The sequence below is a fragment of the Phocoena phocoena genome, chromosome 11 (assembly GCF_963924675.1).
Source record: "Phocoena phocoena chromosome 11, mPhoPho1.1, whole genome shotgun sequence".
NCBI lineage: Eukaryota > Metazoa > Chordata > Mammalia > Artiodactyla > Phocoenidae > Phocoena > Phocoena phocoena.
Genome location: NC_089229.1, coordinates 91,069,775 through 91,191,670, shown reverse-complemented (window position 1 = coordinate 91,191,670; position 121,896 = coordinate 91,069,775). Strand labels below are relative to the sequence as shown.

General features: G+C 40.3%; 1 protein-coding gene across 2 annotated transcripts; it reads right to left on the bottom strand.

The window, feature by feature from the left end:
• Positions 1–24,192: 24,192 nt before the first annotated feature.
• Positions 24,193–93,358, bottom strand: GUCY2C (guanylate cyclase 2C). 2 transcript variants are annotated; one of them, XM_065886678.1, is made up of 28 exons: positions 93,083–93,358; positions 89,951–90,063; positions 88,308–88,372; positions 85,283–85,498; positions 82,839–82,960; positions 81,296–81,392; positions 79,171–79,288; positions 77,495–77,497; positions 76,948–77,080; positions 72,376–72,461; positions 69,924–70,035; positions 63,486–63,567; positions 60,061–60,166; positions 56,803–56,865; positions 56,098–56,169; positions 55,534–55,638; positions 51,567–51,653; positions 50,304–50,436; positions 48,127–48,264; positions 47,237–47,325; positions 44,439–44,530; positions 41,942–42,100; positions 37,760–37,952; positions 33,724–33,898; positions 29,979–30,077; positions 27,629–27,723; positions 25,966–26,042; positions 24,193–24,854 (listed from the first exon to the last, which is right to left on the bottom strand). In XM_065886678.1, exons 1-28 carry the CDS (start codon positions 93,297–93,299, stop codon positions 24,680–24,682), a joined length of 3,222 nt encoding a protein of 1,073 aa, XP_065742750.1. In that variant the 5' UTR covers positions 93,300–93,358; the 3' UTR covers positions 24,193–24,679. The 2 variants fall into 2 exon arrangements, with proteins under 2 accessions (XP_065742750.1, XP_065742751.1); XM_065886679.1 differs by lacking the exon at positions 77,495–77,497 and having other exon boundaries at positions 24,680–24,854; positions 93,083–93,299.
• Between the last annotated feature and the right edge of the window lie 28,538 nt (positions 93,359–121,896).

The following is a 121,896-nucleotide window of genomic DNA, read 5'->3' as shown; positions in this document are numbered from 1 at the left end:
CCACCTGCTGAGGCAGCATCACAAGCTGAGGTCATGTTGAGACATCAGGGGAAAGAAATTAGCAAGGGAACATATACCTGCCAAATTATTAGTGCCACGTTGGCTGTGAAAGTGGCATATCTCTGAACCTTTGAGAGCTAGATAAATCATAGTAACATAAATTCAGAGTATTATGCATATTATCCATTTACATAAAATAATTAAGTGTGGATGCATAAGTATGGATATATATATAAAATATTAGGAGTGGTTTTCCTATATAAAGAAACCTATGTGAAAACATGGGTGTTCTTTATTTTCTTTTTGCTTTATCTGTGATTTCAAAATTTTCTAGAATAAAAATGTGCTACTCATGCAATAAAGAAATAGAAAGTTAGAAAAAAGTAGCATGAGAGAAAAAAGACTGAATGTCTCCCACATTCACTGGAACAGCTAATAGTAGTACAGCTTGGATGGTGTTGGATGTGAACAGGTTAAGACCATAGGGAACACTAAGAAGGGTAGTGGAAAGGGGTGTATTTAAAAGCATGTAGAAAGGGCCATGCTGCTGCACAGAAAGGAATTTCTTTTCCATTTGGACTGAAAAACAGGAAGGGACTATTTTTAGTAGGAGTTTTAAATGCTCCTCCTGTTGGCAGAGCCAGCAACAAAAATATTTATCTTGCATAAAGAATGCACACATAGGGCTTCCCTGGTGGCGCAGTGGTTGAGAGTCCGCCTGCCGATGCAGGGGACGCGGGTTCGTGCCCCGGTCCCGCAAGATCCCACATACCGCGGAGCGGCTGGGCCCCGTGGGCCATGGCCGCTGATCCTGCGCGTCCGGAACCTGTGCTCCGCAATGGGAGAGCCCACAACACTGAGAGGCCCGCGTACCGCAAAAAAAAAAAAAAAAAAAAAAAAAAAAAAGTATGTACACATTATTTTTCGAGCACACTAGAGTCATTTATGGAAATCGAGCACATTCTAGGCTATCAAGCAAGTATCCACAACTTACAAAGAATTAATAGATCACAATAAAATTAAATCAGAATCAATAACACAAAGGTAACAAAAACCTCCCTCAAACATTTAAAAAATTTTAAAGTACACATTTAAATAATTCATGGATGACAGAAGAAATCATAAGGGAACTTTGACAATACTTAGAACTCTGTGATACTGAAAATGCTACTTCTCACAACTTGTGGGATGCGGCCTTTTATAATGCATGTTTCTCTCAGCAAAGTTGTGGGGTGGAGCTTCCAATGTGTACTAAGGCATTTAAAGTAGGCCACATCAATTTCATTTTCTACATTATTTATATTTATGTATGGAATGGAACCTAGTATATATTGCTTTGCCAAATTAAAAATGACTTTTAGGGACTTCCCTGGCGGTGGTTAAGACTCTGCGCTTCCACTGCAGGGGTCACAGGTGCTATCCCTGTTAGGGGAACTAAGATCCCACATGCTGCATGGCATAGCCAAAAAAAAAAAAAAAAAGGATTTTAATATAAGGGCCAATTTACAGACGTTAGTTTGATTTAAATTAGAAGCTGTATGACAATTAAGTGACTGTTGGAAGTTTTCCACCGGGAGCCAGGGTCGGGGTGAGTGTTGTCTTAGGACTCACTTCTAAGGAGTGTAGAAGCCTAACAAGGGTGAGTGAGTATGGTTGTATCCCAGATAGCTTCCAGACTTTTTCAACAGGATTCCTTGAGAAAATCTAGCCCTAAAGGGCCAAAGACGCCCTTTGTATGTAATGAGTTAACCTCTCTCATGCATCTAGAATGGAGTTAGTTATGTACCATCTTTGGGGGAATTAAGAAAATAGTCACTCAAATAATTTTCTGCATCCTGTGGTTTAGACGATGAACCCAAGTCGAAAAGGGCTGTGTGACAGTGGAGTAAATCCTGCTCTGGCCCTTCGGGGCCCTCATACCTGGGGTTAGCCCAGAGGATCCTCATCCTGGTTATGAGGCAGGCGACTGGGTAGTCAAGGGGAGCTAGGTGAAAGGGCTAGACCCTGGGCTGATGGCATGCATGCTTGAGAGATGCATCTTTGAGCTCATACCTAAGATTTTTCCCTTGTCCTCAGGGCCACCCTGTGTCCTCCTTCAAAATCCTCTCCTTGGCTTTGGAGCCAAGTTAAAACAATCCAGTTCCTTATATACAAAAAAAAAAAAGAGAACTCTACAGGACACAGGAAAGAATGATCACTAGTCTAAGATTGAAATTGTAGCAAGAAAACAGAAACTTAGACACAACTCTCAGGGCATCATTTTTTTAAAAATAATAAACATTAGGAAAGTTCTGATTATATCACAAATACCCGTTCTAACAACCACCAGCATCACAATCACCTGAGATCCTTATCAAAAATACAGAGTCCTGGTCTCTATGACATCAGAATTTCTACAGTAAGGCTTGGGAATCTAATTAAAGATGAAGAACCACTGACGTAAGTAGATTTGTTGGGCATGTAGCAAAAGCCTTTACCCAATCCTTGTTAGATCTTAATCAGGAGGCTCCAGAGTGGTTTCCTTTGATATACAGAAGACCTCTGCCATTTGTGGATTCAGTAATCATAGTTTAAATGATCAAAGACAGGTCCCAAATATCCATGACATGTAGCCATTAGGGGTTCTGCTGAGGTACAAAGTCTACAGCAAATGGGAGGAAGTCAGCAGACGGTCCCGAAGACCCAGCACTGCAGCACGACTTTGTAATTCTCTTTGTCGGCATGCATTCTGTCGGAGGAATTTTTTGCTAAAACTTGAATTATGATTTTAAGGATACACCAAGGTCTCAGGGCGGGCTGGAGCCTTTTCCGATCTGATAGCGAGCCCTTCCCCCATTCTCCAGAAACTTCTTGAAGTTCCCAAGTCTACTACTAATTGTCATACCGTTGATTTTTTAATGTAAATCTGGATTCGCTTTGCCCTCTGCAGTGTCTGGCTCAGGTGACAGGTCCCTATTTTCAAACATCCTCCTTTTTTGGTGTTTATGAGGCCACCTCTTATTTTCTTTCACTCATTTTCATTGACCTTCTGCTTCCTGCCTCTATAGACAGGGGACCTCAAGTTTCTGTTCTCGTCCTTCATTTTCCACAGAGGTTTCATCTATCTTAGTGACCTTGTTGTGTGCTGGTCTCAGCCTATCAATAACCAATGTTATTGTTGTGGTTCTTATTGTGATCTCGAGACGCCCTTCAGCAATAACCATCAGGAAACTCTGAAAAAAAAGTAAAGGCTCACTGCTTACAGGACCTAGAATTTACACAGCAGACCTGGGGCCGCACAGTGCAGTCACGGGTAGGGAAAGAGAGTTGAGAGGCTGGCGTCCTGTCTTTACTGGGTCTAGGGTAGGGGTCCTAGGGCTTTGCAGGCTCACTCTTTATCAGTCACTTTAAAACATAAGAGCAGGAATTTAAAGTGTGAGAAGAGAAAAAACAAGTGGTTCCAATGGTCAGCTACTGAAATCAGGCTCTAAGACAAAGGAGCCTCAGGGCAGGGAGGTGTCTGGCTCTTATCCAGTCATGTGGCTGGCCGTGTGTTTATTCGGGATATCTGCCTTCGAAATGGTTGCCTCAGCAATCAAAGGGTAAGTCAGGCACTTGCAGTACAAAGAAGAAAAAACGAAACATCTGTCAGGGTTTACACTACAGACCTCAACTAATGCTTTGCAAATATCTCTCTAAGTTTACAGTAAGTGTCTTGTTATCATTTCCATTCTAGCATTAAGTTCCAATCTGTTCCATCATCTCCTAATTTGTTTATTCAATCATTTAAAAATACCAACAAATACTTTTGGCTTCCTATCATGCGCTTGGGATGTATTTGGGTGAATAAAACAAGGTCACCACCCTGCAAAAGCTCAAAAGCCATACTCAACGTCACGTCTCCGGAAGTAACAGAACTTCTGTGTTCCACCAGGAATGTAATATCTTCCACTCACAGTGGCGCAAAATCTTGGAGTTCCATTTGACTTTTCCCATTTCCTCATCCCCCAGTTCTAATCAGTCACTAAATCCTGTCGATTCTCTATTTGGATTTTCAAATTCTCATTGCTCTCATACCAGGTACATGACTCTGGTAACAGTGTGCTCACAGATGCTGAAAATGAAAGAGGCTTTTTGTTCTCTGCCATTTTATTGCATCTTCCTTGATGTAGACTTATCTTCCTTTGTGTCATTCTCTGATTGCCCATTACTTTACAAAAACCAGGCCAAAGCCATGAATGTAAAGTTCAAGGCCCTCTGTGATTTGACCCCATCTGCTTTTCATGCTCAAGCACTGCTATCACCTCTACTGATTCCTTCAAACTGCTCCTCCCTCAGTCCTCCTCAGCTTAGTAAAGGGCCACTCCTTTCCTACGGTTCCTCAGGACAAATACCTTCAGTTGATTGAACTGACCTTCACTCTTTTCTCTTCACTTCTAAACTGTCAGCCAATCCTGCTGGATCTGCCTTCAGAATACACCCAGGATCTGACTACTTCTCATCCTCAATGCTGCCATACTAGGCAGATTGGATCTGGAGAACAGAAAGAAGATATCCAGCCCAGATAAGTATAGAAGAAACTTATCTCTCTAAACTTCTGTATCTGCGTGACAGAAGAGTGAAGGAGGTGTAAGACAAATGTCCTGCCTGCAAGAAACTTTTAGACCAATCAATGATGACTGTATATACATATCTCCAATATGACTAAAGAATAAATACAAGTGCCAAATGAGTAGTACTGAGAAGAGAGAGCGAATAATAACCCCAAAGTTTCAATTCTGTCATTGGCTTTGGTATCTGGGCAACCTCTGTCCCAATACTGGCCTGTACTTTCAGTACTTGTGTAATGTGAGGCAAATTGCTCATCTTTATTGCTACAGAGTCTGTAAAGCAAGGATAATGGTTACTTAAGAGGTTGTAGTGGATTAAATTAAAGGATATCCCTAGTACCTATGTTTAACAAACATAGGAAAACTGAAGAAAGCTGGGGTTGCAGACAGAAATGGATGAGTTGGGAAAAGGCCTTTCTTTTTTTTTTTTTAAATAAGTGAATGATCTTTATTTATTCATTTATTTATTTATTTTTGGCTGCATTGGGTCTTTCCTTTCTCTAGTTGCAGTGCGCGGGGGCTACTCTTCGTCGCAGTGGCTTCTCTTGTTGTGGAGCACAGGCTCTAGGCACATGGGCTCAGTAGCTGTGGCTTGGGGGCTCTAGAGCGCAGGCTCAGTAGTTGTGGCGTGCAGGCTCCGTAGCTGTGGCTCACGGGCTCTAGAGTACAGGCTCAGTAGTTGTGGTGCACGGGCTTAGTTGCTCTGCGGCACGTGGGATCTTCCCAGACCAGGAATCGAACCTGTGTCCCCTGCATTGGCAGGCGGATTCTTAACCACTGTGCAACAAGGGAAGTCCCAGAAAAGGCCTTTCTAATTTTGTAAGATCTCTGGAAAAAGGGAAATGGTTATCCCACAGTTTTAGATATCTTGTGGTTAGGAGGTTTTCCCCTTACAACTCCATAGACGGCTACTTCTGCTGAGTATCACCATTCTTCACAGAATGCTATTCAATTTCCCTGCTGGGCTTGACACATTGAGAGACTTTGCAGACAGGCAGCCTTGGTTTCAAGCCCTGTCTCCACCAATTAGTAGCGGCAAGTTGTTGCTTTAAGTCCCCGGAGCCATAGTTTTCTCAGTTACAAAATGCAGTATCGCCATGAAGCTTCATGAGATAGTGTTGATAAAGTACCAGAGAGGCGTTCAAATTTCTATCTGATCTGCCATTCTTATGAGTGGAGCTGGACTTAGGAATCTCATTTTCTTTTACCCTTCTCACCTAAAGCCTAATCATTTCCTATCTCCAGCAGCCAGCACTGTGGTACTTTTCAATGGATTTTACCCTTGTTCCCTGGGTCTTCCTGGTCACAGAAGTCTAGAGCAAGAGAGTCAAAAGGAGGAAGGAAAGAACAAGGATCTGCATTCATGTCTCCTGCAGGGATGCTCTCTGGTTCCCCACTGGCTTTCATCCAGACTTGTGTCTAAATTTCTCAGCCTTGCGAATGAATAAAGTAAAAGGGGAAGGCTTGTGCCCCCCTTCTGAAATTATATGAGTAGCGCAGGATGTATCTATAGTAGGTCAAATCATGGCCCCCAAGATATGTCCATGTTCTGTGAATGTGACCTTATTTGGCAAAAGAATCTTTGCAGATGTAATTAAATTAAAGATCTTGAGAGGAGATCATTCTGAACTATCTGGATGGGCCCTAAATTCAATGACAAGTGTCCTTTTAAGAGACAAGAGACAACGAGGATAGACTTGGAGAGAAGAGGAGAAGGCCATGTAAAAACAGAGGCAGAGATTACTCCACCAGAAGCTAGAAGTCTCCCTCAGAGACTTCAGAGGAAGCACAACCCCCAGACACCTTAATTTCAGACGCTGGTATGTAGAACTCTGAGAGGATAAATTTCTGTTGTTTTAAGCCACCAAGTTTATGGTTTTGTTCCAAGCAGCCCTAGGAATCAATGCAGTACCCATAAATCATAAATAATGAGTGTAAGTACTACTGCTACTACTATCTTCCATCTGTTGAGCATCATATTTAAGATAGCAGTTTCTGGGAGCTGCAGGTTAGCTCCTAATTCTATTCCCAAGATGTCCCCCCTCAGCAAGCCTGACAGTGATATAATTAAAAGAAACTATTCGGTCTTTGTCCCCTGTTCCTGGCACAGTCCTAAAATCCTGAGAATTTCCTGAGCAGTTAAGAGTATCTTTTGTATGCTAATGAGATGATCCAAGGCTGGGGGCCCCTCCATAGTTTCAGGATGAGGGCTGGTCACCAGAAAAACCAACCAGGGGATTAGAGGGTTAGAACCTTCAGACTTGCCCCTCCACCTCTGGGGAGAGGAGAGGGACTGGAGATTGAGTCTGGCTGCCATCTGAGTAGCAAGGAGGACCTGGTACAGTCCCTTCTAAGGAGATTCAAGAGTACTCTCTGTTCTTAGTGATTCTAAATTAGAAGGGTGGGAGAAACTTGGAAAACATTAGTTTGGAAAGTTGTAGCCAGATGTTTGAGGAAACTAGAAGAATTCAGGATCCAGTCCAGTTTACAGGGAGATAACAAAACCATTAAAGACTAAAATCTGATATCTAAAAAGGCACAAAAATAATTTTTTTTCTACACTCGCCCCCATTTTTAATCAAAGATAATCAAAATAAAACTAATTTATTTGCATTAAACCTCATCTGATTATTTACATGAGTGCAGCAAGACTATAGTGCTTGACCATGTAAGCTTTTTAAAGACTGCTTTGCTAGGACTTTTTATAAGGAATAATAGATCGAACTCTTAAAAAATCTCTCCTGGTCAAGTAGCCAATCCAAAGTTCAAGCAGTTCCTTAAAGCTGTCTGGTCATATCTGAGTCTATGCATATCTCTCTCAAATTTGATACTCCAGTCAAAGCCTTGTTGATATAGTCAGTATTTCCAACTGTGTTCTGTTACAAGGAGAACAGATTCTTACTGAATTTGGCAAATAACTCACTCTTTTGCCATGAAAAGAATACTTAACAAGTTTGCAAATTCTAGAGGGATTAGGTAGGAAGAAAAAGTAAATGTTTCATCTTTGTTTCCAAAGGCATATCTTACTAAATTCTTGATAGCTTTAAGAGAAAAGAGAGAAAGGTTTCCTTAAATCTGGAAAAGCAAAACATAAAAGAACGAGCAAAATTCATAAAACTTATAATCATTTTTATCATTTCATTCAGCCTCATGTTATTAATTCTTATTCTGCTTGAATTGTTTTCCCATTAATTCTGGAAATTTTTACCCAGTTCAGTTTTATGATAAAGTGATCAGAAATCTGTATTCTACAGTACCTGTTAGAGTACTTTCTATGAATTTTTCTAAAGCTCAAACACCTTTGTAGGAACACTTTTGCAAAATTGTTGTAGTAAACAACAATTGCCTGTAAATGACAAAAGGCTTAAAATGCCCACTGTTAAAGATCTGATGAAAGTTCATTATAATGGAATTGACAAGAAAATTTGGTTATTTCTGTGACACATAACATTTCAAGATAACTAGATTTATGACAGATAACATTATGGCAGGACATATTTGAATTTTAGGAATTCTATACAATGTCTAGAACACTTATATTAGTAACATTCACCCACATAATATAACCTAAGGTTGATCATCACTTATTTAACAATGCTTCTCATGTAATTTAATATGCCGGATAAGTCCAATTAGTGTAACATCTCTCTTTCTATAAGGAGAAAGAATGAATCTTTTCAGATGTTCTAACTTGGGTTTTTCTAAGTTGGAAAAACCCAAATTAGTTCAAGGTCAAGAAGACATTATTTAGAATTTGAATTTTGGAAAGTTTGTCAAAAATGTTTTAAAGCACTTGGTCAAATATAAGATCATAGGTCACTGTGAAACTATACTCAGTTATCTACTTAACCAAAGTGACAAAGACTTCAGAGGCAAATAAAGAAAATTATACACTTCTGAGTAAAATTTATCTCTTTTCAATACTGAGAAGATAGGTTTACTTAAGTAATCAAAGATACAATGATAAAGATAACATGAAGCACAGGAAATTATTTTGATAAAAGACAAAATCTTTGTTTTCTGGGTACGTAACTTAAAAGATAAAGAAAAATCTTTTACAATCTGTTATTATCAAAAGCAGACCAAAAGTTCAAGAAAACTTTGTAAAAAAGAGAGAGAAAACCAAATTATAATTTTGAACCAGCTTAATTTTGATATGAAAGCTCATTTACTTAATTAAACTTATTTTAATTCATAGACTGTCCTGACTACACCTAAAATTCTTTTTCTAGTATTCCTGTTCCACAAACTTCCAAATTTTCTTTTTGCATACATACATTTTGGATTCATTTTTGTCCTATTTTTTCCCTTATTCCCAGCCAGGACAAAATTACTTTCTTTTCCTTTAACAAAATGCATTTCCTTTCCTTATACCTAGTTTACTGAAAACACGTATCTTTTCTTGTAGCTTCAATCACATATATTAGAATTATTTTAAATCCTTAGAAGCCCTTAATTTTTAGTGAAAGCTAAGAAGTAAGCGATTGTAAATTGTCCTTTATATTAGCATTCTGTGGCCTGGCAAATTTATACTTTTTGTAATTTCTGGAGGCATGCTTTTTTATAGTAAATTTCTCAGCTTGGCACAAAACATGTGTTTACTAATAGATCCAAGCATGTCTAATTCCTCTATAAAAAAGGAAACAAAAAGTGAATAAACTTATGTCAGTAATTAATATTTCAGTCTTTTATTTAGAAATGATCTAAATATTCAATGAATTTCCCTCATTTAATTTAACTTAGCAAAGTTCTAAGGTTTTAGGTTATCAGAAAGATTTGGAAAAAATGGCTTAGAAAGTTTACCTAGAAACTCTTATTTATTTAATTTATTTGTTCTCAACATTTAGGTTAAGCTACCCACAAGAACTTCATGGGATATTAGACAGAATCATCCATCATCCAAAGTTATTTTTCTGGCAGACAAATTTTGTAACAGAGATAATAGGACCTTATTTGATTAGTAAACCCAGGTAGAGTAAAAGTTTTACATTTAACATTGATAACCCTAAAGACATGCTTGCTTTAATTAAACCAGCAAACTTAAACTAGCGTTAATACTGAATATTTTCCCAGATAATGTGAACCTGAAAAACATTTCGGTTAGTCTCTATTATATTTATAAGAATTTTTTTGAATACTAAATTTATATAAGCACTTAAGCCAATTAAATAGAGCTCTTTTACAAACTATTAATTTTAGTAATACCATCCAGAGGTAGTAAATGCCACACATCTACAACACATAAACATAGCCAAACACAAAGAGACCTAATAGTTTTCATTTTAGTAGTTATTGAAGAAGTTGGATCTAAGTTGTTGGGTTTTTTTTTTTTTCTTGATCCTGTTTCAAATGATCTTCCCCCTTTCATTTTTCTTATGATAAGAATTACTTCCCTGAAGTTTGTGCTTCAACATTTACATCTCAGAGACAGAGGGAAACAATGTCAGTTACAAGCTTTTTAAGATAAATAGGGGAGGTTTGGGGATTGATAAAAAGGAACAGTGAACTTTTGAATTGCCTCTAGAGCTGTCTTCCTAGTTTTGTAAAGATTTGACAGTTGTTCTCAATTCCATAAGAAATTGGGTTGAGGCTTAAATGATATTATGGATTGATCTACTCATCCAACTGCATTATCTTTAATTTCTTTAGGGGAGAAGGCTTTAAAAAAATTCCTATCAGGATCTGAATATCAGCTTCTAATCTCTGAGCAACTTTTGACCACAGAGCTACTTAAAAATTCTTTTAACTGTCTTGTCAGTTTTCAGCCAGGACAAACTACATATTTCTAGCAAAATTAAACAACTTCATGGACCCAAAGGCATCCTCAAAGAGGGTGAAAAAGGTACTACTGCCTTCTCAAGATCGAGTCACTCCCAAAGATAGCCACAAGAAAGAACCAACAGCCTGCATGTCCCAGGGAGGCAGAAAGTCAGGCCAAGCTCTTTGAAAGGTAACTGTTTAATAAGTCTTTTCAGCATAGAAAGGCAATTCAGACAGAGGATTGCTAGAATAAGTCCTCAAATAAAGGAGGATAGAGCGGAGCAGTAGGAATTACATCAGTCCTACAGTCTTTTGTTTTAGGTACCTTTTATGTCCTTACTTTTTTCATTTTAGCCTTTTACAGTGAATCTTTTAATGGGCTATTTTGGAATTTTGGAGGCTTCTTCATACCAATTAAAATATGTACCCCTTGTGTTTAAATGCACTTCTTAAATGATATTATCCAACTGGAACATTCCTCGTAGTGGCCACTGTGATTTCCCTGAGGGCCGGCGGCAGTCTGCTAGGACCCTTACCAAATGGCGTTCAACCCACATTTCTGCCTGGCCATATCTAGCCACAGATGGGGTGCAACCCACATTTCTGTCTGGCCATATTTTGGGGCCCCCAACCTGACGGTTACCAAGGCAAGTTCTCAGGACACAAAATTCTAGATTGTCTTTAGCGAGATTTTGACCATTTTTGGTAGATATTTATAGCTTCTTGGACCACAGTTCTTAAGCAGGTATGTAGGAAGGTGGCATGCTTAACTCTTTGGGTTTTAAGGATTCCCTTTTTTTTTTTTTTTTTTTTGAGAAAGTTTTGGGTCTTTCAGAGCCAAAATAATACATAAAAGGGATGTGCTCCTGGGTTGGGGATTGTGTGGTGTTTTGCAGGGTACCTTACAGCACAGAAATTTTCTTGAGGTTGGCAGGTGACCTAGTGTTGATCTAACCCATTCTGTGACCAACTTGTCCTAACACCAGAGTCTTTGGGTGAGGTGGTGAATATTCTAACAGCTTCTATTAAGTGCTCTTCCCATGCTCACCAATTTTGTGATTTTTTTTTTTTTTTTTTTACTTCTGCGATTCCCATTAGCTATAGCCTTTACTTAAAATTTTATTCACTCAAGGCCTCACCCTGAACCCAGTCCTATTCAAATCAGATCTAGTCTGAATCCAGATCTAGTCCAGCTTTTAAGTCAGACCCAGCCCAACTCTGACCAGTAACTACCTGCAGTTCCCGAAGTGGAACTGGGGATCTGGGGACAAAACCAAGGGCTGGGGTTTCCAACCAAATAAGTAACTATGGAAAAAGCCAATTAGATTAGGAGCTCCATGCAAAGAGGGCAGAGCTGAGAACCAAGAAGGGACTTACCTGTGGGCCTTGGAAACGGTGAGAAAGACAGTGAACTCAAACAGGTCACAGGGTACCACTCCTGTGTTTCTCCTTGTCTTTGAAGCTGTCGAAAGTCTCCCTCAGTCCCGCTGCTGCCATCAAACTATTAAATAACAAAAATACAACTAAGTAAATTTAAGGATCAAAGTGGCTTTATTAAACAATTAATGAAGCAGGCAGTATCCCATCTAGCAAATAGAAGGGAGTTCTGCTAAGCTGTACAAAAGGAAAGATTCTTAAAGGCAGAAAGGGGGAAAATTATTAGCAAAGAATGCATTATTTCAGGCAAGGTCACCTCCTAAAGGGAATGCAAGAGCCTATAGGGAGGATTACCTCACTTAGGGCTGACTAGGTAATTCCAGGTCCACTAGTTGAAGTTTCCTGAGGGGTTGGGACTATAGTTCCAATAGGTTAGGTATTAAGTCTTACTTCGGTGACATGGGCTTAGCACAAATGACTCCATTTGGGGCCTGTTGTTTCTTTTTAACAATAATAAACTGGTAAACATAAAGTGTTTTCTCAAGTTCTGTGAATTGTCCTAGCAAATTATGGAGCCTGAGAAGGGAGTCATGGGAACCTCTGGATTACAGCTTCAGTCAGAATATGGGTGGCCCTCTGGGACTTATGACAGGCAACTGCTGTGGAGACAGTCTTGTGAGACCGAGCCCTTAACCTGTGGAGTCGGTGCTAAGTTGGTAGCTACTGTCAGAATAGAATTGAATTTTTGGTCACCCAGTTGGTATCAGAGAATTGGCTGTTGGTGTTGAGAAGAAAAAACTCACATATTAACTTTTGGGGTTTTTTTCTTAATTACTCTTTTTTACAGAAGAACTGCATCAGTTTTTCCAAGGTATAGATAAATTTTAGGTCAGTTTTGTTGGCCTCTCCTAATTAACTACAGGAGTATGCATTCCTTCTTCATTTTAGCTGAGCTATGGGTCTAGACTCCTCTCTCAGCAATTTGTCCCAAGAGGGATATACTACTGTGTGCACATCCCTGGAAAGCCTGGGAGGCAGCTGTGACGTTCTAGGTTATTGCTTCTGTGTTTTGGTTTTTTAATACTGAGGAGGATGGGTCCTAGTTAAAAACTTATGTGTGAATTTTTTCAGGCCCGACCGTAGGCAGTTCCATAGGCTCTTCCTGGCAGGCCTCACAGGGAACGTTGCCCGCCCTACACCAGGCCTGGTGCACAGGTCATGCACTGCTATCTCCGGAGGGAGGTGAAGTCAAGGACTCAGGCCCTCAGGCCACTCGTACTGTTTGCACATTTGCATTCCTGGCCCCGTGCCTTCATTCCTAGATATCTTTATCTGAAGCCTTGGCTAGAGAATCCCTCCAGGTGTTTCTGTGGAGACCTCCTTATCAGGAGGAGGAAGAGGAAAACTTGAAGACACTTTACCCCATTTTGACCCAGGACCCAGTTCTTTTCCATTCCTGGCCCTGCTCCCTTGCCCTCTCTTGACCCCAGAGTCAGTAAGACAGCCAGAGCCTTTTGCTGGAGGCTCCCTCAACGGTGAGATGATGCCATCTGTGCTGGTCTCCCTGACCCTTAACAGGTGTGCTGTTCCATGCGGGAAAATGCAACAGGGGGAGGTGGTGTTTTCTCTGGTTTCAGACTGTTATACCATCTCAGTAAATGATTAGAGGCTTCGCTCTCTTTGTTGGCTTGCTGCTTTAATCAGCTACACAGATGATGAGCGGCTCAGATCCTTCTCCCAGCCTAGCGAGCTCCTGACAAATCTCGGGCCCAGCTGACCTTAAGCCAAAGGATAGTTAAAAAATCAATTTAAATCACAGCTGCATTTCAACAAGCACATGTGAAGTGCCTACTGTCCTCCAGGCACTGTGTTAGGCTCTGTGGCTAGAGATGTATGAACCATAGCCCCTGCCTTTGAGGAGATCATGGTCTGAAGGGGCCTAGAAGGTCAGCAGTTCACTTCACAGTGTGGTAAGTGCCGTGGCAGAGGTAAGCACAGGGCACTTCGGGGGGCGCAGAGGATGGGCACTGAGCATGGAAGGGATGGGGGAGGTCATAGAAGTCCTGCAAGAGGAGATGATACCTGAGAGGAATCTCAAAGCACAAGTGAAGAATGTGGGAGAGATTTCTAGGCAGTGGAACCAGCACGAGCGAAGTCATGATCAGTATCGGCAGCGAACTCATCAGTCTGTGTTATTGATTACCTCCTATATGTAATGCTACGGGATGGGTTTTTTGTTTGAGTTTGTTTTTTTGCTTTGTTTTTGTTTTGGGTTTTTGTTTTTTTTTTTAAGGCCTACATAGCTTCCTTCTCACTGGTTGAGACAGGTTGGTGGTGGCCTACGGCATGTCCATATGAAAATGGAGCAGATCACCTGGAAAACTTGGAGCAATGAGAGAGGTGGCCGTGTTTGGGGAGATGGTATTTTCAGCATGCATATGGCAGAAGCATCTGGTCCTTTGGGGCAAACGGAGTGGGTTTCTGGATTACAGTTCTAACAGTGCTGGGGAGCAGGGTCCTGTGGTGTTTCGCTGAAACGATTCTCTGTTCTGACAATCCAGGTTTCATTTTTGCAGACTCCTGGTTTTGTGGCCTCTAAGTCCGCTCCTCCTGCTCTTCCAGAGACTGGGGGAGCTACTGATGAACTCCTTACTTTTGAACTAGCTGGAGTAGACTCTTTTCCCTGTAGCTGAGAAACAGGGCCTTCTCACTGGGGAAGAGGTTTACAAGCAACAAGGCAGAATCAAGGCAGGACACTGTTCCTCTGGAGAAAAAGGCCTCATGGAGGGGACTGGGTGGTGGGACGTGGGACTTCTTACTCCCATGGTAATGCCGATCCCGTGGCCAACTTGCTGGTCGGGATTCATAAAAGTTCTCTTCCAAGTGGAGCCTGTAAGTGTCCAAGAGCAGCCTTTGTTCGGATGTCTTCTTATCAGTCAACCCAGGGAGCCAAGGGGGAGGAGACAGAACGGGCCAGGCAGTATCTGCTCTATGTCCAGCTCCTAGAAACCTCTTGGCACTACACTGTATCCACACACTGTCCACCCTTCTTGCTTTATTTAAACAAATGCATCAATACACAGAATCATTAAAGTTTAAAGTACTATACAGATCACTCCTTCAATTCTCTTGGAGTCTGATTGAAATTGAGGTCCAGAGAGGTTCGGAATAATAACTAATATGAACATAGTTCTCCTCTCTTTACAAAGCTGTCATCTATAAAAACTCCTTTGGTCTTCGCAGCAGCCCTAAGGGTTAAGCAACTGGCCGAGAAGCTCTTGGTTTAGTTTGTGGCAAAGCTGAGCCTGAAATCTACGTTTCTGAACGTACGGTCCTCTCTACTAGGGGCTCTGCAGACCGGTCCTGGTTTGCAATGGCAGATGGACATTGCCATAACATCTAAACGTGTGCTTCTGTGTTTTATAAAAGTATCATTCTCTGGTCAGTTTGAAATGAAAAAGGATCCTTGATCACAGAATCACAGAGTGAGAAATACCGCTCTATATAATGTTTGTTTCTAAGCTGAATGAGTGACAGTAATTTAGGATCTCTTTAGAAGTTGCAGAAGGTTCTCGTGCAAGTCCCACTCTTACCAAACATCTGCCCTATCACAAACCGCAAGATCTGATTATTTATTTCAAAAGAAATATGGAACTGGAGGCGATAACTCATGTCTTTTGTAACAAACGTGAGTTTTGAGTCATGAGTCTGCCCAGATATTAGGACATAAACCAGGAGTGTGTCACTGGTTTCTCTGCTGTGAGCTCTATTTACACTGCGGTCAGGTAAACACATTAAACAATTTGATGGAATAATCTACCCAATGTTAAACTGCAATTATTTAAAGGTGCTAGATAAGATGTGTTTTAACTGGGACTGCATTGTATGATATATGTGTATTTGTAAGCACATACACAAAGTTTTATATTCTATAAAAATACAGAAAAGAAGATAATGGCATTTTTAGCAAACATGAAAACAATGTGCTATTACTGCAAATACAAAGGCTCCATGAGAACTCTAGGCTGGAAAGTCTTCTATTTCTATGATGGTTAACTTATCACCACTTAATAAAACAAGGTCATTTTCAGAACATATTATCCAACATCTGGTCTACCATCTGCTGGCTGAATAAAAATTCATGTGACTCAAGCACAAAAGGAACAATTTCCCACATCATTTCTGTTGTTGTTTTTTTCTCATTTACAAAAACAAAGGCTTTGCGATCATTTAAAAGATGCTCTCAGAAAGACACGTGTACTTCATTTGTGCAATAGGTAGTTTTCTGAAAAAAATTTGCATGAATTATTTTTTCCTTGTTTTATTAAATCTCATTTTCTATGCATGGGGAACATCTGATTTTTAAACAATTTTATTCTGAGTCTTTCAAAAACATAGGAGTCCCAATTTTTATGGAATACTATCTGTTATTTATTTTTGTATTTTTTAAAATTTATTTTTATAGTCGATGTATAACATTATATGTTATAGGTGTACAATGTAGTGATTCACCATTTTTAAAGGTTCTACTCCATTTATAGTTATTATAAAATATTTGCTATATTCCCTGTGTTGTACAATATATCCTTGTAGCTTATTTTATACCTAATAATTTGTACCTCTTAATTCCCTACCCCTATAGCGCCCCTCCCCGTTATTTATTTTTTTAAATAATCTAAGCAATTAATGCACATAAAGAATATGAATATAATCAGTGTTTACAATGAGAAACAAATCGCCTGACCTACACTTCTCTTCCTCTAGTCCAATGTCTCTGAGGTTGTCCCTTTTTACTATTTCTGTTTTTAGGTCTTCTGAAGGTGTCAGCGTCAATGAAGCCAATATGCCTATACTATTGTTTCTCGTTTTATCAATCTGATATTATCTGACTTCCTGCTAGGATAAACGAAGAGTTGGCTCACCTACAATACTCTCTACCGCGTTCTCCACCTCCTTCCATTATCAATGGTATCAGCGCCTCTATTGCTATAAACTTCCCTCTTAGAACTGGTTTTGCTGCATCCCATAGGTTTTGGGTTGTCATGTTCTCGTTGTCATTTGTTTCTAGGTATTTTTTGATTTCCTCTTTGATTTCGTCAGTGATCTCTTGGTTCTTTAGTAGCGTATTGTTTAGCCTCCATGTGTTTGTGTTTTTTACAGTTTTTTTTCCCCTGTAATTGATTTCTAATCTCATAGCATTGTGGTCGGAAAAGATGCTTGGTGTGATTTCAATCTTCTTAAATTTACTGAGGCTTGATTTGTGACCCAAGATGTGATCTGTCCTGGAGAATGTTCCGTGTGTACTTCAGAAGAAAGTGTTTTCTGCTGCTTTTGGATGGAATATCCTATAAATATCGATTAAGTCTATCTGGTCTAATGTGTCATTTAAGGCTTGTGTTTCCTTATTAATTTTCTGTCTGGATGATCTATCCATTGGTGTAAGTGGAGTGTGAAAGTCTCCCACTATTACTGTGTTACTGTCAATTTCCCTTTTTATGGCTGTTAGCATCTGCCTTATGTATTGAGGTGCTCCTATGTTGGGTGCATAAATATTTACAATTGTTATATCTTCTTCTTGTATTGATCCCTTGATAATTATGTAGTGTCCTTCCTTGTGTCTTGTGACAGTCTTTATTTTAAAGTCTATTTTGTCTGATATGAGTATTGCTACTCCAGCTGTCTTTTGATTTCCATTTGCATGGAATATCTTTTTCCATCCCCATCAGTACCTCTACTGATTATCTCTGTAACTTCAAACATTTTGCATTTCCTAGTCCTTCAACCTAGGATAGAATCTCCTAAGCTAATTCTCATAGGGTCTCACTATTTCCTCCAACTTTATTCCTAGAACTGGTCAAGTATTTTGTAGAATGTCCCTCAATTTGATTTTGTCTGATGTTTCCTCATGATGAGATTGAGGTTATGCATATTAAGGAAAAATATCACATAGGTGAAGAAACCCTCTCAAGACATTGTATGAGGGGGTACAGGATGTTAATATGTCTTGTTACTGGTGAAGTTAGGTTTAATTATCTGGTTAAAGTGGTGTCAGAGGCTCTTCCACTTTAAATGACTACTTTTCCTTTGTAATAATAAACATTCAAGGGGAGATACTTGGAAACTATACAAACATCCTGTTTGTCCTTAAACTGTCACCCACTAATTTTAGCATTAATTGATGGATCTTGCCTGTAAAAATTATTACTCTGGTGTTCTCATAGCCATTTTCTTTTGTCCTGCATTTTTCTACACTTCTTAATTGGATTATCCTATAAGGAAGTGTTATCTCATCTCCATCATTTATTTGTATATTTAATCACATTTATTTTGGTATGGAATCATGGATATCTACTTTATTCTTTAAGTTTCATTATTTATTTTATTGCTAAATTTCTTCCAGCTTTAACCATTTGGGAGTTCTTTCAGGTTGGCTTCTGTGTCATTTTGACGTGCCCCCAACTTCTTTTGTTTGTTTTTGAGCACTTCATTACCTTCTGTCAACACAAGATGCTCCAGGTTTATTTTGCATTTTTCCTGCCCTAGTCTTTTTTTTTTAAGGGTATTTTTCTTTTCTTGGCTGTGCCACATGGCTTGTGGCATCTCAGTTTGCCAACTAGGGATTGAATCCAGGCCATGGCAGTGAAAGCCTGGAATCCTAGCCACTAAGCCACCAGGGAACTCCCTCCTGCCCTAGTCTTAAAATCAGTCACTTCTGCAAGGAGCCCTCATTCCTTCTGGCAATGGTATTTAGAAGCAACAATCTGGACACTAGTTGTGTTCATTGCTATTTGGGTGTCACGACTTCTAGTTCCTACCAGTGGGTTAGTATATAGAACACATGTACATCTATCTCTATCTATCTATCTATCTATCTATCTATCTATCTATTTTGTTTTAAAGTCTACTTTGATAAGAGTATTGGTACCCCAACTTCCTTTTCATTTCTATTCGTATGGAATATGTTTTTTAATTCCCTCAATTTCAGTCTGTGTTTATCTTTAGCTCTGAAGTGAGTCTCCTGTAGGCAGCATATAGACGGGTCTAATTTTTTAATCCAATCAACCACACTATGTCCTTTGATTGGAGCATATAGTCTGTCAACATTTAAAGTAATGTCGGATAGGTATATACTTATTGCCATTTTGTTACTTGTTTTCTCATTGTTTTTGTAGTTCTCCTCTGTTCTTTCCTTCTTTTAGTCTCTTCCTTTGTGGTGTGGTGACTCCTTTGGTGTTATCTTTGTGTTCCTTTCTCTCTGGTTTTTGTGTATCTATTATAGGTTTTAGATTTGTGGTTCCCGTGGACTTCATATACATTGAACTATAACTATATCTACTAGTTTTAAAATGGTAGTCATTTACGTTCATACACATTCTAATAGATCTACATTTTTTACTCTCTTCCCCCATTTTGTGTTTTTGATATCATATTTTACATTTTCATGTTTATCCCTTAACTATTTATTGTAGTTATAGTTGATTTTATAATTTTTGTCTTTTAACCTTCATACTAGCTTATTTAAGTGGTTGATCCACACCCTCTACTATATATTTGCCTTTACCAGTGGAATTTTTCCTTTCCTATGATTTCTTATATTTTGTTGTAGCCTTTTCTTTTTTCACTTAAAGAAGACCCTTTAACATTTCTTTTTTTTTTTTTTTTTTTGTGGTACGCGGGCCTTTCACTGTTGTGGCCTCTCCCGTTGCGGAGCACAGGTTCTGGACGCACAGGCTCAGTGGCCATGGCTCACGGGCCCAGCCGCTCCACGGCATGTGGGATCTTCCCGGACCGGGGCAAAAACCCGTGTCCCCTTCATCGGCAGGCAGACTCTAAACCACTGCGCCACCAGGGAAGCCCCTTTAGCACTTCTTTTAAGGTTGGGTTAGTACTGATGAACTCTTTTAGTTTTTGCTTTTCTGAGAAGCTGTTTATCTCTCCAATTCTGAATGATAACCTTGAAGGTATAGTATCTTAAGTTGTAGGTTTTCCCTTTTAAAACTTTAAATATGTCATGCCACTCCCTTCTGGCCTGCAAAGTTTCTGCAGAAAAATCAGCGGTTAGCCTTATGGGGGTTAACTTATATGTGACTCTGTTTTTCTCTTGCTGCCTTTAAAATTCTCTTTAGCTTTTGTCATTTTAATTATGAGATGTCTTATATGGGTCTCTTTGGATTCATCTTGCTTGATGACTCTCTGTGCTTCCTGTACCTGGAAATCTATTTCTTTCCTCAGGTTCAGAGAGTTTTCAGCCACAATTTCATTAAATACACCTTCTACCCCTTGCTCTCTCTCTTCTCCTTCTGGGACCGCTATAATGCTAATGTTAGTATGATTGATTTGTCCCAGAAGTCCCTTAAGCTATCCTTATGTATCCTCATTTTTAAAATTTGTTTTTCTTATTGTATTCTGATTGGGTGATTTCCATGATTCTGTCTTCTAGGTCACTTATGTGTTCTTCTGTATCAACTAATCTGCCGTTAATTCCTTCTAGTATATTTTTCATTTTAGTTATTGTATTCTTCAGTGATGATTGGTTCTTTTTTATACTTTCTAGTTCCTTGTCAAAATTTCCACTGTGTTCATCTATTCTTTTCCCGAGTTCAGTTAGCATTCTTATTACTAATGCTTTGAACTCTTTATCTGGTAAATTATTTATCTCTGCTTCATTTGGGTTTTTTTCTTTCTTGTTCCTTCATTTTAAACAAATTCCTTTGTCTTCTCAATTTGTTTAACTTTCTCTGTCCCCATGAAATTAGTGAAACAGTTACTTATTGTGGTCTTGAAGGGGTGTCCTTGAATGGAGCGTCCTGTACAATCTCTGGTACCCAGTGGCTTTGGTGGGAGAGTTGGATCTGAAATGAGCATGTCTTCCCACAGGTGTGCTGGCAGCCCCACCTTGGTAGGAGGTAGAGCTGGAGCAGCTAGAGCCAGAGGCAGGTGCAAGCTGGAGCTTCTTCTATGCTCAGTGGCTGTTGTCACCCTGTTGGGAGTGGAGTTGGGACCCAAGGGGCTGAAGCAGGAGCCCTGAGGGAGTTGGGTTTCTCCCAGATGTGGTGGTAGTCTCTCCCTTGGTTTGCATCACAGCCAGGGCCTGAGGGTTTGGGGCTGCACTTTTGTGCTGGCTTCACTTTTTCCCTGGTATGTGTGACTTGGTTAGAGGCTGGGTCAGGGCCAGTGAGGCTGTTGCCACACTACTCAGCTGGTTTCGCTCCCGCTGGTTTCGGTGGTCTCCTACCTGGAGCTAGTTCCCCTCCTCCCAAGTGTGGGCAGGAATGTGCGTGCTGGCAATGGCTGCCTCAGCCTTGGTCAGAGGCAGAGCCAGGCCAGGGTTTGAGCTGGCTCCGTTCCCCCTAAGTCTGTGTACTCTCATTGGCAATGGTAGCCTCCACCCTAGTGTTGATTAACGCTAAGATTCTCTCTTGCCCCTTCATCTGCTCCTTCTGAGCTTGGAGCTCCCCCAGAACCCTTCCTACCTTTTCCATCAGTCCTCTTCTACAATTGCTTTGGGCTACTATTCTCTCTTTTAGTCTGATCCCATCTGTTTTCTGTCTTTCAGAATTGTCTCATAATTTCCAGTTCACCGAGGATATTCTTTCCTGTTTCCCAATTCTTTGTAGAAGTAATTTTCCATCATTCTGGGGGTTTGAGGTGGGAGTGGGTGATTAAAACTAATGCCAAGTGTGCAATTATAATCTAGTCTCATTACTGATCACTGGAGCTGGAGTCTCAGTGTATTATTCTCCACATCTAAATTCTCCTTTGGGAGACTGGCTACATAAATTATCTTGGGCAAATATTAAACCTGACTCTAATTATCTTCTGGGACTAACTACCAAATTCCAGGAAATATGGAAAATATAAGAACAAATTAAACATAACCATGAATATTCAATCAGCTAAATTCATTGAGGAACTATGTAGGAAAAATGACTCAATTTCTTCCACAAATAAATGTCATAGGAAAAAAGTGTGTATGGGTGAAACGGTATAGGTTAAAAGAGGCTAGAGTGATGTTTCAGGCATGTGTAAACATATGGACCTTTATGGATCCTGACTTGAAAAAACTAATGTAAAATATTTTTTTGAAACAGCTAGGGAGATTTTTAATAAAATGAACCTGTTATTAGTTGATATTAAGAACTTTTCATTAATTTCATTTGCTATGATAATGGTATTTTAGTTATGATTTTTTAAAAACCCTTATCTGCTAGAGCAAGGGTAAGCAAACAATAGCCGCAAATAAAAATAAACTTTTATTGGAACACATCCTGCCCATGGCCTTGCATACTGTCTCTGGCGACTTTCGTGCTACAACAGCAGAAGTGAGTAGTTGCAACAGAGAGAGGGCTGCCTGCCAAGTGTGAACTATTTACTGCTTGGTCCTTTACATAAACTGTTTGTCAACTGGTAATGGGGGGGGAGGGATAAGTTAGGAGTTTGGGATTAACAGATACACACTACTATATATAAAATAGATAAACAACAAGGACCTATAGCACAGGGAACTATATTTAATATCTTGTAATAACCCATAATGGAAAAGATCTGAAAAAGAATATATATATATATGTTTATATACATATATATATATATAACTGAATCACTTTGCTGTATACCTGAAACACATTTTCTATAACTATACTTCAATAAAAAATTTTTTTAAAAGATGTATTGAGGTATTTATAGGTGAAAGACAGGATATTTGGAAGTTCTTTTAAAACAATCTGGTAAAACAAACAAAGTTGGTAGAAGATAGATGAAACAAGATTGGGAAAATATTGGTAATTCTTGAAACTGATGATGACTCGATGGGGATTCATAAGCTATTCTCTCTACTTTTGTGTACATTTGAAAAATTCTATAATCAATTCTTGAAAAAAAATCATCTTAAGTATGCTTATTGCACATGAAAGTCCTGTGTTTGAAATGCTTTAGTTCTGACTAATTAAGCAAGTAGAGAGAGGGGGGAAAAGTTGAAGGTAGAGGTTATATGTTGAAAATCTACTATATGAACCACTGTGCTAGGTTCTTGACAAATTTCATTAAAAAAAATCATTATAACAACTCCTTGAGGTGGATATTATGATTAATGATTTATTAATGAAACAGAGGCTTGGAGACATTAATTAATTTACAGCTAGAAAAGAGCAGAGAAGGAATTTGGCCGGTACTATTCTTAGTCACTGTCATCACTGGTGTTATACATCCACACTGGTAAGTGGTCAAGCCGAGGCCACACATCTGTTTAAAGGTCAAGAAATATTTCACAACCACGTGGAGTCTATAATAGAATACAAACACTGGAGCCTTCAACTGAGAAGTTCTTCATCAATGCCCTGTGAGTATTAAAAAACAATTTTCTGGTCGACCTTAGAGTTGCTAAGTTTGCCTGTTGTCAAGGATGCTGCTTGGTCCCCACACCCACTTATCTCTTTCCATTTCTCTCTCTCCTATAAGATTCAAGGTTTGGCAGAGACTGTATGTCTCTACCGCCTACATTAAGCCCAGTCCCTGGAATAAAAGGAGAAGGTCAAATACGTTTCCTGAATGAATGAATGACCAAGAACTTCCATGCCACGACCTCATCCCTGTGTATAAAGTCTCCTTGTGCTGGACACAGAGGCACAGACAGATTATAAACCTCCAGATTCCAAGGAAGGACTCTTGCTGCATATTACGTGTTCAACCTATATATCAGGAGATAATTTATTACTTTTTTTTTTTTTTTTTTTTTTTGCGGTACGCGGGCCTCTCACTGTTGTGGTCTCTCCCGTTGCGGAGCACAGGCTCCGGACGCGCAGGCTCAGTGGCCATGGCTCACGGGCCCAGCCGCTCCGCGGCATGTGGGATCTTCCCGAACCGAGGCATGAACCCGTGTCCCCTGCATCGGCAGGCGGACTCTCAACCACTGCGCCACCAGGGAAGCCCTATTACTTTTTGACTGTCTGCTCTTCCAGGTGATGGAGAAGACATAACCTGTTTCTTAATCTCTGGGGTGGCTTTTGTGGCAGAGGCCTGGGGAGGCATGGTGTGGTTAGAGCAGTTGTTTTCGTGGTTTAGTGCCAGGGTGTTACATGCTTGTTCTTGCCCTTGCTGATACTAGTCTACTCAGCCTGACTTTTGTCCTTTCCCCAGAGATTTCAAGCAGACGAGTCATGCTGGAGTGCCATTAGAAGGGGCAAGAGATTGCTGCTGGATGTGAAAGGGGGTTTGAAGAGTTTGAAGTAATGTGTCTTTACAGGTAAACAGGATTTGAATTTAGCCCAGCTCCTATGGTAGAGGGCTAGACACAAAATTACCACATGCACACAGGTAATGATAAACGTCAAGGTTCGTATCCCTGAGCAATGATGCTAGCTTTGCCCTCCTTCAGTGCAGGGGAATTAAGTCAGTTTTTCAGTGAGTGCAAGGCGATGGATGGTGCATTCCAGGAAAAATGGGTGGAAAAGATGGAAACACGTCCACAGACCCAGGAAACACTTAACTTTTATTCCTACCTCATATACGGCATATTTTCTGCAAAAATTATGAGTTAAATATAATTTAATGGAGACAAAGTACTTAAAATATAATTGCAACAATTAAAAAAAGAATCCTATCACGAATACAGAAGGAAAAAGAGCCAGTAAACAAAACAAAACAAAAATAGGCGAAATAAGAACAAAATCTCCTCAACTTCGAGATGGTACATTCATTCCTCTTCTTTCCCAGGTCAAAGCTCCCTGGGGTAACTGTTGAGATTGGGCCCCAGAATAAAAGGTAATTATCGCACTGAGGGCATACATCTGATTCACAGAAGCAAGTCTGTGTTCCAGACAGGGCAGCCGAGGCTGAAGAGGTTGCATCTAAGTCTTCTTCCGTTCCACTGAGCTGTCAGGGAAATGGAAGCTTCAGGACACCTGCCCAAGTGCAGCTGGGCTTAGTTTGCCCGAGCCCTTAGACTTCACTGAGGTTTAAAAATGGGTGCTCTCCTTGTCTGTCGTGTTCAGCTGCAAGTATTCCAGGGTGCCCTTCTTGTAGCTGGCTACCCGGGTTGGTTTTCTGTTCCTTATCCCTGAGGCCTGTCTTTTCTGTAAAGAGCTGGCGATCATGTCTACAAACTCGGCTTGCAATCGCTGTTGGTTTTCCCTGGAGAGAGAGTGCGGAGGGAAAACGGATCTTCTCAGCAATTCATACAGACTATCCCTCAGCTCCAGAACCGCCAGTTCCATTCACTGAATACTTGTTGAACACCTATTCTGGGCTGAACACAGGAAGTCCAGAGAACACAAAATGATCCTTGCCTTCCCTTGACGAGCTTAAAGATCTGTCATCCCTGCTCTGTGTAGTTGTAGGAAAAGCAGAATATATTTCGAGCAGGAAATTATTGATATATTTCAATTTCAAAGTGAAACAACATGTTGCGGAATTCGGAGGCATGGTTAGGTTTACACATACCTCTGCAGGGAGGGGAAAGGAAGCCAGGAGGGTGCTAGGCCCCTGCCACCACGAAACTCTGAAAACACACTGGTCCCACACCTTCCTAGGAGTGTGGCTTGTCTGGGGAGGGATCACAACAGGTGGAGGGTTTCAAGAGTTTAGAAGGGACCTGGGGTGCTCTTAATAAGGGGCCAGGTCCCCCGTAACCCAGGGACGATCTGGGTTGTCTTGGCATCTCTACGGTCTTCCCCGTGTGTCTGGGTCCTGCGTCTAGGAGTCTGCAAAACAGGGTTTCTCCACCACAGCAAAAGCCATTCCAATGGCCACAGTGACTGATCGCAGTGGCCAAGATGCAACTGGAAGACCATTTGAGTCATCTTTAGGGGAACCTGAAACCAGTTACTTGGACCTGAAACCTGTCTTCCTCATCTCACGGGGAACACATGCTCCATGTGAAGACCCAGACCCGCAGTCCTGGAGCTGGGGGTGTTCCTGTTTCATCGGGTGACGGCAGAGCACTGCAGGCACGGGAGGCAATGCAGTAGTGTGCTCCACTGCTCTACTTTTGTTACGACCAGAGGGGCAGGGAGGGAGCCCTAAACTGTCCTCTGGTCTCCTGAGCAGACCTGAAACCCTCTAGCAGTCAGAGAAGGGAGGTTTCCAAGCTTTGTCCGGTGTGTAGTCTCTCACCTTGTATTCATTGCATCACTGCCACTGGCAAAGCACTTGACCACAGTTAAACCGGCTGCACGTAGCACAACTTACAAAGCCAAGACCTCCCCTCCCCCACCCCTCCCCATCACAGCCGCAGGCAGCTTACGCGGTTGGAGGGGTTGGCAGGTTGTACTCCTGGTCCTTCCCCCCGGTCAGCCAGTAGGTGGTCTCAGTTCCTCTTCCCTAGAGAGAAAAGAAAGGTGTGTACCATGGAGACCAAGACAGTCGACTCTAGCCCGTCGTTCTGACCCACCGTTCCGACAAGTATCTGTTTCCAAAAGACATTTCACCTCTGAGTTTCTCATCAGTGCCTCTATTTTAGGACAGCACCTGTTCCTGATATGATTTGCGTTATCTGTAGACCGATCTTTATTTCTAAGTGCCTGTTAAAAAATAAGTCTCTCATCCACCAGACGTGTTTTTTCAAAGTAGAATTTTCTTTTTTCCCAAAAGATATTTCAAAATATCACCACAGCAACAGCACAAGAGCTCTAAATGAAGAAGGAAGGACATCCATCTGCAATCCTGCTACGCCAACGAATCCAACTGGTTTCTGTTGTCTACGTTTTATTCCGGCCCTTTCTGTCCCAAAACCTTGCCACGAAACTTGTGCCACAGTTTCCCCACATTAAGTGTGTAAATTATAAACACATGTGCATCGTAATAAACATTCACTAAGTACCACTGGCTGGGCCCATCTGGAGGCTATAAAATAAAGGGAAACAGGCAATTCTGGTTTTGCTAGAGCTTGTATTTGAAAAGGAGACTGGATGTTTATATTTTTAAAAATCACTCATTCCAAACAATTGTGGTTTGGGGCTCTGTTTGGACTGTAATAATCCTTAGACCACTTCTGTTTCGGGGGGAACACCCTGCAGAAAATGTATTTACGGAGAATTAAAAAAGCAAGTGTGATGTTTGGACACAACTACCTAAAAGGAGGCTCTCGCAGTTGTCACAGAGTAGAGGCCAGCGGCCCTATGACTAGTAGAGGCAGGTGGTCTTGGCCGATCACTGGCTTCAGACCAACTGTGAGTGCGGTTGCCTTCAACTAGCAGCCGGTGGGCCACCCGGAGACGCGCGGTGGCTCTCGAGGGCTGCTGTTCTAGATGTGCAGGGCAGCATGGCGCATCTGAAACGGGGATTCTTACATCTCCCTGCGCATCACAGTCACATAGAGTACGTGTTTCAAGTATAGATTTCTGATCTACACCCGAGGAGAGTCTGACTCAGCAGGCCTGTGAGGGGAGTCCAGGCATCTGCATTGTAACAAGTGCCCGGGCGATGCTGAGTCAGAATGTGGAGCCACACCTTGAGGTTCACTGGTCCAGAACCGCAGAAAAGTGGAGCAAGAAAGGTGGGCTTAGAGAGTAGCAGCACCTTGCAGTAAAAGCGAGGACATAAGTGGGGAGAGGGGGGCTTTGACTAAAGTAGTCCTGCAATAGACTTAGCTCTTGGGAGTGGAGGGGGAACTGGGGACAAACCTGCATACAGGTGAAAGAAATGGTGAAAGCATTTTATAATGTAGTGGCCATAGTTCAAAACATCAGGAGGGGTCTTTGGAGTAAAGGGATGTTCTGAGTTTATAGTCTTCGGTGGTAGCTTCTCCTACAGGGGAGGGTGGGTGATCATTGCGGGGAGAGCAGGAAAGCACCCTTCATTCTCACGCTCATCAATATACTGAACATTGGATGTCCAGTCTCAAAGGAGGCATCCCCCAGGTGCTGGTGAGAGCTTTTTTCTGGGTGCTGTCTCTGTGGACTCCTTACCTTTAAGTACGTTTCTCCTCTCACTTCATACAGGAACTGGCACTCCGTTCTCTTCAGGATGGATATTGTGGAGCCACTCACATGAATTCTCAAGGCTGGAAATGCAAAATAGATCAATGAAAATCTCACCCGTTTTGAAAGCTATTATATGGTGCCATTTGTTTCCCCTTGAGCCAGAATATTTATTACAGGTGCTCTTGGCAGCTTAGATACTGTAGTAAAAATACTTAAAAATATCATCAGTGAGATAAGAACTATTATCGCACATGGGAAGAGAGAGGGTCCTGATGAGGGGGCTCCTTAGGTTGTGCCCCGTAAATTCTCATCCCAGCTCAGAGTGGGAGCCCCTGGGCCTGGCTTTGGATCTAGCCTGTGGTGCTGAGCTTAAAAGGTGGAATTTGCTCTGGTGTCTCCACATACACATTCTAATAAGTAGCTAAAGTGTTGGCGGCAAGGTGAAGATTCTGGAGAGAGTTATAGAGTCTTGATTTTCTCGTATTTTACTCTTCCGGGGTAACGGTTATCCTTCTAACAAACAAGTGGTGAGGGCAATCTCATTCACTGATTGATTACTATATAACACCTTCCCACTCTGGGTGCCACAGACAGTAACAACAGTAAGAATAATGAAAACCCCGTATTGCCTGCCTACCATGTACCAGAGGGCTGCTCAATGCTTAAAACACATCACTTCAACTCCTTCCAGAAACACTTCCAGCAAGGTTGGAATCCCATCCTCAATTTGTATCTTCAACTTTCTGATGCCTAGAAAGATGAGGTAACTTCCTCCCAAGCTTACACAGACAGTGACTTGTATAGTTATGATTTTAACCCATCTGTTTGGCCCCAACCTTATTATTTCCTTTACACCGTGATTTTCTAGTTCAAACCAGTATCAGGTTGTCAGTAGACTGCCAAAATACCATACTACCACCAGTGTTTTGTAAGCCCGCACACACATTACCAATGCTTTCTTTCTCTCTTGTATATATTTCTCATATTATCATAGTCATAGGTATTTATTGAACATTTACTAGATGTAACACACACTGCCTCTACCTTGCCAGAAAAACGCAATATAAGCTTTTGCATATAACAGATACTTATCATTTTCTTTATTAAAACCAATTCCAAGGAAAACCAGATAAAAGAGGAATAGGAAAGTGAACCAGGGTATATACTCTGTATCTAACCCACTGAATTTCTATTCAGTTTAAGAGAAATCCTGCGTGCAGGAACGAAGACCTGACGTAGCCAAAAATAAATAAATTAAAAAAAAAAAAGTAAACCTAAAAAAAAATTTAGCCCTGGAATGCATACCATGTCTTTCGTTTTTCCTTATTAAAGGCTCAATCCAGCACTTTGTATAGGCTACGTACATCAGGCAAAGTCCAGTGTTCATAGGAGCTTGACATTAGCTGTCTAAATTTATAGTTGTGGTAGTTTGTTCACAGGGCTGTCAAATTTGAAGTCTGTAGGAAACAGATCTGGGGCCCGAGGACAGATTAGTCTGTAGGACTGTCTGATTGTAACATCAGCAACACCAGCAATATCTCCAATTTCGTTTTGGGTCCTTTTCTCAGCTGATGCCTGTGAGGCCATGTAAATGGCGGCTGCTGCCACAGATATCAGGCTTCTTCCAGGAACCAAGTCCAACGCCACAGCTTTACGGGCTATATGTGTAACTATCATTGTACTTTAAATGTCCTAGGAACTCCTTCCTGTCTGCAGGCAATATAGAGACAAGCAGAAGCTATGGCATCATTAGCCCTTCCCTTCAGGCTCTTCTGTTCATACCCTTGGCCTGAATAGATTTCTGTTAAATGGAATTTCTGTTTAACTTACATGGATCTATGCTAAATTTCATGGCTATTCCAGGTAGAGCATGCCTGAATGCATTGCAAATGAACCCAAATTAATGGTAACCGTCTAAAACTGAGTCAAAAAGGAAGAATAAAACAGTTATCAGTAAGGCTTCCCTGGTGGCACAGTGGTTGAGAGTCCGCCTGCCCATGCAGGGGACGCGGGTTCGTGCCCCGGTGTGGGAAGGTCCCACATGCCGCGGAGCGGCTGGACCCTGAGCCATGGAGCCTGTGCTCCGCAACAGGAGAGGCCACAGCAGTGAGAGGGCCGCGTACCGCAAAAAAAAAAAAAAAAAAAAAAAAAAAAAAAAAAAGTTATCAGTAAACGGCAATTTGTAGCAAGGACTGGATTGACCCAGGCTCACGGCCAGTCAGTGTGAAGAGTCATTCTTCATCTCACTGGAACTTATTCTGCATTTTATCCTACAATTCCCCTCTTCTGGAAGACAGAATCTCTGTCCTCTAAAAAAAGCAGTCTCCCTTCTTACGGAGGCCAGTGGATTCCATCCGCGAGGCTGTGTTGACTGTATCTCCGAACAGGCAATAACGGGGCATCTTGATGCCCACAACTCCAGCAGCACAGGGACCTGAGAGGGACAGAAAGCAAGAGGTGGAGGCAACAGAAGTCACACAGTGGAGTGGGGGGGGGGGGGAGGGGGCAGGCCTCTTCTCAGGGTCACGATGCGTGATACCTCATTTCATGGAGAAGCGGTTCAAGGTGGGAAATGCGACCTGTGACTTCTGCTTTAAGTCAATGTATTCACTGGGGGAGCACCGTTATTCAAATCACGCTTTCAGAAAGTATTCTGCTGTAGCATAGAGAAGTGCATTGGCAAGAAACAAGGCATCCGGAGATCCAGGCTGCAGAGGTGTAAAGTGCTCCTTGAGATTTTATATATATATGTGTGTGTATATATATATATATATATATGTATATATATGTGTATATATGTATGTATATATATGTATATATATATACACACATATATATAAAGATTTATTTATTATTTATTTATTTTATTTATTTTCGGCCACACTGGGTCTTAGTTGTGGTACACAGGATCTTTTGTCGCAGTGCGCGGGCTTCTCTCTAGTTATGGCATTTGGGTTTTCTCTCCCTAGTTGTGGCGCGTGGGCTCCAGAGCGCCTGGGCTCTGTAGTTTGCAGCACGCGGGCTCTCTAGTTGAGGTGCGTGAGCTCAGCAGGCTTAGCTGCCCTGCAGCATGTGGGATCTTAGTTCCCTGACCAGGGATCGAACCCGCATCCCCTGCATTGTTAAGGTGGATTCTTTACCACTGGACCACGAGGGAAGTCCCCCTCTTTCATATATTAAATAGAAGGCTCTCAGGGAGGATGAAGACGATCCCACTGCTTGCTTCCCTTCCAGCCATGCAGCCCGGAGCTCTGAACTGCTGGAGAGCACAGAACACTCTAAGGCTCAGTGGCCCAAGTTTGTTTTATTTTATTTTTATTTAAGTCAGAGTAGGCTTTTTGGCATTGGTGGCCTGATGATGGAAGACCCAGAAGACAAGGACTTGGCATCTTCTTCCCTGAGCATTTCATGCACCGTGTGAATACAGAACGGGGAGCCTGTCGCACAAGGATACTCCAAAAAGAAGAACAAAAGCCAAGGCAAGGCGATGCACAGTGGCATATCAGGTAGGAAAGAAGGGTTTGCTCACGCAAGCATTTGTGTGGAATGACGGAATGCAAGGAGTTAAAATTTTCGAAGTTAAAGATTAACTCAGAAACTGCAAAATCGGGCTTTGGATAGAGGTAACTATTGATTTTATGGTTGGCTGATTGGGTTTTGACCTCTACGAGTTTCTTGATAGATTCATCCTACAAATACTCTGTGTTTATGAACACTGAAAAAATTGAACATTGAGTTGTTCATTGTTTATGAACACTGAAAAAATAAAAATACTGAACCCTCCCCTGTTAGGTTCAATGCAAAAAACAAAACAAACCACAGAGAAATAAAAAACAAGCAAAAACAGCAGCAGCTACTTGATTAGAAGCTCTCTGAGCTTCCCAGAATCTAAAATATGACACAAATGAACTTATCTACGAAACAGATACAGACTCACAGACATAGAGAACAACCTGTGGTTGCCAAGGGGAAGGGGGGATGAGGGGAGGGACAGACTGGGAGTTTGGGATTAGCAGATGCAAACTAGTATATGTATGTATAAATGAATCACTTTGCTATACACCAGAAACTAATAAATTGTAAATCAACTATACTTCAATAAAATAAATTAAAAAAAAAAAAGATCTCAGAGCTTCCCAAGGCTGTGTCTTGACTAGTCACTTCAAAAATGGAATGATAAAACTGGGAAGGGCCTGGAGGTGGAAAATGCCTGCAGATGTTATGTTTTGTCTTCAACTATCAATATTTAACTGCAACCTTTTAATTTCTTAGGGATAAACACGTTCCGGTATATGTGTCTACTATTTACTCTCATTCCAGCCCAATGTGACAGTGCCTGGGCCCTGGCAGTCACTCAGGCATTGAGTAGGTCACAGAGGAAAAGAGAGGGGACCAGGACCCAGAGCTCCATTCTCTCTCCCTGGTTCCATAAGTTCTGCTGCTGTCCCTTCCTCCAGGCCCGACAATTTGTGATGGGTCAGGGAGATGCCGAACAGTTCCCTTATGTGTACATGTAAACATCTATGACAATTTGGTTGTGACATGACTGGGGAAGGCCACAGCTATGTCCCTGGCTGTCAAAGATGTGGCAACAGTTCTTAACTTCTAGTTACTGTCACTCTGAGACTCTCAGTGATTCATTACTCAACCAAATATTTACTGTCTGACTCTGTGCTAGGCACGGTGGATACAGGATGACTTTTGCAAATGCAGTTGTCTGGCCCTCACCACAAAGCCTGGAGTGACCTCTTGGGTTTTCTCTACCCTGTGTCTTCTGTGAGGCTTGGAGGGCAGATAAAGGGGCAATGACAAGAAATTATAGGGAGATGTGATTGACTTTAACACAAGGAAAGACTGCCTAACAATTACAACTACTTGATAAAGGAGTGAGCTGACTTTGGAAATACTGGGTTTTCAGGGAGTCCTGGGATTATTTGTTCTAAACGTGGTTATATTATTACTTATCTTGGAAAGTATAATTTATGCCCTGTAAAAGATTAATCTAGATGACTTCTGAGTTCCTCTACCACTATATTTTTCTGTAATACCGTAAGTCCCTACATAGGAATGAGCTCTGTTCCGAGAGCGTGTTCAGTCTAATTTGTTTGTAAGTCCAACGAAGTTAGCCTAGGTAACCAACTAACACAATTGGCTACACAGTACTATACTGTAATAGGGTTATAATACTTTTCACACAAATAATACATAAAAAACAAACACAAAAAATAAAGAAAACATTTTTAATCTTACAGTACAGTACCTTGAAAAGCACAGTAGTACCAGCGACGTCATCGCTGCTTTTACGCTCACTTCTGGACATCCTGGGCTCGAAATAAAGATACTGTACTACTGTACTCTACACAGTACTATACAGTAAAGTACACAACAGCACAACCACTTGTAGAGGATGCACGCATGTGACAACATACACCAGACATGTGAACTAACTTACATGACTGGACACGCAAACGCATGTTTGCATCTTTAAAAGTTCACAACTTGAAGGTTCGTATGTAGGGGACTTGCTGTATTCGTAACTCATCTTCTCAAATCTCTACATTCAAGGTTGGATAAGTTTCATGGTCTTTAAAGTGATCCATGTACTTTCTGTACCACTGAGGGGTTGGGGGAACATAAACGCCCTTTTATTGTAGGGATCTGAACAGATATGTTTTCCCCCTGTAGATAACATAATCCATTTAAGATACTGTAATATTTTAGTGCAAAAAAAATACACAGAAGTTGGGGGTGGGGGAGAGGGAGGGAATGGGGAAGAGATAAATGACATAGTAAATAGGGTGGCTTGAATAGGAAGTCTGGAGCTTGGTATTTCAGTTTGTGGTTGGTGTTTATCGTTCCATGAGTGCTGTCATGGCTGTCGTTTCCTAGAACTCTCTAGAGACTAATTATAGGTCTAATTATGTCAGGATGTGTAACGGGACTTCGTATTTGGCAGGATTCAAGAGTAAACGTCATGTGAAAACTGATCACGTCTGAAGATCCTTTAACCTTTCTGATTTAGTCAGTGCACAGAGAGAGGTACATACGGTTCTCGATTGCTACAATGCTCAACTACATACCAGAGTGAATTCCAATGCGAATCCATATTGGGAGGCCGGGAAGATGCTCTAGCTCAAAGGTCCCCATGAAGCTGAGGATGTCCAAAGCCATCTTGGCGATGTCAATTGCATGCCGGTTGCCATTTCTCTTAGGCAAACCACTAGCCACCATGTAGGCATCACCAATGGTTTCCACCTGTGGAAGTAGTTTCTCATTAGTGAATCTGCCCCTTCTAATGGCACAAGAAATCAAACAGAAGCAGTTAGTCACATAAAAAGTACAAAAATTTTCGAGAACTCAGTATGAGCATGGCCCTGTACGCTTTTTCTGGGACTAGTTCAAGACCAGTTCTATGCTAATTTCTTCAGGGTTTTTTTTTTTTTTTTTTTTTTGTTTTGGTTTTTTGCGGTACGCTGGCCTCTCACTGTTGTGGCCTCTCCCGTTGCGGAGCACAGGCTCCGGACGCGCAGGCTCAGCAGCCATGGCTCACCGGCCCAGCCGCTCCACGGCATGTGGAATCTTCCCGGACCGGGTCACGAACCCGTGTCCCCTGCATCGGCAGGCGGACTCTCAACCACTGCGCCACCAGGGAAGCCCATCTTCAGGGTTTTTATAGCCTAGTGAAATAGCTGATAAAACAACTATAAAGGATTTTTAAAAATATTTTTAAAATTAATTTTAAAATTAATTTTTGGCTGTGTTGGGTCTTCGTTGCTGCGCACGGGCTTTCCCTAGTTGTGGCGAGCAGGGGCTACTCTTCGTTGCGGTGCACAGGCCTCTCATTGTGGTGGCTTCTCTTGTTGCGGAGCACGGGCTGCAGTAGTTGTGGCTCACGGGCTTAGCTGCTCCGCGGCATGTGGGATCTTCCCGGACCAGGGCTCGAACACATGTCGGCTGCATTGGCAGGCAGATTCTTAACCACTGCACCACCAGGGAAGTTCCCACTATAAAGGATTTTAACCATATGAAAGTACTTTATAATAATATGAATCATCCAGATGTAATGACAATTCTATCAATGTTGAAATAATCTGAATGGCTTTATATAATTTTAGGAACACCTCCAAATACCAGAAAAGTCATCCTTGGCTCTTATCATTTTTTATAAACTATTTGACAAAAAATAATTATAAAACTCAAAATGGATTAAAGACCTAAATGTAAAGTCAGACACTATAAAACTCTTAGGGAAAACACAGGCAGAACATTCTATGACATAAATCACAGCAAGATCCTTTCTGACCCACCTCCTAGAGAAATGGAAATAAAAACAAAAATAAACAAACGGGACCTAATGAAACCTAAAAGCTTTTGCACAGCAAAGGAAACCATAAACAAGACGAAAAGAGAACCCTCAGAATGGGAGAAAATCTTTGCAAACGAAGCAACTGACAGAGGATTAATCTCCAAAATATACAAGCAGCTCATGCAGATATCAAAAAAACAAACAACCCAATCCAAAAATGGGCAGGAGACCTAAACAGACATTTCTCCAAAGAAGATAAACAGATTGCCAACAAACACATGAAAGGATGCTCAACATCACTAATCATTAGAGAAATGCAAGTCAAAACTACAATGAGATATCATCTCACACCAGTCAGAATGGCCATCATCAAAAAATCTACAAACAATAAATGTTGGAGAGGGTGTGGAGAAAAGGGAACCCTCCTGCACTGCTGGTGGGAATGTAAATTGATACAGCCACTACAGAGAACAGTATGGAGGTTCCTTAAAAAACTAAAAATAGAACTACCATACGACCCAGCAATCCCACTACTGGGCATATACCATGAGAAAACCATAAATTCAGAATGAGTCATGTACCACAATGTTCATTGCAGCTCTATTTACAATAGCCAGGACATGGAAGCAACCTAAGTGCCCATCGACAGATGAATGGATAAAGATGTGGCACATATATACAATGGAATATTACTCAGCCATAAAAAGAAACGAAATTGAGTTATTTGTAGTGAGGTGGATGGACCTAGAGTCTGTCACACAAAGTGAAGTAAGTCAGAAAGCGAAAAACAAATACTGTATGCTAACACATATATATGGAATCTAAAAAAAAAGGTTCTGATGAACCTAGGGGTAAGACAGGAATAAAGACACAGATGTAGAGAATGGACTGGAGGGCACCGGGAGGGGTAAGGGTAAGCTGGGATGAAGTGAGACAGTGGCATGGACATATACACACTACCAAGTGTAAAACAGATAGCTAGCGGGAAGCAGCCGCATAGCACAGGAAGATCAGCTTGGTGCTTTGTGACCACCTAGAGGGGTGGGATAGGGAGGGTGGGAGCGAGACGCAAGAGGGAGGGGATATGGGGATATATGTATATGTATAGCTGATTCACTTTGTTATACAGCAGAAACTAACACACCATTGTAAAGCAATTATACTCCAATAAAGATGTTAAAAAAATAAATAATAATAATTATAGGTTCCTCTAAGACATAATACACTTTCTTGTACTATGATTCCAATCACTTTTCTTGCAATAGGTAGTAGACTTATTTATTCTTTGATAAATGTTCTCCCTTTTAATATTATTTTCATAATCATATACATAGTTCACGTGTGTTGGTTAGTTAACTTCATTTTGCTGAGTATCTCTAAAATGCATAATCGGGCTTCCCTGGTGGTGCAGTGGTTGAGAGTCCGCCTGCCGATGCAGGGGACACGGGTTCGTGCCCCGGTCTGGGAAGATCGCACATGCCACGGAGTGGCTGGGCCCGTGAGCCATGGCCGCTGAGCCTGCGCGTCCGGAGCCTGTGCTCCGCAACGGGAGAGGCCACAACAGTGAGAGGCCTGCATACCGCAAAAGAAAAAAAAAATGCATAATCATTTTCTATTCAACAGGAACTCTTGTTAGCATGGCTTTCTGATCTACATAGGGTGAGGACTGGGCTAAGATAAATCCTAAAAGGAAGTCCTCCCTGTGGGTAAAACCATCATAACAGACTGTTACATGAATGACCCCTAAACTTAAGCATACAGAGTTTTAGTCATATTGTTTATCTCAGTAATCTTCAAAATAATCCATTGAGTTAGGTATTATTGTGCCATTTTACAGATAGGTAGATTGAGACTTGCTGAAATTAAATACTATATTTTATGAGGTCATGCAATGAGGTGGGGCAACCTGGGATTTGAATAAAGAGCTCTAATTCTGAAGTTACTTGTTCCACATGCTCTGCTGCTTTTCCAACATGAAAATGTGGGAATGCAATTCTCCTTTACTCTTCCGATTCAGACATTATCAGCCCGGAACTGGCCGGCATCCTGGTCAGGCAACAGATCCAGCTCTGTTCTTTACTCTTCTTCGAACGATGCTTGCTACTTCAGCAACAATGACAAAAGATTCCAATTCTCCTGAGAATAACTCTGGTACCTTCTCTCCTTCATTCATAATCAGCCTAAACACTGCCCATTTTGTGAAGATGACTGGAGAGTAAACCATTTTCCCTAAATTTAACACCCCAAATTCATTCCTGCTGGACTGTATTTTGTGTCTTTCATATTGGTCCTTAAAGTCACAAGGTCATTTCGACTTACAACCCTTCTTATTCTTCCACTTCCCTTCACTTTTAGCTCAGATTCAACCACTAATTCATTAAATCTTAAATTACAAAGGACAAGACCTGAGTAGAGCTGGCCTCTGTATCCACAGGTTCCGCACTGTGGATTCAACGAACCATGAATCAAAAATATTTAAACAAAATTCCAGAAAGTTCCAAAAAGTAAAACTTGAATTTGCCACACTCCAGCAACTATTTATATAGCATCTACATTGTATTAGGTATTATAAGTAATCTACAGATGATTTAAAGTACATGGGGATGTACATAGGTCATATGCAAATATGCCATTTTATACAAGGGACTTGAGCACCTGGGGATTTGGGGATCCATGGGGGTCCTGGAACCAATCCTGGGGCAGAGGGGCTAGTGGGTAGCGACGGAGGACTGTAATAACAGAAACAACCAGTTCTGGATCTGCTGGCCTGGGGCTGAACTATCATTCAGCCTGTTAGGTGAAGTGGTTACCTTGTACACGTCGTGGTGATCAAGAATGTGGTCAAAATTCTTATAGATGTCGTTGAGCATGTCCACCACTTCCATGGGGGTGCTATACTTGCAGATGGTGGTGAACCCCACAATGTCACTGAAGTAGATTGTAACTTCCTCGTATAGTTCAGGCTCCACTATGCCTTTCTCCTTCAGAGACTTGACCACCAGCCTAGATGAGGAAGCGAAAAACAAGGCCTTCAACTTCAGCACATTTCTTCTTCCCCTACAGAAATCTTTGAGGCTGTACTAATTGTCCACCAGGAATTCTAAAATTGGGGATCTCCAGTGAATTGTGTGGCTAGGAAGCAAAGATAGTTTGCATAAACCAAATGTATGAATATACTACACACACACGTAACACATGTATTTGACCTCAGATGAACAGGAGGTTCAGTAGTAATTTAATACTTGATTATAACACTAATATACATGTACACATAACTGTAATACCTACACAATCCTAATACTTGCTCACTTTTTACCTCTCTATTGATAGCTTCTTCTAGATAGAGCTCTACATCCAGAAGCCGAGAAGGAGAGTGTGTCATTGATGTAACAGCTTGACTCACGATAGCTATCAGATCTGACTTTCTCATCAGTAACTAGTTTTACTTCCCTGGCATATTTAACACGGCCTTGTTTAATACCACTATGAAGAAATAATGTATTTAACATGAATTTTAATGAATTTAATATTCTGAACCCGGATTTATTTGAAACATTTTGGAGCAGAATTGGGTCCTTTAAAAAGCAACATCAGTCACCACGTAAACAAGTTAAAATTCTGCTAAAACTGCACAAGTCGGATAGAAGCAACTTAGACTATCTCTGTTGAACAGACATAAAGGGCAGTATATTAGGCTCAGAATTAAGAGAGAAGAACCACAAGAAGAGATGCCACGCTTCCTTTATGTGCCAAGTTGCCTTTTCATTGAGTAAATGGGGTGGAGGGGTGCTGACATGAGGCTGCGTGTTCCTTGTCTGCCTTTGGGATCACTTGGTACAGGACCAGAGTATGGACCGCCTGCAAGCTGGGAGGTACGACAGAGGTCATAAAATCCCTTACTTTTCCAGATGAGAAAGCTGAGGCTTAAAAAGAAAGTATGGGGAGTTCCCTGGTGGCCCAGTGGTTAGGGCTCCATGCTTTCACTGTCCAGGGCCTGGGTTCAATCCCTGGTTGGGGAACTGAGATCCCACAAGCTACACGGTACAGCCAAAAAAACCCAACCAAATAAAAAAGTATGACTTGCTCAAGGTCCCAGAGCCACTGAGGGCAGAGCCAGTGCTGGAACTCAGTAACTCCCATCCTTCAGCCTTGTAATTGCATCACATTCCAGCACAACCCAGGCCTCGGATCCTCGGGGTGATGGGGAAGATTTGGAGGTGTGCTGGCTGTAGTAAAGGAAGAAGGTCTGGCACTTTCCTGGAAAACAGACAGCCAATCAACCACCAGCATTCCCAAAACTCATTTAGAAAACCTTCAGAGCATCAAGGGAGGTCCCTTCAGTTGGTACGATGATGAAATTTGGGAACTTGAAAACCATCCCTGCCGTGTGGCTGGTTAGATTCGCAGGGGCCCGTCTGGGGTGGTGGTTCTTTACGTGCCCCGTAGAAGGGTGCAGATTATTTGGAGGCTACATAGACTAATGATAAGATTGGATATTTCGCCATCTTTGCCCTTCATTTTACTGCTTATAGCTGAAAAGTCATATGAGCTTAGAAAATAGTATGTTACCTGAGAAAGGAACTAATGGTGGTGGATAAATGAAGGAAGGGCTATGACTTAACCTGGTGAACTTCGATAAAAGGTTTTTGCTGACACAGCATACAGAGTCTTAGAAGTGCTTCCCACAGGTAGGTAGTTTTTTCCATAGGTAGAAAAAACTTCTATTTTAACCTGTTTCAAAACCCCCAGGAGTACTGTGAAATAAGTGTCTAAGTAGTATCTGGCTCCTACCTGCAACTTATTTACAATTTTGCTGTAATATTTATTTTGGATTCTTCTAGGTGTCATGCATGTATATTTTAGTTTTCTTTTGCAAATATAAAGAACTTGTATATAAATGATCAAAGTGACTTGCCCTGTAGTCACTGTGTATTGCAGCCCTTGCTCTACAATCTTTGGTGATCCAACAGGAACATCTCCCGTCTAGTGGTCAACATGGCACACTGAACCAAGGGTAGGAAAAAAATCCACGGTGCTGAGCCAGCTGTTTCAAATCGTGAGTGTCATTATTGGTTAAAACCATCAGTGATAAAAAGCTGGGAAGGCAGCTAAATCATCAGGATGTTGTTTTTGTCACAACTCAGCATGAAAGGCCAGGCAAGGACTGATGCATTACATAAAGAACATTCACAGAGCACTAACAGAAACTCCATCTCTAAAGTGAATAATAAGGGCTCCAGCCTATGCCCAGGGTACCAATGCCAGGCTGAGGGCACGTGGGTTCTGCATTAGGCTTTCTTCGGGGCCACATGGCTGAACAGGGCATGTGTGTAACTCCTACCTCCTCATTCAGGCTTGTAGAAGAGAAACTATTTCTGTATTTAGAAAACAACTCATATGAGCTCAAAATCATTCCTTTATTAATGTAGAGCTGATATGCTCAATGAGCATGGGTTCAAAATAAAATAATAATTAATGCAAGTAATATATAAAAGTCGTAACTACTATGCATAGTAATAACAACCATGGACGTTACAGACACTGTGCTAAGTACCTTATATTGGGCACATTATTTTAGAGGATTCTTTGAGCCAGCCTATGATGGGAAACTGAGGCTTGCAGTGTTTAGGTAACTTGTCCAAGGCTGCAGATCACAAGTAGGTGGTGGAACCATGATTTGAAGTCAGGCCTAGCTGACCTCAGTTTCCATGATTTCATCCAATGCGACACTGCCTCGCTTATCCTTAATCTAAGAGGACAGTTTATCATTCATTGAGCAGAGAACATTACCTCTCACTTGTGACAGTTGTGGGTCCCTTGGTCCAACCTATCTCCCAGCTGTTCACATTTTAATTTCTTGCTTATCTTAACATTTCTTAGTTATTACCTGAGAACCAACACTTATAAAATGTTAAACTGGGATTTCAACCTTAATTTCTTTCTCTTCTGTCATGGTTGTAATATTGTTTCACAAAATAGAGATCAGCCCGTAGATGCCTGTGTGATGAGACACCTGGGGAGAGTGGGACCATACCTTCTCCACTAAAGATGCTCCCACTTCGTGTAATTTGGCCTCTACTTTGAGGCAGACAGAAGAAAGCAAAGAAACTAACAGTACCTGAAAATGCCTTAAAGCTCACAGATTCTGTAGGAAAACTTTAATTTCCATTTTTGGACTGGGGAGAGGCAGTGCTTAAGGTCCCACACTTAGCAGAAGTGGCCAAGAGATGCTGGAACCCAGGTCACCTTAACTCTACTGTCCATGCTCCTTCCATGGCACCACACAGCCACTGGAAAACCACCTCTTTCTTCTAGCTATTTAGACAGTGCAAACCAGGACAAGGCTTAGCAAGGTACATGAATTTTTAAAAAAATATATTTTCTCATATTTTATTGTACAATATAAACTTGAATAAAATGCACTAAGTAACAACATGTTATATTTAAATCAGCACTAAATTAAAATGTTTGGTGGGAAATAGCATAATTTATTTTAATACACTCCAACTCAGTCTGAAGGTGAGCAGTTTACTTCTGAAGGTTTAGAGATTCTACCTATAGCTTATTGTTGAAACAGACAAATTTTTTGGTCTCTTTCTTCACCTTTGATTTTAAAAAATTCTTCTTCTTTAGTTCACAGTGTCATAGAAGTGTAAAATAAGACTGATAGAAACCACTCTAAAACATAAAAAATTCAATAATGTTGTCACAACCCCTAATACAGTACGATTCTTATTTATTTACTAGCATCCAGAATAGATACATGTTCTGTACATATTAAATTGTTCAAGTATATCTAGAGCGGTGCCTGTGAAAGTGGGGATACGTGCATTTTTAAACACAACAATCTGTTGAAGAATATGCGAAAGGGACCAATCCTATATAAATACAGAGAAAACCAACGTTAGACAAATATGCTTTGGCTTTCAGCCTTAAGGGCTGAGCATGTCTGCGGAGCCTGGAAGATCACGTCCGCGGGAGGACTTCCTTACCTTGGGAGCAACATGAAATTAAGCCTGTCAGCCCTGTCCCTCTCTGCCTTGTACAGCTGTGTCCTTTCTTCCACCAGATGTTCCAGGTTTCGGGAATACAGCTGCAGACGTCGGATCAAGGTATCCATGTAAGTTTCATTTTTTTGGTCATGGAAAAGGCTGTAGGTAGTGATAGATGAAGAGGTCTCCATATTATCAAGAAAACATGAACATCCATTAAAACAATGGGCAAATATCATAAGTAGGTAATTAAACTAAGAAAGAATAAAAATGACCAACAAATGTAGCAAAAATTTTTAACCTGAGGAAGGATCAAAGAAATAGAAATAACATTTAAAAAAAAGAAAAACAAATGTGAGCACAATGGTAATCAATGTAGGTAAGACGGAAGAAAAATATACATTACAGCCTTTCTGGAGGGAAATCTGGTAAAATGTGTCATAAGCTTTAAGAATGCTTATGCCGATCGGCCCATCAACCCTACTTCTAAGAATTATCTGAAGGAAACAATCATGCACGTGCTGAAAGTTAACTACAAAGAAAGCCACAGTATTCTTCACAAGCAAACATTTAAAAATAACCTAAATGTGTAACAAAAAGTGATTAAAATATGAAACGATGGAATATGAATGTATCATTAAACACAAATTAGAATCGTGGTACACACAAAGACGCTACCTCTATATTATTAAGTGAAAACAGCCAGTTTATAAAACAGCAAAAATTATCATCCCATGTTTAATTTTTGAAAACTGGTGGTCATCTATTAAAAACCAGGTGATGTTTTTACTTTCTTGTTTGCTTATTCATATTTTCTAAAATTTTAAAAAGGAGCAACTTGCAATAAAGGGGAATATAAGAAAAGGACCAAGAAAAGTAAAGCTGAGCCTTATATAGTATCTCCTCAGACAGAATCAGGGTCCTAGAGCAAAAGCCCTAACTCTGGAGTATTTTGTTAGATCAAGACAACTTAGATGAGATGGCAGCTTCTCGTGACCCTGTGATATGCCTAGGTGCAGAGCCCAGTCGGGAGGCACACTGAGTCCCACACAGCTGTTGTGAAGGGATGAATAGATGATACCATTTCATTATCACAACAATGATCACAAGTTGCCATTTCTGTACTCAAAAAGATGGACTACATCATAATCCCCTTGGTGTGGGGCGGGATGTTTGTTAAAAATTGAGTACTTTTCTGAGTCCTATCACAGACCTATATGACTGCAAACTGCCAGGTTTGGGATTAAGAGAAATATTTAACAAGGTCCCTAGGAGATTCTTACCGGAAACCATTATGGAGTCTAGTTGGGTAGAAAGAGTGAGGGAGCAGGTGTAAGAGATGGATTATCTTATTTCATGATGAATTGATTCAATAAAAACAGTTTCCTCAACCTTGGCTGTGTATTTTAATCACTTGAGGAGCTTATTTAAACTCCTGATGCCAGCCTGCACCCAGATCAATTACACCAGACTCTCTAGGGTAGGATTCTGGCATCAGTAGTTTAAAAATCTCCCCAGGTGATTTCAGTGTACAGCCAAGTTGAGAACCACCATATTAAAGGCTAAATATCAGGGGCCTAGTTTTATCTTCACAAGCTTACATTTCATCTGTCACACACACAATCTCATCTGCTCTTAGTAACAGGTCTGGGAAGGAATGAAAATAATAAATCATTTATTATTTCCTGCTCCCTTTCCACATATGATGGTTTAGATCAAACAATCAATGGTCACACTTTCATTGTCTTCACTCTACCCCACCTCAGTCCTGGGCTTTATTAAATTAGCTTCACTAAGTATCTGTGTCTTTGAATTGATGAGAACTACAGAAAGAGCTGGAAGAAACTGCAGAAATCATCTTTTTCATTCCAATTTTACCAGCAACAAAATTGATACCCAGTTCGGGTGTTTTGCCCAATGTCCCACAACTAGCTATTATTAGATCCTAGCCTAGAAACTAGATCTCCTAACTCTTACCTCAGAGCTATTTTTCCCACCCTGCACCCTAACCGAAAACATGGGAAATCTAAAGTTCAGTCTTACTGGATAACTGTATGTTACTTTTTTTGATCCTGAATTATAATCCGATTCATGGCTCAAGTGCTTAAGGCCGAAGTTGCTGATCTTAAGATTTTAAAACTGTAAGAAACTTTTTGATCTTCAGAATTATCCAGGGTTTTGTGCAGATTTGTACTAGACTTCTAAATCCTAATTACCTGCAGAAGGGTCAGGGAACTATATTTTTAACAGATCAGTCAGAATTGATTTTCGAATCAGGCAAGTTTTGCCCTTGCGTATAATACTTAACGTTTCAAGTGATTATTCCCCCAAGAAAATGGTCTGTTCATCTCCATACCATTTTAATTTTTTGGAGACAGGTATTGTAGTCTGTGAGCTTTCATTAGAAAAGACATTCTCATACTTAGCTGCCACAGAATGTCAGCTATTATTAGAAAAATCTGAAATTAGAAGGGAAAAGTAAAAATTTCAGCCCTACCCAAATATCTTGGCCAGTGTATTCTCGATTTTCTTGAAGTCTGGCCTCTTTTCTGGATCTTCCTCCCAGCAGTTTTTGACAAGCAGATAGACCTGGAAGAAGAGGTGGAAGTGAAGTAAGTTGGAAGGAGAAAGACAAATACCATATGATATCACTTATAGGTAGAATCTAAAATACGGCACAAATGAACCTATCTACAAAACAGAAACAGACTCATAGACATAGAGATCAGACTTGTGGTTGCCAAGGGGAGGGGGGAGGGAGTGGGATGGACTGGGAGTGTAGGGTTAGTAGATGCAAACAATTACATTTAGAATGGATAAACTACAAGGTCCTAGTGTACAGCCCAGGGAACTTTATTCAGTATCCTGTGATAAACCATCAACCCTTCCCTTCGATCCTAAACCAAGGAAAACGGAGATACTGATTTAGACCAGGTGGGGTTGATGGGAGAGACAAAATGCTTCACGGACGGACGTTTGCAGGCTTTGTTTGCAGGCTTTGTGCCCAGGACGAGCTGGGCTCTGTGAGTACGAGGCAAGTGACTCTAAATGAGTGAGGCTCTATGACGTTAGTTTTCAACCATGCCTGACCGTGGAATCGCCTGGGGAGCGTTCACAAAACTTCTTATGATTTTGGGAGATTCTGAATTAACTGGTTTGGGAAGGGGCCTTGTTAGGGTTCTCAGATATAGCAAATAGAAATACAGGACACCCAGTTAAACTTGAATTTCAGATAAACAACGAATAGTTTCTTTAGCATAAGTATGTCCCAGATGTTGCATGGCCAAAGGACACTAATCTATACATTTTTAAGTTCCACAGGTGATGCGATGCCCAGCTGCGGTGAAGAGAAGCGAGGAAGGGGAGGTACGGAGGGAGAGGGAGACATGAGGAAGCCCGTGAAACCATCTTTCGTTTGATACCACTTGTTTGCAGCTTTTGTGGGATCAAAAAGCATGGTGAAAACCATTTGTTTTAAATAATAAAGTTTGTTCTTCACTCTGACCCCAAACAGGATCACAAATGGTACTAGATACAGTCCCTACCTGTGTTCTTTTGCCTTAACGAGAGTCCCTGGGGAGGGACAGGACCACGGTATGGAACCGTGGTTGCCTGTACTCACCACTAGGTGACGCTCCTGCCTGGGAAAACGATCTGCTGGCTTATGCCTTAGCAAAGAAGGGACAGAAGAAGCACTGACAAATGGACGATCTGCTGGCTTATGCCTTAGCAAAGAAGGGACAGAAGAAGCACTGACAAATGGGCTGATACGGCACCGCCCGTGAAACAGCAGATGCTCTTCAGGCATTTCCAAGTCTTGGAGTTTTGGGCCTGTATTCTGTTGGAACCAGCTACTAGATAATGCAGTCGAATTCCTCATATCCGATTCCAGAACCATCCAGCCACACGAGTGAACTGATGAGGAGGATGCTTTGGTGAAAGAGGCTGTAGACGACATGTGGATACACTCAGGCTAGAAAGGAGGGTTTGAGAAGAGAGATGCTGATGTGTGGGGAGGAATCCCAGGATCCAGAAAAGCAGGAGGAAAGGAAGGCATGAGGAGAAGCAAGGATAGAAGCAGATGTACCTCAGAACCCTGGGTACAACCTGCCTTTAATGCTGCAAAAGAGAGAGAGAAGTAAAAATGGCCCATTCATGCCCAGCAGAGTCTGGCCATAACCGCATCTGGCAGGTTGCTTGCAAATTAAAGCAAAATATTTTTATCTTTATCCTGCAAGGAACAAAAGTTTAAAAAAAATTTTTAACGACCATAAATATATGTATATATTTTGGCGGTACGTGGGCCTCTCACTGCTGTGGCCTCTCCCGTTGCGGAGTACAGGCTCCGGACGCGCAGGCTCAGCGGCCATGGCTCACGGGCACAGCCGCTCCGCGGCATGTGGGATCTTCCCGGACCGGGGCATGAACCCGTGTCCCCTGCATTGGCAGGCGGACTCTCAACCACTGCACCACCAGGGAAGCCCCCCGACCATAAATATTTTTTAAACATTTACTTACCATCTTCTGGATTATAAAAGCTCAGATAAAATTCTAAAAAAAAAATGAGAATTTTTTTTCCCACAGCCCTTAAAGGCCTCTGTGAGGGATTACAAAAAAATTAAGCAGATACAGAGGAAATCTCCATTTTCTTCAGGGGAAGGATAGAAATAGTGAAAGTACATTTCTCTATTGTTTCTAGATGTTGGCATATTTATTTTTTAACCAGAAGGTAGTATTTATGAGCTTAATATGGGTATCACATGGAATCTTGCTCTTTTAGCTCCTAAAAATCGAGAATGTAATGTGTACTTGAGTTCCTTCCTGAGTTGAGAGTATGGTAGGCTGATAGCGGCTCTCAAGGGTGTGTCCCAACCCCTGGAACCAGTTACCTTATTTGGAAAAAGGGTCTTTGCAGATGTGATTAAGTGAAGGGTCTTGCATGGGGAGATAATCTGGATTATTTTGATGGTCCTGAGTGTAATCACATGTATCCTTATATAGGAGGGAAGTAGAGGGAGATTAGACAGACAGAAGAGGAGAATGTGGCCTGGAAGCAGAGATTAGAGCATTGTGGCCACAAGCCAAGGAATGTCAGTAGCCACCAGAAGCTCCTGGAAGGAGCAAGGAATGGATTCTCCCCTAGAACCTCTGGAAGAAGCATGACCTTCTGGCAACTCATTTCACACTTCTGGCCTCCAGAACTGTAAGCGTATACATTTCTGTTGTGTTAATCCACCAAGTCTGTGGTCCTCTTGCAGAGGCCCAGGAAAACTCCATGCAGGGAGATATACTCACTTCCAGCTCTTTTTCCTCTGCTGTTTCCAGGAACAGATCAGGGCGGAAGGGTTTCACTCCGTTGGAATACTCCACTCTGAAAATCTTCTCTAGTGGGGTAGGAAGAATTCAAATTACAAGAAAGAATGCAGCGTGAAGGAATTTTAGCAGCAGCCTCCAGACTCTGGATTGGTTCACCGTGCCTGGGTGGGTACCCAGTGGGAGCGTGGCAGAGCCTAGGCCAGCACTTGACAGACAGATGTGAATGAATGGATGATCCACCAGGCGAAGGGGTCTCATGCCCCCTTACACCCAGGAGATTACCTTAAGTTAAGGCTACTAACCCTTTAAAACTTAACTCAGAGACCGCTGTCTTAGGGAGGCTTCCTCTGACCAAGACCCTAACTTGTCCTCCCTATATCCCTTAGCCACCTCCATCCCCCAGACAGGTAAGAGCTGGCACGTAGTAAGTGCTCAGTAAAGCGAGGACTGGATGAACGGAAGGAGACGTTTCCTCCCTGAGAGGACATATGACAAAACCATAGATCTGCTCTTAGTAAGAAGTAAAATATGTGTTGTCCCGCTAGAGTGATCTAGTTCAGGTGTGAAGCAGACACACGTCTCTTACTGGAATCAGAAGGAAAGCAAGAAATTGTAAGGCGAGATTCTCTAACTCACAAAATTGCGGTAGTGGCAGCTGGCAGTGGTATATTGGCCTATGCTTTTCAGAGCCCTCTAACGTTCATACTGTCCCTGAATTCCTCCAACTACCCCGTGGAGTGCGGAGGGTAGATGTGATATTGTTTTCGCAGATGAGGGACTGAGATGTGGTCACAGAAACCTCGGGGTCTCAGTCAGCCTAGAATTCCTGCTGGGTCCCAGGGAAGGCCCCCGAAGGGTCAGACTCTCACCCTTCTGGTCCCGACAGCTGAGCGTGTAGAAGGTTTCTCTCCGCAGGATGATCTCCTGGGCGATGATCCCATAGCTGTACACGTCTCCTTTCTGCGAGATGTTGGCTTGGCGCAGGTGCTCCGGGGCAGTCCACAGGTCTGTGCGTTCAGCATTGAGATCGCGAGGTTGAGGCAGGGGTGAGCGGCCCAGAGGTCCCCGACTTGCTTTTATTTTTAAGTCCCTCTACCATACTGATGCTAGTGATGGGGCAGAACACACACTTGCCTTCCAAGCTGACTAGGTAATGCCAGGATTTGGGTGAGGAGATATGGCAACGCCTTCCCTAAAACTGCCTGGATCACAGTTCTGAAAACCCTCAAGGTCTACCTAGACCAGAACCTGGGGTATAGGAAGCGCTCAGTAAATATTTGTGGGGTGAAGGCAGTAGAATGTAAGAGGCTGAGGATTTAATAGCTTACGGAACATATGGCAAAAACCTATGAAAGCCTCTATAAATATTTTAAAACTGTATATTTATATATTTTATGTAATATATAACATTATAAATACATATATTGATGTTTCCTAAAAGAAAATAAAGACAGAACATTTGAACAAAGAGACCATCACTGATATTTTCTGCGTGTGACATACCAGCAGTCATGAAGTCAGCTATTATCCACAGATGTGTTTTCTTTGGTGCTCACAGTATTATTTAAAAAAAGAATGCACACGCTTTACTCACGTTTTACTAGTGTGCCTGCTATTCCTAGTGCTTTCCATCAAGTCTACTTCACACGAGTGAAGCACTCCTGTGTCCTGTGTTTGGCTCCTATAGACACTTGGGTTTTGGACCGCTATCACATATCTTATGTATAATAATGAGGGCGTACAATTAATTATCCTCCAACATCCCTTGGAGGTTTTCCAGGATCACCTAGCTCCTTGCAGACTTTTTGAGATTTCTACCTTCAGCATTTTCAATTAAATAAACCTATAGATTCATGTGTTTTCAGTACGGTGATATGCTTAAGATGAAGCACGCTTTCCTCATTTAGTTTTCCATCCAACTGTTCACTGCCTTTTTGAATTTGTGTCTTGTGAATTCATGTGGCTTGTGATTCATGAACGACTGATCCTAATGGTTAAACTTGTGGGAAGGGAACTAAATCTACTTATGCTAAAATTTCCGATAACCGACCCCACAGATAGGTAGGTATAACTGGATGATGTCCAGAAGGATAGGATTTGGCCTGCAGTTCATCTGATGCTGTGTCAAGGTGAGTCATTTCATGAAGGTGAGTCATTTCATTAAAGAGATTTGCTCACTCCGTGATGAGCACTGCTTGGCACACAGTAGGTCCTCAACAAGCACTTACTAGATTGAGTCCAATGTCCTAGCATCCTTGACATGACTGAAGAAGTGGGGGGCAGAACTCTAATTTTTCCTCCATTAAGGGAAAACTAGAGGATTCCAAAGTAGAATTAGAGGTAGAATTTAGTTTTTGGATCCAGGTAGTATTTTGAGGCATATATGAGTCCTAGCCTTCTGAGGCTGTTTAACCCAGAATTCTAGTAAAGAACAGGTGAATGTTCAACATGAAAAGCCCTTTATACTTTACAAATCACTTTTTTGTGTGTTACTTTTTTGACCCTCATCACAATCCTGAAAGGGATAAGTATGAATATGTTTTACTGATAAGACTTTTTTCTTATCATCATCATTTCTTATCATTATCACAGATAAATGAATGAAGTCTAGAATGGGGAAACGGGTCCTCAGCCTTGTACTCTATCTTCTTGGGCAAACCTCTTAACCTCTCTGAGCTTCAATTCTGTCTTCTACAAATGAAGAGGGTTCGATCAGACGATTTCTAAGATCTCTTACTGCTCTAACTTCTGTATTTTTTCACGCAGTCCTGCTTCCACAAGCCAATAACTTCTTTATGACTTCTCCCTGATATCAAGGGACACACAGATGAAGGAAATCCACAGAGGAGATTTGTTCAACTCCACAAGCATGCACTGAACACTGAGAAGGGGGTAGTGCTGGAGAATGACCCAGCTGATGCCTCTTACAACTCCAAGTGTTTATTTTCTGATCAGTATCACCATTTCCTGAGCACCTTAAATGGACTTGTGAGAAAAAAAAATTTTTTTAAGTGGGAAACTAGTAAAAATTTCATTCACGACAGACCTTTTCTTGGAGGTAAAATGGAATTGCAGCCAAAGTCAGTTATCTTCACCACCATCCTACTATCCACCACGCAGTTGGTGGATTTCAGACGACCGTGGACTTCTGTCTTACTGGAATGCAGATATGACATCCCCTGTAGTTTTTCAGATAACAGGAAAACAAAGAGATATGACACTTTTCAGCAGCTCCATTATTTTAAGGAAAGAAATGACGTTTTGAAATTATTTTGGCATGCAGATAGAATCACCATCAAATTTTAAATTTAATTCCATTAAGTTTAACTTTCAAAATGTTGTTAAAGCCCCAATATTTGCCTAAGCACTGCATCTAGTTTTGGAGTCTATTTAGGTGACACAGTAAAAGGCAATTGTCTAAAGACTCTGTTTAGTAGTTGTATATAATATGAAGCAAAGACTGGTCCTATTTTTTTAAAGCGTTTCTGCTTACCACTTATTCTGTGACTGAGTATGTCCCTAGTCCTCTGTTACCTCAATGAAAAAATATGAATAAGGCCTTGCCTTCCTGAAGGGAGGGGTGAGGCTAGATTACTTCCTAAAGTCTAAACGGTTTCATTCTATTTTGAAATAGAATGTTTCATTCTGTTTTGAAAGAGGAAGCCCTTTTTGAGCTGATGTGCTTCCCCCTGGTGGCCAGAGGTGGTATCGCAGAAACTGGTGTTCGGCCTTGATCCCAGGGATGAAATGTACCAAATAAGGTATTGTGTCACATTTTTTCCAACTGATTCTGATCCTATGTGACTTTCAAGTGATTTAAGACTGTATCACATAGCTTACTCTCGGGACTCGCTTTTCTTCATTCTTGAATGGGGCCCTAGTTACTGGTATCCACTTCCTTTTCATAGCACATCTGGGAAATATACATGTCCAGATTTATTATTGCCTCATGCAAGACGAATGCCTGCCCTTAATATTTTCTCTTATGAAGATGAGGATTCAGTCATCTTCTCTGAGACCTTACGTGATTTTTTTACTTCCAGAAAATCTGTGAAAATGTGTGCCCCAAGCCCAGTGTAGAAAGAATTTAATAATAAAAATAATAATGGCCAACATATATTGAATACCTGCTTGTCAAGTCTTATTCAGAGCACATGCATTGTTTCATAAAATCCTCACGACAACCCTATGACATAGGTACTATTTTTATTATCATTTTACAGATGAAGAGACCAATGCAATAGCTTGCTAGATCTGTTTTCCCAGATTTAACTTTCATAAACGTCTTTTGTGTTTGTGGGTCTCTTACCTTAGCAATGTCATACAAGACAGAGATCTTAAACTCCCAATCCATGAATGTACCATCAGGATAGGAAATTGTGTCATTTAAAACTTCCTGAGCAGGAGAAAAAGAAGAAGATGAGTTGTCTGAAGGAGGCTATTGTGGAAAGACTCTTACAGGCAAATAATGACTTTCTGATCATGAGGCCTTGGGCTCAGGAACAAGTTGGAACTCCATTGTCCTGGTTTTCCTGAACATGTGTTTCTTTTCTCTCTGATTTAAGAAACATTAGGTGGTTCTTATCCCAAAGAGATGAGCAGGAGATGACCATAGATCCAACATACCACTTCTTCCACCAGGAGTAAAGGCAAGAGCAGGCACCTGCCAGGAGAGCTGGGTGGTGGGCTGAGACGCAGGCTCTGTCTCAGCAAAATTACCCTAGTGTTTTTCAACAAGGAATTGCTATTAGGATATTCCTTCATTAGGCTATGTTTTCACTTACATGATCAACTGTATCCATTGGCTTAATACCTCTAAGCGTTCCTTCTGTTTACTAAGTCCTCTGTTGTTAAGACAGAGCGCTTGGACTTTCACGGGAACTGTAGGACCTAGAATTTTGAACTCACAGTATTAACGTGATGATGGTTCTATCAAGATACAGGGTTTTAACTAAGCTGAAAACTATTCTTCACAGTAAAACTCTAAACAGCACCCTAACTGAGAACCTAACAATAGTTTCTCGTTTGGGGAAAAAGCTCAGTTTTAACTCAGGTACTGTACCAACAGTTTCCAACAGAGAGTCCAAAGCCATCAGTCATTTCAGATAAGGGGCTGTGGATAGCAGGCCAAGTTAAGGGAGAGGAGTTCTGAGCAGACAGACCCTAAGTAACTCTTTCCTTGAGCACCGACATTTTTTGCGTTTTTATTTGTTTACTATCTCTTCTCCTTACGAAAATGTCAGTTTCTGTGATAATCTTCATCTACTGGTGTATCTGCAACATCTAGTAAGTGTCTGGCACAGAACAGATGTTCGATAAATGTTTGCTGCATGAATGAATCAACTGTTCCTAAACAAGGTTAGCCAAGGTTGCTGTATATATTTTTTTAATTAATTAATTTTTGGGCTGCGTTGGGTCTTCGTTGCCGCGTGCGGGCTCTCTCTAGTTGCGGCGAACTCTTCATCGTGGTGCGTGCGCTCCTCATTGCGGTGGCTTCTCTGGCTGCGGTGCGCAGGCTCTGGGCGCACGGGCTTCGGTAGTTGTGGCGCGCGGGCTCAGTAGTTGTGGCTTGCGGGCTCTAGAGTGCAGGCTCAGTAGTTGTGGCGCACGGGCTTAGTTGCTCCGCGGCATGTGCGATCTTCCTGGACCAGGGATCGAACCCATGTCCCCTGCATTGGCAGGTGGATTCTTAACCACTGTGCCACCAGGGAAGTCCCGGTTGCTGTATATTTATAAGATGGGAAGTATATTGTTTTTACTCTGTCTAGGGAGAGACTTTCTCATTTGTTTCCCCATAAAAGTAGTCTTCTGATGGGATTTGCCATGGGTTGAAGCCTAAAGGAATTACATCAGGGAGGGGAATGTACTTTGCAAAGGCACAGCCTTTGCTTTGAGGTTCACGATACAAAGGAGTGGATAAGTTTCCTGTAGAAGCTTCTGTGTGGTCTGCTCCCAGCATGAGTCAGCAATGCCAGATGGGGGGTCCAGGACCACTCAGGTAATTGAAGTTTCCCACCATAGGGTAGAGAGCCAAAAACACTACGTATATGATATTTAAATGTTGGCTGGGCATTTTAGGGATTAAAAGACGGTGTGAAACCCTTTGACCAGGCTCTGTTAATTGGAAATTTCTGTTGCACTGAAATCAAATGAATCAGATATGGTCTAGCCTTTGTATGGAAAACACTGAATTTTGAAAGACCTGAAATTGTTATTATTAGAAATGTGTTTATTTTATTTTATCAGCAGCAATTTAAACGATCACTTTCAGCATCAATTAAAATGATCATATGGTCTTTCTCCAAAAACCTTCTGATATGATGCATTAGAGTAATATTTTTTCCATTCGTAGAATTAACCGTATCTAGCTGTATTACACTTTTCGTATACAACTGGCTTAGTTACCAGTACTTTATCTATAATTTTTCATTTACATTCATAAATGTAATTAGCCTTTAATCACATTTAAGTATCAACTTTATGCTAGCCTTGTTGAATGTTAAATGAATTTAGAGGATGTTCATGTTTTTTGTTTAACTTTAGAACAGTATTTACATAGATGTTGAGAATTATTCATTGAAATTTAGAAAAATTAAGCTGAGTCTGGTTTTCTTTGTAATGGGAGTGTTAATTTCTTCTATTGTTACTGACTTCCGTAAGTTTTTACTTTGAGTCAAGTTTTCATGATTATATTGTTTCTGAAGTTTTTCCTTTTTTTTAAGATTTTTTAAACTTAATAGGCATGACATTCTTTCATAATTGAAAGCATCTTTTTCATAGCTTTATTTTTTTTAATTTTCACTTTTGTGTATTTTTATGTTTGTTTTAGAGACTTAATTAGAAGTATGAGAAGCTTGTATGTTTTGTAGTTTTTTTAAAAATAAACAACGCATGAATGCACTTTAAAAATTTACCAGTTTTTATAGTAATTGAATTGTGAAGGTTTCCTGCCCTTAGGCCATAGTTATTCTTCTAAATTTTGCATTGAATACTTAGATTATTTTAAGAGAGAATAGCATTTAGGGATATAATTGTTTTCTTTGAAGACAGATTTGAGTTTATGCCATACATACATTTTTAAAGCTACATTCTTTTTTTTTCTCTTTTGGCCACGCTGCGTGCGGCATGCAGGATCCTAGTTCAGGATCCAACTTGGGCCGCCTGCAGTGGAATTGCGCAGTCCTAACCACTGGATTGTCAGGCAACTCCCTCTTGTGTTCTTTTTTTTTTTTTTTAATTGAAGCTTATTGAACAAAAATATTTAAGTTATTAGTTCAGCACTTTTTATTACCTTAAAATTTTATTGAATTATGAATGTTTGGACCTCTTTGAAGCTGCTGCTGCCCCCAATATTAGTATTCTGGCTTTGTTGGGGAAAACATTGAGGTTTTAAAGAGATACTAGGTCGGAAAGGAGCCCATAGGTAGGGTGACCACAATTCCTGGTTTGCTTGGGGCCAGTTGCAGTTTATGTCTGCTGTTAACACATAATTATTTTGGTACCCCCTTTCATTCTCAAAGGATCCTGAGAATGAAATTATATGGTCACCCTACCCAAAGGTATTTAAAAGGCTGAAAGCTCTTGGAACATATGCCTAGAAAGTGCTCAAGGTGAGCAGCAAATATTTCGATGCCCTTTGAAGCAACTGTCCTGGTTTCCTTCCTGCCCCTCCCCTTTTCCTCGACACCTGACTTTGTTTTTTGTATGAATGCTTCTGTGTGTGCCTGCCCTTCTGAGCTAGCCAATGATTTGATATTCTTAGCTCGATAGTTGGTTCTTCCCAAGAACTTGCCTCAGTCCTGTCTTTCTTTTTCTGCTTTGGACTTGTTCAGCCAGAATTCCTGACCCCATCTGGCAACTCCTGGGTCATCCTCAATCCTTCCCAAGGGAGACAATGGTAGGATTTAGACAGCAGAACTAGGACTTATGAACAAGCCTCCTTGCTATCGTAATGACCATCCAGTTTCCTTTTAATACAAAAGCAAGTACACCAGTAAAATAAAATGAATCAAGAGGTAATCACTATTCCACATCTGTTCTTTGTTTTCTCAAGTCTACACTCCTGAATATTTTTTAGCTAGTTTTCTTATAAAGATATAATATGGATGATTGACAAAATCTGAATGATCTAGTTTGACAAGCATATGGGCCCATACACTTTTCCTGATAACTCTCTGATATTATCTCACTGAGTGAGCCTTTAAAATTGCTACTAAATATTCTTTTTTGCATATGGTTGGCTAGTTAGGGAATTGGAAACGATCCTGGTTCCTTACCCGGAGGGATCCTCTCTCGCAGTACTCAGTCACCCCAAAGATCATGGAATCAAGCTTCACCGTGCCGTAGAACTTGGTTAGGTTGTAATAGTCAATCTGAAGCAACTAAGATAAAACATGTTTATTTACAAAGCAAGTCAGCCAGAAAGGAGCGCCTGAGTAAAAGCTAATATGTTAATAAAACATGTCGTGTCTCAGATCTCTGGGAAGATGTACTGCTCTTGATACAATGAAGTGTCAGTTCATTTCCTACTGCAGTTGGAATTACATCTTACCCCACAGCCTTTCTTTTGTCGGCAAGGGGACTTGAATACAAACCTTTGAGTACTCTCAAATCACATCAGGACCACCTTCTAGGACATGCCAACATGTTTTACACCATCAAACATCACTCTTCAACATATTTTGGTACAATTTTCAGCGAGTATGGTCACCCATTTCTTGGTCTGAGGGCTTGTCTGTCAGCATCCCCAGTAACACCTTGCTCCACCAGGGACCTCAACGCTTGGGGAACACGGGGTGAAGCTATTTCTCACTTAAAGGTTTTAAGGAAGGGATGCGTACCTTGTTCAATTCTATCTTCTGCTTCTCGGTGAAATTGCCATCGTTGTGCTTGAGATCCTTTAGAATCACTCGCTGCAAAGATCCATTGAATTAAGGAGATAATGTAGCATGACCACTCATAGGCATGTTATAATAATTTGCTCACGTGTCTATCTTTCCACAATACTGTAAGCGCTTGAGAGTGGTAACACTTTTATTGCTGTTTATATCCTTGGTAACTAGTGCCTGGGATATGGTAGGCTCAGATGGGAATGTTTCTTAAATATGACTAAATGAAAAGGAAGGAAGGAAGGAAGGAAGGAAGGAAGGGAGGGAGGAGGGAGGGAAGGAGGGAGGGAGGGAGGGAGGGAAAGAAGATACAAAACCCCCCTATGGGATTGTCATATTCCCACTGCAATGAGCTGAAATATATACAGGGTTGGCTGGACTGCTCTGAATCTCTTTAATTTTTCCTTTTCCTTCCTTCACTCCCTCCCTCTCAAAAATTCTATTTTTCCTTCAATATACTCATGACTTGTGAGTGTTGTAACCCTTGAAGCAGAGCCCTGCCCACCCCTGTGAAAGGCTCCAGGAACAGCCCTTGGGGTCAGCCCGGGCACCCCGGCCATTGCACTGGCAACATCAGAGCTGGGGCGACGATGAGTCAGAAGGCCCAGCACATACCCCTGATTGAGAGTTCAGAAGAGCAGAGGAGACTAGAGTCACCTTTTTGTCGTACTTGCACTGTCGTAGTCTCTGGATTGTATCACGTCTCTTGTCGTCATCGATCTGGCACAAGGAAAGGCCGATTATTCCAGAAGCTCCATATCTAGTCTCCCCCCACCCCCTGCCAGTGAAGGCTGAGAGGCTCTGCGGGTGGGCTGTATCTGTTGTAGTTGCTCACAGCACTCTGGGCGGGCTCAGAAAAGCTGTCATAATTGACTTGTGTTCCCCCTTATTCTCATGTTCTCCCTCCAAGGGCATCTTCCTTCCAAGTATCCGCCAGCTTAACCCTGGGTTTCCCTCCCTTCCTCCTGTGGCTTATTTCAGCCAGCGACTTCCTTTGCTTCCTTCTCTCTCAGTTCCCCCATCTACTGGGAGCCATTGCCTGTAGCTCCAGACAGACGCTCTTAGGGGAGCACGCTGTGCACGTGAGTTGCGAACTCATGCCTAAATGCCCAAGTGGCAACGCCAGTGAGGACGCTGTGCTGGGGCTTCAGAGGGCAGCCTCAGCAGCTCTGGGCTCAGCCTGGAGTTGCCAGATCATCTGATTTGTCAAAAGAAGCTTGTAATATGGATTTTCTATGCCATTCCAAGATGTTTGTATTTGGTAATTAATGTTTTAAAAAGTTAAATATGGAACAAAACGTAACACACACACACACACGCACGCACCTGCAGGCTAGTATGGCTCTTGGTCTGCCAGTCTGAAGGCAGAAAAAAGATTGAGAACTATTGCATCTTTCCACTTGGTTCTCATAAAAACCTGTGTATCATATTTGTTAAAACTTACCTCATAGGGACGTTTTGAAAATGTGAGTGAAATAAGTTATATCCAGTTCCAAGCACGATGCCCAGTACAATGCAGATTAATAAATGTCACTTGTCTCCCCTTCTCCTGTTTCTCATTTTATACACGAGGTACAAAAGGGTTACATGATACCACACGTGGCCTAAGAACACATGGAACCCAAGCATGACTTCTTGTCTAGTATTCCTTTCACCCTCTCAGGCCTCGATACGTCGTTTAAACCATCTGAGCCTCAGTCCCTTCCTTATCTGGGCAATCCTAACTCAGGGATACCTGGGAATCAACTGAGACAAACTTTGTGACATTTCCTTGCAAGCAAAGGCGTTTTATCCTCAAATGAGTCCTCTGCATCGTTACCATTTTTTCCTGTCTGCTGCTCTCCCCTGGGGCTTTGCTGACTTCTCTCCCTCTGGCTGCCTTGGTTTTCTGACCCTCTCTCTTCTAGCCCGGGATGCTTTCTTCATCATCTCGCCCCTTAGTCTTGCTTCCTTACCCAGAGCTCGAAGCACCGCCTGTCTGGCTGTGCGGCATTTTCCCCTCTTGCTGACTTTGCCGACGGAAGACCTCTCCATACGGCCAATTCCCAGCCGCCTGCTCCCTAGCTGGGCTGCTCCTCAGGGTGACAGCGACTCCCCAATGCTCTGAATCACTTCTAACCTTCCTCCTTCTTGGTTACTGTCCCCAAGACCTATTCCTTAGCCAACTGATGAATTAACTCATAAAAATTCTGTCATGCCTGACAAGGGGTAGATGGGGTATACTCCTAGGAGTATTTATATTTTAAGAAAACACGCAGAGACAGTGTTTTAGGCCCAACCCCAAAGAACAAGGTGCAATACTGGGGTTTTGAGGCAGTGGGGGAGGCTTGTGAGGAGTGGAGCCGTGGCTGGACGTGGCAGAGGTGAACCATGTGGGAGCCCATCCTCGTGTCACACCAGAGGCAGGGGACCACTCACTCCTTCTAAAGGTCTCCTCTCCCCTTCCCAGGGTACTGCTGGTAAGTCATTCAGGTCAATAAATTCTCTCTTTGAAAATCCAATAATCTGACGATTGTTTACCTTTTACTGTGAATGACCACAAGATCGATTTCATCCTGACACTTGCCTGAGACAGATTGGTCTTTTTTTTTAATTTTAGAAATATTTATTTGGTGAGTTAGTTGGTTAACTTTTTGGCCACACTGCACAGCATGCGGGATCTTAGTTCCCTGACCAAGGTTCGAACCTGTGCCCCTTGCAGTGGAAGCTCGGAGTCCTAACCACTGGACTGCTGGGCAAGTCCCTGGCCTTTGCCAACAGCACCTTTAGTTTTGTGGTTCAGGATGTAACAGGAGCATCACTTTCGAGCGTGGCGCACTTCTGGAGGATGGGAAGACCCAGTCCTTGCACAGCCGTGAGGGGACCTGAGGCACCAGAGTGCAGCGTGCAGGACTTGGGGTAGAATGCCAGGAGCTGGCGGAGAGGCTCCAAGCACAAACCTGACCCATGAAACAATTTTACTTTTGCTGATTCTAGGCAGGGAGGCACCCCAGGTCACACGGTCCTGTTGGCGTGGCCCTGCTCTGAGGGACCCTGCTCACTCCTTCACGTGGAGGTTCTGGAACTCCATCTCCTCTTGGTATACTTCGGTATAAAACCTCTGAAAAGGCTGTGGTGTACGGTGAATGTTAGGATCGTGGTCTCCACGGTTACACAGACCGGGTTCATGTTGTGGGCACGCTCCTGAATTTCTAGCCCTGTTGCCTCAAAGTGCTCGGGAACGATGAAACGGGTCAATGCCTCTGGCGCATAACAAGTGCTCAGGAAATGTTAGCTGTTACCATTTGTAGCAATCTGACTCCCTAGCTGTGTGTGACCCTGCCCTGCTTCTCAACCCTTTGCCCTTCAATTTCCTCATCGGCAAAATTATGATGATAAAGTTCATCTCATGAGGTCCCTGTGGGGAGCAGGTAAGACCACTTAGGTCCCGCATCAACCTCAGCGGATGGGAGGAGTTATCACGGGGCTGCTGCTGAGATTTCCTGGCTGAGGGAGAACGTGGGCAAATATCAGCAGAGACCTCTCTTGTCAGCAACGAGCAAGTAAGTCACAAGTCCTCAGTATAAGCAGAGTAGCTCCCCGAGGTTTAGAGGAGCTCAAATGCTCTACCCATTTCCGTATCCCTTCCATAAGAAATTCTCACTCTGTGCATTTCTCTTCTGGGTCAGATGCAAAGAATGAGTAACACACCGTATCTCAGCCTCCACCGAAGTGTTCATTGGTTCAAGTAGCTGACATTTAGTGCAATGAAGAGCCAAGGGAAAGACAGGAAGCTGAGAGCTAGAAAACATCTAAGTCTTGGATTCTGAAACAAATGATCCTGGCCTGGAACATTTCATACCGTGTACCAAAGTCTTGTCAAATCCCTGGCAAGTTGCACCAGCCCTTGCATTCACCAGGTAAGGGACACCTTACCTTTAGGCTAACATGGTTGGTCTCATTGGACTCCAGGGGAAAGATATTTTCAGGAGGAATGTGGAACCACTTTTTCTGACGAAGTGCATGGTCTCTCTTATATTTTCTGTGAAAGGAATAGAACCAGCCAATAGGTTTTTATTAGTATTCATGCCATTCGGTTTCTGAACACTAGGAGAAATCTAGAGCTATGATGCCCTCAGGTGGATACGCGGTGAGTACAGCTGGCCCAATGGTGTGACTCCATGTTCTCCAAACTGGTGAGTGCTGACCTTTTGTGGACCTGTAAGGATTTCTGATGGTCTTCTGTACTCTCTCTTTTTTTTTCTTTTTCATTTCACTTTCTCAGATCCTTCACTAAGGCAACCCTTTATTATAATAAAAAATTTGAACTGGGCTTCCCTGGTGGTGCAGTGGTTGAGAGTCCGCCTGCCGATGCAGGGGACATGGGTTCGTGCCCCAGTCCGGGAAGATCCCACATGCCGCGGAGCGGCTGGGCCCGTGAGCCATGGCCGCTGAGCCTGCGCGTCCGGAGCCTGTGTTCCGCAACGGGAGAGGCCACAACAGTGAGAGACCCGTGTACAGCAAAAAAAAAAAAAAAAAAAAAAAAAAAAATTTCAACTGATGTCACAGAAAGAGTGAGGCGAAAACAGAGGATACATCAGATTCCCAAATAAGCCAGTTCCTCTTTGGCATATGTGCCTTTTAAAAAATCCATTAAGAAAATAGAAAAGCACAGAGAAAAATGTAACAACATGTAACCCAACATTCAAAATGTCAAGAATTTGTGATTGTTTCCCCCAGAGAGTATAGACAAAGCAGCATTCTTGGGTTATAGGAATGCACGCTCACAACTTTACAGACATTGCCAAATTGCTTCCCAAAGCGGTTGCACCAATTTGCCCTCTCACTGTGAAAATTCCCGTTTCCTCCGTATTCTTAACAACATTTGGTATTGTTTAATTTTTTTCACCCTTAGGATGTATGTGAAATGGTGTTTGTTGCTTTGTATTTCATTTTCTTGATTATTAGAGAGATTAAATATCTTTTCAAATATTTTCTAGCTATTTTATAGAGTTGCCTATTCATAATTTTGCCCGTTTTTTCTACTGCATTGCCTTTGCCTTATTTATTTACATGAGTTCCTTATAAATTCTGCAAAACAAGTCTTTGGTCCTTTGATGCGTTGCAAATGCCTTCTTCTGGTTTATTGCTTTATTGAGCTTTGCTGTATAAAAAGTTTTGATTTTATTAAGGTCACGGTTATATTATTTTCTCTTTGACTTTTCTTTTTTATCTTGACTGAGAAGTATTTTCCTACTTGAGACATAAAGTCATTTTCTATTAATTTCTTCTGAGTTTGCTTTCTCACATTTAGGTCTGTAATCCATTTACCATCCATATGGAATGAACTTTATCTTTGTGTATTGTTTCAGGTAGGGCTTTCATTTCATTTTTTTCACATTGAGAGCCTACTGTTCCAACATCATTTCCCAACTGGCTCATAATGTTCCCATCATATGCCAAGTTCTCACGCTTCCTCGTGTCAGATTCTAGAATCTGTATTCTTTTCCATTGGCCTATTTGTCCCTGAGTTTGTCTTTGCTTGTGCTCATTTGACAGACTCCTACTCCCCTTCTCAAGGTCATTGATGATGACGTTGTGGATGTCCCCTAAGTAGAAATGATTATTCTCTTCCTATGCTACCATCTAACTCTGACTACTCCTCTATTAGATACATATAAAATAGTATATTATTGGCCAAAGGTTTTGGTCCTAAGACCTGGTGGCAAGTGGCGTGACTATTAGGGCCTTGAAGGCTCCCAGACTCTCATCTCTGCACTGCAGAAGACTCCTGGGACTCCACAGAGCCAACTGCCATTCATATTGAATTAGAGGATGCTATAAATCATTCACTACTTTTCTTGTATAGCTGTTGGAATGGAAAACTATAAGAATAACATCTGTCTTCCATATCTCCTCATGGACACAGTATTGCTCTCGCCATTAGGAAGCCCTATCTCTGCCTGCCCTGCTTAGAGAAAACGGAAAATGCCTGTTTCCACCTGTTACTGTTTCTTTCTTTGTGATTCATCCTATCTTAATCTGACGCCCATTTGGACTTGGTGTCTGAGGGACAATAGCCACATCTGTGGCCCTGCTATTGGCTGCCTTTACTCTCCTCAAATTTTGGTTTCCTCTGACCTTCAACTAAATGGTCACCATACACTGTAAATCATCTCTTACATTTCTTGGTAATACAGAGTCACAGGAGTCAAGCTCTGCCTTTAGACTGAAGAGAACAATCTACCCACTTTCCTGCAGAAACCTTTAACTGACATGCAACAGACTGGACTCTCATCATGAGAAGGTACAGTGACACACAGACCAAAGCATGTGATACATAGAGAAAAACTGTTGTCTGGTTTAGTTAGGAAATGGGAATGATCCTGACACTATAATGGGATAGAAAGTTTTGTGTGTTTAACACACACAGATTAGGAGGTAGTGTGGGACTCACTCATTCATTTATATATTCAAGAAATATTTCTGAGTATACAGACTATGTCTCTGGCACTGCACTAGGCTCTTCATATGTCCAAGCTGAGTAGAACAATCATGGAATTGATGGTCAGAAGGACTGAGTTCTACCTTTGGCCCAACACACTACCTGGTGATGTGATTCCAGACAAGCCATTTGGCTTTCTGGGTCTCTCTTTCTTCAGGCTAAAGCAGGAGGTTTGGAATGGATGATTTCTAAAGCCTCTTCCGGCCTGAAAGTATGTAATATAGAGACTCTGAAATTGCCCACAATATACTAATAAAACAGCAGAAATAGCTATTTCTACCTGTAGAATGCCTGGTATATGGTCACGATACGGACCTTATTTTCAACTCCTCACAACAGTTCAGATGAGGATACTGAAGCTGAGTAACATTTTTTTTTTTGCGGTACGCGGGCCTCTCACCGCCGTGGCCTCTCCCGTTGCGGAGCACAGGCTCCGGACGCGCAGGCTCAGCGGCCATGGCTCACGGGCCCAGCCGCTCCACGGCACGTGGGATCTTCCCGGACCGGGACACGAACCCGCGTCCCCTGCATCGGCAGGCGGACTCTCAACCACTGCGCCACCAGGGAAGCCCAGTAACACGTTTAAGTTGCTAATAATATGATTAACACCACACGACCGGTAAAGCCCAGAACTGGGATTTGAGTTCAAACGTCTCTGAGGGCAAAGCTCTAATCCATCCACTGAGTAATATTCTGCCCTTGATGGAGTCTTTGATGCTGAATGCCTTCATGATCTTAGCTCTGTCCAGAGAGCTTCTTGTGAATGTATACTATCATCCACAGACGTGCCTTCTCCCTCTCGCCCCCTTCCCTCTCTGAGTGGGGAGCACGGCAGGTTAGAGGGGCTGCAAGGTACCTGAGCACCAGGAGGGCGCCGAGCAGGAGCAGGGCCACGGCCCCCGTGAGAGTGAAGACGGCGACCATCAGCATTTGAGGGCCTGGGGCAGAGAAGACGGTGAAAACGCACCAGTAAGGACCTTTGAAAAGACAATGCGCACACCCCACAAGATTCTAGTTGTGTAATATAACTTGAGGATGGGGAAAAGGAGAGACCTTTTAAGCTATCCGTCTTTTAGAGAAAGACAAACATCATACTATCGATATCACTTATATGTGGAATCTAAAAGAATGACACAAACGAACTTATTTACAAAACAGAAACAGACTCACAGACTTCAAAACAAACAAATTTAAAACAGACTTCAAAACAAGCTTAAGTAAAAACAAACTTAAAACAGACTTAAAAACAAACAAATGTAAAAACAAATGTAAAAATGGTCACCAAAGGAGAAAAGTGGGAGGGAGAGATAAATTAATTAGAAGTTTAGGATGAACATATACACGTTACTGTATATAAAATAGATAATCAACAAGGGCCTACTGTATAGCACAGGGAACTCTACTCAATATTCTCTTAATAACCTCTACGGGAAAAGAATCTGAAAAAGAATGGATATAGGCATATGCATAACTGAAGCACTTTGCTGTACACCTGAAACTAACACAACACTGTAAATCAACTATACTCCAATATAAAATAAAAATTAAATTAAAAAAAGATATCTGTCTTTTATTAATCTCTTCATTGGTAATACAGATCCTGCATCCTTGGTCTATGAGGAAAACCGTCTGGAATGTGCCCCAAAGTGGCTTAATTTCATCTACCCTTATAGTTTAGACATCTCGTTTCTTACGGGAATCATCAAATGTTACAAGGACATAAAATAGTTTCTGGCACACAAATAATTTTGGTGGGAAGACTATCTGATGTCTTTGATACCAATATACCTAAGGAGGATTCATAGAGGAAGAAATAGACAACTGTTTTTCAATACAGAGAACACATCGGAGGAAAAGTAGGACAGTGTGGAGTGAACAGTACATGACAGTATTGCCCACTGGTCCTTTCCAAGCTCAACCGGGTCATTGAGGGAAGTCCATGAAGTACGTAAGGAATGTGATTTATTAGCATGTAGGTGAAGCTGTGTAGAAGGAGGAATTTGAGAGACTCGCAGAAGAGTCAGTGGAGTTCAGGAAAACGTGGATCCAACCGAACGAAGCACTGAAGCAGACTCTGAGTGTGCAGAGGACTAAGCCTAGATTAAGAAGGACAACGACAATAATAAAACTGTACAAGAGGGTTTCCCTGGTGGCACAGTGGTTAAGAATCCGCCTGGCAATGCAGGGGAAGACCCCACGTGCCGTGGAGCAACTAAGCCCGTGCGCCACAACTACTGAGCCTACGCTCTAGAGCCTGAGCTCTGCAACAAGAGAAGCCACTGCAATGAGAAGCCCTCGCACTACAGAGAAGAGTAGCCCCGGCTCGCTCACCACAACTAGAGAAAGCCGTGCACAGCGATGAAGACCCAATGCAGCCAAAAATCAATTAAAAAAAAAAAAAAAACTGTACAAGAAAGTCGTTGTTCAAACATGCCTCAGCAGATCCTTATTAGAATAGGAAGTTAGAGGGTTCAAGAAGAAGAAATGGAATGGATTCCAAGCAACAGATAGTGTGTAAGAAGCTGGAAGGTAATAGCAATATGGTGAAGGAGACAGGCTTTTTTTTCTTTATAGCATAAATAAGAGAGACCCAATCAGAAACTCTAGGGAAGAATGATCAAGGAAGGCGCATCTAAAATTAAAACGAAGTAAAATAGTTTGAGAATTTGGAATTAAAAAAATCCATTTGTGTGTGTGTGTCACAAAGGAGAGACACTGGAGTTATACAGAAAGAAATGTTATCCTGACATGCTATCTAGCTTTATAAAAATAATAATAATGATGAAAATGTTTAGTAATTTTCAACTGATAGGTAAATGACAGAGGGCTTCATATGGCTACCAAAAAAATATTATCAGCCCAGACAAATTAAAGCAAAATACAGGAGAATTTGGGAGGTGGAAAGGAGGTAGAAGAAAGGAAAGTGACACTAACGTCTTCATCTTACAAAGCTGGGAAGCAAGAACTTTTATATATACTTGATAGAACTCAAAGCTTATGCAAAATTAATTAAAATTACAAGCACCAATAAATGTATTGACAAAAAGATATAACTATATTGAGAAGAGCTTAGAGAAAAGTGGAGCTAGTGAGAATGAACTATATCTTCATTTATCAATACAAGAAATAGATAACATCTAAAGCTTATAAAGCAAAAAATATATGCATGTTATTTAAAAATATGAAAAAAATGGAGAAGAAGGGACTGCAAGACCAGGGATGCACAGGGGTGGGACCAGGTACACTCTTTCCATTATGAATATTTCTACTCTTGACTTTTAAAATCACGTGCATGAATTTTTATACAATAAAAATATAATTAATGAAGGTGTCCCTGGAATGATGAGTGGCCAGATCTTATTCAAGTAGCACCTCAACACCTCACACTGTGTTCTCTCTCATGGCACCATAACATAGACCCTTGAGGGCATGGCCAGTGTTCTGTCTGCTCATCTTGATACCTTTAGCACGCAGCACCAGACCTGGTACCTGGTCACGTATCAATAAAAAGTTACTGAATAAATAAATAATTGAATAAAAACTTGGCCCTGCTCATCTCACTCTCTGAGAAGAAGCAAAGAAAAATGCCCAAATAATATATGTAAATAAATTCACATAAAAAAAAATCTCTTGTGCTATTAGACTTAGCTTACATGTCACACGTATTTTTGAACCATTTTTGTTTCATCACATTATGTCCTTCTAATGAGCTAACCATTTTTTTTTTCTGAGGTAGGGGGGTTTAGTAAGGTTCACACTGTAGCACCTTTCTATAAGGGATGAATTGGAAGGAGTTATGCTTTGCTAACTTATAACTTTGCCTCTGCTTGTTATTTTGTTTTCTGCTAAGGGGAGAGTTTAACAGTGAAAATGTGAGCCCTGGATTTCTATTCTCGTTAGCGCAGAAATAAATTATTCCCTTGGCGGTGGAGCTGCACTGTGGGCATATGTGACTTTGGTGAATTCCGTTTATTACTACAATCACCACTTCCATCCCCACCCCCACCACTCTCATAACCCTAACCCCACACAGAAAACAGCAGTGAGTGCGAGGAATACAATGTCAACGGTGCAGACAATTCTACTCCTCAGTCTACCAAAATTACCCAGCCTCCAGACTACAGCAGAAGTTGGAGGGAATACCTGCTGAGTCCTTAGCCCCTCTCAATTCTTCCCCAGTATAAACATCACATTGCATGAAATATAATTATGATATTTAAATATACTACATACTATTTAAATATAGTAATTTTTAATTCAACATACTTGTAAATCACCGTATCACGTTAGTTCTAAGGTTAAGTTTCTGCTGCCCTCTGGTGGCTACTGTGGTTATCACAGCCTATTTAACTAGATGGTGAATGTAGATTGAGTTTTATAACCCCAAGGTCATAGACCATGATCGTTGGAAAGAACTTTGAGATCAGTTAACAAATCTCCTGACTTAACAGAGGAAGATACTCATAGTTAGAGAAGTAAGTGGACTGAAATTAACACTGTCTAGATCAGTACTGAATAGCAGCATATTCATAGTTATCTCATACTGCCTTTCATTCCTCACTTCTTTCCTTCCTCCTTTCATTTCCTCCCTTCTTTCCTTCCTTCATTTCTTCCTTCTTTCCTTCCTTTCAAGGCACTGTGTCTGAGTAAAGAACGGACCCTACACTTACACGCTGTATGGTGTAAACAAATAAATGAGATATAAGTAATAGGCCAGAAGTCCGGTGTAATAAGGGCAAGGTCAATAACCTCCTGAGATGCTAAGAAAAAGCTTAGGAAAGGTGAAATCCAAGCTACACATTGAGGATGAGTGGTTGTTTACTAGTTCTATGGGGGGTGATGGTGACAGATTTTAGTCAGAGGGAGTGGCATCCATAAAGACCCAGGAGCACGAAGCTGCAGGACCCTTTCTTTAAGGAAGTAGGAGGAAGTTGAGAGAGTGGGGAAGAGATTTCAGGTAAGATGAAAAAGAAGGCTGGAGACGTGGGAAGATCAGGGACATTCTGTGCTATAATAAGTCATTTGGACTCTGAAGGCAAAGTGGAGCTGCCAATCGAAGGGTTAGCAGCAGTTGGGTAATGCGACTGGATTTGCGCTGTCCCTCTGGCGGCAGTGGTGGTTGGGTTTGAGCTGGGCAGGAGGTGGGGCTGAGCAGGAAGACAGATGGATGTCATTGGAACCCAGGAGGCAGCTGAGGAAGGCTTGGGTGCGGAACAGAAACCAGATCTGCGTTGTACACTGCTGCGTCCCAGGTGCTTAGAACATTGTCTGGCATTAAGTAAATATTTGTCAGATGAATGAAAAGACAGTGATGGTAGAATCTCCTGATGAAACGTTCTGTTACTTAGTTGGCAGTTGTGTACACAGATGAAAGACCAGGCATGACTATCTTATCTGTATACTATTTGAAAGACTGAGTTACTTAATTTGTAAAGTCTGAAACTAAATGTAACAGTTAAAGAATGAAAAGCTCTGGCTAACTGAATTTTCTAGTTAACTGAGGATGAAGTAAAGTTGCCCAGGATGAGGCAACATCCCTGTCATATGTAATGTAAATATTTAATGTGATCTCGTTTAGGTAAATAAGGAGAATTCTCTCAAAAATCATGTTTTGAGAAGTTCATTATTTTACACAGTACAGACTTTCTGTTAAATAACCAAAATATCTAAAAACTTTTAAAGAAATATATTAGAAATACAAACCCAACTCTGTCACTGAGGGCTATAATTAAGGAAAAAGAAAAATAATTTTAACTCAAAAAATTACAAAAGAAAGAAGCATAGAGTTGCAGAAGCCTGTGAGAAGAGATATATTCAAGTTTGGCTTGAATCTAGGAAGCTTGAAGATGGTTCTAGAGATAAGTAAAAAGAAAAAAAAAAGCTTGCTAAAGAAAACAAATCAACTTTAAAAAGCCATGATGACAGTAAATCATTTAGAAGAATGGGATCCCTACTTTCTACCTCTCTCTTTGCTTCAGTCAACTGCCTCATGTCTATTGACTAAAAACACAGGATTCATTTTTAACCAAATTTGACTCATGGAACACAAGAACTAGAAACATAGTTACAGCTATAATGTAAACAAGCCCATTTAATCAGAACTGTTCTCTTCAGCCAGATCAACCTTTCAGCCAGAGTTTCTGGCTGTAGAGCAGGGCTAGGATAGAAGTATTTCTAGTTTATAATTTTTAATATTTTTAAAAAATGGTAAATTAATAGAGTCATTATGGAAAATTTAGAAAATTAAGAAATATATAAAAAAGCAAAAAGAAAATCTAGGATACTATTACTCGGAGGCTACGACTATTGACATTTTAGCATACTTTTCTGCAGTCTTATTTCTATACACTGTTTTGCAAAGTTAGACTTTCATTAAATAAAAAAGCTGTATTACTTTACTCATAACTTCCAATGTCATTTACAATTCTTTGTAAATAATTATTTTTAATTGATTGCATGCTGCCCCATTTCTGAATACATTGTAGTTTTCTAAGTCATTTTATTAATAATGTTTCCACCTTTTTTTTTTCTTTTGCATCTTTGGGCATAAGTATTTGTTCAAATTTAAACTTTTTTCCTAAAAATTGATTAGTAATATGGAATTACTTACTATTCGTTGTGGAAAGCCTTGGCCAAGCCAGCCATGGGCAGAGTGTCCTGAGACCTTGTTGCCCACGAGACACTCAGCTGGCCCTGTCCAGTGACAGTCAGTGTTATACAGTTGCATGGCAAGTTGCATGGGTGAAGCCCTAGCCGTATTAGGGCTTTCATGACATGATGGGACCTCATCTCAGGTAGGAGGGTAACCGTCATTATGACCCAAGTATGTGTCCTCTGAGGAAACGGGGGAGACTTCAGAGGCCACGCTCACTTACCACCCTCAGTCTAATGACATCGAGTATTCCTTGCTGAAATATATATTCCATGAGTTTCCTTCAGTAAAATGTAAATGGAGTGAGACTATGTGTCTCTGTGTTCATTTTGCCAATTGCCAAACCTAGTTTTCTATAGGAAAATTTACGTCAAGGGGTAGGTAGGACACCCTATTAAAGACACCCTATCTTAAAGACAGTTATAGCTAAATTAGAATGGGATGTCTTCAGTGTTTTATCAGAACCGTAATATTATTCATTGGACAGAGACGTAAAGTCCATGTTTACAAACCTGGCAAATCTAATACAGACAATAAGCAAAACAACACAAAAAACACAGGCTAATTTCATAAACCACAGAATTTACTCTCCTTACCAAAAAGACAATTTCAGGAAAAGAAGCTTCATGAAGGATATCTTACCCTGGCCTGGAATATCATTAGGAAGTTTGTGGTTCTTCCAGATGAATGTGGGGCTCTTATCCACCGGGTTAGTCTGGTTTATGCGGGTGTCATAGGTCAAAAGAACCTTGTACTGTGTCGGGGCATGAAAAGAAGAAGGACGAACAGAAAAAGACATTTTAGAATGACTTCTGATCAGATTAACCATGCTGCCCAATGACATTTGAATTTCATAGCAATGTTTCTCAGTGAAACAAGGTAAATGTTACCAGCCAGGACCTAGTCAGGATCCACTTGGTTCTCACCATGAACATGGATTTAAGCTCCATGTGGGCCGATTAGTTTTCTGTTTCTTTATGACCATATGCTACACCTGCCCAGCAGAGATTCTTTGGGTCTTTCTAGTTCAAGTCTTTCATTTTACTAATGTTAAAATAGAAGCAAGAAAAATTAAATGGCTAGCTCCAAGTCACATGACAAGGGAGACAGCAGTGTTTTCCACAATATTAAGTTGCTACTAAAAATGATGTCTTGAGAAAATGCACCATAGCTAACATCCATTATCCATATTTATACACGTCAAGGGGCTCCTAGAGAATTCTACATTTCTTAAGTTCTGTCAATTACATAATTTTTGAATCTCTTCTGGCCCTATGCTCTAATGTACTTTCTTAGACACGGCACTCACTAGGTTTCCAAGATAAAAGGTTTCTTTTTCAAGTAATCTGTCAATGGAAATATTAATATATCCTTAAATTACTGCTGCATATATTGAGTCAGTTTTGTAAGAGGCATCTGGAAAATGTTCATCCTTCTAAATTCCCCACTACTCCCGCAAAACATTCTGGACAAAATTTTACATTCTCAAAATTATACTCTTAACTTGAAAACAGAATATAAACTTGCATATACTGAGGATAGAAAATATCCTACATATTAGGGGCTGGTAGATTATATCTCTACTGAGACCTACTCTGATTATGGAATAACTTATCTATAGCCCTATGTTTTGAGAATTAATCCCTCGTTTCCCCATAGATACATATCATACAGCACAATTGATGGCATTAGATTATCGAAAGGTTCAACTAGACTTGCCTGTGGAGACAGCAAGTGCACAGAACCACATTTTTCATTTTGAAGAGCAATCATAAGGCTGACATAGAATCTCACCGCAGGTATCTGCCTCTCTCCAAGGGAGGCAAAGCCATCATCCCAGGTGCAAATAACTTAGAGGGGCATGTAGTTATCTCAGTAGTTACTACTAGAAACTGAAGTACTGAGCAGATTTCATTTTAAGGTATTCCCATGGTACGATGCCAAATACAGCATTATAGTAAAGGTTCAGTATAAGTAAAACAATGTAACTAAAAATGATGCATTACTTTTCTGAAATGCTGCTACCCCCCGCCCCAAACTTCTAGTTTAACTTTCTTAATCTGAGCATCCTTTCTCTAGCTTTTCACATTTCGCATTATAGTTGTCTTTTACAAAGCTGGGTCAATACATACACTCAATATATGAGTTAGGGATGTCAGAATGCTCATATTGGAAAATTACATGAAAAACTTTTTCTAGTAGATTCCTGGTTATGTCAGGACCTAACTTCTTAAAGAAGAAAAGGTTTCTATCTACCATTTGGTTGGTTAGAACAGTGGCTTCTAGTTCATGATGGGCACAACTCTGGGTGACATAAAGGCAGGTATTTTTGTTTTTACATTAAACACTTAGCAGCCGTCACCTATGTGCCAGATAAGAAGCTAAGCACAGGAGACATGGAGAAATGAGATCCACCCCTTTCTTCAAAGAACCTACTGTGTAGGTGTGTGAATATATCTATCTGTCTATTTATAGATATAGATATGTATTATATATAGTGTGTGTGAATATAAAGCACATATGTAGGTGTGTAAATATCTATCTATAGATAGATATGCACTATGTATATATAGTGTGTGAACATAAAGCATAACATTAGAAGGCTGTTTGTATGTGCCAGAGGGATTACACAATTAATGATTTTCATGAGACTTCAGAAGGAGAGAGAAGAGGTAATGCTTCATTCAAATTTTTAGTTGTGGAAATGAATAAACAATTCTTAGGAAAAAACCATCACCTTCTCATTGGTATCCCATCAACAGTCTGGTCTTTATACCAGTGTTTTCTGGGTAGGTATTTTTTATACAGTAAATAGAGTGGATATTCTGAATAAGAAGTTCTATGGGAGAAAATGTTTAAGGAATACGGCCCCAAGGGGGGCATAATCATAAATCTGAAATAAACTAACCTCTAGATTCTAAACATAACTTCTCTAATTCCTTTGCTAGTATTGGGTTGGCCAAAAAGTTTGTTCGGTTTTTCTGTAAGATCTTAGTTACAGAAAACCTTTTGGCCAACCCAATATTTGCCTTCTAGGAGAACCCTCCTCACCTAGTCACTTAACCCCAAGTTGCCAATAAGAAGTCAGACATACTTTGTTGGTGTCCACAGAGGTGTACAGAAGGAACATAGTATTGTCAATATCCCCACAGTCATCCAAAGTCACTGGACCCACACGCCCTAGGGCAAAATCAGAAAGAGTTAGAGGCCATTGTTGACTTCTTGACTGAAAGACCAGTTACATCCTGACAGAGGGTATAAAATAGATTCAAATTGCTCTATTTTACTGAAAAATTGACCTTAATGATGCCAGCTGAGGGCATCTGGATTGGTTCTTGGCCCTGAGATCTCTGAAGGGTATTTTTATAAGAGATGGTATTTAGTTAGAAGGAAAATTCTTTTTCATTGCATTTAGAATGGTGACACTAAATGTAATCAGTCAGTAGACTTCTCCTGATGATTAGTGACACGTTTTTGCTGAGAGTATTGACTAAACTAGTGGCACAGTGTTTGTCGCTCCATAATCTAACTTAGATTGTAAAAGGTCAAAACCCCTTCCCTACCATGTATGAGCTGTACACATTGAAAACGTTAAGTTATTTGAGTCTCAGTTTTCTCAACTATGAAATGATAGCCATATAGGATGAGCCTATGAAATGGCTGTTTAGGTAAAAGAAAAAAATTGATGAAATATCAGCAATTTCACATGGTTCAACATAACAGCTGATAGTTATTTTGTGTTTACGAGACCAGGCGCTGTGCTAAGTGCTTCATATGCATTTATCATTTTATTCTTCCCCAAATACCATGACATAGAAGCTGTTACTATCTCCATTTTATTGATGAGAAGTCTGAGGTCAGAAATATTACTAACTTGTTCCAGGTTATAGGTACAGCTAGCAGGTTCACAGAGGGGCAGGCAAAATGGAGGCAGCCACTGCCGCTGCACCTCCCCCATTGTTGAAGCCCTTCCCCCTCTGCTGATTATGACTGTCAAGGGATGTAAAGGGTTGGTGCTCCCCTCAATCCCCCTTCGTTTTTCTCTTTTTCCCCTTTGAGAGACAGACATTGAAGACTAGAATATCCAAGCAACTGCATATATGGGGGAAATTAGAAAGCTACTACACATGCCCAGGGGAAGGCAGAGGCTCAGAAAAGACCTGAGAAGACCTTAAGTTTACACCTCAGGCTGATCCTCAGCAGAGATAGTCTACAACAATAAAAACAAAAAGCAAAACCAAAAACCAGCAAACCCTGGGGAATGAGAAAATTCCCCATTCCCCGTGTGATTTCCAGGATTACCGATTATTAGATTCAAATGTCCAGCTTTCAACAAAAAACACAAAGCATACAAAGAAACAGGAAAGTATGGTTCATTCAAAATAAGAAAAAAAAAAACCCAATGGAAATTATCCCTGAAAAAGACCTGATGGTGGATCTACTAGAAAAAGGCCTTAAAACAACTGTCTTAAAGATGCTCAAAGAACTAAAGAAAGGCATGGATAAAGTCAAGAAAATGATGTATGAACAAAATGTAAATAGTAATAAAAAGGTAGAAAACCTAAAAGAGAAACCAGAAAGAAATTCTGGAACTGAAAAGTACAGTAACTGAAATAAAAAATTCACTAGAGGGATCAAAGGCATATTTAGGCACGCAGAAGAAAGAATCAATGAATTTGAATATAGGACAATGGAAATTATCAAATCTGAGGAACAGAAATAAAAAGGATTGAAAAGAAGTGAACAGAGTGTAAGGGACCTGTGGGACACCAGCAAGCAGACCAATACATGCATTGTGGAAGTCCCAGAAGGAGAAGACAGAAAAACAGGTAAAGAGACTATTTAAAAAAATAATGGCTGAAAACTTCCCAAATTTGATGAAACACATGAATATAAACATCCGAGAAGCTCAGTAAATGCCAAGTAGGATGAATTCAAAGAAATCCATGCCAAGGCACATTATAATCAAATTGTCAAAAGCCAAAGACATAGAATTTTGAAAGCAGCAAGAGAGAAGTGATTCATCACATATAAGAGATGTTCAATAAGATTTATAAGCAGATTTCTCATTATAAACTTTGAAGGCCAGAAGGCAGTGGGCTGATATATTCAAAATGCTAAAAGAAAAAACTGTCAATCAAGAACGCTTTATTCAACAAAGCTGTCCTTCAAAGTGAAAGGAAAGTAAGACATTCTAAGATAAAAGTTGAGAGGGTTTGTTACCTACCACTAGACCTGCCCTGCAAGAAATGTTCAAGGGAGTCTGGCAGGTTAAAATGAAAGGACAATAGACAGTAACTTGAAGCCATGTGAGGAAATAAAGATCTCAGTAAAGGTAAATACACAAGCAATTATAAAATCTAGTATTATTGTAAGAACAATGTGTTACTCCACTTTTTGTTTTCTACATGACTTAAGAGATGAACAGGGCTTCCCTGGTGGCGCAGTGGTTAAGAATCCGCCTGCCACTGCAGGGGACATGGGTTTGAGCCCCGGTCCAGGAAGATACCACATACTGCGGAGCAACAAAGTCCCTGCACCACAACTACCGAAACTGCACTCTAGAGCACGCAAGCCACACTACTGAGCCCACGTGCCTAGAGTCTGTGCTCCACAACAAGAGAAGCCACCACAATGAGAAGCCCACACACTGCAACGAAGAGTAGCCCCTGCTCGCCACAACTAGAGAACGCCCGTGCGCAGCAAGAAAGACCCAGCACAGTCAAAAAAAAAAAAAAAAGGAGAGAGAGAAAGATGGACAGTGGAGAGTGGACTCTCCACTTTCACTAATGGATAGAATAACAAGACAGAAGATAAGTAAGGAAACAGAGGACTTGAACAAAATGATAAACCAACTAGATATAAGAGACAAATACAGAACATTCTACCCAAAAACAGAATGCACATTTTTCTTAAGTGCCTGTAGGACATTTTCCAGAATAGACCATACATTAAGCAACAAATTAAGTCTCAGTAAAATTTAAAAGATAGATATCATACAAAGTATCTTCTCTGACCACAATGAGCTGAAGTTAGAAATCAATAACAGAAGGAAAACTGAAAAATTCGCCAATTTGTGGAAATTAAACAGCACACACTTCAACAATCAACGGATCAAAGAAGAAATTACAAGGGAAAAATTTTAAGACCTAGAGATAGATGAATATAAAAATACAATACACCAAAACTTATGGGGCACACACAGTGAAAGCAGTGCTAAGGGGAAATTTATAACTATAGATGCTTACATTAAAAAACAACAAAGGTCTCAAATCAACACCCTAACTTTACAACTTAAGGAACTAGTTAAAGAAGAACAAATTAAACCCAAAGCTAGCAGAGGAAGGAAGTTGTAAAGATTAGAGCAGAGATAAATGAAATACAGAAGAGAAAATCAATTGAGGAAATCAGTTGAAACCAAAAGTTGGTTCTTCAAAAAGTTCAACAAAATTGACAAACCTTTAGCCAGATAGAATAAGGAAAAAAGGAGAAGACTTGAATTACTAAAATCATAAATGAAAGTGGAGACATTACAACCAATTCTAAGGAAATAAAAAGGAATATAAGGCAGTACCATGAGCAACTGTATGCCAAAAAATTTGATAACCTAGTTGAAATGAACAAGTTTCTAGAAACACAAAACCTACCAAAGTAAAACCATAAAGAAACAGAAAATCTGAAGAGACCGATAACTAGTAAGGACACTGAATCAGTAGTCAAAAATCTCCAGACCCTCTACCCCGTAAGAAAGGGCCCTGAACCTAATGACTTTACCAGTGAATTCTACCAAACATTAAAAAAATAATTAACACCAATCCTTCTCAAACTTTTCCAAAAAACCTGAAGAGAGAGAAACACTGCCTAACTTATTCTATGAGGCCAGAATTACTCTGATACCAAAGCCAGACAATGACACCAAAAGAAAAGAAAACTACACACCAATATCCCTTATGAACATTGATCTAAAAATCCTCAGCAAAATATTTGTAAACAGAATTCAATAGCATATTCAAAGGAGAATACAACATGACAAAATAAGATTAATTCCTGAAATGCAAGGATGGGTCAACATATAAAAATTAATCAATATAATACACTACAAGAGAATGAAGAAAAAAACCACATGATCATATGAATTGATGCAGAAAAAGCATTTTACAAAATTCAATACTTTCATGATAAAACACTCAACACACTAGGAACAGAAGGAAACTACCTCAACATAATAAAAGCCATATATGAAAAACCCACAGCAAACATCATACTCAATGGTGAAAGGACAGAAAGGGAGATATGGAAGGACGAAAATCAAACTGCAGCTACTTCTCTTCTTGCTGGTCATTAAGCAGAGTCAGGACATCACTGCCCAAAATGCCCTGTGATGAGCTTGTTCATAAGTACAGGGCCCGAGCTACCTGCTCTTTCTTTGATATCCAAAGATTCTCAAGTTCTGAAGCATAAACTGGGGTCTAGTTATAGATTATAGCATCCCCAAGGTTTATGCAATTATGTTTGCCTCCAATTAAGTTAAAAGGTATTTAGCTGTTGATCCATTTATTGCCACACCCTCTCTTTGCTTCCCAAAGTCTGCCCATAGGGCCCATATATCATCAGATTCCTCTAGAAACTGTTAGGTAAGTGTTGTTTGCTCCTAGGAAACCGGTACCTTCAAAAGTGACGTTCCTGAAAGCATGAGCAAATTTAGGGGTGGTAACTTCTTCTCCATTTTCAAGAAATATCTTCAACATGTGTCCAAAGAGCAAGACTCCATCAAAGTAGGCAGCAGCAAAAGCATTTGTCTGAATGAGAAAGGAAAATCTTAAAATGAGTTCCAAGAAAAAAAAAAAAGATTCTGGTCTTGAACCTGGAGAAAAACATTCTTGGGGTCAGCAGGGTAACTGGAAAGGTAAAGGAATATTAGGGGAATTGTAGGGGTGGTATTAAAGGAAGTTTTGGAAAAACTTTTCTTGGACCAGGGCTCTTTATCATCCCCACGTGACAATTCTGTCTTCTCTTGGGATCAATAAACTGCATACCCTGCGCCTTTAGGGAAGTATCTAAAAGCAGCTGTGCTTCCTTCTTCCCATGATGAGAAAATATTTTACTTCGACCAGGAAGGACAACATACAGCATTTTCGATCCCTGTAAGGTTTTATATAGAAATAACGCTTTCATTTAAGAGGAAAAGAGAACAGCAACAAAAACAACCTCACTGCCTTTGAGTATCCTGATGGGGTGGGAAGAGTTTTGATTGGGTGATACCATTGAATTTGCTTTGGAGATAGTCCTGATTGGGTGTTAGTTCAAGCCACAAAGGTCTGCCCTGGGGAACATAAGAAGGGGGTCAGAACTCCTCTGCCTTTGCAACAGTTGTGTGGTTGTCTTCACAGAGATGGGCTATGGATGAAAAGTTCTGTGCCCCCCCCGAGACCACGCGAGTTCTGTCGGCTCAGACACTTTGGAACTCCCACCTGTGAAGAATCAGACTTTTGCCAGAGCCTAGAAGCTGTGCAAATGATATGTGAATACTACTAGACCCAGAAGTATATTTGCTAGAAAATATAAAAAGGAAAAACTAAAACACTTCTCATTGGTTTCAGTGTCTTTTGCTGAAATCATCCTTTCATGACATGAAAAGAATCAGTTAAGACCCAGCCCCCAAAGGGGTTGCAGCCCCTAATTTTGGCAGGGTTGCAAAACACAGGGCTTAGAACTGCTAGTCTAGGCAAAACTGTGATTCTCTCAAAGGTCCCCAACTTTCCTCACTGCTCGTTGGGCCTTGTCATCCCAAAGTTGTTCAGGGTCCTCAGGACAGACTGCCCCTCCACTTCCCTCTCCAAACCTGCTCTCAACTGTGTCTGAGGGCAGAAAACATCCGATGAATTTAGTTGCGTTAAGGTGCAGTGACTGATAAAACCCAAAGTGGCATTAGAGGCAGGGGTCTTGCATTTAATTGAGACATTAATGATTTTTTAAAATATATTTTTAAAATTTCTTTACTTTCTTCCACTGTGTCTGGTCTTCTTTGTGGCGTGTGGGCTTCTCTCTAGTTGTGGCGTTCGGGCTTTTTCTCTCTAGTTGTGGCGTGTGGGCTCCAGAGCACATGGGCTCTGTCTGCAGTTTTTGTGGCACGTGGGCACACGGACTCTCTAGTTGAGGCATGTGAGCTCAGTAGTTGTGGCGCGTGGGCTTAGTTGCCCCGCGGCATGTGGGATCACAGTTCCCTGACCAGGGATCAAACCCGCGTCCCCAGCATTGGAAGGCAGATTCTTTACCACTGGACCACCAGGGAAGTCCTGAGACATTAATGATTTAATGTCCAATTGGAGGTTCTTTTTCTGGGACAAATGCTAAACCAGATGGGATGCTGCGATAAGAGGAATAAACCAGGCCTCGCCTGGACAAATCTGAACAATGGCCAACCTAATTAAAAAAAAAAAGAACAATGTCTTAACCTAGGAATATATATCTCTAGAGGTAGAACTGTGATATCAGGGCCAGCAGAAAGTTGCTTTAAGATGTAGGGGACTTCATTTATCTTTCATTGTTTAATTTCTACCTCCCCTACGTTAGCAGGGCTTCTTCTGATCTTCCCACACTGTCATTTCTGTTCTGATGTTACAGCAGTGTGCACTGTGGTGTTGATCTAGAGCCTAGCACAGTGACCTATAGTAACAGTTTTAGTAGCAGGAATCCTGCTATTGGCCTCAGTTAACATTTGTTGAGTGAATTGGAACAAGTGAAAAAAACGAATTGCTCATTTTAGAATTTGGGTCCCAAATGGAACAATGATACTTTACCCTTGCCAAAAAAAAAAAAAAAAAATATATATATATATATATATATATATATATATATATATATATATATATATGTATATGAAGCTTACCAGTGATACATTCTTGGAGAAAGAGCTATTTGAGACAGATTTTTCAGGAGGCAGTGTCAGAACAAGAACATTTTTCATATAGTCAGGGGCTGTAACATTGTCCATGAAGTAGTGGTCACTGGAATAAAAAGTACAAGTTTCTCATGAAAATTAGATTCCTCCAAAAATAGAAATGGAGCTTCTAAAATTCATACAGCAGCCTTGAAATAGTTTAAAACATCTTTTTCCTGCAAAACGTTCTACTTTTCCCAGATAAGTTTCTTCTACACCTGCTACCTTGAATAGCAGAAATTAAGCAGCTGGTTAACATACACAAATGGAAAGGAAGATCAGAACACAGATACTTATTTGAGGAAGCTTTCTTAGGGGCTCTGGGCACATAAGCTTGTTTTCAACGCTTAATGACTCTTGGTTTATACCTGGAAACTTTCTTTTCATTAAGTGCTCATAACACTTTAGAGATTTAGGGATAGGATAGAGAGAAATTTTGTGAATTAAATTTACTTTCCAGATGGTGAAACGTAAGCATGAAAAGACTAAGCATTTTCTCTAACACTGTAAGCTTCTTAACGTTAGATTATTGGTCCTTGTATCCTCGACTCCTAGACAGTATTTGGTACATTGTGGACCCTCAATACCGTCTGGGATGGCACTGCCAATCATATGGGTCCCAAGCTTCCTAATCATTTTAATGTTTTAATATGCAAATAACCTGACAAGCTTGAACCGCTGTAACTAGGATGACCATCATTTAATAGGCAAACAGTAGGTGAACACATCTATGTACAGAGGACTGTGTTGAAGAGTTTGCGCATATTGTCACATCTAATCCTAAAAGCACCCTTATAAAGTAGGCATTTTTATTCTCACTTTACAAATGAGAATCTCAAGATACACTAAGTAATACCCAAGAGGCAAATGAACCAGAAATGTCAGAGTTAGAATTTGAACCCAAGTTATGTCTAGTTTCAAATGAATCTATCTCATGAGCATTCCGAAACAGACCCAGAGGTCCTTAGGGAATAGTGACAAAAGAATGCCAACACTTCGGCAGTTGATTGAGGATTTGCTAAAAATAAAATTACACCAGCCTGGTTACATTGAGGCCTCCTTCCAGAGGGCAAAGCAGCTATTGAAAGCAGCTATCAATGTGGTTGTAGGAATAAAATGTTGATCATTTTTCCCTCTTTTTAGTATTCTGCAGCTAAAAGGCTCGGTTGACTAGCTTATCTTTGTGAACAAGATAGGCCTGCAGTTCCTATGCTTCATTTTTCTCAATACTGGGACAAGTGCATTTAGTGTGGGTGAAATGACTAGGCAAATATGATATAGTGCAGGAATAGCTTCTGGTCTGAATACGGACAGGGAATGATTAATGATCCAATCAGATAAGTGAAGTCATATGAGCTAGCTGATGGGGCAAGGGACACAGGTGTAGCAGCAACACCTTTTTTAAGCCTCATCTGACTCAGATATTACCTTTGCACAGTTTGTTTGTGGGGTCTCCAACCATGTTAGAAAATGAGTAGTGAAAAGAGGGAATGTGATAAAAGGTAGTTTCTGTTCTCCAGAATTTTCTCCCCTTAGTTCCAGATAAGTGCAGAGGAAAAGATCACCACCCAATGACTATACCACAGAGGGCAAAGAATAACTGTGTAAATCAAATTCACTTAATGGGAACTTTTCTCTTACCGAAGGTGGCTGAAGGAAAAATAATCTAGGACCAAAGGCCATTAGCAATTGAAGGCATAGATAGGGCCCACGTTCTCAGAAATATGATTGGGATATTAGTTGATTTATTACTGCCTGGAAAAAAAACACCTTAAAATCAGGCTGAAGACCAGGATCTTTGTTGAATGAGCATGCGGGTTTAATGGGGATTTCATAAAACTTTTGTATCTGACATGATAGTGATGTCAAAGGTATACGTCTCTGCTAAAGCTATAATTAATTAAATAAGAATGAGGGTGTGATAAAGAAGAAATGAAACACTGGTTAAAGTATTATCTTCACACAGAATCCCATTTTAGGCTGTGCAAAACGTGAGAAAAGAGAATATCTTCCAGAAATCCTTAGAGTATTTCCTTTCTGAAAGGAGGAGAGTTCTTCCAAATATTATACCTACTTGAATAAATCCACTAGAATAATGACAGTGTCTTCAGCCACTGCTCGGTCACCCTTGAGGATGTTGATGGTGTTTGGTGTACCACACGTAACAATCACTGCAGGAGAGAGAGCAAGACAGGGAGAAAAATATACAATAGTCTACTCCCAAGCAGGAAGGGAACCAGGGGCCTGAATGTGAACCCAGTAAAGTCCATGCTACCTTCGTGTTTTAAGATTAACACCAGTTCCTCCAATTTACTCCCCCACTCCTTTTATTTTTCATTTACAGTCACAGAAGCAGAGGAGAACTGCATGGGATCTTAAAAAGAATCATCTAGTCCTTGCCCTTAATTTTACTGATTTAAGGAGACTGTAGCTAAAATGTCAATGAGATAAAAAAACCGGTGGATGAATAATTCTGATAGTCAAGTATTGGAGTCTGGCTTCGTGCTTATTCCATTACACGAGGCTGGAGTAGTTATAGAAGCTATTTTCAGTGGTAAGTGAAGGGCACTGCCACTTGTAAAGTAGCTGGAAAAGATATAAATTAATGTGAGAATTTATGAAGTCTTCCTAAGCACCTTTCCTTGGGTTTGGGTTGCAGCTTCTTTGCTCAGAAAGTGATTTCAGTAATCGAGTTCCAGTCTGATTCTCTAAGCTCTCCTATCCACTGCAGCCAGATTTCCCAAATGCATGGATTGATGAGTAAGATGAATAAGCTGGGAGACACTTCATTAGATCTGCTCACACACTGTGCTGTCCAGTTGAACTGTAAACACTTTAGGGACATGAATCATCTTATATTTCTTGTTCCCCATATCTTGGTTAACGTTTTGCATATGGTAGGCTCTTAATATGGCAAATGCTTAATTATAACAGCAAAAGATATTTCAAGCGATACCAGGAAATCCTGACAAGCAAGAACATTTCCTCGTAGAAAATTCCACAGTTGATTCCTTTGCTCCTGATATATTCTTATTTGCAAAAAGAATTCTGTGGAAAGTGAAATAAATCACCAAATAACTTAGTATCCCATTGGCCTTTCACACTTGGCCTATAACTGAGAGATCACTAGGCAGGTAAAATACCGACAGAGTAAAGCAAAGTGAGACAATCCTTGCCTACCTGGTAATTTTGCTTAAGGCTACATATCAATAAATACATCCTCTTGGTCACCAGGGGACGAGGGTTCCGAATATTTGAGAATTCGTCACAAATCCAACAATATATTAGATTGTGGTGAACTTAAAAAGCAGTTTACTAATAGTGGATCGTGATATCATTTTTGGCTTATAAAAGCTGGATTTTAGCATCATCATTACTTTCATAATGTTAATATATTTGCAGAACATTACTTAGCTAATTTTGCTCAGAGGATAAGGTTTTAATCAGCAAAAGGAACAGTATAACGGAGGTGCACGCAGCTACAGATCTCTGCAAATATATACAAAATATACAGTAACGATGATAGCTCTGTGGTGGTAGATTTGTCAAAATGACTCATAGGGAGGTGATGGTTGTGTGGACGTAGCTGGCCAAAAATTATCTTCATGTCTTCTTACCGTTGCTTTTCCTGTTCTGGTCCATTAAGATACGCTGAAACTCGTCATCCCTTCTCAGCGTCCCCTTGAAGGTAAGTTTCTGAGAAAAATAGGAAACTCCAGCCTCCAGAGCATTGAGGTACCTAGAACAGAAAAAAAGAGAAACTCTAAGAAATCAGCTTAGTTTCTTCATGGCTTTCCATGTTGTTTGCTCACTGTTTACAGATCTGTCCAGGGACTTGTTCACCTAAAATTCATTTCTACCACTAACACAATAGACAATACACAGCGTGATACCAATGGTTAGGACTACGGACATCTAATTTAGGGAAAGTTTTAGGGAATCTTCGTGTATATATACAGATAGTAGACATTTGGCAAATCCCTTATAATGGCTTCTTGTTATTTGCTGAAGGAAGACTATTCTGCTTGTCCCATTATCACAGATAAATGGAAACTTGTGAATCTATAGTACAAAAATTCAGAGTTGATAGGAATAATTTCTCCTACTGTGTGAAAAGGACTTTTGTGTGCTCTAAGTTCACCCCAAACTTTCTAGGGTGCTGCCTTAGGGCTGATTCTTGTGTGTTCCCAGGGGTGCCCTATTTTGGTCCTCTGGATGCTTTGGTGGAGAGCTACTGCAGACTCCTTCAAGAGATTCTTTCTGTCACCTTTGCTGGAGTTGTGTGAGCCTTGTGATTTTATTTTAGCAATGGTACCCAATATCCTGCTCTCCCCACCACCCTTATTCCTCTGAAAAGCTGTGAGAGAAATGATTTCTAACTTGTGTAGGACAGGCAGAATGCACATTCTCTGCTATCATATGTTGCACGGCAATATGACAGCATTTACTTCTCATTTCCCTTCTCCTTATCTGTAAAATGGAGATCATAGTACTTGTTCTCTTTTCTTTAGAGGGTTTATCTTCATGAAAATATATTTATTGGGACTTCCCTGGTGGTCGAGTAGTAAAGAATCCACCTTACAATGCAGGGCACGTGGGTGTGATCTCTGGTCAGGGAACGAAAATCCCAAATGCTGGGGCAACTAAGCCCGCGTGTCACAACTACTGAGCTTGCACGCCTCAACTAGAGCCTGCGTGCCGCAACTAAGATCCGACGCAGCCAAGAAATAAATAAATAATAAATCTAAAATATATAAATATTTATTGCTAGGTCACTTATGCCATTTGGGAAGAACTAGAAAAAAATTTAGTCAACGTATTTACTATTACATAGACACTTTATGTCAATCATACTGAGACAACAAAATAAATCAGATCACTGTTAACTAAAAAACTCTAAGAGAAAATGCAACTTTTTGAAAATATGTTTTAAAAACATTTATTCAGAGTTCTCAAGACATATAACACACTCCATATGATTCTTTTTTATTAATATGAAACATTAGCTGTACATCCTATAGAATAAACGTTCATTATTCAATTGAATCTGTAGACCTCATATCCTAAGACTGTCAGCCTCATCATCAGACTCTCCTTCTTACACCACTACATTCTAGTAGTTAATAACAATCTGGGTAGAGGTCAGGAAGAAAATTGTGGCCACCTTGAATAACTCCATGCACTCCTTTTAGGAAATAAGTATTAGGTAACTTTTAAAACATGTTCTTGAAAAGACATTTTTCATTTGCTGTACAGCAAAACTAACACAACATTGTAAATCAGCTATACTTTACTCCAATAAATATTCTTTTAAAAAGAGAGACGTAGATGTAGAGAACGGACATGTTGACGCAGTGGGGAAAGAGGTGGGTGGGACGAATTGGGAGATTAGGTTTGACATAAATACTCTACCATATGTAAAACAGATAGCCAGTGGGAACCTGCTGTATAGCACAGGGAGCTCAGCTCTGTGCTCTGTGATGACCTAGGTGGGAGGGAGGTCCAAAAGGGAGGGGATATAGATATGCATATAGCTGATTTACTTTGTTGTACAGCAGAAACTAACACAACACTGTAAAGCAATTTTACTCCAATAAAAAAAAAATGGCTTCAAACCAAAAAAAAAAAAGAAAAAGAAAGTGCTTAGTGCAATGTTTGGCAAAAAGTAAGGACTCAAAGAAAGTTGCTGTTAAAAAAAAAAAAAACAGACATTTTTACCTGTTGCTACTGATTTAGATCATGGAATCAGTGAAGTGTTGTACACTTCCAAGTGAAATTTCAATTTGACCTAAAGTTAATGGGTATCTACTTCAGAGAGCTATGCTTAATATACCTAGTTCAAACAGGAGTAACAAACAGCCTTATCTAAATATATCTACAGCTTAAGGATGAAATCAATTAATGTAAGCTATGTACCACTTGTGTGTAAGAAAGTGGGCTGGTTTCCATTCCCAATGCTACTATTCATGGAAGGCATGTCTGATAATAACTAGTGGCCTGCTGAGAGTTTATGGCTTCTCTCCCTGCTAAGCGCCAGAAAGACATTAATGGTCCTGCTTACCAGAAACAGTCCTCAGACTCGGTACCATTCTTGAAAACATAGGCAGTGTCCCAGGAAAAAGTTTTGAATGGAAAATAATCGACCTTCCAAAAGTCAACCAAGAAGTACGTCAACTTCCTAGCTGGAGACATCAGCCTGGTTAAAGTTTCTTTGTAGTCACACGACAATCCAAAACTTCCAGCTGAAATCATGGGATACTTCAAATCTGTGTCAAGGCTATGCCAAGGGGTGAGAGAGAAACCAGTATCAGGATTAACCTAAGTAGTACAAATAAGATCCCTCTTTAAGCTGTTTCAGCGTGTGGGTATAAATAACAAAAATGAAACAGGGTCATTCAAGCAGGTGTTCCATGGATATAGGTCTGTCCCTCACAGGTGAATCTAAAACAATATTTACGGAACGTATGCTATGTTCTACGCATACTCTGGGTGTTTTCTTGTATATGTGGCTTGGTTACTTCGTTTTATTCTAAAATGAATTGTCATTGGGTTGTCCTAACGTCTAGTCTAGGACATATGGATTTCGGGGAGTAGGGCAGAGAAAAAATAGAAAATGGGCCACCATAGCTACTACAAATGTTGTAAAGCCCAGAAGATGCCCTCTGCAGCTTCCCTCCATGCATTGCCTTATTGCCAGCTCTTCTACGGACGGCCTTTGAGACAGACATCACCTGAGGACCTTACTGTTTTCCTTCCGCTGCTTGGCCCACGGGTCTGCTTGTGGTCCCTTAAGCATAGCAAGCTTTATTTTCTACCAGGGTCTTTACAGATGCCAGAAATGCTGCTCCCCTCTGTCTTTGCCTGGCTGATACTTACTCACCCATCAGGTCCTTAATTAAACATCTCTTTATCCATCAGGAGAGCTTTCCTTGATAACTAAGACCAGGAATCATGGGTGAGAACCTGTTGAATACCTGTCTCCTCCACCAGACTGCAAGCGCCACGAAGGTGGGATCACGCCCAGCTTGTTCACCGCAGCATTTCCGGTCTGCCTGCTTTGTGTGTAGATGCTTCAGATGTATTTGATAAAGGGAGGAAAATGGCCTCCCCTTCCATCTTCGGTGCTCCACTGAAAGGTTTCACTTGGGTGTCCTGCTTGCATTTCAAACTCCTCACGGCCACAGTTAAATTTGTCTCTTAGTTTTGTTTCTCAGAACTGTTCCTTATCCTGATTTTCCCATTTCTTTTAGCGTTTTGATATCTCAAAGCCTTTTCAACAACTACTTTTCATCCCACACTCCAATATCCGATCAGTTATCAAATGCTATTGATTCTACTTTTAAGTATCTTTAAGGCGATCCTCCTATTCCAAGTCGACTGCTTCCTCACTAGTTCAGGATCTCTTCCTCCCCTGCTGCTTTTCCTGTCCTCAGTCTCTCCTGGTGGGCTCCAGCCTTTCCTCTACACTGTTTCCAATCATTCTTCCCCAAAGTTGAGCTGCTTCTGATGGCACTTCCCTGCTGTTTTAGTGGTTTCTGATGCAAATCTAATTAAAAACCCTTCCCTCACTTAGAACTCATGGCCACCCAAATACGGCCCTATCTGATTTTCCTAGTTTTCTCTCTACTACTCCCCCATACATCTCTTTCACTCCAGTTAATACAGACTTTCACAAATTTTCTACACTTCCCTGATGCTTTGCTTTCACATATGCTTCTCCCTCTGCTGGCTGGGATGCTTATCACATCATCTCTACCCATTACAATTTAACCCGTTCTTCAACACTCAACTCATATACCATCTCCTTCATGAAGTCTTTCTCCTCTTGAAGCTTAATTCTCCCATCCAGAGGGACCATTTCCTCTGTGCATCCATAGCACCTTGCTTGTACTTCTCTAAGGGAACCTGTCCCACTCTGCCTTGTATTGGTCACCAGTGTCCTTGTCACCTTCTCTATTTTACTTAATTGTCTCCGCTCTCACACAACAAAAATGCGTCTTTGCACATGGAAGTTCCTCATAAGCGGTGAATCAACGTTCTACTTCTCCCTTCCTTCTGGGCACACTCTCCAGCAATATCAGTGAATGGTCAGGTAAGATGACAGCTGGGAATGAGCACAAGGAAGATGAGGGTCTGTATTCGTCTGCACTTCGGTACAGAAGAGGAGGTCAAATGTGCTTCTGTGGGGTGTCTATTGTCTGTGTGGGTTTGAACGTCTGAGTCTGTTTATACAGCTGGGTGGGAGGTGTGAGAAGCAGACTTGGTAACAGAAATTTCAGAAGTCTAACGTCTACCCTTCAAAACCTATTGCAAGTGTTCCTTCAGCATAGTTTTCTCTGTGTAGACAAAGGGTGATCCTTGATTCACGGGGAGATGAAACGGGAAAGAAAGGCATGTGAGAGGGATTTGGATTGGGGGAGAGGTGATCTGGCAGAACAAAGTGTTTTGCAGTGAGGAGAACTACGCTGAATGAAATGATCGAAAGGGATGAGGGCGATTTTCCCAAAGCCAGGAAGTATTTTCACTCTAAATACAGTGGAAGCTTTTTCTTTTTTTTCTAAGCTGATAAGGGCACTGTGCAGAGTACTTTAGTATGTTATATATATAATCCTCAAATAGTGCTTTGAAATAAGAACCCTGCTACCTCCCCTATTCTTACAGCCCTAAGGAGGGAACGGAGCCCTGTTAATGCCCTAGGGTGCTGCACTTTCCTTTGTGTTTGGGCACATTCTGCCCATACTTCCGGGAAGATTTCCTTTATTCAACTCTCAAAATATCTAAGTTCACTATCTTCCCTGTGTCCTGCCTGGAGTCTAACTTTTCACCTCTACCTTTTTGCTTTTCAAGCTCAGATGTTAGTAACAGAAGCGGAATATCTACTCTCATCCACCCCACACTGAGCAAAGGCAGAGTTACCCGGATGAGGGAATGACAGTTATAGAGAGACTGTAACATACGAGGGCCCTGGCACCCTCAGTTGTATTGCCCTGAGTAGACTGCTGTTTGATACATCAGTTAAATCTTGATATGATGTCCTGACTTCAATTCACAGGGGCATGAAAACAACAACAAACCAAACTACTTACTACATCTGGAAGGTGGAATAGGTACACGTGGGCCCCATGAGGACACATCCCATCTGTTTGGTCCTCTGTAGGAGAAAAAAATAACAACCAATTCCTAAAACTAAAAGTATGAATCAATGCACAGGAAAGAGCCAGCAAGGGGAAGACTCCCAGAAGGCTAGAAAGCGGGCCTCTCGAGATGTTAGAATGTAGAGCAGAAAGGAGCCACGTGCATGCCTTGGGCTGGGCGAGGGCCAGCCGAGGGATAAAGGGGTCCGAGAGGGGAGAGGCTGCGGATGGAGGGAAGGGCATCCCACTGAAGGTGAGCTGACTGACGTGACCCTGGACTCTATCAAGAGGAGGATGTCCAATGGTGGGAGAGGGACTGGCAGACTGTCACATTAGCAGTTATCTGTAGGTCAAGGGGTGAAGACGCTAGATTTGGAGGTGCTATGCAAGGACAGGGCAAGTTTCGGGTTTAGGGAGAGCTACAAAGCGGGGCTGGAGAGAACAAAACGCAGTGTGGCCGGGTGAGAGACTATAGATCTTAATTCCACTCTTTCTCAAGGGGAAACTGATTAGGAGCATTCCGTTGTTGGTGCTGGAGAATGAGGTGGGACCTCCCACCTCCGGAGCCAGGGAGGAGGCACACCTGTTTATTAAACTCCCCTTGCTCGCTCCTTGCCCTCCCATGATCAAGAATGACCACTCCCTGGGCTCCCCTGGTGGTGCAGTGGTTGAGAGTCCGCCTGCCGATGCAGGGGACGCGGGTTCGTGCCCCAGTCCGGGAAGATACCACATGCCGCGGAGCGGCTGGGCCTGTGACCCATGACCGCTGAGCCTGCGCGTCTGGAGCCTGTGCTCCCCAACGGGAGAGGCCACAACAGTGAGAGGCCCGCGTACCGCAAAAAAAAAAAAAAAAAAAAAAAAAATGACCACTTCCTGACAGGAGTGCGGCCAATCTGGTCGATGTGATGTTACTGATCAGAGCTTCAGAGCCATGGATCTGTGCCCAGTGCTCAGCTTCCTGGACGGCCTTCCCTTAGGTCTCTGTACCAAAGGGACATCTCACACCCTACCTGCCTCTAGAGAGCTTGGACTACTCTTCAGTTCCAGAAAGCTCTGGTTGGGGATGGAGTTGGCAGGAGGAACTAGGCAAGAATCTCTGTCTTCCCATTTCTACAGATTGACATTACAGTTACTACTTTAAAGTCAGCTTTCAGATTCAGCCCTTAAGCACTAAACCTGCGACCGTGTATACGGTGATGACTTGTAACAGGTGTCTGGTGTAAGGCTTTAGAGTGTATTTTTTAATGGGGCACCTCAGATTTTTCTTGAGGGACACGAAGGCAAACCAGTTAATACCAACATTTAGATTTGTTAAAAGTTCTAAAAACAGCTGAAAACAAAATAATTCCCCTCCATACCACTGAACGTGTACAGACAGAACATAGCTAAGGTTCTCCCCGCTTTCCTAGATTCCTGGAGGGTGCCTATCACTTGGGAAATAGATGGGGATACAGTCGGAGCACCTGGTCCCCAAATCACTCAGCTGCATAGCTGGAGACGATGTGAGAGATCCTGGCGGGCCAGCGCCCGAGCTCACGCTGTGGCCCTCCTGAGGCAGGAGGGTGTGAGCTGACTCTGCGAAGGCAGGTACTCACTGAAATCGTCCTGAGTAGGTCAAGGCCTTCACAGGTGCTACTCCGGCAGTCACTGGACTTATAAATCATACTTTCCGAATTGATAAAGCTGGCATTCACGGTCACATTTAGGCCTATTATCCAGAAATGAGGAGAAAGAGAAGGCTAGTGTTATTTCTCAGGAAGTTTATACCAGCCATGAGACTTTATTTTTCTACCTCTCTAGAAAGAGGAGATCTAGAGAGGTAAGTTAACTTGCTCAGGGTTACCAGCTGGCAGGTAGTGGAGCTGGGTTTTGAACATAGGGCAGTCTGATTCTGGAACCAATATGCTATAGAACAGTGGTTCTCAAAGTGTGTGCCATAGACCCCTGAGGCAACTTGAGACTCTTTCAGGAGGTCCATGAGGTCGAAACTATTCTATTATTTTAAGACATTCACGAGCATATAGTGAAGTTTTCCAGAGGCTACATAATATGTAGTATGGCAACATTTTAACTGCAGAAGCAGATATGAGAATCCAACCATTTTCTATTAAGACTGATATTAGAGATTTGCTAAAATGTGAATTTCCGCCACTTTTCCCACCTACTTCTACGAGTTTTTGGTTTGAGAAATATGTTTTCTTTAATATGAAATTTTATTTATGTTAACAAATTCTTACAATTGTTATTTTAACTGCATCAATAAGAAAATATTCTGAACATTTTTCAGTTTTAATTTCCCATATAATAAACATTGATAAATGTAACATAAACGAAACTCTTTAGAACCCACGATTATTTTTAAGCGTGTAAAAAGGCCTTGAGATGGGAAGTTTGAGAACCACTTCTGTAGAACGTACTGTAGTAAGCTGCTGCCTCTCATTATTATGATGATGTGATGTGTTTTTGCTTACTTTTATCTCCCCAAATCCCAAGTGATTTCTCAAGAAAATACTGAACACTTTTTAGACAATGGGATGGGATGACTTCAAATCAGGCTTCACTTTTGAGATATGCCTGGTAACGCGTTCCGACACCACAGCAACAAACACAATATCAACGTCCTTCCCAAGCACAACAGTAAGAGCAGCAACAATAAAACAACAGCCATTTATTGAGCTCTTGCTATGTATTAGTCAGTGAATTAGGTACTTTATGTGAATCTCCTCATTTAATTCACACCACACCCACAGAAGGAAACTACTATTTATCGTGATTTTACAAGTGAGGGAACTGAGGCTCAGAAAATATAAGTAACTTGCGTGAGGTCACTGGTGATAAATGGTTGGATAAAAGGCTGGAATATGAACCAAGGTCTGTCTGATTCCAAATCTCTGCTTCTAACCACAGTGTTCCACTACCTTATTTTCACGAGCAATGGGTGGGTAAAGATCTTACAGTGGCAACATGATACACTCTGTGGAATCTGACAGATAGGGGTTTGACTCTCATTTCAAAAGACAACTTGTATGACTGCAGCAAAGTTATTAAACCTCTGCTGTGAAACAGTGTCAGCAGTGTTGATCGTACAGAGCTGTGGCAAGTAAAGAGATTATATATCTTACTTAGCACTTGACAGGTACTCAAAAAACAAGAACACCAAGTTCAGGGAGACCAAGGGAAATAGCTCACATGAGATTGGCAGGGACTCCAATTCAGGTCCTCAGACTTCGAATCAAATGTTCTTTCCACTATACCACACTGCCCAGGTAAATAAGGGGATTTTATTAAATGACCTCCTAGTTCCATTACAGCGCTAGATCAGATCCATCCATTTATATCTGAATCCAGTCTCAGAAAGGACTGAAGAAATGTATATTGCACAGAAGACAGTTATTACACATATATGATATATGATCTATGATACCTATTGCTATTATTACCACAAATTTTAAATAGAGAAAATTAAGACATCCTCTCCTTAGAACCATAAATAACCATTAAGATGTATGAAATACTCATTGACTCAGTAATTATACTTATGGCAATCTCACCTCAAAGCATGGAAAAAACTATGTACATAAAAATGTTTATTGTAGTAGTTTTTAAATAATCGTGAGAAATTAAAAACAATGGAATGTCCTACCATAGGGAATGATTACATGATTTGGGAGGATATCTACTCTAAGGGGTATTGGTCATTCATTCACATGATGCTAAGAAGATCATGCAGTTCTAGGAAAGCCACTTGTAGAATCATGTGACATGAAATAAGAAGGACAGAAAATTGTTTCTGTGCCATAGTGACCTCAACTATGTTCTTAAAAACAAGAAACTCAGAGGCACATGAAAAGATACGGGAAATATCCAGGTGGCTGGAAATTATCAGGGGTGACTTTTTTCCCTTTATTCTACATGTTTTATCTACTGGTATAGCTTATTTTAATAATTAAGAGATACATGCAAACTAGCATATACAGTATGGATAAACAACAAGGTCCTATTGTAGAGCACAGGGAACTGTATTCATCCTGTGATAAACCATCATGGAAAAGAATACACACACACACACACACACAACTGAATGACTTTGCTGTACACCAGAAATTAACACAACATTGTAAATCAACTATACTTCAATAAAACATTTTAAAAAGTAAAATAATTTTCTTATATCCCCCAAAAAAGAGATACAATAAAGAACTTCAACACTGAATTTGATTGCCAATTTATCATATTGACTGTATCTTATAATAACAGCCACCAGAGATGTAAAGAGTGAGTAGATGGATTAAAAATCCCAGTGAAAGATTTAGCACCTGGATCTTTACTTAATTCATCTTCTTGACTGGTAACCCTGTGAAATCTCAGACACAGACCAAATCTTGCCTCTGAGAAGCTACAGAAGGAAACATAATGCCTTCCTGATGCTGAGTAGTTTTATCTACTTAAGTCCAGTTAAGTTAAATCCAGCTTTAGCTGGGACATTTCACTGCTGTGAACACCTGGGTCGGGGCCATCCCCAAAGCAGAGTAGATCATGAGTGAACTCATTGAGGTAGGGCTCAAATCCTTCTCTTTGAGGATCTATTGCCTTGAAATAGAAAAGGCCTGTGGGCCAGGCCCTTAGAGAAGGTTGGGTGATCAGGCAAAGAACACAGGTCTTGGCTTAGCAACCCTCTGACCCCAGAGGTGGTAACAGGGAGGAGAATTCTGTTACCATCTTCTTACCAGCTTCAAGCAGACGCTGTCTCACTATTTCCATTCCCGCGTCCACCACATCTCTCAAGTTAACCTGGGACGCTGGGAAGGCCGAGTTGTTCGTCAACAGCACGCTGATCTCGTAGTTGCCATTGTGACAGTTCTGACTCACTTGGGAGTCCCAGAACAAAAGCCCTGGTTGGAGGAGCAGTGACCACAAAGCCAAGGCCAACAGTGGCGTCTTCATGACCTCCCTCACCTCAGCACCATACTCCTTGCTTTACTCTGGGCCTTTCAGGGAAGCAGGAACTCCAACTGAACAGCCTGTCACTGAGTCCCGTGGTCTACTCTTCCCCACGCTCCTTTCTGGTCACCCCACCGATCACGTGGACCACAGAATACAGCCTCCCTGTCAGCAATTAGCAGCTACATTACAGTAGGAGATAAACCAAAGTTCACTTTGCGTGTTTGCTCACAGAAAGGTCAGAGTTATAAACAAGGATATTACCTGCGCCTCACCCAAAAAAAAAAAAATCACTGGTGACACATCACTGAGAAGAGGGAAAAGAGGAAGAGGGCAGTATTGTATATACCAAAAACGCTTGTAAGATGGAAAATAAAGGTCAAAGTGTTTAAGGCAAGCACAAATATGATAGATTATTAGCTTTTAGGTTATAGTTGCACATTGAAACTGAATCCTTCACATTGAAACTGAATCCTTAACTAGGAAGATCTGTGTTTCACTCACCCAGTCAGCAACTATTATTGGGACTTGACGGGGCATTGGAAGGGCACTGGGCATACAGCCATGAATGACATGGATACATTAATGTCTTCATGGAACACATGTCTACTGGTGGGGAAGACAAACATTAAATAAATAATTATGAATAACTAAACTCAACAATGAAAAACAGTGCAGAGTGCTGTGGGAGCACATGGCAGATTAACCTAACCTATTCTGGAAAGTCAAGGACGCGTCCCTGAGAAAGTATCCTTTGAGCTGAGCCTTGGAGGATGAACAGGAGTTAGCTGAATGGAAAGTGAGGGAGAGCATGTGAGGCTGGGACAGAGCTTGTGCAGAGGCCCAGAGGCCCTTGTGCAGAGGAGGGGGCATGGATATTTGAGGAACTGAAAGAGATATGGTATGGCTGAAGTGAAGAAAGCTAGTCCAGTGCAGTAAAGGATGCCAGAGGAGTAGGCAAGTGTAGGCCAGGGGGTTTCCTGTGAGCCATTACGAATTTGGAACTTTACCCTAAGAGTCAAGAAAGGGACATGATCAGATAAATTTTGTAAAGAGCACTTAGACTGCCATGGAAGAAATGACCTAGAGAGAGGCAGGAGTGGGGTCATGGAGCAAATTAAGAGGCTGCTTCTGTGGTTTAGGTGAGAAGTGAAGGGGGCCAGATGAGGGCCGTGGCAGTGGAAATGGGTTCAAGAGACATCTAAAAGGTAAAATGATAAGAAGATATTTCATTGGACTTGGGGCATTAGAGAGAGGGAGGAGTCAAGAGTGACCCGTTATACACTCAGCTGGGTGGATGGGAAAGCTGTTGACTAAGCTCTAGGATTTTGAAAGCAGCAAGAGAAAAGTGACTCATCACATGAAATGGAACCCCTATAAGACTATCAGTGGATTTCTCAGCCCAAATCTTGTAGGCAAGGAAACAGTGCAATGATATGTTCAAAGTACCTGAAAGAAAAAACCCTGCCAACCAAAAATATTATACCGGCAAAATTATCCTCTAAAAATGGAGGACAGATAGAGTCTTTCCCAGATAAGCAAAAACTAAGATAGCTCATCACCACTAGACCTGCCTTACAGAAATGCTTAAGGAGTTCTTCAAATTGAAATGAAAACATACTAAACAGCAATGCAAAAGCATATGAGAGCATAAATCTCATGGCAAAGGTAAATATATTAAAAAATGCAGAGTAAAGTAATATTGTAATGGTGGTACCTAAGTTATGTTTAAGCTTAATATAAAAGTTAAATGATAAAAATTTGTTATTGGGCACACAATATAGAAAGTGTGGGGACAGGAGAGTAAAAGTACAGAGTTCTTATATGCAATTGAAGTTAAGGTGTTATCAACCTAAAATAGATGGCTACAACTACAAGATATTTTATGCATGCCTTGAGCTAACCACAAAGAAAAACTATAGTAGATACAAAAAAGATGGGAAAAAACTTGAAAGCAAATCATTACAAGAAAACCATCAAATAGCAAAAGAAGACAGCGAGAGAAAGTAGCCCTACAAATTTTCCCCGGAAGTAACTCTATTTACAGTTTAAAACTGACCAAATACAATATATGAAATGATAAATTCAATCAATCATGGTGGTCGGCCGCCAAAATTTTTAATTTTATTGGAGTATAGTTGATTTACGGTGTTGTGCTACAAAAAAATTTTAATAAAAGCTGGGCTGTTGCCACTCTTCAGGTTAACTTGAATGGCCCTCTAGTGATTTACCATGTCCCAGCTGATCACACCTCTACACTGGGAGTTGCATCCCCCACTGCAGGGCCTACAAGGAGGATGGACGTTTCCTGACGTGAAAGAGATCTTGTGAGTGATCACGGAAAGGCTGCCTCCAGACCTCGTGGGACAGGACAGGAATTGCCTGGTGTAACACTCCCTTGACTTAGCCTTGCCGGTTCTACTGTTCATCCCAGGTGAAAGAAGAAATGCATTCTGGGTACTCAATGAACCAGACATTAATAGAAGGGATTAGTAAAATTGAATGGGACAGTACCGTGATTCTCCTCATTTTATAGTAGACCAAAACCTGAAAAATAGGCTGGTTCTAGAAATCCACTCAGTGACTGAAAACAACCAGAAATTATGCTTCTTTTACCAGAAGCAGAGGAGAGAAACAGAGTGATAACCAGAAGTGGGGATAGGGTTATGAGAGGATTTTTAAGGGTGAAAGTTAGTTGAGTTATTTAAATGTTGATAAGGAGCTGGTGGAGAGGGAGAGGTGGCAAATATGAGAGAGGAGGCGTAAATGACGATGGCTCCAAGAAAATGAGAGGCAATGGGATTCCAAACATGGCAGAAAGAACAACTCTTCCTTATAAAAGGAAGAACGTGTTGTAGGATGATTGTGTATGTTCCTGAACAGAACTTGGATCCACCCACCTAGATACGCAGCAAAGCCAACCTACTGGGTTGTGGTGAAGGAAAGCTCAGTGTTTACTGCAGGGCACCCAACAAGGAGGATGGGCAGCTAATACTCAAAGACCCAAACTCCCCGATGGTTTTCAGAGAAATGTATTTAAAGGCAGTGTTGGGGTGAGGGTCGCAGGGTGTGTGATCAGCTCATGGACACTTTTCGGATTGGTAGACGGTAAGGTGACAGGGTGGTGTTTCAGTAATCTTGATCATCAATTTTCCAGCTCCAACCAGTCTATGGTCTATGTGTTCAGGGTCAGCAGTTTCCACCTGGTCGGGGGTCTGGTTTCTGTAAGAAATAACTTAAGAATGTGTGTCAGACACTGTTATCTGTTTTTCTCAAGGAGAACTAGGACTTTATGACCCAATCCTTCAATTTTACTTATTGCTTAAGTTGTTATCACCTTCCTTGCTTGACTGCCTTTTCTTAGTTCCCACTTTTGCCCCTCCTTAAATGATTAATTGCTTGAATCTGTTTTCTGAAACAGGCCAGGGAAAATAAGGTTGTTTTTTTTTTTTCTAAAGGTGGGAGTGGGGGAACATGGAAGGGTCTGCAATCATGAAGGCCCTGCAGGGATCTGCTCGGTTTCATATATACATGTATATTTCTAGACTTGTGGGCTGGAAGATGAGATCATTTATGTATGATTGTTTAAATTTATTTTCTGAAGGAGGTGAGTCATTGGCTGAGAATGAAAGGAGAGCTGGGCTAGTCAGAGGCTTGAGAAGGGAGGGACTTGAAGAGTTACCATGATGAGTGAGAGAAGGGACTGATAAGAGATGTGTCCTAAGGTTGTTTGTCAGTGGTGAGATTAGGAGATGAGCGACTGAAAACTGGCCCTACTCAGCCCAGCTTTATGATTTTCTCTAGCAATGTTTAGCTGCCCAAGAGCAGTACGGGAAAGTGAATGGTTGGGCTTATTCAGGTATGGTTTTTCCAGGTAGGTGCAATGAAAGAACAAATGGATAAAAAAAAAATTGAACAAAGTCAAAAGAGTGGAGAGATGGACTATAAAATCTAAATTGAATAACAATGAAGTGCATGCAGGAGGGGAGTGAGGGAAAGGCATAAAGAAGAAGCTTGAGGGAATTCCCTGGTCGTCCAGTAGTTAGGACTTCATGCTTTCACTGCCCAGGCTGTGAGTTCAATCCCTGCTGGGAGAACTAAGACCCTGCATGTCGCACGGCATGGCCAAAAAAAAAAAAAAAAAAGAAGAGGCTTGAAGGGATGACGGTACAGTAGGCAGGTAGAAGTACAGGTGGAAAGGGGACAGCTGAAACAAACAGCTGGAAGGATAGTGTTTGCATTAGAGGGTGGGTTTTCTGAATTACTGATTTGAAAAGTTCAAGGTGGCTGAGGGGGGGAAGGACAATGTTTTTGAACAGAGGAGTTTCAGGAACTCAGAGTCCAGTCTGTTGGACAGGTCACCTCCTGGGTATGAAAATCAACCAGACTGATAGCAGGCCCTTGTTGGGGAGGAATAAACCAGGGAGAATATCCAGGACTTCAGTAACTGACAGTGGTTGATGAAATGGGATAGACAGTATCCTGGCTAGATGGTACACGCCTCAAGAGAACAGAGGTATTTTTTTTTAATTTTTTAAATTATGAAGTAGATCATACATGTAAAGGAATATCTACCATGAATATATACAAATTAAAGGAATAATAAAATGAACACTCATGTACATACATTACAGCCTAAGGTATAAAATGTTACTAGAGCCTTTGTACTCTGTGTGCCCCATCCCTAACACATGACCCCTGCTTCTCCCAACCTAGCCATGAGGTGTACGGAACAGTCTACAAAGAGATACAGGATACTGAGGCATGTGTTGAGCATGGCATAGCAATACGGGGATGAAAAAAGGCTAGAGAAGATATGACACCAAGTACCCATGTTTGGGGGGATGAGTGATGTGGAATAAGGTGGGTTCAATTCTAGTGTCTCCTGGAGGGAGGACGGTAGATGCTCAGACTTCATAGGATTCAGATTTGATTCAGAAGGAAAGCACTGGGGTTATTTTATGGGGGGGTAACGTGGTGATGAGTGACTGAGAGTGGTCAGGAGTGGGTGCCCCTGGATACTTTTAGTGGACGTTAGGAAGAATGGAACAGCAGGCTGCAGAGAGGCACACGGCCATCACATCGGTGATTAACCTTTGCTACAGGTAACGATTTTATATGTTGCACATTTGGTGGCCACTGTGGACTCAAACTTGGTTGTCCGTTAATATGTTGCTATTCCCACTTCCTGTGGTAGGAGAAAGAGTAGACTGTTTTTGTTTTTTGATTTGGCCTGCAAATTGCAAATATGAAAGAAAGCGATGTCAAGGGATGGACGAAGTTGTAACTGTCAGGTGCTTTTAATTCAGATGTGAAGACAGAAGGCAGATGCAGTTCTGGGAACCCTTTGGTTATAGCATGGAACCAGGGAAGATTTTCAGAAGGGAAAGAACAAGATGACAGTCCTTTCTGGATCCTTTAAGGCAAACATTATGTGTCTTCTTTATGTTGTAAAACTACCAGCATGTAGATCATGATTAAAGAGAGGCAGGTTCTGCTGGGAAAGTTTCAAGGGTCAAAAACAAATAATGGAACACCGAGTTGGCAGATTTATGAGATATACTCTTCAGTAGAACACAAAAGCCCTAAAGATATGAGAAAAAAAGGGAAATTACTCCTCATGGGAAGGGGCAGCTGAGCAGGTCACCTGCATGTGCCACTCTTTCGTTTGTGGCAAGACTTTGGGTCTCTTTTGTATGCTTCTCATTAAGATCCCCTGCTCACCTTCAGGCCTATCAGAGTACTCGGCATCTCTACAGTCTATAGCAGTCCTAGGCTTCCTCTCTCCCTATCTCAGTGCAGATGCAAAAGTGAGTTTACGAACTAATGTAACTGATAGAACTAAAACGTGAAAGTATTTTTTTAAATAAGCACAAAAGTAGAGATTCTGATCGGGATTTATTGAGGAAAAATGGCTACAGTAAAGTACTTCTCTTTTTCCAGTGCTATTGAGAAATAATTGACACCCATCATTGTATAAGTTTAAGGCATACAGCATGATGGTTTGCTTTACATATATTGTGAAATGATCACCACAATAGGTTCAGCTAATAACCATCTTGCCATATAAATACAATAAGAAGAAAAGAAAGGAGGAAAGAATAAAGGGAAAAAAATTCTCCTTCTGATAAGAACTCATGGAGTCTATTCTAACAGCTTTCCTCTATATCATATAGCAGTGTTAGCTGTAGCCATCATGCTGTACATTAGAGTATTTCTGAACAGATGATTTAATAGACGCACCAGATTAGCTGAAATACACCCTGAATGCCTGCAGCCAGTGGACGTGAATACTTCTGCTCCTTCCAATTAAGTCATCTGCTTACCGAGGGTCCCTTGTGCTTGCGCCCAAACTTGCCAAACATATTTATTAAATTATGTCCTTAATTAAATGTTATGTAATCTGATGAAATACATACAAAAACTGTTGGAAATCTTAAACAAAGCAAATTACTAAGAAAACTGCTGTGGCGAGACTGCTATAAAACACCAGGGAATAACAAAGAAACCTAAAAGAAATTCTGTCCTTAGAGAACTTGTCAATTACCTTAAAACATCAAACACCAGAAGTAGTACAAGATGCACTAGGGGTGTGGTTTACTTAAGAAAGCTGATATGGGGGGAGGGACAAATTGGGAATTTGGGATTAACAGATACACACTACTATATATAAAACAGATAAACAACAAGGATCTACTGTATAGCACAGGGAACTATATTCAATATCTTGTAATAACCTATAATGGAAAAGAATCTGAAAAAGACACAACTGAATCACTTTGTGTCACAACTGAATCACTCTGCTGTATACCTGAAATATTGTAAATCAACTATACTTCAATAAAAAAAGAAAGAAAGAAAGCTGATATAGAGCTCCAACCTGGCTACTCATGCTTAAAGAATATTACTTGGCCTGACAGCAACCAATGGGTGAATAAACAAACATGAATATGTTTTGAGATAAAATAAAACTTTTAAGGTATAAATATATAATTTTTAATGATTCCTAGTTTAACTGTTTATTTCCTGTGAAGGAAATCCTTACTGGTCCTATTCACATAGGATAATACAATGCCAGATGGGTTCAGGTAACTAAAAGGCTATACGGTTTCGCTGAGCACTAAAATGGATTTGGTTACGCAAACCTTCTGAGTTAGGCACAGAGAAATATAAATTGCTTTACGTGATAAAATGAGGAAAATGTGAAGTTCCCAGAGCTAATCCAGGAACAAGGGAATGAGGAGGAGAGATGGAAAGAGATAAAGGGAAAGAGATGGGAGCTACATAGAAATAAATGGCCTGTGGGAAAGGCCTAGTGGGATGCGGGCTGAAGACATTTAAGAACAAGGATGTATAAAATAAATAAGAGGTTGCTCGTCTTTTCCTTGAGGAAAAGATGCCTTACTTCATCCATACAACAGATATTTATGGAGCACCCTCTAATCGTTCTCAGCATTGGGGTTACACAAATGAACACATTTCTGCCTTCATGATAGTTGTATTCTAGCGGGAATTTAAAACTGATAAAACTGGGTAATGGTTCCCAAACCTTCAGTCAAGTCTGTGCCAGATACGACTTGCCTAACTTTTGGGAATTATGGAAAGGTGCTCATATCTGCGTCTAGATTCATGGGGTAAGAACAGGAGTAGGATGGCTAGGTGACTCTCAGAAGCAGGAGTCTAAAGTCAGAGATGATCATGGTAGTTTAAGACTTCAGGATTTGATGGAATATTGGGAAGTGTTTTTGAACTTTCTACAAGGATGAGATGAGCGTCAAAGTCATGTTATCTAGATCACAAGGTCGGGTGACCCGACTGACACCCAAATCACTATTGTACACTAGGGCTGCATATCTAAATTCTAGCACCAGTGCCTGGGCGCTTCAGGCCAACAGGCTTGTTTCTTTTCCTTGTTATGCCTATTTCCTCTTGTCTTCCCCTCTCCCATTCTCAGCTCGGTGCTCTGTGATGACCTAGAGGAGTGGGATGGGGGTGGGGTGGGAGGGAGGCTCAAGAGGGAGGGGATATATGTATACATATAGCTGATTCACTTTGTTGTACAGCAGAAACTAACACAACATTGTAAAGCAATTATACTCCCATAAAACAAACAAACAAACAACAAAAGAAACTCTATTTAAACCCTGAGCAATGTCTTCCTCTCCCTCCTTCCCCAGCCCATTTTGTACAGTCTTCTCATATGCTCAGGAAAGGCTGGAGTAGGTCATTGTTATACACTTGCAGGGGCAGCTGGAATTCTGTTCAATTTCCTAGTGACTCTTGGATTACCTCCTCTGTCCAGGTGGCTAGTTTTATGTACTTAGGGAAATATGTGCTGGAGACAGTAGTAATGCATCTTAGCTGCAATAAAGTTCTCCATGCTCTGGAAACAGCTTTGTTTGTCTTCTCTTACCTCCAACACACGGAAGGAAACAGGCCGTAGGCTGCCAAGAGTGGTTGGTTGGGTTGATACGTCAATCCTGAAAAAGGAACTCTGTATTCTCCTGTAGAGAAGCTGGACATTACTCTTCCCCACCATGCCAAGGCAGCTGAAGGATTACTTCCTCCTAGTTATATGGGTTAAAATAATAGCTTGAGAAAGAAGGAAAAAAAGTGATCAGTCCCCTGAAGTGTAAACTCCTTACGAACAGAATAATGATCAATTTTGTTTATTGATGCTTCTTTACAAAGTTGGAAAGGTAAGGCAAGCATTTAAAGAACAGAATTGTATATCTTGAGGTAAAGAAGAGCATCTTTGAGTTTCAGGAGGCAGTTCGATATTCTTATACAAAAAACCAAGACCCACAAAACTTGAAGCTGGATTTGAATCATGTTTCAGCTGTTTGTTAAGCATATGAACTCCAGCAGATTACCTACATTTGCTGATCTTTAGTTTTCTTATTTGTAAGATAAATTTAATTTCTATTCTAGCCAGTAAGCCTGAGCTGTGACCCTTGCTGGAGTTTGGATGTGGGTAGGTGTGCCAGATGATTGACGGGATTTGCCCAAACAACATTCACTCACCTGGGGTTGAAGAGTCACACCATAGGTGATTCATTCCCAGGGAAACAGCCAAACAACAGCTGCCATATTATTCCAGCCTGTCTCCAATCCAGTCCATACATGCAGACCTTAGTTCAAAAGAGAAAAAGACCTGGAATAAAAACCTGGAAGAACCACCTGATAAAGAAGTCAGTAGAATAGTAAGTCATACACATAATTGCCTAGGGCCACTCTAACAGGCTCTATCACATAAAGAAGAGGGATGTCCTACTTCACTTGATCAAAAACTGGCAGCCTGCTCTGGCACTTTGAGAGTCCTCCATGGTGGCTGTCGGGATTGCTGGAGCTGTGGTAGCACCCCGTGGGGGACTTCAATGTGTGAGCAAACTGCACTCACCAGGTGGCAGAATCCACTGGAGACCCTCATGCTCAGTGGGCCCACAGCAGTTCCCGGGACAAACAGACTTATTGGACAATATTCAAGACATGCCTAGCAACTTCTAGATATATTCACAGGAGCACCAGCAAGTGAAAATTAACTTACTACTGTTGCGTGAACTTCGCAGATTCTAGCACAAGGAAGTTTGGTTTAATTAAAGCAGAAAATGGTATTATAAAGTTCCTGGCACCTAGATAGTTATTGTTATTCCTTGATGCCCTTCTCTAAACGGCAGAATCAATTGCTCCTTCTTTTGTGCTACTTTTGTGTGTATAGTAGGTATATCTTCTCTAACTTTAATTGAACGTTTATTTAATTGAACTGAATTGAAAAAGCGAAGTATATGACAACTTCACTTTATTAGAAAAGAATAGTAATGGAAAGAAATTTCAGTTGTATTCAAGAAATAATTATGTGGCTAGATGGGATTAGAAAATTGTCCCTAAGACAAATATTTGGAATCTACCACAGGAACAAAAATTTAAACTACATTTATTTAGATATATTTCTTTATATTTAACAGTGAATCAGCAGGATATATTTGAAAGAAAGAAGTTCTGAAATGTAGAGTGGTAGATATTCCTTTTCACCTTATGTATGAGATTAGGAGAAATGAATTTGTCAAATGCTTAAAACTTGGCAAAATTATTTGAAGGAGGAACAAATGCCTGATGAAATAGGATTAGATGGAAAAGGATAAGAAGATCAGGGGAGAAAAGTCTTATTAATGCTTCATGATTGCAGAAACTGGTCGCCCAAAGACACATCATATCAAATGTATTAGATGCGACCACACTTAATATATTTGATATGTATCATTTTTCTGTAAAAATTTTTTTCTGTAAAAAATTGAAAGGAGTCTTATAGTTTTGCTATCAGTTTTGATTTTTTAGTTATCTTTTTTGAATTTGGAGCCAAGACTTCTTTCTTTTAGGTCTCAAACACCTTTATAGGCTTTTAAAACGCTCAGAGGTCTAGACAGTGACAGACTGTCCCTGATAGGTAAGGATGTAAAATAGACTGTGAGAGGGCTTCCCTGGTGGCGCAGTGGTTCAGAGTCCGCCTGCCGATGCAGGGGACACGGGTTCGTGCCCCGGTCCGGGAAGATCCCACGTGCCGCAGAGCGGCTGGGCCCGTGAGCCATGGCCGCTGAGCCTGCGCGTCCGGAGCCTGTGCTCTGCAACGGGAGAGGCCACATCAGTGAGAGACCAACGTACCGCAAAAAAAAAAAAAAAAAAAAAACTGTGAGAAAGAAACCAAGCCCATTTACAGCTGACACCCACAGCATCCCTGTGAAATAAAAGGAGAGACTATTTAACTTAAGGTGTTTATCAGAGAAATGGAGGCCAAGAGTCAACAAAACAAAGTACAAAGCTGTAAATTTGTCGGGAAAGAATATACAATTATATTGAGGATATGAATGTAGAGGCTAGTGAGAATTCTTGACATAAATTTAGAAAGTTGCAAGGGTAGTTTGAAACACACGTGAAATCAGCAGGAATGATGACAATGATACTCAAAGTTTGGATTTTGCTACCGAACCAAACTTGGGTCTGCTTGCCTGCATATAAAGTCAACCTACTGGGTTGTGATGAAGGAAAGTGCACTGTGTATTGCAAGGCGCCAGACAAGGAGTCTGGGGCAGCTAATGCTCTAAAAATGCAAACTCCCCAGTGGGTTTCAGGGAGGCATTTTTAAAGACAAGGTGAGGGAGGGAGTCACAGGGTTGTGATCAGCTCATGCAATTCTCTGACTGGTTGACAGGGTGAGGTAACAGGGCAGGGTCACAGGTTTAACATTATCAATCCTCAGGCTCCAATAAGTCTGGGTGCTCATGGTTATCAAGTAGCTAACTTCTTCCATTTGGTGGGAATTTTAGCATCTGTAAAACAACTCAGGAAATGTGCATCAGATAACTGTTACCTAGGTACTTCCGAGAGGAGCTAAAGCAGAGAAACTGAGGGGGAGGGGTCTGTCTCAGGAAGGCCCTTCGCACAGCCCCCCCCCCCAACTCAACACCACAAAGGGGTGGGCTGACACCTGAGCCAACCCTCCAGCCCGACCCCTGGACACACCTCTACCCTCACCCCATATAAGGAACTAGCTCGCCACATCCCCTCAGGGAAGCAAGCTAGCAAGGGACTGTTACTTGTTCTCGCTCCCCCCTGCTGCAGCAGGAGCCCCAGTAAAGCCTTGCCTAAACTTCTTGTCTGGCCTGTGATCAATTTCTATTGATTAAGGAAGGCCAAGAACCCTGGATGGTAACATTTGGGTCCAAGGCCGCTTGGGTGGTAAGTAGCAGAGCCAGAATTTGGATCGGTTTTGCCACATTCCAGAAGCCTAGCCTTCTCCACTCTGAGCTTATTAATTGAGACTGGGGGCTGGGGGCTGGTGAGGAGGGCAGGTGGTGAAACATCTGGAGGGCAACGAAGTAGACGGACTTAAATACCAAAGAAGTAGTTTATGGAAGCAGAGTGAGGAAATTTTGGAGGGAAATAAAATTTGACACATAAAGGTGTAAAAGAGTATAAAAGGATAATAGACATAGGAAAGCAAAACAGGTAAAGGGAAAATGGCAAAACCTTGAAAGTGTTTAATTTATAAGGATATGATTTTGTGCCACACAAGGCATTTTGTTTAGTTAGCTTTTATGAAAAAAATTATAAAAATGAACTGTCCAGTACTTGCTGTTGGAGGCAGGGGAGAGAAATAATTTTCCCTCTACTATTCTGAGTTCTTAGCTGAGACCCTTGTAATAAAGGACAGATTAACAAGAGAAAAACAAACAGAAGTTTATTAATATGTATACATGAGGGAGATAAGAGGCACAATTTTCCAGCTGCAAAATACATGATTCACAGACATGATATGTACTGTGTGGGGAATATAGCCAATAACTATGTAATATCTTTGTATGGTGACAGATCATAGCTAGATTTATCATGGTGATCACTTTGAAATGTACAGAAATATTGAATCACTATGTTGTGTAACAGCAAATAACATAGTGTTGGAGGTCAATTATATTTCAAAAACAAACAACAAACTCATAGGAAAAGAGATCAGATTTGTGGTTACTGGAGGGTGGGGTGTGTGTGGGAGGATTAGATGAGAGCAGTCAAAAGGTATAAATCTCCAGTTATGAGATAAATAAGTCCCAGGGATGTAATGTACACTGTACTCTTTCATGTGTAACATACAGCAGCGGGCGGGGGCTACAACGAAGAGTAGCCCCCGCCCGCTGCTGTATGTTATACATGAAAGTTGTTAAGAGAACAAATCCTATGAGTTCTCATCACAAGGAGAAATATTTTTTTCCATTTCTTTAACATTGTATCTATATGAGATGATGGATGTTCACTAAACCTATTGTGATAATAATTTCATGATCTATGTAAGGCGTCATTAAGCTGTACAAATTAAACTTATACAGTGCCGTATGTCAATTATATTTCAAAAAAATGGAAGAAAAAATACAATAAAACCTGTTGGAATAGTTAAAAGCAAGTAAATAAATAAATAATAAAGGATCTTTTCAAATCTTCCCTCCCCCAAATACAAAACAAAACATGTATACTTTATGTATATGGGGTAGATTCCCAGGGAAAAATGAGTAACTTATAAAATGGCTTAGAATTCAGACTTAATAGGGAAAGGGGAGGAGGGAGGTAGACCTCTTGGGGAGAGTAAGTGATTTTTAGCAAAGATGAACGGATCTTTAGACGAATAGATGGGAAGTATGTTAGTTTGTGACACAGTCTGTCTGGCTGCGGTGTCCACTTTTATTCTCTTCTCCTGTGACAAGAGTCAATCTTCCCTGGTTGACGAAACTCCCAGGGAGGGGATTTATGACAATTGAACTCCTTTTGAGGATCTGTCTTTAGGCAGATAAAAGGAGTTCAGAGAAAGCCCCTGCTTGTATTTGCTGTTTTTCAAGTGACTACAGCTCAAAATAATCAATATACCAAAGGGGCATTTTTTGGGGGGGTTGCATAGTCTGTTATCTTTCAATGTCTACACTTTCATCCTAAGAAATCTCATCCATGGCTTTATATAATCTCTAGAAGGTGACTGAACTTAAGTTTACATCTTGAACCCTGAACTAACTCCAGATTCAAGTATCTGTCTTGATATTTCTACTGGGATGTGGAATAGAAGCCTCAAACATGGCATGTCTAGAACAGAACTCTAGATTGCATCACCCTGTATCATGTTCCTCTTCCAGTCTTCACCATCCCAGGAAATGGAATCCTCATCTACCCTATTCAATCAAAATCCTAATAGCCATCCTTGATTTTTCTTTGCTTCATCTTCCACATCCAATAGGGTATGCAAATCCTATCAGCTCTGCTGCCACAATATTTCCCAAAAAGGTTCACTCCTTCCCTCTCCATTATTACCACCCTAGTCCAAACCATCATCTCTTGTCTGAGATACTGTCAGAGCCTCCTAACTTGTCTCCCTACTTCGGCTTCTGTCCTCTTAAAATCCATTTCCTACACAACAGCCAACAGATTTTTCTTAAAAACTACTAAATCAGATTATGTATTACTGCTTCCTAAAACTCTCAGTGGCTTGCTGTTATATTTATTATAATAATAATGACCACGTATACTATTTACCAAGAGCCAAACATAATCTAAGTGATTTATATAAATTAACTTAATCATCATAAAAATCTATGATATCAGTTTCATTATTATTCTTTTCAGATGGGGAAACTTAGGCAAGACTGACTAAGTAACTTGTCTGAGGTCATACACATGCTGAGTGTTGGTTCTGGGATTCAAACCTAAGCAATCTAGCTCTAGAGTCTGTGTTCTTAAGCAGTATATTGTACTGTCTCTCAACAGAACCTGAATTCATAAATTTACATCTCCAGTTCTTAAACTTTTGGATCTCAGGACTCCTTCTTAAAAATTACTGAGGACCCTAAGAGCTTTTGTTTATGGGGTTTTAACTACTGATACTTATTATACTGAAAATAAAAGAGGGCTTCCCTGGTGGCACAAGAATCCACCTGCCAATGCAGGGGACACGGGTTCGAGCCCTGGTCTGGTGAGATCCCACATGCCGCGGAGCAACTAAGCCTGTGCACCACAACTACTGAGCCTGTGCTCTAGAGCCGCGAGCCACAACAGCTGAGCCTGCACACCACAACTACTGAAGCCCATGTGCCTAGAGCCCGCGCTGTGCAACAAGAGAAGCCACCACGATGAGAAGCCTGTACACTGCAACGAAGAGTAGCCCCCGCCCGCTGCAACTAGAGAAAGCCTGTGCACAGCGACGAAGACCTAACCCAGCCAAAAATAAATAAATAAAATAAATTTATTTAAAAAATTATTTATTTTAAATAATAATGTTAAACCCATGACATGTTAACATAAATGCATTTTTTTGTTGGTGTAGCCACTATGGAAAACGGTATGGGAGTTCCTTAAAGAAACTAAAACTAGAGCTACCATATGATCCAGCAATCCCACTCCTGGGCACATGTCCGGAAAAGATGAAAACTCTAAGTCAGAAAGATACATGCACTCCAATGTTCATAGCAGCACTGTCTGCATTATCCAAGACATGGAAACAACTCAAGTGTCCATCAACAGATGATTGGTTTAAGAAGATGGAATATTACTCAGCCATAAAAAAGAATGAAATATTGCCATTTGCAGCAACATGGAAGGACCTAGAGAATATCATACTAAGTGAAGTTAGAGAAAAACAAATATTATATGATATAACTTGTATGTGGAATCTTAAAAATAACACAAATCAACTGATATACAAAACAGAAACAGACACACAGACATAGAAAACAAACTTACAGTTACCAAAGGGGAAAGGGGAAGGGATAAATTAGGAATATGGGATTACAAACTACTACATATGCAATAGGTAAGCAAGAATTTACTGTATAGCACAGGGAACTATATTCAATATCTTGTACTAACCTATAATGAAAAGAATTTGAAAAACGATATATATAATTGAATTACTTTGCTGTACACCTGAAATAACACAAGATTGTAAATCAATTATACTTCAATAAAAATATATTTTCATGAAAAAAATCTGTATTTTCTTAAAATAAAAGCTGATGTATAGAGTGATTTTGTTTTGCATTTTTGCAGATCTCCTTGATGTCTCTTTAATAAAAGACAGCTGGATTCTTATATTTACTTCTGCATTCAGTCTGTTTTAATTTGTTGTTTTGGTTGAAGTATATGAAGAAAATCTGGCCTCACATAGATATGCAGCTGAAAAAGGGGGGGGGGGCGGAGGTATTTTCATAACCTTTTCAGATATCCTTTGATTTTATACCCAAACTTGACAAGTGATAGTTTCCCAAAGGTTAGTTGAAATTTGAGATCTGGAACCATATCAAGGAAATTTCATACCCTGATATATTAAAATCTATTGAGCTATCATGCACTTTGATTGAATCTTTCACACATGCATGATTTTTAACATCATGAATCAGTTAATTTGGAAAATACTGTTTCACTGAGTTCTGTAGATTTTTCAAATTTTAACACATCGCATCGTAAGATAGTTTTTATACACTTATTTTCTCTCCTTTCTTACCTACTGTTTTCACCTAGCAGTACATATCTTGTTATATTTCCTATTTTAAAGATAATGATTTTTAACATTTCGCCATTAAGTATGAAATTCACTGTAGGAATTTAGTTTTTATTTTGTAGATTCTTTTATCATGTTAATGACATTTCCTTCTATTTCTAGGTTCCCAAGTTTCTAATCATAAACGATGTTTTAGTTGTATTGTCTTTATCTATTGAGATGATCAAATGTTTTTTTCTACTTTTATTTTTTCATGAGGAAATTATATCATTAATTTCCTCATGAAAAATATTTATCATATTGAACTATTCCTGGAATAGTTGAATCCTGAAATAAACCCAATTTGGTCATGATATATATTTATTTCTTATTTATACACTGCTAGATTTGGTTTGCTATTATTTCATTTGGATTTTTGCATCTATGTTTTGAGTGATATTGGTCTGTAATTTATCTTTATAATATGAGAAAGTACTGCCTTTGCCAGGTTTTGGTGTCAATCTCGTAACATGAGTTGAGGAGTACTGTTTCTTTTTTTTATTCTTTGGAAGAGTTTGTATTGAATATAAGGTTGAAATAATCTGTTCTTGAATATTTAGGAGGGTGAGATTTTTAAAAACAACACAAAAAAGTGAAAATCACAATGGGAAAGCTAGTTTTTTTCTCCTACAATAGAATTAAGAACTTCTATTCATCAAGTGCACTATAAAAAAGAGTAAAAATAATTGTAGCATGAATAATTGCCAAAGGGTTAACATGTGCAGATTACCTTAAGACACCTACAAATCAGTAAGAAACAATCAAATATAAAAATGATCTACACAATTTAATTCTAATCGTTGTCCCCTCTATTCTGTTCTACCAACCTTATGCAGGTAACAATTTTTAATTTTGCTTTAATCATTCCAGCTTTTTAAAAGCATAGATGAATATATATTATTTTTTAACCTTTTTTCTTGTCTACTGACATCATTTAATGACAAAAATCTTAGAACTATGCTCATACCTGTACATAGAGATCTTCATTCTTATTTTTTAAATAACTGCATAATATTTCATCATGTAGATTTTTTATTGTTTATTTAGGCAGTCTCATTTTATTGAACATGATTTTTTCCCAATCCTTGGCTACAAATATTGCTCAAATGGGTAATTTGTATACATTATTTTATAGCTGTATAATTGTATCTGAGAAATAGATTCCCAGAAGGGAGATATTTGGGTCAAAGAGTAAATGCAAGCTATAGTTGCTGTGTATATTGCTAGATTTACCCACTTTGGCCTTTCATGTGAGGCACTCCCACCTGTAATATGTGAGACTACCTGGTTCTTCACAGCCCCTCATACAGAATGTATTGTTAAACTTATAGACTTTGGGTTACTTAATAGGTGAGAAATGATATTTCAGATTTCTAATTACATTGCTCTTATTAGGAGTTAAATTAAGAATTGTTTTATAAGTTTAAAGACATTTTTCAACAGCTATACAATTTTAGGGTGACAGCACTTTGAAGATACATTCTGCCATCTTCTGGCTTCCACTGTTCCTATTAAGAAGTCATCCGTCTAATCATGAATCTTTTGTCTCTTCTTTCTAGAGGTTTTTAAAGTCTTCTTGTCTTCTGGCTTCTACAGTTCTACCAAAAAGTTTCTAGGTTGATATTTATTTTTATTTTTCTATTTGGGATTTATTGATATTCCTGATTATGAGGATTGGTTTCTTTGATCACTTCTGGATAGTGCCAACTACTAGCTCTTCAAATACTGCCTCATTCTCATTCTTTCTCTTCTTGCCTTTTGAAAGTTCTATTAGACAGAGACGGACCTTCTCACTTCACCTTCTATGTTTCTTTATACCTCTCTCATGGTGTTTTATTTTTCCCTATCTGTTCTGCATTCTGGATCATTTCTTCAGCTTTATCTCCCAGCTCTCCAACATTTTTTTCAGCTATGCCAAAGAAGATGCTTAACCGTCCCATTAAGAGTTTAAATTTAGGAGCTGTATCTTTAATTTCTAAATTAGTTTTACCTGTTTTCTAATCTACTAAGTACATTTTAGAAGTTTATCTTTTTAATAATGGTTTCTTTTTTTAACATAATAAATTCACTTATTGCATGCTCTGTAACTGCTAAATCCAATATCTGCAAACTCTGTGGCCTGATCCTGCCATTGTTTCTTCTGACACTTGTTTATGTAGTTGTTTGTGTGTGGTAGTGTTTTCTATTGGAATCTCATTTTGGGGGGAAATTTATCTCTGTAACATTTTTGGGGCTTATGTGTTAAACGTGTTAACCCAGGGATTATTTTGCTCTTGCTTTCATCAGTTGTCTTAGGGGTATTACTAATCAGAAACATTTAAAAAATGTTCTTACTTTATTTTTTTAAATTAGACTTTTTATTTTGAGGTAATTGAAGACTTACATGCAATTCTAAGAAATAACAGAGATCCCATGGATCCTTTACCCAGTTTATCTAATGGTAACATCTTGCAAAACTATGATACAATATCACAACCAGGATATTGACACTGATAGAGTGAAGAATCTAAGTTATTCTTTCATAGCCATACCCATTTCCCTCCTACCATCCCCATGAGGACCTCTAGCAACCAGTGACTGATATGTTCTCAATTTCTATATATTTCTTTCAAAAATATTATATAAATGGAAATACACAGTATATAACCTTTGGGGACTGGCTTTTTCACTCAGTATAATATGGAAATTCCTCAGGTTGTTGTGTACTTTAGTAGTTTATTCTTTTTTATTGCTGAATAGTATTCCATGGTATAGATGTACTGTAGTTTGTTTAGCTGTTCATTCATTTAAAGACATCTGGGTTGTTCCAGTTTTGGACTGTTACAAATAAAGCTTCTGTGAACAATCATGTACAGGTTTTTCTGTGGATATAAATGCTCATTTCTCTGGGATAAATGCCAGTGAGTACAATTTCTGGGCAGCATGGTAGCTGCATATTTAGTTTTGTAAGAAACTGCCCAGCTGTTTTCTAGAGTGCTGTACCATTAAATTCTCACCAGCAATCTATTAGTGATCCAGTTTCTCTGTATTCTCATGAGCAGAGAATGTTAGTGTTGTCACTATTTTTTTTTTTTTTTTGCGGTACGCGGGCCTCTCACTGTTGTGGCCTCCCCTGTTGCGGAGCACAGGCTCTGGACGCACAGGCTCAGCAGCCATGGCTCATGGGCCCAGCCGCTGCACGGCATGTGGGATCTTCCCAGACCGGGGCACGAACCCATGTCCCCTGCATCGGCAGGCGGACTCTCAACCACTGCACCACCAGGGAAGCCCATATGTGCTTTGTTTAGATTAAAGTTTGTGTGATATAAATTTTTACATCCTTTTAACTTGCCTATATCTTTATATTTGAAATGAGTTTCTTATAGACATCATATAGCTGGGTCATGTTTTCAAGTCCACTCTGCCAAGATTACTTTTAATTTGTTTACTTGGACCATTTACATTTAATGTAATTATTGATATGTTAGGGAATAAGTCCACCATTTTTTATGTTTGTTTTCTACTTGTTCTCTGTTTTTGTTGTTTCATTTTTATTGTCTTCCTGTGGGTTATCTGAACATTTTGTAGAATTCTATTTTGGTTTATTTGTAATGTTTTTGAGTGCATCTCTCTATATAATTTTTTAAATGGTTGCTCTAAGTGTTATATACACACATAACTTATCACAGTCTACTGGTGCCATCATTTGACCAGTTCAAATAAAGTACAGAATCCTGACCCTCCTTTATATCTCTTTACCCTCCCCATTCATAATATAATCTTATTAAATATTTACTCTACATATATTTAGAATCACACCAGATACATGTTAAATTTTTGTCTCAATCATCAAACATAATTTAAGAAGCCCAAAGAAGGGAGTCTATTGTAATTATTCATATTTTTGCTTATCATATTCTTTCTTCCTTTGTGATGTTCTGTGATTCCTTCTTTCATTGTTTCCTTTAAGTTTAGAGAACTTCTTTGAGCCATTATTTTAGAGTGGGTCTGCTGGTGACAAATTCTGTTAGTTTTCCTTAATGAGAATGTCTTGATTTACCCTTCATTCCTAAAGTGCATTTTTGCTATATACAGAATTCTGGGTTGTCAGTTCTTTTCTTTCAGCATGTTAAAATTGTTGTGGCACTTCCTTCTGGCTTTCACAATTTCTGATGAGAAATGTGCTATCATTGGAATAGTTTTCCTCTTATATATAAGCTGTCACTTCTCTCTCACTGCCTTCAAGAATTTTTGTCCTTAGTGTTTAGAAGTTTGACTTTAATGGGCCTTGGTAGGATTTGGGGGGTTTTATAGTCCTTGGAGTTTACTCATGTTGTTGAATCTAAGTTTATGTCTTTTGCCACATTTGGGACATTTCAGACATTATTTCTTGGAATACTTTTGCAGCCCTCCTTTCTCTTCTCCTTTGACATTCTAATGACAAAAATGTTGGATCTTTTGTTATATTCCCACAAGTTTGTTTCTTGTTCTGTTTTCTTCCTATTATTCAGATTGGGTAATTTCTATTGTTCCATCTTCAAGTTCACTAATTCTTTCCTCTTTCCTCTACATTTTGATTTTGTGCCTATCCACTGAGTTTTTATTTAAATTATTTTTTAGTTCTAAATTTTACATTGGATTCTTTTAACAGACTTTATTTTTTTACAGCAATTTTAGATTCACAGCAAAATTGAGAAGAAAATACAGAGTTCCCATATATTCATGGCCACCACACAGCATGCAGAGTCTTGTCCACTATCGACCTCACAGCATCATCACCACAGAGTGGTACATTTGTTACAATTGGTGAGCCTAATTTACATTGTTATTACCCAAAGTCTACAGGTTACAGTTCACTCTTGATGCTGTACATTCTATGGGTTTAGATATTGACAAGTATCCACCAACATACTATCATACAGAATAGTTTCACGGCTCCAACAAATCATCTGTATAATTCTTTTTCCTATCTTCTATTTCTTTGAAGAAATTTTATTTTTTCACTTGTTTCGAGTGTGTTCGTAACCTCTCATTAAAGCATTTTTATGATGGCTGCTTTAAAATATTTGACAGATGATTCTAACATCTCTATCATTTCGACGTTGGCATCTATTGATTATCTTTTCTATCAGTTTGAGGCCTTTCTGGTTCTTGGTATAACGTGATTTTCTATTGAAATTTGGGCATTTGGATATTATAGTATGAGACTCTGAATTTTATTTTAACCTTCTGTTTTATCTGGCTTCTTTGGACATCACTCTGGCAGGGAAAGGGAGAGACATAGCCTCATTACTGCCAGGTAGAGATAGGAGTCTAGGTTATTCACTCATGCCTTCTTACAGCCCAGCAAGGGTGGAAATCTGAGCTCCTTTTCTGGTAGAGGTGGGGTGAGACTACAGTTTTTCTTTGGTATTTGGCTGGAGAGAGTTGTAATTGTCTAAAAGTTTTCTGTCTTGTTAAGCTTCCCTTTCCTCCAGCTAGAGAGAGCAGGCTTTTGTTGGGCTTGTTTTGTCTGCATTTGTTAGTGTTTCCAGTTTTCTAGCTTCTGCAGTTCCAAGACTGGGATCTACAGGCCAAGAAGAAAACCCAGAAAACTCACCACTTTGTTGTTCATTGGATTCTGAGTTCCCTTGTCAATCTGTCTTTTTCTCTCCACCTTTTAGAGTCTTCTTTTATTTGCTTTATATATAGTGTCCAGGGTTTTGGTGTACTTAGCAGGAGGAACATGGCAAACTACATCTACCCTACTATTTTGGAAGTGGAAACCTACTATTGAATGTTGTCTTTAATTTTCTTCCTTTACACCATGACTAGATTGGCTCCCAGATCCTTTAACTGAGCAATAAACAGTTAAAGACCTGAGATGGCAGGAGTTGCCCAAGTTTGTGAGGGAAAGAGAAAGGTGGTTAGCCTTAAATGGCATTATTGGCCCAGTGCAAAGCTGTTCTGTGAGTATGAGGGCCACAGAAAAGAAAGAGGATAATAAGGAAAGTGTACAATGAATATTTATCTGTATATCTTCTTTACAATGTGGGAGGAGTGTTTGAACTGTGAGTAATGCAATTAAGTCTCTTCTTTTGTCAAGAAACTGTATTAGTCTAAATTATATATGAAACAGAAAACTATTTTGCACACAAAATGAATTTTGTATTACTAGTGCAACAATATTGCAACAATTAGAAGATAAAAGTAAAGAGAAGACAATTTCATACTTAGGTATCTAAGATTCTGTAAGCTCTTCCAGAATCAAATTAAGGTAAGTTATTAAAGCTTTGATTTCATAGCAAAGTATTTTGAGGAAAGTTATTTAAATAATTTACATCCATTATTTTTTAACTATCAAAACAACTCAGTCAAGGTAAGAATAAGCCCAGCTTAGTTTATGTCAAAATTGATGGATTAATAATTAATAAAATTTACTAAAGTGAGATATCCATTAGAGATTAGCTCATGAAAATATTTAATACAGAATAAACTGCCACACGGGTAAAAAAAAGTATCTTATTTTTCACTGTAACATGTCACACTTCCTTTCACTTTCCTTTGGCAGCAGAATAAAGCTGAAGAGGAGGTGGTATCGGTAAGTAGTATAGAAGATATGACAAAGACTGCTGAAAATACTCCCACCTGCTGGAAGAAGGAGGAAAATGCCAGACCTTTTAAAGCTGCCACTGAAATTTGATCTCTGCTGCTGAAGACATCTATAATGATTATAAGGCCCATCCCTCCTTTTTCCTGGCAGAACCACAATTTGTACAACTATCTGCTAATCCTCATGCTAACATGAGCTTCTGGGAGGCTTGGCTCCTCCCCTGCTCCAGGAGGTGACTCCTAATTAACTGATTCAGTTGCAATGGTCCCATTGCCTTTGTAATGAGCTTAGGCATGGCCATGTGACTTTATTCTGGCAAGTGAGACATGTGGGAAGGTTTTTTAGGGATCTCTGAAAAGGTTTCTTTGCTTTTAAAAAGGAGTTATGAGTTAAGAGATGGTCTTCATCTAACTCAAGACTCCAAATGCTGTCTATATGCTGATAACACCTAAATACATATATTTCTAACCTTGACTTCTCCCCTAACCTCAAGAATTTTATATATAACTGCTGACTTGACATTTCCACCTGGATGTCTAATACATATTTTAAATTTCTCGTGTCCAAAACTGCACTACTGTTTTCCTCAGCTCCTCTCTCCAGTCTTGCTCCTCCCCAAGTCGTTCTCATCTCAGTAATTATAACTCTACTCCTCTACCACTCTACTTTCTCAGGCCCTCCTTTCTTTTGTTGTTAATAATAATACCACTTTAAAAAAATTTATTAGTTAATTAATTAACTTTTGGCTGCATTGGGTCTTCATTGCTGCACGTGGCTTTCTCTAGTTGCAGGGACTACTCTTTTGTTGTGGTGCGTGGGCTTCTTATTGCGGTGGCTTCTCTGGTTGTGGAGCACGGGCTCTAGGTGCATGGGCTTCGGTAGTGTGGCATGCGGGCTCAGCAGTTGTGGCAGGCTCTAGAGCACAGGCTAAGTAGTTGCGGCACACAGGCTTAGTCGCTCAGTGGCATGTGGGATCTTCCCAGACCAGGGCTCGAACCCATGTCCCCTGCATTGGCGGGTGGATTCTTAACAACTGTGCCACCAGGGAAGTTCTCTCAGGCCCTCCTTGATTCTTCTTTTTCTTTTATATCCTACATCCAATTCCTCTCTAATTTCCAATATGTTGGCTTTACCTTCAAAATACATTTAGAATCAAATTACTGCCATTGGTCCAAACTATCATCATCTCTTGTATTCTTGCCTCCTACAGTTTATATTCCTCACCACCAACAAACTAGCTCTTTTAAATTATAAGTCAGATCATATCACTTCTCAGCTTAAGATCCTCCAGTGGATCCCCATCTCATTCAGAATAAAGGGCAATGCCCTTCCAGTATCTTAAGGCAACAGATCCTCTGACTGCATCTCCTCCCAGTCTTTCTTTAGTCAATTCTGCTTGACCTTCACTGGCCATCTGGGTATTCCTTGAACATACAAGGCATGTATTATGGTCTGAATATTTGTGACCTCCAAAATTCATATGTTGGTGCTCTACCTCTCAATATCATGATTTTTGAAGATGAGGCCTATGGGAGGAAAGTGAGGTTAGATGAGGTCATGAGGATGGGGCACTCATGATGGGATTAGTGCCCTTATAAGAAGAGACACCAGAGAATTTGCCCTCTGTCTTTCCCCACGCATGCACAATGTCCTTCTAGAATTCAAAACTTGGATATATACTTGGCATTTAATGTGCATTACTTTCAAATTAATCTCCAACTAAAACCATGGCTTCATTTGTTTCTTCCTGGCAACAGTCTCTTTGGTTGGTGACTGAAGCAAATTTCACTGAAAAACCCCAATTCACCACACACCAGGAATTAGTCTTTCAGTGGGTCTGAATATATGTAACTTTATCAAAGACAATGGATTTCTGAAAAGATCTAGACAGATTGAAGGTGCTGTACTGGGTTGTATCTTTCCTATGAGATAGTATTGGAGATAATATTGAAATATTAATATGCACTGGTAGAGGTAATTAATGACCAAGCAGAAATTAAAATTCCTTATAAACAGTTCACAGATAACAATAAAAGGGAAATTTTATATGCTTCTGGGTAATTACTACATTACTCTCACTAAAATTATAAATTGCTGTTTCTCAAAATGGATCTTAAAAAAAAGTTAACAAAGTAATATGAGTATATGGTATCAAATCAAATAGAAAAAAAATGTTACAATGTCCTTACAGATATCTCAGGCCCACTTCACATAGGAATTTTAAGTTCGATCTCCTTTTTTGTAAGCTGACAATATTATTGCTTCTATCATTTCCTCTATGGTTCCTTCATATCTTTCACTCCAACAGTGTAAAAGTTATATTGTCCAGATTGCTAACAGTTACATTCTACTCTGCAAAGACCAAGGGAAAAAAAGCCTGCCATGTGACTAGCATAAGAAACTAGGTTCTGCTATCCATTTTGCATGAAGCCAAATAAAAATTCTAACTCTATGCCTCTGGAACTAGAAAAAGAAGAGCAAACTGAGCCCAAAATTAGCAGGAGGAAGGAAATAATAAAGATTAGGGCAAAAATAAATGTAACTGAGAACAGAAAAACAACAGAAAAGATGAACCAAACTGAGAGCTGGTTCTTTGAAAAGATAAAGAAAATTGACACACCCTTAGCTAGACTAACCAAGGAATAAAGAGAGAGAACTCAAATCAACAGAATTATAAATGAAAAAGGAGACATTACAAATGATACCACAGAAATGCAAAGGATCATAAGAGACTACTGTGAATAACTATATGCCAACAAAATGGACAACATAGAAGAAGTGAAAAAATTCTTAGAAACATACAACCTACCAAGACAGAATCAGGAAGAAACAGAAAATCTGAATAAACCAATTACTAGTAAGGATATTGACTGCGTAATCAAAAATCCCCCAATGAGAATGAAAGAAAAGGACTATACGATTATCTCAACTGAGGCAGAAAAAGCATTTGACAAAATACAGCAACTGTTTATGATAAAAACAATCAACAAATTAGGTGCAGAAGGAACATATCTCAACAAAGTAAAGGCCATACATGAGAAGCCTAGAGCAAACATCATACTCAGTGGTGAAAGGTTAAAGTCCTAGCTAGAGCAATCAGGCAAGAAAATAAAATTAAAGTTATCAGAATTGGGAAAGAAGAAATAAAATTTTTTCTATTTGCAGATGAAGACGCAACCAAAAAACTGTTAGAATTAATAAATGAATTCAGTAAAGCTGCAGAATATAAAATGAACATAGAAAAATCAGTAGCGTTTCTATACACAAACAACAAATTTTCTGAAAAAGAAATAAAGAAGTTAATCCTATTTACAATAGAATCAGAAACAATATAATACTTAGGAATAAATTTAACCAAGGAGGTGAAAGAATTCTATTTTGAAAACTGTAAGACACTGATGAAAGACATCAAAGAGGACACAAATAAATAGAAAGGTATCCCACATTCATGGACTGGAAGAATTAATATTGTTAAAATGTCAATACTACCAAAAGCCATCTATAGATTTGGTGCAATCTCTATCAAAATTCCAATGCCATTTTTTACAGAAATGGGAAAAAAACCTCCTAAAATTTATATGGAACCACAAAAGATCACAAATAGCCAAAGGAATCCTGAGAAAGAAGAACAAAGCAGGAGGCTATTCCTGATTTCAAGCTATCCTATAATACTATAGTAATTAAAACAGTATGGTACTGGCATAAAAACAGACAAACAGACCAATGGAAAAGAACTGAGAGCCAGATATAAACCCAAGCATAAATGGTTAACTAATATTTAACTAGGGATTCAAGAATACTCAGTGGAGAAATGATAATCTCTTTAATAAATGTTGCTGGGAAAATTGGGCATTCATGTAAAAAAATGAAAATTGATCCCTATCTTATACCACTCCCCCAAATTAACATGAAATGGATTAAAGACTTAAATGTAAGATCTGAATCCATGAAACTCCTAGAAGGAAATGTAGGAAAAAAGCTCCTTAACATGGGTGTTGGTCATGAGTTTTTTTGTAAATCACACCTAATGGGCAAAAATAAACAAGTGGAACTGCATCAAACTAAAAAGCTGCACAGCAAAAGTAACTCTCAACAAAGTGAAGAAAACCTACAGAATGGGAAAAATATTTGTAAACCGTATATCTCAGAAAGGGTTAAAATCCAAAATACATAAAGAGCTCATAAAGCTGAAAAGCAAAAAAGCAACTAATTCAAATAAAAAATGTCAAAAACCTGAATAGACATTTTCCCAAAGATACACAAATGGCCAACCGGTACATGAAAAGATGTTCAACATCACTAGTCACTAAGAAAATGCAAATTAAAACCACAATGAGATATCACCTCACGCCTGTTAGAATGGCTGTCATAAAAAAGACAAGAGATAACAAATGTTGGTGTGGACGTGAAGAAAAGGCTACCCTAGTGCATTGTTGGTGTGATTGTAAATTGGAGCAGCCACTATAAAAAACAATACGGAGTATCCTCAAAAAATTAAACATAGAACTACCATACAATTCAGCAATTCCACTTCTTGGAATATATCCAAAGGAAATGAAAACACTAACTTGAAAAGATATCTGCACCAATGTTCATAGTAGCATTATTGAAATAGCCAATATACGGAAATAACCTAAGTGTCCATTGATGGATGAATGGATAAAGAATGGAATATTATTCAGCCATAAAGAACAGTGAAATCCTACCACATGTGACAACATGGATGAACCTTGAAGGCATTATGCTAAGTGAAATAAGTCAGACAGGAAAAACAAATACTGAATGGTCTCATTTATATGTGGAATTTAAAAAACAAAAAAACCCAAACATACCAAACTTATAGAAAACAGAAAAAGAGATCAGGGATCAGATCTGTGGCTATAGAAGAGGGGTGGTGGGAGGCAGAATTAGAGGAAGGTGGTCAAAAGGTACAAACTTCTAGTTATAAGATAAGTAAGTACTAGGAATATCATGTACAACATGATGACTATAGTTAACGCTGCCGGATGATATACAGTTACTCCTTGAATAACATGGGTTTAAAATGCACAGGTCCACTTACACATGAATGTTTTTCAATAAATACATATTACACTACTATGATCTGTGGATGGTTAAATCCACAAATTTGGAACCGAATGAGGAGGCCGACTGTAAAGTTACAGGAGGATTTTCACCTGCACGGGGGTTGGTGCTTCCAACCTCTGAGTTGTTCAAAGTCAACTGCAAAGGAAAGTTGTTAGCAGACTAAATCCTAAGAGTTCTCATTGTGAGGAGGATTTCTTTTCTTTTTATTGTATCTATATGAGATGATGGTTCTTAACTAAACTTGTGGTGATCATTTCACAATATAGGCAAATCAAACCATTGGTGATGTATGTCAATTATTTCTCAATAAAACTGAGAAAAAGAAATAAATCAACATAATCCAGAACAACACCAAAAAAGCTCAGGAAAGATATGGATAAAACCATGTTTGATCATACCACAATAAAATATTTAATCATCATTTTTTCTTATTTTAAAAATAATATGTTTACCTCAGAAATTTTTAAAATATGTTTATATTATACATGTTTGGTGGCCTCTGCTTTAAGATGGGACAATTCAGAGTTATAATTTCCTCTCCAGAAACTCTTGTGGATCAGACCAAGGCTAGACTTTACCTGCCCTTGGAAACAACTTCCTTTCCCTACCTGGCTTCTACTGTGCCCTCACGTTTTCTTGAAAAGCACTCCCTCAGTACATCATCTGCACCCAAGCCCTGTTTTAGGCTCTGCTTCAGGGAAAGCAGTTCCCTAATGTGAAGAATAAGTTGAGTCAGTAGATTGAAAAGGAGTTACCACAGTAATGGAATACAAGAACAAAATAGCTTCAAACATACCCTGGTAAAATGACTGAACTCCAAGGATAAAAATAAAATCTCACAAATAATAAATGAATACAGGCCAGTGAGCGAGCATGGG

Excerpts from the sequence above, each read along its gene's own strand:
- GUCY2C (XM_065886678.1), bottom strand. The coding sequence starts at position 93,299 with ATGAAGACGCCACTGTTGGCCTTGGCTTTGTGGTCACTGCTCCTCCAA. Across the intron at positions 90,064-93,082 it reads ACAGCGTCTGCTTGAAGCTG|GCCTAAATGTGACCGTGAAT; the intron begins GTAAGAAGATGG and ends TCTGGATAATAG. Across the intron at positions 24,855-25,965 it reads CTGCCAACCCCTCCAACCGC|GGAAAACCAACAGCGATTGC; the intron begins GTAAGCTGCCTG and ends CTCTCTCTCCAG.